Source organism: Squalius cephalus, assembly GCF_949319135.1.
Source record: "Squalius cephalus genome assembly, chromosome: 10".
Lineage (NCBI taxonomy): Eukaryota > Metazoa > Chordata > Actinopteri > Cypriniformes > Leuciscidae > Squalius > Squalius cephalus.
The window spans coordinates 9154222-9298400 of record NC_137131.1 but is presented as its reverse complement, the minus strand read 5'-3'; the positions used below and the strand labels follow the sequence as shown (position 1 = coordinate 9298400).

Here is a 144179-nt window from a genome sequence, read left to right as displayed (position 1 = left end):
TATATTATAAAATTAGTGTTTATTTCATTTAGGCAATTTTGTTCGCATGTCATTAATGGAAATAATGCACATGCTTAGATAATAATTTCACTCTGCTCTAGTAGGTATTCTCCTCAGGTGGGCTTCTCTGTTAAAAGCAACCCAGCATTCAGACTGTCTCAAAGAAGCTTTCACAGTATTTTATTGGCTCTGAAAGAGTGGTTTGTCTGACTGAATCAAAAGTGCTGCTGACCACACCTGGACCTGTGCGAATAATGCACAAGACAATAAATCATATGATGTCAAATGCTCTCCGTTCACGTGTGTGTGTGTGTGTGTTCTGGACTGTGGGAATGGGAGTGTGTGTGTCATGAGCGTGATGGATCAGGGAAGGGAGGTGTCATTAGGGTCAAAAGAGGGTAATGACCCCACTTTTCCTGCTCGGGCTCTGACCTCCCAGCTAGTGCTGGAAACCTGAACTGGGCATTGTCGTCAAACAGTGAGAGTAAGTGGCCTCTGGAGGCCACCCTGACTGACTGCCACACGTTTGACTTTCACACTGGAGATCTGTTCTCAGTGTCAAGTATGGTGCCTCTGGTCCAACATGTAATTGATGCTGTGGTGTTAAACGTGGCTTAAGGGTTAAACCTCACACCATATTGCATGTCAGCTTCACAAACTGCTTGCATTGACCTTTTGATCAAGCCAATCACATGCACTGTCCTGAACTATGTCAGTTTCTGACTACAGGAGATCATTGGATCCAAATGTCAAATTTATCACACCTGTATTTTTAATGTCAGTATGCCACATATCAAAGGTTTGTAAAAGGCCTATAGAGCTGGTAAGTCCCGCCCCTTCCGCTAACCCCACTGGACCTCTAGGTTGAAAAATCGTCAATGCAAGTGAATGGGAGAAAATAATTATTTTCAGGTCCCGTTTGAATTTTGCCATGAATGTGAACATATGTTGTCTGTGAATTTTTAATATAATTTTCGTGTAAAGAATGCTGCAATTTAGCTGGTAGAAGTTTGATACGGTTAGACTTTGTGTGAGAGCACTTTGTGGACTACAACTCTTCGCTGCTTTCGACGGGAATCTGAAGAAAGAACAGCCGATTTGGTTTGAATGGTGACATTTGGGTACAAAACACACAGGCATCTCGATCTCTCTCCATATATTATCGCAGCATTAGCACCGTGATTTGACAAGTGGAGGGAAATGTGTTATGGAGTGACGTCACATAGGCGACGTAGTCTTTCTCGTTATGTCTTTTCCACAACTGCTAGCCAAAGAATCATACAATATACTGTCAAACTCGTAACATGAAAAATTATATAAGAAATTTACAGACAACATATGTTCAGATTCATGGCACAATTCAAACGGGATCAGAAAATAATTATTTTCTCCCATTCACTTGCATTGACGATTTTTCAACCGAATTATACATCGAATTACACATCACACATCATGACGAATTATACATCAGTTAGTTCTGCACTTTACATCTGTACACCAGTAGGTGGCAACAATTGACTTGAGCCAGTCATTAAATCATTCAAGTCAAGTCAAGTCAAGTCAAGTATATTTGTATAGCGCTTTTCACAATACAGATTGTATCAAAGCAGCTTCACAGTATTAAATTAAAATAATACAACAAGGTTTGTTTCTAGTGGAATTTATTGATTGATAAAATAAAATTAAATATCCCCAAAATATCCCCAACTGAGCAAGCCAAAGGCAACAGTGGCAAGGAACCGAAAAACTCCATCAAGTGACCTAATGGTGTCCTAAAACTCCATCAGGTGACCTAATGGAGAAAAAAAAAACCTTGGGAGAACCCAGGCTCAATCGGGGGCCAGTTCTCCTCTGGCATTTATGAACTAGAGGCCGGGTTGTAGTTTGAACTGTAAGATTAAAAATATTATATGAATGCCTGGCCGAAAAGATGCGTCTTTAATCTAGTTTTAAACTGGGAGAGCGAGTCTGAGCAACGAACAGTATCAGGAAGGCTATTCCAGAGTTTTGGAGCTAAATGTGAAAATGATCTCTCTCCTTTGGTGGATCTGGATATCCTAGGTATGACCAAAAGCCTTGAATTTATTGATCTTAAAGAGCGCAATGGATTATAGGGCGATAGAAGGTCCGTTAAATAGACTGGAGCTAAGCCGTTTAGGGCTTTATAAGTCAGTAGCAATACCTTGTAAATAATACGGAACTTTATAGGTAACCAATGTAGTGATGATAAAATCGGTGTTATATGATCATATTTTCTTGATCTAGTAAGAACTCTAGCGGCTGCATTTTGGACTAACTGTAGCTTGTTTATTGAGGATGCAGGACAACCAGCTAATAAAGCATTACAGTAATCTAGTCTCGAGGTCATAAATGCATGAACTAACTTTTCTGCATCAGAAACTGATAGGATATTACGTAGCTTAGCAATGTTTCTAAGGTGGAAAAAGGCTGTTTTTGTAACATAAATTACTATTCAGTAAGCTGATTTGTTCTGCTGATTTGTCTGTAAGCTGATGTCATTCGGCATGTGACCTACCAGTGTCAGTTGTGTCGCTTCACTGCCAGTAACAAATCCTTTCCTGTGGTCTCATGGGATAGTAAAGTGTACATTGTATGCACACTTCAGAATCTCGTCGGAAGTACTTTCGACTACTCTTTTATGAGAACTGTGAATTTGGACATACTTCTTTTGTCACATTATTTCTCACCTACTATAAAGTAGGGAAGTATGCGATTTTTGACGAAGCCAGATTCATTTAAGAACAAAACAAGTGACTGAACAAGTCATCGAAACAAGTCACTATAAACGATTAATTTAGGAACGACACACCACTATTGTGAGTTGCCCGGAGATGCGACTTTTTTGGAGCTGTTTTAATTGGCGGAACAAAAATAGACAAAGATATTGGTAATGCTTTATCCAAAATGTAAGTTGTTCAATATTAACTTCTTGTTTATTGAACTGTTCTATACAAATAATATGCGGCAGTGGAGCTAAACTGAACAAAAATAGCTAGCCAAATTGTGTCTGAATATCAGTTACTATAACGTGTTGTTTATGGAATTGTCTTATGGACTTCTTAATTATAGGATAAAGAAGTAATTGCTCGCCTTGTATGCCATAAATCTACATGCTATATATTGAATTTGTTTGGCATTTGGGAACTAGCTGCTAGTGCTATGACAACGAAAACCAAATAAACTGTTATCGATTTGCTGAAAACAGTAGCTCAGCTCATGTTGATGGAGATTGAACTATTAGCATACAGTATCGGGTTTGCTGTGGATTGTTAGCGGGTCGGATAAACCTTCCCTAATGTCGACCCTCTTGTGTTCATGGATAATTATCTGCAGTTCTCTGAGCTTGATGGATTGATTTGGTTGTTCGGATTTTGTTACACAACCGTTTCTCACCTACTGATTTTCTGAGCACAGGTTGCGAGACTGCCCAGCTGCCCCAGTATAAATCTCCCACAGAAATCTGATCTGGCATTAGCAGGGGTAGCACAAAGCTGTGGGCCTGTGCATTCAGGCATCTTCATAGTTTCTAAACATCATAGACATCTTCATCATGTAATCAATGCTTTCAGCAGGTACTATTTTCTAATATCAAATTTTACATTATAAGACTTATTGTTTAATATAATAGTATAATGTATAGATGTCTTTGCATATTCAAGTGAGTTTGAGGTGATACTAATAATAAACATTAAAGATATTAAAACATATACATATATATTTATATTACAGGGCAGAGGTCATTTCACTAAACATAGCACAGTTTGAAGCATAACAAATGTGCTGTTCAGTTAAATGTCATGATCTTTTTCATGACTTTCTATTTTTCACACATCCCAATTAATTTTTTTATTAATGCCTCCACTTTTGAATATGAATCTCATCAGCGGTAATCTGCATGAATAAGTGTGTTCTGACAAATTGCTCTGCACTTCACAGCAATTTTTGTGTCAACTGTCATTGTTTCACATGAACGCCGTTGAGGGTACCAATTACCATTATCACCCTTCACGATGTCGGAATTCGCTTGAATTCCATTCCTTTTGTTTCTGAAAAAAGTGATGTATGGTTACAGGCAGGGTCAGTACTGTCATCAGGATACTTGCTTGATAGCCAACTCGAGTATGTAAATATTATAATGTATAGAAGTCCTTGACACGGTTCAGAATAGTGTCCTTTTGCTAAGTGGGGCTCTAAAAGTACCTGCCTTCAGTTACTATAGCAAACACATTTCTGTTTTTGTTGAAGATATCTTGAATGGAACAATTCTTTCAAGCTTATATGCAGAAATTTGACAGTAGAGGAGAATGTACACAGTATAAGGTTTCTAAGTATGTGAAATCTGGCCAAGCACAACATTAAAGCAGACCATCACGAGGTGAGACGTTAAATATACATGCACTCATGCACCTTTGTTTTTGTTCTTTCAGTATGTGCATGAGTGTGACAGGTACTTCAAAGGGTAATTATAAATTTACTGCTTCATTTCTTCCAACAAATTTAGTTAACATTTATTGGCAGTTTTATTTGTGTAGTGCTTTTCACAATCCACATTGTTCCAAAGCAACTTTAAAGTTTGAGGTTACCAGTGTCTATGGCAAGAGAAAAACTCTTTAGATATTAGAGGAGGTGGCACATATAAAAAAATGTCATTTAGGCAAATATTAGATACAGTACATAATATTTAAGGGGCCAAGCGCTGTCAAACGCTGACTGGACCATCAAATGGTTTGGCAGCAGACATTTAATATATGTTTATTTTTATTCCTAATGCATTTATTATTTATTTGTATATTATCTTTATTTCATTGATTTCTTTTCTTTAAAATAAAAAAATACATGGAATACATATTTGTATTAAAAATCCTCAATATAAGTTTCAGCATCCTGCTAAAACATTCTTTCCAAGAAATGTTTGACATAAAACCCCAAAACTAGATTGATGTTTGACGATATGGTTGAATTGTTCCGCCAAACTTTGTTGGTTTAGGCAATTTTTTTTTCTTCAGTCTGGAGAAAGAATATAAACGTCTCTGAAGTGCAAGTGCAGTCAGTGGATGGTCGCGGTGCTAGGTGAAAGTATTTAACATGGCATACAAAGAAAGCAGAAGCACAATTTAGATTTATAATGCCATCTAACTAAAACAATAGGAGCAAAACCACAATAAAACATTAATGCAGTAGGCTATAACTTAATTGCAAATTATTGAATAGATACAGGCAGTGATCAGTGATGTGTCTAGTCATGTGTATCTGGCATGTATTTATGTCCAAGGCTGATAATATTCAAAATGTACATAATGGTCAGATTCTGCTCAGACAATCCAAGGCAGATAGACACTGCAGCTCAATAAATATCCGCAGCCTCCTCTTGTGTAAGAACAGTAGAGCCTGCTGTCATTTCATGCCAGACAGTTTCTTCTTCTTTTTTTTCCTGACAGACAGTTGGAAGTGATTGCATTTTGCATTAATGGCTCATTACTCACAGGTGTGTGTGTGTGTGTGTGTGTGTGTGTGTGTGTGTGTGTGTGTGTGTGTTTGTGTGTGTGTGTGTGTGTGTGTGTGTGTGTGTGTGTGTGTGTGTGTGTGTGTGTGTGTGTGTGTGTGTGTGTGTGTGTGTGTGTGTGTGTGTGTGTGTGTGTGCACGCTCTGTCTGTCTGTCCGTCTGTTGGCAGCTCATTAGTGTTCTCGTTGACAGATGCGATAGGGCTTTTAATGTATTCCACCCACTCTGTCACCACCCAAGGTCAACTACTGGGCAGTATAAGACGCTGAGACTTGACAGAAGGCTGTAACAGACATACATAGACAAACACACACAAAACCTGCTCTCAGTGTCTGTGTGTGGAGCCCCGGCAGCTTAGTTTCCTTTGAAAAACATCTAAATGACTAGGAATGTTAATAGGGTTTTGTAATGTAATTGTGCTAAATTGATTTGAATGAATTTAAAATATCTGTTTTTCCAATAAAATGAATGTTGATACTGATGATCTGCTTAGTTCTATGGCTTCTTGAACTGCTGATTCTTGTTAGGTCCAGGAGAGCACACAATAAGAAATTGTTTTTTTTTTCTTTAAAAAGAATTGTTTTAAAGGCATTGTAGGAGGTGGCAAAGGGCATAATAGTAAGCATAATTGGTCCAAGGAGGTTTACTGACTGTAAGAACTGCAGTGCAGCATTATTAGAAAATTAAGAACGTCCAGGCATGTTTTTAATGATAATATTATATGTACAGTACAGGAATAACCGATGATAATTATGGCTAAATAAACCCCTTAAGTTTATTTTCAGATAAAACTGTCTGGCTGAACATTATCCTTGCAATTACACAGCTTTATAAGTAAGGAATAATTGACAACGGGCCGTTGAATTATTAGAAAAATAATGCACACCCGAGGTGGTAATGCGGCCGCGAAGGGAGCATTATTTGCGTTATTTTTCTAATAATTCAACGGCCTGGACTTGTGTGGGACTAATTTCTTACGTATCTCATCCCAAGCCTCTTTTGGCGATTTAATGTTAATAAACTTCTCAGTTATTCATTTCATTTCATTTCTCAGGATGTGTATTTCTTGTTTGTAACAACCACTGTAACTACTTTAGCCGTGCGTTTCCCTGAAATTAATTGCACTCCTTATTCGTCAACCAATCAAAATCAAGCATTCAACAGCCCTGTAGTATAAAATGACATAAATGGACATTAAATATTATTTGTTTGTGTATTATATTCTATTATATTATTGCTAAGAATCTCTTCTTTTAGTGTTTATTTTACTTAGAAGCTGATACCTCCAGTTTCAGAGACGAGGCTTAAGCCTAGTCCCAGACAAAAAGCATGTCTTCAAATATCTTAAAATATGTCAGTACCATTGTTTTATCTCAAGATGCACACCAGGAATGTTTTTTTTCTAAGGAATGTGTATAAAAGCTACTTAAATGTCCTAATTGAACTAAGGCCTAATCCTGGCTTAATCTAAGCCATCTCTGTAAAACCATGCCAATGTATTCCATGCATTATCTACCAAACATTAATCACAAGAATTACAGGGTTGTTTGTGGATACAGTGTGAACTAATATTCTATTGTGATACCAAAACAGCTATTGATTCCTTGATACAGCCTGTCAAGGCATGGGATGACTACTCATGACAGCTTTCCTTTAGCTATATAAGCAGGTTTGTCTTGGTCATTATTACCTCCCAAAAAAGAAAGGGAAAAAAGACATGTTCAAAGTGCATGTGGAATACAGATGTCTTTGTGTGAAACGCTGTCACGATGGGACCCTTGTTATGCCTGTGCAATTTGTAGCCTGAGGCAGAATACGCCACAAAGTCATTGCTGGTTTTCCTGCTGTGTGAAGACACACGGTCTGTGAGGAATGTTGGCTGAAATTAGGTCTGATGCTGAGGGACCTGTCTGAGTGAGATGTTCATTATATTGTTTGTCTTTAGATATTATCTTTTGTGTTGCAGACAAAGCCATTAAAATATGCTCTATAATATCATCACCGATAAAGAGGCTGAGCTAAAGATGCCTATTTCAGTTGGGTACCATCATTAGACTGAACTCCTGCCTCAGTTTCAGGCATTGTGATGTAATTGCATTCTTCCATTTATAGAGGTCTTCATTTGGAGACAAACAGTGTGTACAGTTACTGAACATGCTGAGCATCTCTCTCATAAAATTCTCAGTAATCTCAATAATACACTAAGCAGCTCAAGCCATTGTTGCTAGTTCTAAAGCTACATTTTAGAATTAATAATGGAGGCTTGTGCACATCTGTTTAACTTTCAACAGCAGCTTTGAATCCATGGAGGAAGAAAGTAGTTCTGCACACAAGAGTGTATTTTTAAGTCTCTGTGGTTATTTCTTATTTATTTACATACTTGTGCTGTTGATATCAAACTTGCAGTCATGGCTCTATATCTATCTTTCTCCTGCTTGTATCCATCCATCCATTGTTCTTTCAATTTCAGATTCAGAATTTCCATCCATCCATCCATCCATCCATCCATCCATCCATCCATCCATCCATCCATCATTCTTTCAATTTCAAATTCAGAATTTCCATCCGTCCATCCATCCGTCCATCCATCCATCCATCCATCCATCATTCCTTCAATTTCAGAATTTCCATCCATCCATCCATCCATCCATCCATCCATCCATCCATCATTCTTTCAATTTCAAATTCATAATTTCCATCCATCCATCCATCCATCCATCCATCATTCTTTTAGTTTCAAATTCAGAATTTCCATCCATCCATCCATCCATCCATCCATCCATCCATCCATCATTCTTTCAATTTCAGAATTTCCATCCATCCATCCATCCATCCATCCATCCATCCATCCATCCATCCATCCATCCATCCATCTTTCAATTTCAGAATTTCCATCCATCCATCCATCCATCCATCCATCCATCCATCCAGTGTTCTTTTAGTTTCATTTTCAGAATTTCCATCCATCCATCCATCCATCCATCCATCCATCCATCATTCTTTCAATTTCAAATTCAGAATTTCCATCCATCCATCCATCCATCCATCCATCATTCTTTTAGTTTCAAATTCAGAATTTCCATCCATCCATCCATCCATCCATCCATCCATCCATCCATCCATCCATCCATCCATCCATCCATCCATCCATCCATCCATCCATCCATCCATCCATCCATCCATCCATCCATCCATCCATCCATCCATCCATCCATCCATCCATCCATCCATCCATCCATCCATCCATCCATCCATCCATACATACATACATAAATGAGATGTTGATACCTCTTTTGATTGTACACTTTAGAATCTTGAAAAATATGTTTATTGTGAGTCATTGTTGAATTCTCTTATGAGAAAAATCCTAATCTTGTAAACAATTTGAGATACACATTTGTTATTTAATTTTGTACATTTTTGTCACACTTTTTTTGACATTTTAATTTTTTTCCAAGTTTCCAATTCTGAACAGTGCATGCAAAAGCAGAGGATAATTGTTTTCCATTTGATGCTTAAAGAGGCTGAATGATTGGTGGTACCTTTCTCATTTATATCCACCCTTAAATACACTCACTTTTACTGGCTGAATTGCTTTCCTATTAAAGAGTCAATTATCTGCTGTGGTGAGTCTGGTAGAGGGAGAGATATCAGAATGTAATGGAGCTGAATCTTAATCAAACTGTTCAAATATTAGCCATGTCTCCATCACCCCAACACAGTCTACCCAGCTGACAGTCTTTCTGTCACTCTCACTACACACCTGACCTTACACCCCCCTACAGCATATTGTGTGTTCCTATGCAACTCATTTATGGTGGATTGTTATAGCTTCATTCTAATTGAAAATATGATAGTATTAGAAACATTCAAAAACAGTAATGCAGAATACATTTTGTAATAGAGCTAAATTACACTGACAGACATTTATGTTATGTTATGTCTTAAAACAGGGCTGAATGGTTTCCCATAACGGAATGAAGTTTAGTCCAGAATTAAAATAGAATTTTTTCGACAAGTTTATACTTAGGAGAAATTGAAAAGTGTATTGCTCCAAAGGTAACAATGAGCAATGCACAAATAAATGTCTACGTCCAAGGCTGATAATATTAAAAATGTACATTATGGTCAGATTCTGCTCAGACAATCCAAGCCAGATAGAGCTCAGTGTTTACAGAGAAGAGAGGGGATACTATTGCTTGTCTTCAAGATTCAATGTCAGTGGTGCTTCTCTCTTTAAACCTTTTTTGGTGAAATATTATGTGGAACCATTTCAGAGAAACCGTTTTATTTAGCTCTGTCTCTAGGTTTAAAGTCATGTTAGAATTTTCAGTGAATAATGACTTTGTTTTGGACTGTTCATCACACACAACTAGTATGTTTTCAGAAGATAAATATAGGTTGGTATAGTTTACTTTTATTATGCTTTTATGGTGCTTTGAATTCAGCCTCATACCAGATAGCCTTTAAAAATGAGGATTTGGGACATGTGGACAAGCCTAGAGGCCAAATATGAAGGACATGAAAGTAGTAAAAGTCTGACCTTGACTCTAGCTCTACCTTTCTCCACATCTTATGTTTTTATAGGAGAATTCAGATGGTTCTGTGGGCAGGGACTTCTCTGAAGGCCATGCCAGAGTAATGTGTGTTGCTGTGTGAGGTGGATGCTGGCTAGCACAGACAAATATTCACAGTGGGGGTTCGCAAAGTCAGTCGTAACAGCTTGCAGACATTGCGAGGTGCACAATGGCCATTGTATTGAAAAAAGTTGTCTGTTGTCTGTCAAACGCTGTGATTCGGTCCAGATCATGTTCCTTTGGCTTGTGGCTACCAATGTGTTCACAGATTCCACAGCTTCTTTAGATTTAGTAAGTCACGAACATGAAAACATCTCAAATTACAGTCTGGTTCAAGACTTTTAGGAGCATAAACTCAATCTTGGACCATTTAAGATATCTAAGACAAGGATGTAAGGATCCAAATGTGGTAGTTTTGTTTGATTAAATTGATCAAAAAGACATTTATGGAGTTACAAAAGATTTTTTTAATTAAAAAAAAGCTTTTCTTGAAACTTACTGTTAAAGAAAATCTCTTTCCACACTTTAAGCAGCACAAACATAATAAGAAGAGATGTTTCTTGAGCACCAAATCAGCATATTAGAATGATATCTTTAAGATCATGTGACACTGAAGACTGAGTGGCTGTTGAAACAATTTAACTATATTAAAATAGAAAACAATTATTTTAAATTGTAATAATAATGCACAATACTAAAATATTCTTCATATTGTTTTTACTGTATTTTTGGTGAAATAAATGCAATCTGAACAGAAGACCTTTCTTTCAAAAATCATAAAAAACATTAAAAAGAAATCTTAATGACCCCAATCTTTTGAATGGTAGAGTATTCATATTTTTTTCATTTGCTGATACAGATTCTCCTTTACAGCTTATAAACATTTGCTTTAAATTTACTATTCATATTCATGTTTTTATTATTCTGTAAATATGTTGCAGTTCTGTAATTTTGTTTCTAGTTGTTGTATATCCGTGAGTACTGAAAGCTTTGTTAGTAAGCCAAATTTCAGTCAGCCAATCTGGATATTGGGGGGTGACATGTCAAAAAAAATTCTATCCATATTTTCCGAATACAATCAGAAGATTTGGCCTAAGAAAATGATGATCATGCATTTGCAAATTATTTACAACACATCTGCACAAAACACAAGCTAAGCCAATTCAAAACAAGACTGGGATTGATTCTCTTAGTTTTAAGGAGGAATGGTAAAGTAAACGTGACAGAGAAAACATCTGGCTTCTCTTTTCGTTCTCTTCCCAGTCCCTTGTGAATTTGTCTATCAGTGTTGCAAAATATTACGACCTTCCAAAAGTATCCACTATCACCTCTGCCCTGTCATATTAAAGAAAATTGTGAGGTAAAATTTAAGAATACGTTCCCCATGGAGTGTCATTCAAGCACTTGGCCTTCCTTCCTCCCTGATGTGCTCTCTGGCTCTCCAGCTGTGGTGGCTCTTTACAGTTCGGCTACTTTGTTCTGCTGTAAAAAATAAAAAACCCTGGAGCTTAAGGAAGTCACATGTTTGTGCATTGTTTGCACAGTATGCTAGAGGGCAGCTGTGAGGCTGTTATCAGCCTATTGTTGTTGGCCTGCAGGGTACAAAGGTTTTCATTTTTGCATATACACCAGTGGTATCAGGGAGTACTTTAGCAGGTCTTTGTTACTTAGTTAACTTTTATTAAATGTCCCATTTAAATTTTATTTATAAAATTATTTGTTATTAATTCCTTACTCTTTTTATTGATGCACAATATATCGGTACTATATCGGTTTTCAGACTATATTATTATTACTATTATTAAAATATTTAAAATATTATTTAAATTATTTAAATATTTGTTTATTATATTATACATTTTCAGATGATACTATATATTTATTTTTGCTTTCCTCTCTGTGTTTACATTTATAATTATCTTTGCTTGGAAGTTCCAGCAAATCCCTAATATGGGCTGCATCTGAAAACGTAAAAATGCTGTCTTCGGAGGCTGCATTCCAAGGTAGGAAGGAATCAAGGCACGTCCGAATCCAATGTTAGCTTCACTTCCTGTCTCCTGAGATACCTTCATCTGATCGATTTTTGAAGGCAGCATAGAGGTATCCTTCGCTGCCTTGAGATAGGTCTCTGCAGAACCGCAGAACCATACGTCATAGCAGTGTGAGGACGATAGCGCCAGCCTAACAGTCTGATGCCGGAACCGCATACCATACATATCCACCTTACATATACCATACCTAAACCTACCCATCTCCACCCCCTGACCCCTAAACCCACCCCTAAACCTACCGATCTCCACCCCCTGATCCCTAAACCCACCCCTAATCCTACCCATTTCCACCCCTTAGATGCTTTTACCCCGCCCACTTCCGGCATCAGACTGTTAGGCTGGCGCTGTCATCCTCACACTGCTATGACGTATGGTTCTGCGGTTCTGCAGTTGGTTAATATTGGCTGCCTTTGATATCCCACAATCCTGTGCTTTCCATTCTGTGACAGTTGAACTAGAAAAAGAAAGATGGCGTCTGAAAGTCGTGGTTGGTGGTCAGTTTGTGTGTAAATGTACATTTTGATCAATGTTTTCCACTTCTGCTGTCATTCTGTGGTAGGTGAATAAAACGGATGGACATTTTGACTGATTAAACATGAAGAGAATTAACACACCATTGCGAGAGTATTATGGTTTATCTGTGTTCTTTAAGCTTGGACATCTTGGATATTTTCATTAGGAAAATCTATATTTATAATGCAATCGACATATAGCTTTTATCACTGTATATAATACTATAAAATTATATAATTTCTATTTTACTTTTTTTCAAGATTTCTATAGATATCACAATACATTGTTGTGATATCAAAGCTTTTGTGAATTATTTTGGCCACGATAACCGTGTAGTGAAAAATCTGATATTGTGACAGTATACTGTATAATATACCATTTAAAATTATTGATTTTATTTTTTATTGTACTGTTTTTTTGTTTTATTTTTTTTAGAATAGTATAGAATATCAGTATCGGCTATATTGGGGGCAGTCGTTGTGGTTAATGGTCAGAGAGTAACCTGAAAGTTGTGGGTTCGATTCTCAATACTGGCAGGAAATGACTGAAGTGTCCTTATGCAAAGCACCTAACCCCCAATCACTCCCCGGGCACCACAGCAAAAATGGCTTCCCACTGCTCCGGGTGTGTGTGTCCACGGTTTGCAGTGTGTGTTCACTACTCACTACTCCTAATGTGTGTGCACTAACTTGGATGGGTTAAATGCAGAGGACTGAATACTGAAGAATAGTTAGGAACTTAAAATTAGTCCAAATGAGGTGCGTAGACAAATTCCAAGTATAGAAAATTCCTTTCTATAGTAAAGCATTGATTTTATCTCGCTTCTTTGATTACTTTAGTGAACTGTTCCTTTAAGTGTGGCATAGTATGTATTCTCAAGGCTCTCGTTTTCTTTATCCACTAATGACAGAACAGTGGGTTATTGTCTGTTTTTCCCTCCCTTAGCCATGAAGTGTCAACAAACTACTTCCAAGCAGCCATTAAAAGGCATTGGTGCCTTTATAAATAATTCAACCACTTGACTGGATGCTAAATGAATGGAGATGATACGGACAGAAGGTTTTGGTTTCCAGGGAGTCCTTGAGGAGGAGGGAGTGTTTGGAGGGTTAAAATCACCTCCTCAAAACAACACCCAACCCAACACAGACAAAGCGAGAGGTTTAACTCCAGCCGAGCTGATCTTCCCTCCTCTTTCTCTTCCTCTTCCTCATACTTGGTGAGAAATTGCAGAGGTTTTCCTGCTCTTTTCTCTTCTGAAACAAAAAGTGGCATTTTTGTGAATCAAAGCCACCCCTCAGGAGTCTGTCTTAGGTCCACCCCGGAATGCCACCATGGAGTTTGAGGGCTTGCCGGGGCCCAGAGTGGACAGTTGGTGGAACAGTTCCAGGTTTTGTTCTCATTTGTCAATAGCCTTGGACTGAAGTTCTGTTCAGTTGGGAAATGAAGAGAAATGACTTGTTGCCAACCGGAAAAGGTATTGTCAACAAGACAGAGAATAGATGGATGAATTAAGGGACAAGGGAGGCTTGTAGCATCTACTGAAAGAATCCATCATGATATTTTAGACATGGATGGATTTTAGTGAATAAATGAAGCAGATACAGAACAATCATTTCAGTTCATTGGTTGCTAATCAAGAGAAGATGACTCCTTTCAAGTGTGTGAGAATGTTACCCCCATGGTTTTGATCAATGTGATGGGAAAATGGCCAAGTGTTAAGAGAGAATGTGTTTTTTGTTATAAGTTGCCCTAAAAAATCAGTTTAAAGACTATACATTTGAGATGCCTGCATAAATGCTATAGTATCCACTAAACATCTGCTGTATACTCCTGGGTCAGAATTATCTGAGGAATTTAGATGATAGTAAATAACATCATTAACCTTTTTTATTTTGGGAATGTTTTCCCTTGTTTAGCAACCACTGAATAAGGTTGTTGTTGCAGTGTTGCCGTAGAGTGATAAATGGATGTGAACATCCTCTTGAGGAACTTGTCCTATTGTGATGTTAAACTAGTGGAGAGTGATGTTTCATACATCCAAGTAACTTTTAGACCATAAAAGCAGGGGGGAAAAATCTGACTCGGATATTCATTATTTTATTTTGTTTATGCTGATTTAATCTGGTTTTTGTGTTTAGACTAGGGTTGAATAGAAATAGAGAATGCATTTTAAATTCCAAATCAATTCTTGAATGTGAATTGAAGTAACCAACAGGATGCAGAATTGCAGTTTGAATCGAAATATAAGGAAGTACAATTAAAATAAATTGAAATTACTGAATGTAATAGATGTTGTTTTTGATTATTATAAAAAAAAAATTTTTCATCTTTAGACAAAACAATGAGACTGACATATTATAAGAGTTATAAGACATACTGTATTATAAGAGTATAAGAGACAATATATTTTAAGAGTTGCTTTCAGTTAAAACAGCTCAAACATGCATTGTCTGGGACTAGGCTTAAAGCCTTGTCTGTGAAACCGGGGGTTAATTTCCCACAATTTCTTTGAATTGCAACTTGACATGGGGATAGGAATGATCTGACAACCTTATCAGTCTGGCAAACTCTGACTCTTGAATATTAATTAGGTGACATAGCACCAGAAGTCTGATTAGCTGAAAAGTAGGTAAATAGGTACGACCCATATTATGATTACTTACTGGTTGTGCGTTCATTCGTTTGATTGGCTGCTGATGCAGTCGATTGGCAAAGGCTTCTGCTTGGTGAAAAAGCTGCCATTTTACGTCACCAACAAACATGTTTTCTTAGCTTTGCAGCTAAGCAAAATTAAGCCTTTAAAATATAGTTGTAAATATTTATATGGTTGCTACTCCCTTAGACTTTGAGTACTTTGGAACTGGCACAAAAAAGAAAGAAAAAATCATGCTGTCTGAGAAGTTCCACCAACAGTAAAATATGTCTTCCAACCCTGTTTACAAGCAACAGAAAAACAGCTTGGAAACTAAGAAGTGAATTTGTCTGCCCTCTCTTGTCAGTAAACCTGGTAAACCGAGAGCTTTTACATAAATATTGCCCCTCCTGGACTAATGAAAGCCTGAAGCAAATGGATACATGGCTGAATGGGCCATAGTGAGGTTGTCTCAAGAGTGTGTGTGCAACACCCAGCTGTTGTTATTTCTGTATCATTTCAATTGCAGCAGCTGTCATGGGAACTTATGGCTGTTAAAATCTAAATGAGCACAGGAGCCAAGAGCTCTCCTCCTGACTGACGGGTCACATACCTGGGAGAGGAAGAGAAAGAAGAGTGCGCTGGGGGGGAACACTTTGTAGGGATGGAAAGAATAGAGAAAAGGGATGTGTATGCATGGTGATGACTTAGGTCAAATTAACTGCGTGTCTACAAATAATTTCAGCTAAAATTTCCTCTAGTATGATAACAATGGTTTTACCCTTGGTAAGTGCTTTTGAAAAAAAGAGGGGAAATAATTTATTTTTTAGAAATCAATCTTTACTTCCTTTTTATTATCTCTAAAAAAATCTATTAGCTGACAATATATCTTCATTTTGTTCTGTTGCTAAACTGTCTGAAGGGTTTTTGGCACATTGGTGTTCTGGATCGTTTCTAGGTGGTTGCTATTCAAAAGAGACCATTGTATGTGTTATGTTTATAATATTCTGGACCCTTGCACTTCATTTTCTTTATAACTTTCGGGCACTAATGCTGCGTAAAGCCAAAACACCTTCATTAACACACCTTTATTATTTAATTAATCAAAATAGCAACCGGCTAAAAAGGTTCATCGCCTTTATGATGCTCTACTGGAGCAACACCTCGTTTATCTGTTTGCTTGGTCTTTTCATCATGGGGAAAGTTGGTCACCTGGGTGAGTGCCAGGTGGGGGCCATCGATTTTTCCATCATTTTCTCCACTCCTTCTGCCTCAGTTGGCAGGCTTCAATCTGAACCCTGCATTAGTTTCATCTTCTCCATTCTATGTGCAATCGATTGCTCCACAGCTTTGTGATGATAAATTCATGGCATGCTGCAGGACTTACTTTGTCTAACTCACTACTCGACAGTGGAGGTTGCTGCTGTTACAAAGAAGAAAAAATTGATTCTTGTGGGTCTCCTTGGATTCTATAAACTTTAAATAATTGATGTGGGTTTTCATGTTTGAATGAACATATCGCTGATGAAAGTGAGGAAGGATATTGTACAGCACTTGATGTGTTCATAAAAACCCAACCTTATGCAAGCATCATATGTAGTGTACATTCTTTCCACTCTGTATACCCAAATAGTACTTTATTTTTTGCACATATTGTATTTTAATAAATAAAAATTTAGATATATTTAATTGTAGTTAAAATGTCTGAGTATCCGACTCAAAATAACTTTTAGGTAGGTTGTCACACCACCTTTTTTTCTGAAATTGCACCCTCTTTTGTCTGAGCCTCTGAGGTCATCATCACAGTGTTATTTTAGTAGTATTTATATACTATTATAGTATTTATTAATATTTTGTATCGGCTTTTAATTATATTCTTTATTGTAAATTTTAATGTTAGTTTAAGTTTTAGTAATTGTATGTGCTTTTGTAGTTTAGGCTATTAGTTTTATTGTTCATATCTATAAAAAATTATTTCAGTTTTAGCCATTTTAGCACTTCAATTTAAGCTTATTTTATTTCTGCTAGTTGCCAAGGCACCATTTCTAGTTTTCATTGAAGTTTCATTTTATTTCAGCTTTTATTTATCAATTAACAAAGACATTTTTAGTTTTAAAAATGCATCATCGACAGTCAACAGACAAAATAACGGTCTTTCACTTTTCTCTTCGATTCCTTGTCACATGTTGCATTGCTTCCTTTTCACAGCAAATTAATATGAAAGAACGTAATCTGTGAATGTGCGTGATTGTGTAGGCTAATTGTCCCATTGGTGCTTGTTTTTGAATCAACAGACTATTTTACCTTTTTTTTCCAATTATTAGTCATTAAGGTATAGAAGAATGCCAAAAAATCACTTTGCTAGAGTCCACGTGGATAACATAAGCATTAGCTAATGGGCTTTGTGTAAGCAAAAAGATTGGATCAGATCTAAGAAGGACAGTGAGTATCTTCACAAGTTCAGCTTTACTGTAGCTCAATTTTAACTGTACACAAACATGCTCAATGGCTTCAAACATGTGGTCAGGGAGTTGGCAGGACTAATAACTCACTCACTGGTTGTCAATCCATCTGAACCTCCCTCTTTCTGTCTGTCCAGGAAAATGGGCAGCAGGTTCGTCTGGTTGTCTCATTATCACTGCAATGTCAGGTTGTCGGTTAGAGTAGTGATTTTTGTTTGCATAATGGTAGGTGGAGGCCACCTTCAAGGGGGAAGAAAGCGGTGAATATGTTCCTATTAGGTCCATGGATAGGAGGGGCCCTGGGTGTTAAGATCCTCACCGGGGTCAGCGGTCCTTTGGACATGGATAGAGTGTCCACACAGCATGCCAGAGTTTATTTAGTACCAGGCAACAAGTTGTGATGAAACCTGATCCTCTTGCAGATGGTGAGCCGACTTCCCTATCCCTTTTCAAAGCTGATCTGTCAGATAAGGACTGACTCTAGCATCCTAATACAGTTACAGGATGTGTTCCACAATACCTAAATGAACTTCCTCAATGGAAGCTGAGCCCTTAGCTGCTAAATGAGGACTGCACGCCATTTCTGCCTAAAATCAATAGCTTCAGATTGATGGAGAACACTGGCTATAGTGTCTTTTTATTGACCATCATTTAGGTTTAGAGACCCACACTTTTAACAAACCCAGCTTTTTAAAGGTGCTTTCCACTTCCACTTCCATTTCCCACAGTATTCGGTTCCTTTTCTTTTCCTACAGTTTTAAACAGGGACACTTCTCTTTTCTCCTCCACTCTTGTACCCCTCGACCCAGCCTTTATGCTGAAGATCAAGTTTCTCCGGCCTTGGAGCTAAGTCCAACTGACGACAGACCCGTTGGCAATCTTGTTTGATGCTGAAAGCGGATCCCAGTGCCGCTCCATGAGCTCTGCATAGCAGGAATGTGCAGGAGAAAGGGATGAGCATGTTGTGGTGTCTCTCTGATGCCCTTCATGAGTAACTTGAGAAGGCGTGTGTGTTCGAAATGTCTAGAGGGCTGCCATCTCTTTCTATTATGCTCCTTTTTTCTATCTATCTCAAAGAGGTCTCCAATACCTGAAATAAGCTATCCATTAGCATTCCCATTCATCTCAATGGCAGTTTCTTGGATGTACTTGGATGAAATCTGTAGTCTTTGCTTAAGGGACCACATAACTTTTTGAACCAATCACCTGAGCTGTATAAATTATGTGACAAATCATTCTGGAACCATATGAAAATTACGTCATGACATTGCTCATTGGCTGATGGTGACTATTTTAAGCTGTTGTAATACATAGCCTATAAATTTAAGTGATGTTACTTGCAATCAATTTTATTCTATCAGAATGTACAGCTTAATGGCTGCAACGGAGAAAGATGCTTTTAAAACTATATGGTGTAGTTTTGGTATCTACTGGCAGGGGCTAACAGATCTGTGCTAAGCTAACCTGCTGACAAACTTTTGAACCCCCCCCCCCCCCCCCCCCCTCATCAGTATACTAAGTTTTGATTTGTGCTGCTAATTTAGATGACTGTCTGAGATTATAATTTGTCTGGTCTCATTAGTTATCATAGCTCTTGATGAGAGCAAGAGAGATCCACTTGACTTTTAATCTTTTGTTGCGATAGCATCTCAGTACTGGTTCTTCTTGTTATATGTGCAGCCCGCATTTAAGTGGAGAAATCTTTCCTCATTTGGATGATGAAGAGGAAACTTGCTCTCCGATGGTTTGCAGACTGTGTTTACGAAGCATTTCAAAGAGACAGTTGAGAGCTAGCGCACTTAAGGGAAAATCACAAAACCCAGAGCATATCAATCTCCGTTCATTTTTAGACTTATCCTTGGCACTAAATTCACTAGCCGAGAGAAAAAAATAGTTTATTTTCCTAGCAGTATAACTAACTAGAGCTTGCAGTCAGCATTGGTATAATGTGACATTTCTTTATTCCACAACATTTTGAGTGTTTATGCAAATAACATCACATCTTTGAATGGTCCACTGTACAGAACTTTATTGTAAAGTAATACCAACTTTCTTTTTTATTTGCAGGTTTAAATTCTATTATGAATTACAAACTTTGGACCCCACAGTTAATAAAATTAGTGAAAAGCACAGAAAAGTAAATTGTATAAAACAGTTGTCACGTTAAACCATTTGGCCAGATTTTCCACAGTCAAAAATCTCCCAGAGTACAACTATAGAACTCCATGAGCACAGATTGCATGATGTTATCGAATCTGTGATAGTGAGCCAATCACGCTTGGGCGAGATGGGAGGATAACCTACTGTATAGCGTGCCTCTTTTCCAACTTCTCTCTTCGCAGCAATATCTGCCTGATGTAATCAAAACATAGTTATCCTCTGCTGCCTGTTGACTGCTTTGAAAAAGCAACAATAACAGACATCTACTCACGCAATGCAGGACAGCACACACAAACCGGGAAAGATATCGATCCCTTCTGGTAATTCCACCGTCTTGTTTTCATTTTAGGGTAAATCATGTGTTCTGCACACTTGTGTGGGTGTAATAAATAGAGCAAATATATCCTCTATAATTTAATGTGCTGTAGACTTAAGTGATTTAAGTTTTGAATTTTGACTTATTCAAGTTTGATTGAATCACCCTGAATGATCACCCAGTGGGTTATTTATGTTTTTGGCAGTGTTAGCATGAGCACAAGTCAGGCAAACATGGCTACTGCAGATGTTATTTTATGCTATACATACTGTACATGGCATTGCTATGCGTGCCATCAAAAAATGCAAAGTCAAATACCCCCATCACTCTTGAGGAACAAAGGCGTTCCTGGCCGATTATCTCTATGGCATGCAGCAGAATTGAGAGTGGCTCTTAGACATTGAGACCATCCCTTCGCTTTGTTTTAGACAAAGTGTCTGCATTTGTTTGAGTCTGAAAGATTAGGAAGATGGCTGAAGATGATGCAGGGGAAAGTATGTGTTAACACACCGATAAAATATACCGCAAATGCAAGCCATGTTTAACAGAGAGCTCTTTAGCATTTCACTTGTTCAGGGTAATAATTGTAATAAACTTTTTTTTCTTAAAATTCTTTGATTATTAATTCAGCAAATAATCGTGTAGGATGCTTTCGTATCGAGACAAGAGTGTCTCCAAAGATAAAATCTTATTATTTGTGATAATTACCACAATTTCGTTTTTTGTTCAGGTGTCCTTAATTTCCAAAACATTAACATGTGATTCTGTGTTTGTTTTCAAGCAGCATTTTTATGAAATATTACCTGAGTTGTCATTGTTTCACCATTTACATTGTGTCCTGCCAAATTCAATTCATTGTTCATGTGGCACACAGTGGCGGCCGGTGGGGTTTAAAATAGAGGAGGCACACTTAATTGTAGCAGTCTCCTCTTCCGAGGATTTTTGGGCTTAACTGCTTTAAAGTGTATTTTTGGGTCACTATAAGACAGAACATTTAAAGAATTTAAATGTACAAGAAAACAATACAAATATAATTTCACTCACCTAGCCTATCACTATTCTGTCCTTTTAAATGTCCATGTTAAAATAGTATGTTCGGCTGTTTAATGAAGCTGATTTCTGTAGACTACATCCAATTTAGGTGTGTGGTCTTCCTTCATTCTTAATTTGTAGCTGCTGTTCGAATAGTAGCTTGGTAAATCTGTTTACAATCAAATATACAATATCTCTACTCTCCATAATAAAGGCAGTTAGTACAATATCAGTTTACCTCCCCCTCCCCTTCTCTATCCCTTCAGACTCGCCTTAGCAAGGTTTTCCGAACGATTGTAATTACATAGGCAGATTCGGCACGTTCAGGGAAGAGCAGTGGTGATTCCTACTTCAGTAATATGTTATGGTGTTACATTGGTGAAATTACAAACAAGAAATACACATTCTGAGACATAAAATGAAATTAATAGCTGGGAATTGTATTAACATTAAATCATCATTTTTAAAATTTGGGGTAGGTTGTGCTTCCCTTGCCTGATGAGTTGCCACTGATGGCACAGTAGATTAAAGATGGCGTATACTGGAAAAAAATGGAAATTATTACAGAATGCATCTGAAAATATATTCTAAAGAACTTTGAGAAATATCTGACCAATTCATATATTTAGTGCTCTTTTTCTGTTCTTTTTTTTAATCTAATTACTAAGGAGCAACAATGGCATAGCTCAGAGGGCATTTCACAACACATTTACGCTATATGGACATGACAACCATTTTGATAATAACTTCCACACTACTTGAATGTTTTTCCAATAGATGTTTGAACATAACTGTAGTGATTTGCTCCCATTCAGACAAAAAAGCAGTGAGGTCAGGCAGTGATGTTGGATGTTGTGGCCTGCCACTGAGTTTGTTTCAGTTCATAATCTGTTTTCACTGGGGTTCAGTTCTGGACTTTGAGTTAGCCAATCCACACCAGAGTTGGTAAACCACTTGTTATGGACCTTGCTTTGTGCACAAGGACATTGTTATGCTGGAACAAAACTGTTGCCACAAAGTTGGAAGCACACAATTGTCTAGAATAGTATTGTATGAGGGTGCATTAAGATTTGTCTTCTCTGGAATTAAAGGGCCGAGCCAAACCTATTTGAGGTGGATGTCTATACTTTTGTCATGTTGGTATGGTTTTATTATTTTGGAGTTAATCTTCATAAAAAACTTTAATCTGGAGATTGTAGATTTTACATAGAGGGCGATCAGGTTTTACTGGTGTTTAAGGAATCAAATGTGTTCTTGGGGTCTTGTCTACATATAAAAATACATATTTCCTGAATTTAGCTCCTACTCTAAACAAACACACCTGAACAAGCTAATCGGAGCCTTCATCCAAAATCGCATACTCTTGAGTAGGTAGCCTACTTATTTTAAATAAGTAATTGCTTAACGACCGCAAAAAAGTATGTTCTATATACTATGAATGTGTGTAGTATGAATATAATCCAGACGCAGTATACATTCGCCATGCTGTCATTATCATGTGACCTACCAGCGTCAGTTGTGTCACTTCTTCATTGCCATTCATAAATCCTCTTCCGTGGCCTCATATGGGATAGTAAAGTGTCCATCATATGCACACATCAGAATCTTGCCAAAAGTAGTAGGTCATCCAGGTACTTTTTGCCTACTCTTTTATGAGTACTGTGAATTCAAACATACTTCATTCACATACTGTTTTTTGTCCATACAGGAGGGAAGTATGCAATTTTGGATGCAGCCACAGTCTTCAGGATTACAAGAAAAAGCTGCAGGCAGGTGAGTTTGTTCAGGGTTTGAGCTAAACTCTGCAAAATTGTGGACCAGAGTTGAGAACCCCTGCCCTATATTTTCACAATGATGATAATAGACACAAAAATATTGTCTTATTTCATATGTAAAATATAACAATGGACAAATTAGATTGTATAATTTATGAAGAAATTGTTTGTGGTTCCTGCTTGCCCATGCAAAACTCTATGCTAGGGCAGTGTTTCCCAACCCTGTTCCTGGAGGCACACCAACAGTACACATTTCGGTGGTTTCCCTTACCCATTCATTTCAGGTCTTGTAATCTCTACTAATTAGCTGATAAGTTGAATCAGGTGCGTTTGATTAGGAAGAGTACACAAACGTGTAGTGTTGGTGTGCTTCCAGGAACAGGGTTGGGAAACACTGTGCTAGGGTGTTCTGGGTAGTTGCTAGGTGTTTGCTAACTGGCCCAAGTCAAAAGAGCCCACCCTAAAATCTCTGTAACATCCGGTTCTCTAGATTAATCTCGGGTCCCTCCATCGTCTTTAAAAATTTTTGTCAAAAAATGTAAAGCAGAATGTGAAAAAAAAAAGTACAACCACCCATTTCATCAACAAAATAGACTAATAGGTATCATTTATGTCCGTAGCACAAATAATAAAGGTATAGGATGAGCGACACACCAAAATGTAATAATAAGTGTTAGGACCTCATTCCTGAGAAGTAGTTAAATCTGCAGGAATGGAAAAAGGTGATGGACAGACAGACAGAGAGAGCAACTGACAGACTGAGATGGATAAAGGACCTGATGAGCTGCTGATTGGTTTCTACTCTCAGTGATACCCAATCAGACCCCTCTAATCACACCGCACACGTCCTTCCTTAGCAGGGGACCTCGGGGAGACCTTCACCGCGGCAAACACGCTGTCTACTCCCATCCACCACCTACGCTTCACTTGCTTGTTATTTGATGTGAAATGGAATTAAAGCTGGGCCGTATTACCCCCAAACAGTAATTATCACTGAATTTCCCCTGTGACATCCCTCAGTTCGTACACTTTTATTCCCTTATCAACACAAGGTGAGAGACATTCTGACAGCCAAGGTCAATACAGACATGCCTTCAGTGACCCGGAGAAGACACTGCATACACTAACGCTGTTTAAACAAAAGAGAGTGAGATACTGGGGTGATGTATGTATTTATTTTTCTATGTAGGTATTTGGAACATGTCAAAACATTTTGGGCTGGTCTGTCAGATTTTTTTTGGAAACTGACATGTTGACAGTTTAAGCAAACATTCCACAATCAAATTGAGACGGCGTGACTACGTTTTGTGCGGAGAAATACATAGTAGTGCAACATTCTGTTTTTCTGGGGTACAGCCCAAATGCTCGTTTTCTGCTTGTCATGTTTTTGGATAATTAGCCGGCAATCATCCATTATAGCATAATATCATATAATATACTGTATGTTTTTAGGTTATTAACCTATAATTCACCATTTTTTTTTCATTTATGTGCTTAATGCATTGCAAAACAAACCGACTGTGCACACAGTCGAATATACTTTGGGGAAATTGGAGGAGGTTTGGTTGGTGGACAGCAGCCAGTGTGTATTTCTTCCTTGAAAACTTCATTCACATACACAATTTGGGCATTTGTAGTGCAGCAAGAAACATACAGATGATTTTCAATACTTCTTTCCTGAAACTGGATGTTATTGTTGAAGTCAGATTTACCGCCTGTCGTGTATAAGGCCGTGATTTGATTAAAAAGTAATATCTGAATCTTCACTCATGGGGCTGAAAGCAAGAGTATTATCTTGTCATTGACAGGATTAGTCTTGATGGAGAATGGCTGTACATGCAATAACGGGCAGATCTATCATCTACAGTATCCCTCTGCTTGTGTTTCTCTGTGTGGGGGAAGATGATGGGGGTTACAAATAACTTGTGTAAATGTTATAGTAACATTTGTCTTTCACTTGCTCTGTCATTGGCTGTTCCCATTTCTTTCTTTTTTTATAAACTGAGCATTACGTTCTTAACATATTACAGTTCTTTTTAGCATGCACCATCCTGTAAAAATAAAAAATGAGTAATATTTTGTCTCAAAAGAAAGTAATAAGAAATTATTGTCAGTACTTTAATGCATCCAGTCATTTTACATTCTTAAATTGTAGTAGTGTTTTTTTTAAACTGTATTTCTGGAAATAAATACTGTAATGTTTTATTTAAATCAGAATAAATTCAAGTCAGTACAACAAATAACAAAATTACGGATAAATAATTGAATTTACCTTAATAGTTTTTCTTGTGTTACAGAAATGCGAAAGGTCTTTTTTTCACATTCGTTTTTTGAATTGGGGGTGGGATGAGCTTGATGAAAAATGTCACAATTCAAACAATATTAATCGCAACCCTATTTAATTTTATTCAATTTAATTTTATAATGTGGTATGACCAAGGCATAATCATGTCCACAGGTTTTGTGAGATTCAACCGTCTGCTGCATACTTGAAAGCAAAAATTTGAAACTGATGTGGTCAAAAACATCTTGTGATTTACATTATCTTTTATTTAGAAGGAAAAGCTTTTTAAACTTTTAAACATAGGTCATTAGATGCAGGCGAGATTCCTGTAGTGATTTAATGGTGTGCTGCTTACCTCTCAGGAGTGACGGAGCCTCTCGAAGGATGTCAGCTCAGCAGGACGTGCTGTGGAAGAGACTCTCGCGATTAATCACTTCCCTTTGGATGTGCTGTCTTGCTGAAAACCCATTTCCTCTGCCCCTAAAAATCAGTGTGAGGAGCCAGTTTAAAGCCCACTGGGGAGGAAGGACAAACTTTGAGATGTTGCTTTTGGCCCCTCAGGTTTATGTGGCTAGTAAAAATGTACTAAGAAAGTGGCACCAGAGGGCGGTTTTGGTATTTAGATGAACAAAAAGCTAAGTCTAAATGTAGAATGTGCCATTATAGCTCTTCAGCTTTTATGAAAGTGGTGTCAGTCCATTTTAGAAAATCTGGATATGGAAACCGGCACTGCATTTTGCACTACAACTAAAGCTCATCAAATTCAGTCGACTTATATCTAGTTTGTTTACATGATCCATCAGTACTGTGAATGTGTCTAAGGGGTCTAACTCATGACCCTCACATTGCCCTCTGGGGTTTCAGATTGGTCTGGACGTTTGTTTAAGAATTCCATTTAACCCTGCAGCAAACAATCTTGTTCGTCTGTGAAAGGTGATGTCAGTTGTGATCAGTGGATGTCTACCTTGTCCTCCCCAGAGAGCAACAAATCCATTCTATCTGCAAACTTCTCTCATTGTTTCTCTCTCCCTTCCTGGTAGGTACAGCAAGAATCCAAACTTGAGACCTTACACAAACAAGCGTCAGAGGCCAATGCAATCACAACCGAAGGCAGTGCAGAGTCAAAGATCAGCAGAAACATGTGAGACCCATTTGGTGGAAAATAAGATTTTAGATGGGAAGGCGTGAAGATTGTACTGATTATCAGCACAAAGGGACTGAGCTGACTTTAAGGTTTGTGTGAGGTATGTGGTGGAGTAAATGCTTAAATGTACATCTTACGTATCACAGTCTGCATTTTAAGAACATACAACATTTTTAGACAAATGCATGCAAGAACATATTTGGGTCAAATTTCACCACAAAATCGAAAGAAAAAACTTGTAAATAAATAAATACTTATAATAATATAATTATGAATGCTATTTTTATGTAAAGAAAATTTAAGCCTAATTTTAGAAATATTATAATTTAGTTTTTGCATTGCCCCCATTCTTAAAACAGTAATGTGAAAAATCCCATTCTCATTTCTGTAATACAGAAACAAACTAATTAATTAAGTAATGCAAATGTAGATAATAGATAATCAAAATGTTAAAAAAATTTATGATTAGGGGTGTAACGATACGCTCATGTCACGATTCGATAGATATCACAATACTGAACTCACAATACAATATCATTGCGATACTGATAAAAACGATTGATTAAATTGCTGAATTTGGTATTACATTGGGGGTGGAAATGAATAGTTTTGGACTTGGTGCTGGTAACCCAATACACAGGACAATGGTGACACCAGAATAAAAATATTCATGATTCTGAAGCTGAAAATACAGAATTATTTTGACGAATATGTTTGCACTGTCACTGACTAGATATATTTACAATAATGTTGGCCACTTTTTACTGGTAACATAAGACATTTAGCATTATCGGGACCCAAAAATCTTCTCCCATTACATTATTATACATTATATTCAACATTATATGTAGTAGTTTAATGTAGTATTGACTCTAAACTCTGTAAACTTGAACTTTTTCTCACTATACACAATACATATTGTCACTATCCATGATACATATTGTTGCATTTTTGTATTGCGATATATTGTTACACCCCTAGTTATGATGCAACATTTTTTTTGAGATATATATAATATAATAATATTTTATATATATTTATTTTTATTTTTTTTCTAACAATGTCAAATACATGAGGTAGTAAAGCCATTTGCTAGCAATGAAAAACACCATTCAGTGTTACCACATCTACTGCCTTCCTTTATAAAGTTGTACTGTGTTATGTCGTTAGCTCATAGGAATTTCAAAGAGTTTAGCTATGGGCATAAACATTGAGCACATCTTTGAGATTCCCATAAACAGATTATTTTTGGCTGTACTTGACTTTTGACTCCTCTGCTCTGGATGTGCCTCAAACAGCATAACAAGATAGAGGTTGCGGTCAAGTGCTGTGAAGTTGACGCTCTTTTGAAGACTGGTGGACATGAACTGTAAGACTGCAGAGGTCAATGAAATCAAATCTTCAAGAGTGAGAGTCACTAAAGGGACATCAAAGAGAATCGAAACAGCATGTCTAGCTGTCTAGCATGAAAGATGTGACCGCTTTTTCCGCCATGGAAGTGTACGGTTTCCATGTGTTAACATGCAAATAAAGAAAACAAATAAATAACTCTTGATTATGTATCGTTGATCATCTTGAATTAAGTTACAGGGCCTATCTTATGACGAGATGGCATAACTAAAGTCAAGACGAGATTCTTTGGGAATCATAGATATATGATCTATGTCTCTGGGTGTGTGTGCATGTCATGAGAAAAGTCAGTGAAGTTGATTGATTCTGACCGAGGTCCCGTTGTGACATGATGTCTTCTACCACACATGTGCTTGGGATTTAAAAGCACTTAAACCCATGTTTCCCTCCAAGTGTAAGGCAATGATCATATTTCTGTCTCATCTCTCCCGTCTCATCTAATCAGTCTCACTTTGTAATCTTCAACCTTACTTTGCCAATGGGGAACAAACTCCACCAACAAAAGATGCACTTTTCAGAAGAAACCGATTCCCTTAAGGTTGAAACCAAACCCTGTTTTCTCATTAATCCTTCCGGGGTCACGCATCAACTTGAGCAACCATGGAAACACAAACCAGACACTATGATTGACAGTGCAGGGGCAAAGATCAGGGGTCACATCCTTTGTGGTCAGTGGAAGCCATTGACAGACCTTCGCTCCACTAATATTTGCTAGCCGATGTAGTTTGGTGAAAGGAAGTTCTCCATATGGTGGAGGAAATGAGTGGACAACCAAGTAACTATGAAAAGGAAGCTCGTTTGCTGCTCGCTTTCAAATCATATGGTGTGTTTAGTCTGTATAGAATAACATCCAGCATTTAGAAGAATGAGCATGAGCCTCAAACATTTTGGCAGATGTGGTCTAATGCTATATTTAAAAAAAAAAAAAACTATTATAGAAATGCTATAAAACTGAGATGTACTGTAGTGGTCTAGGGCTGTCAAAAGACTTGGAATGTGTGTATGTATATATGTATATATATATATATATATATATATATATATATATATATATATATATATATATATATATATATATATATATATATATATATATATATATATATATATATATTAAGAGTTCAGATGCAAAAGCCTCTAAATGCCATCTGAAATTTTCTTATAGAATGATCATTTTTATCAAGCTCGTATATTTAAATTCAATAATTTCACTTAAATGGCAATGAAGATTACCTATTAATTCTCATTTAAGTGAAATTACTGAACTTAAATATACAAGCTTGATAAAAATGATCATTATATAAGAAAATTTCAGATGGCATTTAGAGGCTTTTGCATTGAACTCTCTCTCTCTCTCTCTCTCTCTCTCTCTCTCTCTCTCTCTCTCTCTCTCTCTCTCTCTCTCTCTCTCTCTCTCTCTCTCTCTCTCTCTATATATATATATATATATATATATATATATATATATATATATAGGGTCTAGGGCTGTCAAAAAACTTGGAATATATATATATATATATATATATATATATATATATTCCAAGTCTTTTGACAACCCTAGACCACTACAGTACATCTTTGTGGTCAATAACTTTGTAAATTTGATGTGACCAATTGTGTATTATGTGACTGATTGTGATATGAAAACAGCTGAGTTTTCATTAGGAGTCTGTTCATCACACAAAGCTATGACTTGAAATATTCTTACATGTATTTTATGAAACCTTCTAAGGTTATTATTATGGAGCTTGACAGCCTGGATCCCCATTCACATTCATCATGGAAAAGAGTGGCCTGTTCAGTCTTTATAATTTCCCTTTTTGTGTTTAACAGAAAAAACAAAGTCATACAGGTTTTAAACAACATGAGGGTGAGTATTTAAGAATTTGTATTTTTAGGTGAACAATATTCTTTAAACTGCAGTTAGAATTAGCATTCCTTTTTCACCTCTCATAATCTGTTTTTCTAGATATGGACATCGAGGCAGGGGTCTCTGTGGCTCGTAGAGGCAAATATCCAAAGGAAATCGAGCCCAGTGAGAAAGAGAAGGTGATAAAGGGTTTGAGTGCAATAGGAAACCCATCAAAATAACAATACTATGAGGATGGCAGGTGAGAATTTTGTGATGACACAGTCCTGTTGCTCTCAAATTCTCAAATTTCAGTATTATTTTAGACTGACTGTCATTCCCGTTGTTTCCCAGGCGGTAAATACCTTCACCTTCAACAAGAATGTACTCTGGAGTATTGATGAATCCAGGAACTTAGATGACTGAGGGTTGGAATATCTTGACAGTTTGCCAACAACATTCAAAGTTTACATGAACTCTCTGCCTGCACAAAATCAGGTACATCTTGTTAAAAACACTTTTTTTACTTGCAGAATTCTAAACCACCTTGTCACTTGAAGCTTCAAGTTAATTCAGTGAAGCTGCGTAGAACTCTGTGTGTGCGTGTATGTGTTAGAAGAAAAACATGTGGCCTATTGAGCACACATGATCCTTGGAGGAAGGTGAGGAGACGTTTTGAATAGTTTCTGACCAGATGGATGTTCTTAGGGTCATCTGGACATGTGAGAGTTGATGGACCATGAATCCTCTTGTGCCAAACATTCGGAAGTTTATTCAGCGAGATTGAGCCCATTATGCAAGCTCACTTTTTTTTTTTTTTTGTCCAGATCGAGCTCAAAATAATGTTATAGAGATGTACTGTGTAAATTGGCCTCAGAGGACATTATTGCAAACATTGTTATTCATGTTATTTCAGAGGTGGTGTGAAATGGATATAAATATAGCAGACAGATTGCTATGTTCTGACTGTCAAGCATTTTGCTTTAGTTCTATTCCAATCATTAATTTCTCCCTTGCTATCCTGTGATTTTAATGGATAGTCGAGACAGGAGACATTTCTGTCTAATAAGTTGGTCGTAGCAGCAAATTTTTGCCCACGTGAGACTTTAAAAAAGAAATTACTTATAGTTGCAGATACAGAACAATCATCAACTGTCCAAGCAATTTTTGCAATATGATCCGCAAGCCCACTGCTAGGTGACAGTGATTGGACCACGGCCTGTGTGTGAAAGTTTTCTGCGAGTCAGGACTGTGATTATCTTTATTTTTAGGGGTGTTCTGGCATCATAACTGGCCAAGGCTGCTGTACTTATGGTTGGAGACATTTCATGGCTACACAGATCCTAATTTAGAGGACATTCAATACCTGACTGTCTTTCCAATGACTTCTGGAAAAGACTCTTTGAATTTATAGCGATTTTCAGCTTCTTATTTAAAACAGGCCAAACTCTGATGCAATTTCTTGCAGAAATTTTAATAAATTAAAAAAAAAAAAAACTCTTAAAGGGACAGTTCACCCCCAAAATATAAGCTCTGTCATTATTTACTCACCCTTTCTTCTGTCTGTGGAACAAAAAAGGAGGAAAAATGTTTGTTTTTTTGTTGTTGTTTTTTAAAAAAAAATGTCACAGTGCTGTTTTCTATGTACTAAAACATAAATGGTAACCAGGGACAAAAAAGTAATAATTATATATTACTTATAGCCTATATTTTTAGGTCTTTTGAAGCCACATGATGATTGTGTGAGGAATAGATTAAATTGACTGTTCGCAAAGACCCGCCCCCTTTAGTTACTGTTGCTATGTCCGACAAGCCACGCCGCTCTCACGCCACACCATGTTCTCACGCAGTGAAAAATACATTGCGGAGCAAAAAGGGCAGTGACAACGCGTTGACAGACAGAACACACCAGGTTACTTTTGATATGAATCAAAGTCTCAACTTTCAAATTTGGTAATTTTTTTAAAAAGAAATTTAAACAATAAATACCGTTTTGTGGCTCTTTAATGTGTCTAACAGATCGCTGTAGAGCCTCAGTTAAAGCTGCTCGTGAACCAATTATCTCTTCCTTTTAGTTAATTTATAGCATCAAATAAACATGAATAAACATAAGAAGGAATGTTGTTTTAACCGCGGTAAGACGTCAGTACACACCGTTTTGCAAGTTCAAATCCTCCAACGTTAATCTACTAACTCTCCTGACTGCTTTGTCAGACAAAAATGGCAGATGGCGGATTATGATTGGTCAGATCGCCTGTCAATCAAACTCCCTGCGAAGGGTCAATTGAAGATGTTATTCACAAAAATTTCCTTTTTAATGTATAGAAAACAGCAGCTTGGACATACAAGTCATACAGGTTTTGAATGACATGACGGTGAGTAAATTATGACAAAATGTTGGGTACGTTATTAATAATTTGCAAATGGATTTTAAATTATGTTAGCTATTAAAAAATTAATAGTTGGATCCTTAAAGTTTCTATATTGCTATTTGCGCTCATTACTACAAAGTGTGCTGAAACTATGTTAATAATAATTCTGAGACATTAAATGTTGGGTAGGCAAGTTTCGAAGAGGCTAGCTATAGCGAGCTAGCTTTAAAAGCATAAGATCCCTTCAGAGCGTCTCCAAAGCCACACCTCCTTCAAAACACATGAATGTTTATAGCTGGGGGCAAACAAAAGAGTCACGAGAGACGGCGTTAAATTACCTCAAACCTCAAAGCATATAACATAAACAACAAAGAGCACTGACTGCTGCAGATTCATTTTGGCGTTGAAAGTGTTGCCATTGAAATGCATAAATTTGAGTCACGGGTTTGCATCTCTTCCAAATTGCGGTAGTTATGGCGTGAACACAGCATAAGCTCATTGTTTTGGATCAGGAGGAATTGTAAAAGGTGGTTGCGGTGCTCGGTGACTGGCGTCTGTCTAACTCTGCACAGCATGAAACACACTGATGACGTGTGATGTCTGTGTAAGCAGGTGTGCGGATGTATATACATACGTTGACAGGCAGGTAGTAGGACATCGTATCATTACATTCAGACCGAATTCAATTATTTGACGAACATTTTATGGTCCTACGCCTTCCACAGACGATATATATGTATACATATAAATACATTTAGACCACTTAACTTAGTGATTGCTATCAGGATGTAAAGAGACTTTAAACAAGCATAACAAAAAAAAATTCTGGAACAAATCACCAACCCTGCTTTTAATAATGCAAAGCAGGAGACTTTTGGTCTTGAATTGAGGTCTTGAATGGGTCCCGTTAACCAGTATTTACTCTTCACCCATCATGCACTATTCATTAAAATACTCATCCCTCTGTCTCTATGGTAACACAATTCTCTGAGATGCTGCTTAGAGAGTGTGAGATGGAGTGTGTTTGTATATGTGTATTTCTTTGTGTGTGTGTGTGTTAATTGTACTTGTGCTCATTTTCTGAATGTCTGTGACAGATTATCACAGATGGAACATGTTGGACGTCACCTTAAGCAAGCCTGAAGCATTTCCTTTACATAACAGTCACTCTTGGCTGTTTCACTGAATAATTCATCACAGACAGGTGAGACTCGCCCTTCTCTTCATCTCTTCAGTCCTTCTTCTTTTCTTCTCATTGGGGTTTCATCTATTCAGGGAAACCTCAGGTGCTTACATTTAGTGATGATACCCTCTATGAGGCAGTTATATATGAACAAATGATTGATGGTGTCTCTACAAGGTAAAGTGAAAGGTACTTTGCCAGAAATCATGCCCACATTTAAAAATTAAGCTATGAATAAACTAGTGTGTATCCTTAAAGTGCATTGGTCATATCAGTGGGTAGTCAGCACATTAAAGCCATAACTTGGTAATGGGAATAATTGAAAGTCTGCAAACTGTGCTAAGCAATAACAGCTTTTGTGTGTGTGTGTGTGTGTGGTCTGTAGTGTGACAAAGCTCGTTTTGTTCAGCGTGACCAGTCTTAACAAGCATGGCAGGCCTGATGGACACTACAATCTCATAAACGTGGTCTAGAGGTCAGCATTCACATTTGAAAGGATCAGGAACAGCTGTTGAAAACAAACAAACAAGAATAGGCATATTTCTGAAATAATCTTTCTTCATATTGTTTATCAGGAGTTATTTGGTCTGTTATATGGTTTTTATGTGCACATAAAAAGTTTTTATGCAAACTTTATGGGGAATTCACAACAGGTGTGTATGCGTATAAAATTGTTCTATGATTTGTCCAGATTATTCTAAACAAGGGAGCATAGTAATTAACATAATGCACACCCAAACCATCTACATATGGGGGCTTTCCGCACAACCTCTCCTGCCATTCATCGCTGCAAACATATTCTTACACTATAAGATGTGCTCTTTAGCAGCTATTCCACCGTTGGGCCAAACCGTACTTGTTGCTTAACAGTTCCAAGAGCTCTTTGGAATGTAAAACCAATGCATCAATCATTGCCTTTACAGACATATAAGATGTAAATAGCAACCGTGTAATGGAGAATGATGAGATATTTATTTTAATTAATTGTATTATTAACTTGGTTTACATCACTCAAATAGACAGCTACAGAGAAATTGATAGCCAGGAAACAGACAAATGACCAACGAAGTAGCAATGTCACTTAACAATCCTCAACTGGGCAATCCTCAACTGAAACACAATAAACACCTTTTAATATAGGGCTAGAATGTATGGGATTGTGTTTCAGTCATTAGTCAGCTTTTTTTATGCAGATCCTGTCCCAGATAGAGTTACTGAATAACACACATCATGTTTGCTACTCTAAAATAAGTACAAGATTTTAGGCTCACTTAATTGTTTCATTTATACTGTGTATGATAGATAATTTTATACATTTATACTAACAAAATATATATAATTAGATTATTATATTATATTTTTAAATAAAAAAAAATATATATTTATAGTTAAAATATAATGTATACTGATCATTACAGTGTTAGTGTAATAATGATCATATACATTATTACTATTATTATTATTATCAATAAATTTTATTCAACATTTAGGCTGCTGATCATATTCCATACTAGATATATATGGTTTCATCCCCATGGATGAAAGATTTCGAATTTTTCCCATTTTACATTGTCAAACTATCCAAAGTAACTTTCCACATGCTGTTGTAATGCTACTTTATGTTCAGAATGTGCTTTGCCGCTGTGGATAAAGTCGTGTTAAATGGTCCCAGTTGGGTCACGGGCATTAACACATGCAGGTGCACATATGTTCAATACCAGCCATCGGCACAGACCTGTCAACTCTCTCTCAGGCTGAGGTTTAAACCTCCTGGTGCTGCATTAATATTGAAAGGACCCCCCTCTGCAGTTGGTCACATGCTAAACTCCTCAGATATAAAGCCAAAGGGTGACATGCCCCACTCCCCAACCAATCCCCTCGCACTATCCCGTATACTGCAGATTAGGGCGCCAAGGCTGATGAGGTTCCCGTGGCTCCATCACGACAGCTGGGGTTTTAGGAGCAATCAGTTGTCTTCCTCTAGTCACCTGGGCTCAAAATTTCAAGTTTGAAAGTCTCAATTAAATAATCTGAACTAAAATAAAAACAAATAAATTATAATTGTCCATTACAATCACAAAAAAATTTCAATATGATAGGTTAATTTGCATGATTAACTGTACTAAAGCATAACCTGCGTATAACATTTATTATCAAAGTATCCAAACTGATAACAACCTGAATGCCACAGTGGGAAATGCACACTATTAATTCACATTTGAATTGAACTTGATTAGATTTTAGGTTCATTGCAATTAGCTGTTTTCGAGGTCAGTGAGCTAGTGATTGATAATTTATCATTTATTTTCCCTATACTTAAATTGTAGGTAACGCTAGAAAACTTCTAGAAAGTTTTTTTTTTGCAGAATTTGAACAACCATTTTTTTTTTTTTCACACACTCTGTCACTTCTGTTTTTATTAAGTTTCTTTGCTAAACTGGCTGATCTATAATATTGGATTTGTCTCAGCTCCATTTAACATTTGATCCACACATTTTTTTATATCCAACTGTTTCCAGATTTGTTTAAGGCAACAGAGAAAATCTGGGGGGAAAAATCTGCCTATTCCCTGTAAACAATGTATGAAATGAAGTCTTTAATTATAACATTGATTGTGTTTACATGTATCAAGAATCAGCTCAGTATAAAAACCTGTCAACTTAAGTCAAAATTAATTTTGAAATTGACATGTTTTTCTCTGGTTTTGACATAAAACCAAGCACATATGCACATAAGACGTGCATATTCTGAAAAAGAAAAAAGAAAAAAAAAACACCGGAATGCCTGGAAAGGAGAGTGATATTTGGGGTAGTGGACAACAGTCTTTATCCGGAAATGGATTTAAAATATTTATGGCTTTTACTTGAGAAAAGTACACAGTTTAAGGTGTTTACATGATCTTACATGTTGGGTTATTAACCATAATCGGTATAAGATCGTGCATGCAAACATGCTCATTGAAATGTTGGGAGGATGTTCTTGCTTTTAAGATCCCACATCTGTGCTTTGTTTCTCAAACATCCATGCCGCAGATGGTCAGATGGCTGTATTTCAGGCTAGACAAATGTTTCATAACACCTTTTTTAGGCTGTGGTATGTATAATGTATATTGCCATGCTGCTAATGGGGCAGAAGTCTGCTATGACGCTAGTGAGGGCTAATGGGAGTTGACAGCAGAGAGCTGCCTGATGTCCTCAGTGGCCAAGAGCAGTCGGCTCACATTTACACTGATGACAGCTGATTAGAGGAGCACCAACCTCTGACTGACAGAGAAACACAGAGAAAGAGGGAGAGAGACATCGATAGTTCTTTGATTTCTTCATGAGTGATTCATTTTCATGTTGGAGCATCAGTTTTAATCAACACCGCGGCGCTGCATGTTCCTCTCTGCAGTTTGAAGCCGGTGAAAAATAACCGCAAGCTACATAGTGCATGTGGAATGAGCACAAATATTTTTATTCATCTCTCTTTTTTTTTATCATGGTCTTTAAGCTCAAACTCAGTATTTGCATGTAATTACTTAAGGCTGTGAATGAATTAATCCTAATCATTGCAGTTATTGCACTGAATTGTAATTACGGTGTCTTTTACAGATAAAAGCTGGTATGATGTGTATAAAACACACCTTAATTTACCTGCAATTCATTAAAATCTCTCTCTCTCTCTCTCTCTCTCTCTCTCTCTCTCACTCACACACACACACACACACACACACACACACATTCTTCTAAACGTCTGTTATCAGCTTCAGTTCATAGGCAGGTCCTATCAGTGTTTCATATTTCCCATAGTGCTGTTTGAGACCTGACAGAATAAAATCCCCCAGGCCCATGAGCAGAGGTATCAGACATGCACACACAAATATACACACACACACAATAGTTAAAGAGGTATGTGAAGGCTTGGCAGTGCACAGACTAGCAATTTATCTCAGCGCCACGATCAAACAGAATGACTATAAAGAAAGATAATTAAGTATTAAGACGAATGTGGTAGAGAATACTTAAGATAGTCTTGTGTTTTTTGTTTCAGTTCATGTTCATCTTAGCTCTCGAGAGAGTCTGAACTAAGGCTAAAAAAACGTATTCAGGATTGGGGGGAACAAATGCAATAATTTTTCATATAATTTGTGCAAAATTCTTATACATCACCCTTAATGTCTGTGGTGTTTACAGTTTTGGTTTAGGCTATAGCCCATTTTCATGGGTGATACAGCCACTGTGAAACCTGTGTCAGGCACTATGAGAAGGCGGCGCCACTCAAAGTATGTAATTTTGGCATTTATGATCATGTGATCATAGGTGGCGCCTCCTCAAGATTCATTTTGAAACTTAACACTAATATTTCTTAAATATTTTTAACAAATGACACTTGACAACAATGACACAACAAGGAGATATGTGATCCTAGGTGGCACATCCTCAAGATTTCATTTTGAAACCTGACGTAATTATTTTTTTAATATAGTTTTTAAAAACTCCAATTGCATCCATCTCATGCACTCAAGGACTATTAGTAGTATTATAATTTTAGATATTTTAATGTTGTTTGTTTGTTTATTTTTACCAAACACAAAAGACTAAACGTTAAAATTAGAATAAATTTGGCAGTTTTAGAACTTTAGCTGATGCGTGAGGTGCATTTCTCGCTTCAGACGTTCTCAATGTTCGTGCTTGTCTTACCTTCCTATTCACCTCCACACACTTACCTCTCTCTCTCTCTCTCTCTCTCTCTCTCTCTCTCTCTCTCTCTCTCTCTCTCTCTCTGAATTGGAATTTTACCAAAAATGGATTGTTTAGCCAAAAATGAAAATTCTGCCATCGTTTAAACCTGTATGACTTTATTTCTTCTGCAGAACACAAAACAGTTATTTTGAAGAATGTTGGGTATATGCCAAACAACATTTGTAGCCCATTGACTTCCATTATATGGGGAAAAATTATGTTCTCAAAATATTATTTCATGTTCCACAGAAGAAGGAAGGACATATCCTGCTTTGGAATCTCGTGAGGGTGAATAAATGATGACAGAAGTTTCATTTTTGTCTGAATTATCCCATTAAATTTGAGTTTTGTTGCTGCAGTATCAAGCTAACATTCCAATTCAGAGAGAGAGAAGTGAGTGTTTGAAGGTGAATAGGAAGGTAAGACAAGCATGAACATTGAGAACGTGTGAAGCGAGAAATGCACCTCACGCATCAGCTAATGCCAAATTAAAGGTGTAAATTAAAGTTCTAGCTGTAAAATACTAAAGAGCACTTGCTGCTTTGAGAGAACTTTGTCAGTGTAACAGCACAGGGCTTGAACAGAACTCTTGGTTGAGGTTTTGGTGTTATAAGAAAACCATTTTTGATCAAAGAAAAACAAATTCCTGTTAATTACTCACTGTTAATCACAATTATGGTTTGACCTGTGGGAGGTGGATGGTTTACCCAGTTTCTCAAGATTTTAATTTGTGATTGACATCTTGCTGTCTATCAAAGCCTGACCTGCACACCTATTTTAATGAGCTCCATACCATGATGGTTATCACAAATAAAGACCATATGCATGTATTCAGTCATACACAGTCGTCTTTAAAGAGATTTTTCACCCATGTCACTTTAAACCTGTTTGACTGATTTTTTTTCCATTGAGCACAAAAGGATATTCTGTATATATATTTATTATAAAACATAAAAAAAAAATTTGACCAATCCGGAACTTTTGAATGGTATGTGTATAATACACACTACCATTCAAAAGTTCCGGATTGGTCAATTTGTTTTTGCATCTCTTACGTAAACCAAGGCAGCATTTATTTGATCAAAAATGCAATAAAAACAGTAACATTATGAAATATTATTACAGATTAATTTATGTTTCTATTTTAATATATTTTAATTCATTCCTGTGATGCAAGGCTGAATTTTCAGCGTCCTTACTCCAGTCTCAGTGTCACATGATCCTTCAGAAATCATTCTAATAAGCAGATTGGTGCTCAATATTGATATCAATATTGAAAATGGTTGCTTAATATTTTTTGTGAAAACCATTATACTTTTTTCAGCATTCTCTGATGTAAAAAAAAAAAAACCCAGCTTTTATTTGAAATAGAATTTTTTAGCAACGGCATAACTGTCACATTTGAAAAATATTTCTGACCCCAAACTTTTGAATGGTATGTTTGTACTGTATGTTTTAAACATTGACTATGAATTGTTATATTAGTGGGCAGGATTTATGAACAATGATTAGTTGTGTGTGTGTTTATAATGTCACCTCATCAGTCAAATGCTCATCAGTGTAAAATGCCGTGTCTCATTAGTACCTCATTTGTCTGATTGAAAATTAGCATGTCAAGTTGAGAGTGCTTTCTCACCCCCCAGTAGCGTCTTACCTGTGCTTTATGCACACACTGTCTTATGACTCTGTGCTAGTGGATGGATTTAATTTAAGATGCAAACTCAGTTTAAAAGAGAACTGATCATTATAACTAAATATTTATGATGCAGAGTGGCATTGCTACCAAGCTTCCCCCTGCATATACCGGTGAGAGTAATGAGCAAGAGGTCACATGAGGTTACAGTTCTTGAACTTTTCAGCTCATGCAGCAGAAATGTTGCTCAGGTATGGAGGTTTTAATTGACTCATTTTGGAAAAAGGTCTCCAGGTTAACCATTCGAATAATTTTGTTCCCGCTGAATTAGCTTTTTTGAAGATCATATTATAATATGCTTTGTGAAAAGGATACACATACAATATGCATGTTAGTGCAGAGGTTACACATTTAATTGGAGGGTACATTCTCTATATGTCTGGGGAAAGATAAACATGTTTCATATTTTCTTAAATTGTTTTAGTATCATATTATGTTTTGATAATTTGATCATTTTGTTACAGGCATTTAGTAAAAGAAAAGCGTTCTGATGGCTTCCATTGTTTTTGTTTTCTCAAAAAAGTGCGTTTGATTGTTTAAATTGTTGTAAACCTGCAAACTTATACTTTTCAGTACTTTTTAAATGAATTCAAGAATACTTTTACAATACACTCTTAAAAATAAAGTTTTTATTTGCATTGATTGTTCCATGAAGGACCTTTAACATTAATGCGACCTTTCCATTGCACAAAAGGTTCTTATAGTAAGAAAAGTTTCTTTACATTAAGAAAAAAAAAATGGCTCTTTTAAGAACTGCTCACCGAAAGGTTCTTTGGGGAACCAAAAAATTGTTCTTCAATGGAATTGCTGCGAAAAACCTCTTTGGAACCATTTTTAAGAGCGTACATACAGTTTCTAATTATGTCAATTCTACTATAATTTGTTTCAGAGGCAATAAATTATGGTAACATTTGGTAACTTTTGAATCAATGGTGAATTGAATATTTGTAAGTGGTGCTTAAAAATTGAGCACTCACTCAAAGGACTAATAATACTAAAAAATGGAAATGGTAAAGCAGCTTCTTATTCAAAGTAAGCCGGATCAAGGCAGTTCACCAGATTTAATCTTTAAAGGAAACAACCAAGTGTTATTTGGCTTTTAAACAAGAATAATGGCTGCTATCATATGTTTCTTTGACAGGCCCTGCAGTGAGGTTTATATAGATCCATAGCTGTGGAAATCCAGGCTTGGGTTTTGTTACTTAAGGAGGGTAATGATGTAGAGCACACTGCAACCAATCACAAACATTCCTCAAGGATTAATAAAAGGGCAGCTGTGACATCACTGTAAGATCAGAGCCACATGTTGTGTTTTTTGGCGTTTAATCCGAACCACAGTGAGCTTGCACATGCACCAGATACCCCATACAGGGCACTGACATCTGGGTAAGATATAGCATGTCTCTTGAAAACATACATCCTATTGGAAATTCCTGGAGCAGATGTGTGAAGGTAGTTGTGCTGGTTATCACATTAAACGACACTGCCATATAAAACTACTTCTATTCTTATCAACTCACATTTGTTGTGTTATACATCATCTTATATCATGGAGTTATGTAATCTTTCAGGGATTCAGATGCTTCTTAAGTCACTTTAAAAGCTGTGACGTATGAATGTTACCCTTGTACTGAATGACATGCTGTTGAACAACTTCATGCTTTTTTGATTCTTTGACTCAAACATGCAATGAAGAACCAAGAGGGGCATGAGAACATATTTTGTGCTTTTTGTCTTTAAATATTGTGTATTTGTTTTTCATGTGACCCTGAAAACATTTATTCATTTAGCATATGCTTTTATCCAAAGCGAGGTGCAAATGGGAAAAGCACAAAAAAAATCAGATGAGCAACAGTATTAGTTATACCACAGTACCAGAATAGTACACAGATAGAGGTAAGAAGTAAAATTGCTGAAGAAAAGAAAAGAGAAAAATGCCCCCCCCCCCCCCCCCCCCCAAAAAAAATCTTTAAACGCACAAATTGGATCAATTAGTCAAAAGAATGCAAAGAAAATTGCATGAAAACCTATGTTATTCTGAGCTTTTATGGCATTTATGACATGCTTATCCTCATGTCCACAACATGAAGGATTAACTGTTATTAATTCAGGGGGATTTAAACATGTTCAGATGTAGCTCAGTGATTCAGGGCTTTAGTCGCTCTCGCTGCCCTAAATCAGGGCAACTCTGCAAATGTCAGCGTCTCTGACCATAGACTACTGCACTGATGAGTCATTAAACAGCCTATTCATGAATTAATTTAGAAAAATTAGGAAATGTATCATGATTGCCACAAAAATATTATGTTCTCATCATTGATAATAATCAGAAATATTTCTTGAAATTTCAAGAAACAATGTCATAGGTTTGGAATGACATGAGAGCAAATAAAAAGATGACGGAATTATAATTTCTGTGGGATCCATTCCTTTAAATGGGAAGGTTGTAGCTTACATAGACAGTTCATACGAAGACAAGATTGTACTCTTTTGTATCCAGCAGACTTCAATAATGGATCTCAAGTCTGCGGTGACCCACATCAGTAGTTCCTGCTTTTTCCTCCTGCATTTCTCATCGTTTTCATCTAATCCCAAGTGAATTAGATCTTGTAAGTCCAGTTCTTGGATCATTCTTTTCCATCCCCTAAAAAGACTCACACAACCATGTTTTTCTTGTTCTGAAACCATCACCTCCACTTCAGTAGAATCCTTCATGTCTTCAGCCCATTTCCTTGGTCACTAGAGCATTGGATTTTGTATATTCAGTACATAGTTCAGATTTGGAGCATGTCTCCGCAGCGTTCACCGGGCTAGTCGTCCAAATAGGGGCCGTCTGTGGTTTTCTGGGGCGGCAAGTAGGAGTTTGAGGTGGGTTTTATTCAGCCAACTCTGACAGGATGATGATTACACAACCCTGCTGGCCAAGGGTTGTGAGGAAAGAGGCTCTTTCAGACGGGGGGCCATTTGAAAATGAAACCATTGTTGTTATTCGTGGGACACCTCAGTTTGTAACAGCCATAATTAGATCCATATGTGACCAGTGAAGCTTAGTTTCAGCCCTGGGAACAAGGAAAATCCAGTGACACTCAGTCTGTTGTTACTGTATTTACTGTAAAAGAGATAGTTGGTCACTTTAAAAAAAAAAAAATCAAAAGCCAGCATGAAAACCACAGACAAAACATTATTAAAATATGACTGCTTTTCTGAGGTGACAAATCGGAAACATGCGTAAGCCTTCAGTTCAACTTTCTCTCTCTTTCAAACCATATTATGTTGGTTGCATCAGTTCAGGATCTGGAAAAGATCAAGCACAAGCAGGCTATCATCTTTTAAGCTACTTGTTCCAAAGATTGACAGATTGATCTTTCAGGCAAAGCAGCCTGTCTTTCCATAACTCACAGCAGATTCGATAATGCTAGCCTGCTAAAAAGACCAGATTTATGATGGTTGATGCTGGTTTGGTGCTGCTAACCAACAAAAATGCCGGTCAACAAGCATGGTCTTTTTTTTGGTTAGAACAAAATTTTTCGGTGGTAATGTTTTTAATATAATTTTGAGTCATTTTTGACAATTTGTAAATACAACAAAACATGTTTGTGTTCATTAAATAAAATCAGTTTACAATTGCATGAACAATTGAACAAGCATTCAAAACTAACTGGTTAAAATGCTAATTTCTAGTACAAACACTGCGAAGGTAACAACCCATATATGTTCTCATGAATATGCAAATGTAAATTAAATAGCCAGCATTGATGTTAAGTGAACTTCTTTGGAAACCATGTTGCTGAACTATACCGGTAATCTAAATTGTCCTCAAAACACAACAGCTAATTTGTTTAGAATCAAGCAGTCTTTTGTCAGCATGGGGATAAAAGCAGCAGTTTCTATAGTTGTTTGGAGGGATAGATTCAGTCTACTGACGTCTCTCCGCTCTTTGCTGTAGGTATATGACTTGCAGGCAAACACGACTATCTCTTTCTCATTTAAATGCTAATGAACAGTAGGCTGGACTCCTGAGAGTGGTGGTGGAGGCTGTGCATTTTTAATGTCTTATCTCAAAGGTAAAAGGTAGCAGCTCCTGTGCCGTGACTGAGGGGTGAGTACATGATCAGTCATTACATGCACCAGAGCTGATCTGACCTGTGTGTGTGTGTGTGTGTGTGTGTGTGTGTGTGAGCAAACATGCTTATTCCTGCAGGCATGTCTTGAAAGAAATTAGGCAAAACAAAGCACAGGTATTTATGAACATGATTAAGTGTACGTGCTTGTGTGTGTGTGTGTGTGTGTGTGTGCGTGTGTGTCTTTTTGTGAACATGCATGAATCAACTCTGTTAGCTTTAAAAAGGTATGTATGTGTGTGTGTGTATTTTTGTTTTTTAATAAAATATTTTAATTTAAAGATTTTTTTTATTTTTAAAGCACAAAGTCCGCTCTAAAGGGAGTTATTCTCTATATCGGTAAGCACTGTTTCTGAACACCCTGAAACGGCTCAATGGTAGTCTTGTAGACTTTTTCCAGGGAACGTACATGTCACAGTATTCCTCATTTAAATAAGTCCTGCCCAATATGCAAACAAAGGGGTTATTATGGTAAGGGGGGTGACATGTCTGAAACACGCTTGAAACGGTTGACCAATCACAACACACTGGTGCAGTAGACCAATCAGCGCACATTTGATTTTTCGGAAGGAGGGGCTTCAAAGACACCGAAACTAAGCATTGTTAGCCACCTATGGTCGCAAGTTCCATAGAATTGTGTTGGTAACAACGGAATTTGCGACCATAGTTGGCTTTGGGAAACGCACCCCAGGTCGTTACAGACAGATTGGGTAGAGAAGTGCTGCAACAATGTAAAATGTGTGGAAAATAATGTATTTTTTTTCTCGAAATGGCATACTGGCGCAATGGATGTGGGGGGGTGTGGCGCAATGGATAAGACACTTGCCTTTGGTGTGAGAGACCCGGGTTCGAATCCACTGTGAGACACCAATGTGTCCCTGAGCAAGACACTTAACCCCTAGTTGCTCCAGAGGCGTGCGACCTCTGACATATATATAGCAATTGTAAGTCGCTTTGGATAAAAGCGTCAGCTAAATGAATAAATGTAAATGTAATGTAAATGTACTGTATAGTAGGTACTACATTTGGTTTTAAACTTCAGGATTGTTAAAAAATATGTTCTATATACTATGAATGTGTGTAGTATGAATGAAGTTGGCACCGCCATGTGATCTAAACAGTCAGTTTTGCCGCTTCATTTCTATTCACAAATCCTCTCCCTTAGCCTCATGGGAAAGTAAGGTGTGGATGCGCACTTCAGAATCTCTCCGTAAATAGTAGCTCACATACTATTTTTCACCTACTATAGGCCTTATGTAGCCCCACCCCTTTTCAGCGCTGTGCTCGTTGTGTTGTGTCTTCCGGATTGAATTTCCACAGCATGAAAGTAAGATCTTACGGATTTATGAATGAGCCGCTCATTTTAATATCTTCACGGTCTACTGATACTTTGTTATGAGTAGTACTTTGCTATTTGCAAACATTACAATGCTCATGATAACTTTCGTTAACTCTACAATAAGTAAATCCACTTCAGCTAATTACTCTTCGACAGTGAAAACGGAAGTTCAAACACAGTATCCTAAAGATGGCTGCGCGCTTGTTTCTCTGGCGCATAAGGTCTACATAGTATGGAAGTAGGTATATTTGGATCCAGGGATTATCTTTGTCATAGGGGAAATACATCCCCAACTCGGTAGACTACTTTCCCTTGACCTCCATCTTTGAAGTCACTACAAAGGAATTATGCCATTTCCTCCATTTCCTCTTCTCCTTGATTTTAAGTGATAAGTGTTTTTCCATTCTACTATAATGCACTTCACATGATCCATCCATTTCCAGAAGTTTTTAACTATTATCAAAGATAAATTTGGAGGAGGCCATGTCTCCCACTAATAATATTCCATACGGTCAATTCTGGATACTCCATACAAATCCCAAGACATCTGCCTCGTTTTGAATGTCATTTTGATTTGATCTAAATTACCCAGCATCTGGTTGTACAATCATGTTAGTTGACGATAATCATAAATGAGATTATGAGGCGTAAAAAGAACTGCAAAAATCATTCAGATAATTAAAAGGTAGGGATAACCATACAGTATGTTAAGGTTACAGGCCTGCAGCTATAAATTACATGGAAATATTTGCATATAGATAATGGAAAATGATATGAACTTGAGTGGCCAGTTTTGAATACTGAGCAAATAATTTGGGTTTGAGTTGATCGCACTAAATTAAAACTTTACAGAACAGACCACACATAAATCACACTTAATCCAGTCATCCAGTGTGTATCGCCATGTCCTTTCTAACTTATGAAATTGATTGGAATATACCCGCACACATGAGCCTGTGCTTTGAATGACTGCTGATGCAGAGATAATGAGATGCTTTACTGAGCTACGAGTGGTAATTGCCTTGGCTTGGTGTGTGAAAATCAAGGCCATTCCGTGTCTCTGTGTCATTGTCGTCCTGGATCACACCTGTTATCTGTCTGCTTGAGCCAACTGCAACCAGACACTTATAGTTCACACACTCTCACTTACAGTACTCTGCTTAATCATTTCTGTTTAATTGTGTCATATTCAATGATATTGTTGTGTGCTACATTTGGTCGTCATTGCTGAGGCTTTTAAAATCCAGTCATTTTGGCTATCGAGACTTCAGACTTTCTGTCTGTTTCCTTTAGTGCACAAACACACGCTTCGCTAGAAGACAGTCAGGTGTTGAAAGGATGAAATATCTCAATATCTGTCTATCTTGATCTGTGCTTCTTCACTGGCCTCATCAGACAGACAGAAAGAGAGCTTGCACACACATTCCAGTTTCAAAGAGAAATATTGCAGAGATTCATCAGTTATCACAAAAAGAAAACTATGTGACTGATCTGAAATCCAGCCCATATATTTCATTGTTTTAAAGAGCAGTTTCTTTTTAATATCATATCACTCAAAACACCAATAAAGACAGACTGCATATAAATTGCTATATTGGGTCAGATCATTGCAACACTGACTGCCCTTCCACTATAAATTGCTCTCATTCTCACTTTCTGACACACACACACACACACACACACACACACACACACACACACACACACACACACACACACACACACACACACACACACACACACACAGGCTTTCCACTTAATGATTTTCACATTTCGCAAGTCATTTTCCCTGCTCTTAAACACAACCCTCAAGAAAGAAACTTTCTGCATTTTTAAATTTACAAAAAAACATCATTTAGTATGATTTATAAGCTGTTTTCCTCATGGGGACAAAAAAAGGTCCCCACAAAAATGCATGGCATTTCTATGCTACGTCTTTACTATCCTAACGTAGGGAATACCTGAACCACACACACACACACACAAAAGCACTAAAACCATAAAAGAAAATAAGTAAATGTAATTCACAAATCCGTCATTGAGCATTCTTAATTAAAGGTTTGTGTATTGTGGTTTGGATGTTTATTTTGCAATTCAGCCATTTATTTGATGAATAACCCTAACTGGCATTTCTGTGGTCAGGCAATGGCTGCTTTGCGCAAACTTGGTGCAACATCAGGTTGCGCTTTTCTTTTTTTGCACGAATACTGAGACACAAGCATGCAAGTCCACATTGCACTATGACCCCATGGTTATACTGTGCCTGTGTGAAACTGCACAGATGAACAAATTTACAACAATCATCCTTCTGCACTGCCATTTTTACATAAAAGTCTCAACAAATCTAATAATCCTTATGTGTTCTGCACTAACATGTCATTCTCACTCTACTTCTGTCTCCTTAGGGCAGATTTCATACTTTGTGTAATTTATTCTATGAAATCAAATTGTGAAAAATTGCATTTACTGATTCTCTGCAAAACAAAGAAGGCTATCGTGGATTGAGCCCTCGACTCTTTCACAGCACTGAATAGCAACAAACATCTGTTTGTTGTCATGCACTGTAAAATCAAAGCACTGTAAAATCAACTTAAAATGTTGCAGATTTATGTTGCTAATGAGAATCTCTGAACCTATATATATATATGCAACAGAAGACTTATGACTTATATTTTTGTAAAAGGTATTAACATCAATGTTTCTTTCAAATAACGTTTAAAGGAAACGTATAACGTACATTAACATGGCAGCATACTGCATCCACCAATTGACATTGCTCTTTGACCTGAATGTTTTTTGACGTACCAACAACCGCGAAAATCATTTAACTGAACAACTTTCTCTGTAGCACTTAACATTTTAAAATACTTATCTGGCTCAGAGTTTCCTTGGCTCCTCAGCTTGTGTGGCCTGATGGGATAGCAACGTATCCACTGGTTGCACACTTCAGGATCAGGTAGGCTACTGTTTCATGAATACTCATTTGACTTAGGCCTATTGCTTTTTGCATGCTATATAGTACAGGCGCATATAGGGCCCATATGCTCAATGCTGGAGGTGAAACAATCTTCTTTTGTAATTTAGTTTTTCTCCATCAGGATTCACTAAAAATATTTTTTTTGATCACCATACACTTTTGCAGAAAATGCGTTCTCCATAAGAGGTGCGTTGTATCATAAGTTTTTAATAAATATAGATATTTATTAGCCTAATTATACACATTGCTTCCTTTCTTTTCAGAACAATGCAATGAAATTGTTGTCTTTTATCTCCAAATAACAGCTACTGTTTTGAACGCGTGTAGCGCGTGGGCGTCGCCCAGGGTGATAGAGAGAGCGCGAGGCGAGCGCACGCGAGAGTCGTTCGCATGTTTACGTGTGATTTAGTGGAGATAAGCGTAGCACCCCCATTACTAACATGTCTCATGATTTTGTTTTGGTTTCGCCACATGTATTTGCATTGCCTAATTGCGTTCAAAACATAAATGGGTGTTACTTTTAAGGTAAGTCTCCGCCCAGGGGGAGTAGCAGCGCTCCATCCACCTGCCAGACTACTTCAGCAGCAGACAGTCAGTGGACCTGAAGCGCGCGTTGCTGCTGCTGCTGGTGCTGCTGCGTGGGCAAAAATACACGAGACGGGTTTAAAAACTCCGGTCGAGAGGGGATACTTGCACTTCATTTGAACTGACACGGAATCAGTATAATGAATTAGTTTAAAGGAGCAACTACTTTGTGGACACGTGTATGCATTTACTTTTGACTGGACGCATTGCTTTTTGTTTCTGTACGTTTTCTTTGCGCTGGATTGTAAATGGTTTGTACGGTTGGACACACAGGGTCGTTTTTGACGGACGTTTTGTAGGTGAGTTCTGCGTTAATTTCAGTTTATTTTAAGATAAACATGTATTTTATGCTTCACGTCACATACATCATAAGTACTTGTTTGTACAGAAGATCAGCAGCACAGTTGTTATCCAAATGTTTTTGTTTTTTTTATATATAGGCTACATTATTTTTAAGAGGATCAGTCCATTACACGCTACTGAAATCTGATGGAAACTATCTATTTTGAAAGGTTTATTGAGACATGTTTTTCTGAAAATGGAAATGACAATGCTATTGATCGTTGAAGTTCATTTGCAAGTCATATTATTAGCTCCATAATGGATCTATTTGATTTGTTTGGAAGGAATGAAAAAAGCTTTAGTTGTGACAGAGATCAGCCGCTGTAAAACCGATATTTCACTGATTAGGCTATTTATTTAAAGTAATTAAAAATATATATTAATTATTATTATTATTATTAATATTTTACTGCTTTTTGGCACAGTTTACTAAATGGTCATTGTACCGTTACTACAACAAAAACCATAACGTGCATTATGAATATTTTAATAAGTCAATTATTACAAAGTGAAAGGTTTCCACAAAGAATTTGAAATAATATCTTACCAATTATCAGTAGACTCAATGTTAAGGAACCGATAACCAATCGAGTAGAAATGTGTAAATATCTGGGAATAAAAATCACTCAAACTTATCTCTATTAAGAATTTTCATTTGCTACCATTGAACTAGAAGAAATGTAAAATTGAAATCATGAATATATGAGGAACTCTTTCAGCTCATTTATATCTGTCTAATGTTGATCCTCACCCCCTTCCTCCCTCCCCTCTCATGCAGGACCGAATAAATCTCTTGTGGGTCTTTGGATAAAGTGATCATGCAGGGAGTCGGGACTTTGGTGCTGGGGACCCTTCTGGTCTCTGCGTTCTCAGCTGTCTCGGTCCACAGCAGCCCTTTGTCTTCCCTGCCACCCGCCTCTGTTCCACGAGTCTTCCTGTCCTTCAAAGGTAAGATGCATTTCTGTTGTCTTTGCTCTGACTGTCTCACACTGTTGCTCTGTGGATGCTTACAGCCCCTGCTGGAGATGGCATCCACTGCTTTCCTGTTCAAATGAATATAGAAATAAATAAATAAACAAACAACTGCAATTGATATGATATAGATTGCATGGGAAATATGCGTTATTATTTTTGTCCTCAGTGTTTCCAGGAAACCCGAGTCTCATAATGTTAACTTTCAGTGCATTTTTAATGCGCTTCTATTCTATTGTCGTATTAGGCAATATGTTTTTTTTATTTGTGCTTTGTGGGAATCTCTTCAGTTTTGTGCTGAGCAAGCTACTTCCCTTCTTATGTTACATGTCTATTTCACCTTTCTAATTCAAGGAGTTTTCACAGTCTGCTGCCTGAACTAATTTTACTTTCTGTTGCCCGTTATTGTGTTTCTTTAATTGGTTTTTCGAACACTCTTTGGGATTGAGCATGTCTACCAGAAAGGACCTAAATTCAGAATTTGCACAACTGTGAGGTTAACCCTTGCTGGGGGAATTGGATTTCATGTTGGGTTTGTGCACAGCTCTTGGTTGGCTAAGCAATGCAATTAGTTTTTAGTTCTGAAACAGTATTTCCCATGGGATTTTCTGGACTGTTTTTTCCCCCTGAATATCCATGTTCTTGGTAGCAGCCCATTTTCCAGGACTACGCATCAATGATTTCTTATAATAGTTCAGTTTTATTGTTATTTTATGCTCAGGAATCGCAATTGAAAGGTAATATTTGCTTGTAAGCTTAAACTATATGTTTACAGTCTTTCCTCCAAAATGGAATACTGATACTGTATATGATATTGGTATGGTTGGTTTCCCAGGACCTTTTGCCTAATCTTAGTGTACTTCTGTCAGTCAACATTGACACTGGCCACTCTTGACTGCCAAAATATACACTGGAGACATACTACATGCATGCACAGGATAGGATATTCCAACTTACAATATGAAAAAAAAAAAAGAAAGATCTATGAGTGTTCTGGAGATTATCAAAACACAGTGCAACTAAAGATGAAATTAAAGATCTAGTCTGCTTTATGTAAGACGTAGTGGAGGACCTTTGGATGGATTATAGTTTTTAGTTTTGGCTACTTCTGCTCCCCTGTCCAAAAGCTTTGACCAAACACTTGGATCATGTTCCTCCCCTGAACGTCTTGTGAAGACGGCTACATTTGTTTAGGACTTATACTCACTAAACATTCTGTTCTCTCCCACAAACAGCTTCAAGCTTAGTGGGATCTTGTTTTGGTTTCGTACTTGGGATGTGTCATTAGAAAATCATTAATGATGGCTAACCAAAATCCAGGCTTTCTTTGTAATTGCCTGCCTCTGTGCCTGCACTCTTTGAGACACACAAAACATTCTGTTTTATATCCCTCTCAGTTGCTTAAATGTGACTATTTGAGCAATGAGGTCATCATCTGTTCGCTGTTGTAACAGGGTTCTGCGCCATTCATGATTGCATTGAAAATGGCTTAAATTCCGTTTCATTCTTGAAACAAACTAAACAGGGTGCAACTGCAGTTTGAATTAAGGAAGTAGAAATAAAATGGATTAAAATTCAAGGAAATTAATAGAACTAATTTGATCAAAGTTTTCATAGACAAATTTGAATGTTGGCTTCGAAAATGGTTGGTTTGAATGTTAAGAAAAAGCCTTGAAGTTTGAAGGGTTGTAGGTCTTAAGGTGAGATGGATGGATGGAAAGATAGATAGATTCTACTGTATACAATGGTTAGATTGAAATATTGATTGAATGGTTGATTTTTCTGTCTTTCTAATTCAGATTCCAATTCTTCTACTTGTGGGTTGTTTACAATTGAGTTTAAATGTGAACTCATGAATTAAAAGAATACATTTTTCAGTTCTGAATTTTGCACAACACTAAAGTGTTTGATATACAGTAGTATTGGTTTAGAGAATATTTAATTTCATGCATGGAGCATGATGGTTCAATTTAGCTAGAAGTCCGGTTTAAGGAATTAGTAAAGAAAGAAATGAATACCTTTTATGCAATCCTCCCTTGGGGGATTCAGGTAATTCACAAGTCCGTCCCTCATACATAAGCGCAAGCTTGAGCACACACATGAATGCACCCATGCACACACATTTACTGCGGTTCACCGAGATCCCCTTCTTTCTTATTCTTATTCTCCAGTATGAGCATGTAGGGAGGGAGGGCAGGGAACTCTGCCAGACAGAGTCAGTTTTCGGCTCTGAGGGAGGACTTGGCTGCTGTTAGCAATGTCGGTGAGTTCAGAGAGCAGATACTGGTGTCTTCTTGTGCCCTTACGCATTACAGACAGTCCGGACCACAGAAACGTCCCTGGAAGCCCAATCATCTGTGAAGTTCGAGGTCTCGGGCTCTGCAGACATGACTTATTACAAGTTCAGACTCTTTTCTATGGCTCTTCTCATCTTTTCCCTGTTTTATGGGAGTAACTATGATATATTACGTTTGCCCTTCTCTTTCACATGCACACACTTCTTTTTAAATTCCCTCTTTCCCATATATCTCTGCAAGCTTGGGATTTACATGCTAAAAGGTATCCCAGAGGACTTACGAAGAGTCACATGACAACCTAAGCTAATTTCTTTGCATATGCGCCCTCACATAACTCCTAGTTTTTGGACATGACAGTGGATTTATGGCCATGTTTATGCATCTTATATCACTTTACAGTGGTTATGAGAGCCCAGGGAGGATTCAAGAAGGAATGCTGTGTGTGAATTGCTATATTGTGAGTGTGTATGTGTGTTTGAAAATGGTGCCACGGGTGTTGTTTGTGCACATTGTTTTAATTTAAATTCCATTAGTAGATTCTCTGAGGGGCAGAGTGCTTATTGCTCAATTTAGACAAATGCTCTCAGACAGAAAACATTTTAAAGTAAGTATCTCAAGGTGCATCAACTACAATGTGGGGCTGATGGCAGTGCATAAATTATCACAATTATTCAAGGCATTTAAAGTAGTGTGCTTCATTTTCCTTTGCTGTTCAAGTTAACACCTGGGTAGCGTTCTTTAAAAACACTAAAACAGTCCATCTGCTGTAGATGATAGTCTGTGTGGTTTTCTAATGGGAGACTGGAAAAGCTCTTTGTTTGAGAGCTTTAGGAGTTATCATTTAATGCAAAGTGCTTATAACCCATGACCCAGAAATGTGCTTTTTTATGATGTGGAAATGATGTCACACTCCAGGGCTTCTGGTCTAGTAAGAAAGCAGTAATATTAAAAAATAAGAATTTTTTTTTTTTTAAAGTTAAAATATATAGCGGTATCAGCGCAAACTGTGAGTTTCGTCCATGTTAGAGTCTCATCAGAGAGGTCAATCTGTGTTGTTTACATCTATATAAATGACTGGATTGCTCATGACGGCATCAAAAGTGAAGCCACCGTGCTGCCATATTGGTATTCCCTAGTATTCCCTTCTATTGAATTAATAGGAAATCATCTGATTTTAATGATAAAACATTACCTAATGAGTTCGCGTTTTTATATCTGAGGTCTCCCTGTACATTCTTACAATGCAAACATTTGAATGGTTATTATGTGTATAAAGTCGGGAATTTCCCCTGCTTATTAAGTTACTTTCATCTTCATTACAGTAGCGAATATTATCAGCTGACAGAGAAGGCCTCTCAGCATTTTTATATTTCAAAAATGTCACAATGTTTCTTCTGAAATCTAAACACAGATTTATGCTTTGTAAGGCTTGCTTACATGTGTGGCTGTCCTTTTAATAAAGAAATTAACATTTTTTATATAATAATTTCTTCTTTTTTTTTATTAAATGACAAATTACTGTTTTATTTGTATTTATAGGTAAATATTAAAGCCATGCATGTTTGGAGGATGTGTGTACTGTATATGTGTGTGTGAGTTTCAGCTATGTCACTGAATGTACTGGCAGAATGACATCAAAGATATATTTATCTCTGACGTACCTTCCTGTAAGCTCGCTTAGTTGCTTTATGTTTTGAAGTGTCATAAAATATCATGGTTCTGTCATGCAGTTGGCAATGAACTGTAGTAAATCAAACATGGCCAATCTGCATTTCTTCATATACTATATTTGCTGATAGACTTACCAGTTCCTGCAAATACCCAAAAAGTTATATGCTCAAGCTCCTGCACCTGCTTCCAGCAGCTTGTTGAGCATGTTGAAAATTATCTAGAGGTTTAAATATATACTTTGACCTGGGCACAATATATGTGTGTGTGCGTTTGTCTGTTCTGGAGGCTTTTTTTATCTTCAAACAAGCCCTAATAACAGCCTATTTGAGGGTGCCAGAGGCTGAGGTTGTGACCCCAAAAAAACAGAAGCAGGTCATTGTCAGGGTGATCCGTCCTCGCTGTGTGGGAAAAGTGAACAAATTCTTACCATAAATGCTTGTAATGCTAATCTGCAGCTCTATTTAAAAGCATTTAACTCTGTTCTTGCTGTTCATTTCATTATATCTGAGAAACACCTGGATGCATAATTGGCCGTGCCTGAAAAAACTGAAAAAAAAATGCTATACAAACACCCAATTAGACCATTACAATAATGCAGTGAGAACATTATCTCAAAAACGGCTACTGGAACAATTGTCCGTTACAGCTTCCAAGATTATTTTGCTTTTTTGGAACGTGTTTCAATTAACATCTCATCACATTTTGAATTTGCTGGCTTTCTCTTCTCTAGTTCAGAACAAATTGTATTGTGCGGCTGATGGTGATGTTTAGTGGCTTATCTTTAAATGTTGTAGAACGTTCTCAATTCCCTTTTAACAATTCTCATTTAGTATTTTTTTATGTAAATGAGTATGGCCTTAATTGTTACCAAATTATATTCAAGAAAAAAAGGGCAATGAAGACAATCAGAGAAAAGGACAAAGAATGATCTGTCTTCAATTGCAGCATAGGGAACAAGAAAGAAAAGTAAAAATTGGGGTGCACAGATTTTTTTCATGTTATGGCTGATTCGATAATTATGAAAGCTTGTTTCCGCCATGGAATAAAGGAATAAATAAGATAATTGCGATTCTGACTTTTTTTCTTTATATGCAATTTTTTTCTCAGAATTGTGACATATTAATATCTTTCGAGTTTATAATCTCACAATTCAAGTCAGAATTGTGAGATAAAAAGTCGCAATCATTTTTTTATTCTTTGGCGGAAACAAGCTTCCAAATATATTGGATAAACCTAGTAAAATCTACTTAATTCTGACTAAATAAAAAAAAAAACACTAAACATTAAAATCAGTCTTTTTAAATGCAGGATTTTGAATGCAGAAACTCAAAAAGTGAATTTGGGCATCACAACATTTATAATTTACAATATGAAAACTGAATATTAATTTTCGGATTTATTTAAAGGGGTGGTATAATGCCCTTTTCATAAGATGTAAAATAAGTCTTTGATGTCCCCATAGTGTGTATGTGAAGTTTTAGCTCAAAATACCCCACATATATTTTTATATAGCATGTTAAAGTTGTCCCTTTTTGAGGATGAGCAAAAACACACCTTTTTTGTGTCTGTCTCTTTAAATGCAAATGAGCGGCTACTCCCAGCACAGGGGGCGGAGCTACAACATTTTCATGTGTCATTTTACCTCACACAGACATGCGCTGAAAATTTCAAAAACTTTAAGCCTTTTATGTTCAAACCGAAGTCAGAAAGATGGAGAGACTCAAGAAGAATGTAGATAACATTTCTGAATGGTTAGGCTAGTTGGTGAATTTATGTAGCTTATGTGTAGTTATCTTCTAGTCATTGATTAGCATATTCTGTCTTGATAATCTATAAATCGCGTTTCCGGTGGCGGGCTTATGTAATGTCACTAACCCGGGAGGAATGTCATTTAGTCCTTACCAGCCATAAAAATAAATAAAAAAAATCCTTACCAGCCGTTTGTTGTAGTCCTAAAAAAGCAATTTCTTTAAAAGAAAATATCTCCCTTTGCTTTGAACTTTGAGCGTTGTAACTTTGCAGATGTTGTTTATGCTCAAAAAGCAACATCACACACTAACTAGAGTTAGAAAAGTGAAATCATATTCAACCACCCCTTTAATATTACATTTAAAAGATTGTTTTTCAAGATGAACTTTGACTGAGCATTAGTAAGAAAGGCCCTGTTTGCACCTGGTATTAAGATGTGTTTTGGTCGATCGGATCCCAAGTGGACAATGCTTAATACAGTTGTTAACTGGGTCCAAAGCTTTCTGAGCTTGTCCACTTTTGACCACTTCTAGAGGTAGTCAAAAACGTGTTTGACCGGATTGCTTTCGTTGTGTAAATGCTCATGTTGTCATGTGAACTCTCGGCCTATACTGACCTAATGCGTTAACATTATGAAGCACGGTAGCCAGACGGGATTTAAACTTCGTTGGCTGGAGACCCAAGTTTGGTTTGAAGACGAAAAACATACTAAGCACAATGTTCTCTCACCATTCCTGATTTCTAACACACACTCACTGCATTCGGCTTGGTCTTAAGGCTATCAGAGCAGAAACGAAAGCTGATGTATGTTTTTCCATCATCTCCGATCGTGTTACTAAATTGCGTGAGCCTATTTTGTCCATTAGATCTAAAGATCTGAAAAAAAAACATACATTTATCTGCCCATAGACCCTCTCCTCTAAGAAATCAGGACAGAAGTGTTTGAAAGTGGACAAAAGAAAGAAAGAACGAAAGAAAGAAAAAAGATCTTTCTAATAAATATAACCTTAATACTATAACATTTATTCTACATTCAGTACTTTCCTCTCATGACATGATTAGGTTTATCCATCATGTTGTCTTTACCTGGGTTCTAACTAGGTCAATTGCGACACTAGAGACTTCAGCAAGTGCTTCCCTCTGACAATGCACACAGATACAGAGAGAATGAGAAAGCATATATATATGTGTGCGTGCGTGTGAGAGAGAGAGAGCCCTGGAGCAATCACTGTCTCTCTGAAAGATGAACCTCCTTCAACCTGCCAAGATATGCCTAGGAGAACTGCTCAGACAGAAGGTGAGACACTGTCTCTCTCAAACCCGCACTAGAGAGACACTAACTAACAGCTGCATTGAGACTGAAGTGCCATTCAGTTACTCTCATTACTTCTGCATCCAGCTCACCTGTGGCGTTGATGGGAAAGTATTTGGAAAGGATTGTGTGAGCTGTGTTCATCCATCTTTACTTTTGGCGCGACCCTCAGTCTTTCTCATCTGTGTTTTGTATCAGTTTTCTCCCGATCAACCTAAAAAATGTGTTTGTCTTCAGGTAACACTGAGGTTTTCCATTTTTAGCTGAAATGTGCAGGCTCAGTCAAGCTCTCACTTTATAAGCGAAACCCAAGCGATGCATCAGAACGGTATTAAAAACCGAAAGCGATGAGATTCATCAAAAATGCATTATTCTGAGCTGTTCCCATGAGGCTTTCTCTAATGGAGCTCTTGGCAGAGTAATAAACTTAACCTCTTGACCCTACATTGAGTTTCAGTTTCATAAGAATCACTTAGAAAAGGGTGCATGGGACTCAGACAGGCATGGGCTCAGAAGGGGAGGCCTGTTCTTTGTTCTCTGTTCTTTGTTGTTTTTGTTATTGCCGGGGGTGTGCTGTATTAACTGAATTATGGTGTCTAAGTCTTGCGGATAATTTTTTTTCTTCTGAATATCCTGATTATGCTACATTTTGTTGTCTTATTTTAGACCAAACACATTTGTTTGTGATGCCAGGGTGCAGCAGACGCTGTCTCAGTGTGGTTTTTGTCAAGGTGGCGGTGCATCCCAGCATCTTGTGCTGCGGCGCTGGATCTAAACTGTCACAGTGAGAGAAGAGTGGAGGTGACAGCAGCAGGGCTAAATATAGAGACCCTGCACTCCTACACCCCCTCTCCTCTCTTACTTTCTCTTCACTGTCTTCCTCTTTTTGTCACTAACAAAAATACTACAAAGTACCTTGTTACTATCATGGATTTTTTAGACATGTTGGTATTATTTGAAGTACCATGGTAATCATTCAGAACCATGTTATGTATCAAAGTACCACTTATGTATCTGTCACATTAACTTTATGTCTTTTGGACATGCACTAAACCAATTCTGTGGATTTTTGGACATGGTCTCATGTATCATTCTTTGAAGTACCCATACAATAGTACATGAACAGTGTTAATTTAACATTATGCTGTTAAATAATGTTAAAATTGTTAAAATTTTAATTAGCTTTTATTTTTAGTAATTGTCATTTTATTAATATTTGTTTTTTTAAAACACTTCTATTCAGTTAGTTGGCAAGGCCATGTAAGTTTTTCATCTTAAAGTACATATATACATATATAATTCTTTTGAGCCTAATTCCTAGTCAAATTAAAATGATATTGGCCTAGTTGTATATATCACTTGTGATGGTATTTTGTATAGATATGGCCAGACGTGCAGTCTACCAATAACATTAGAGCGACAGCATTACGAACGCCCACAAGCGACTCGCAATATAGAGACTAGCGACAAAGTGTCGCTGGTGGTGTGAACGGGGCTTAACATGGAAAATATACCTTTTATTGTGTGTCGTTGCGTTGCATGTAGTTAGGACACGGTGTAAATCTCTCTGCTTGTCTATCTGTCCGTCCTTTTAGTTATTTATTTTTAGTTATACTGTTTGCATTTTGTGCTGTTCTCCATCAATTCCCATTTCTCTATTTCATCATCTCTTGGTTCTCTTCCTTTAGCTTCTTTTTTCTGTGCTGTATTTTCATTCTCTTCAATCCCAGGGGAGGTGTCTAACATGTCACCCCCTGAAGGAGTGTGGAAACGCTCCCATGAGACGAGAAAGAGTGCAGACATTCATTTTGAGTGAGGTCTGGGTCACGGCTCCTCAGATGAGTCACTCATTGGGTTAGTTGTGGGTGTGTATGTGGCATAAAGAATTTCTCATTTTGAGAAAACCATCATCTATGCAAGGAGACACTGGGTCATACTTCTCATTTTTAAAATATCACGTGTTGGATGTCAGGACCAATCGTGAGAGAAAGATGGCTGCTACGTATGCAATGTTTGGCCTTTTTGTGGTTTAATGACAAATCAGTTGTATGGCTTAATTACCAAATGATCTTGAGTATTTCAATGATCATCTTAATCTGCTTGTTAAGGCCTATCAGAGCGCTTCTCGTATGTGTTTGTGCTTTACAAGTGATTAATTTTGTGATGCACTTTAGAACCAGCTGTGGGTTGCTTTCCTAAAAAAAAAAACACAAAAAAGAATTCTTGTTGACAGTAATGAGATTAAATGAAAGTGACTTTTACTTGGATGTTTCTAGAAACAGACGTTATCTCACGTCGTGTAGGGTTTCAGAAGATGTCTTAAAATGTTTCAAACTGCTCAGATTTGCTATGATATCAAAGTCTGCACTCTCAGTTATCAAATGTCTTGACTAAGTTATCTGAATTATGCTTTTCCACATATTTTAGAGCTCTACTGTTACTGCATTTCAATAATTCTTTAATTTGCGTCTATTTTAATTTCTCCTATGAAATGGAAGTTGTGATTTAAAAAAAAAAAATTTTTTATATATTGTGACATATATCCAATGACTTCTCGATCAAGAAAAATGTAGACTTGATATATATTATTTCCATGAGAAATTGATTGGATTGTTGTGGTTTGCTATTGCTGTGATCTAGCACCAGTAAACTCAATATTCCTTTAAAAAAATAAGAATTGTCAGTTTGATTTCAAGGATGACTTTTAGGAATTTTGGGAAAAACATATGAGATGTAGTTGATTATGTAATGGGAACATCAACAACAATACATTTTTTATCTCAGTTTTCTTTCCATGTGGCTACAAAATACATAGTGTTTTCTGTTTTTGTCCTTTTGTCCTTGTAAAAGACCTTCTTTCTCTGGAGGCACAGAGATTTTTGTCTGTCATCATTTTTTTTCTTATCTCTTCTTGTAAAACAGCCATATTCACAGCACTCAAACACTCATGCTTGTCTTGTAACACTCATCTTCAGCCTGTGTTTTATCATAACCTTTCTCATGGCTAATCGGCTTTCGCATTCACTCGTTTCTGACACTATCACTCCCCTCATGTTCTATTTTCTATCTGTCTGCAGCTCCTCATCGCTAATACACTGTGTCTTTTCAAAGGCATTTAAAAGCGTCAGGAGTGTAGATGGCTGCCTTGTTATAAAACCACCTCAAAACCAAAGGTTATTCGGTCTGGATAAATGGTTGCACTGTCAGCCAGTTTGATGTGTTTCTTTCTGGAGTGTAACACAGGGGTTTCTGTAACCTAATGCAAAAACTCATGCAGAGTATCAAAACATTTTTCTATTGCTGTTGGAGAGCAGCTTTGGGGAAAAAGAGGCAAATCTTCTCACTTGTCACTTTGAGAAACAGGCAGGGTTGGTGTTCTGCACTGATGCAAGACAAAGATGCTCTGTTTCTAAGTTTCTATGTGTGTGATAGTGTCTCTTATAGCCCTCCCATGCTGATTGTGTTTTGTGAGGACAGATGGAAATGTGTCAGATAGAATGAAAATAACCTGATAGATGTTTCCTGACTTCGCTCCTTTAAAATGTCCCATCACTCTTTAGACTGAAAATAGGAAAGATCAACAGTTTAAATAAGTTTACATTTACATTGTTTGGTTGTAAGATTTTTTTTTAATGCTTTGAAAGAAGTCTCACCAAGGCTGCATTTATTTAGTCAAAGATGAAGGAAAAACAGTAATATTGATGTGAAATGATGCATAACTGGTGCCCGCTACGTTGCCAAATGCTAAACTCTGTGACACTGTGAACTGAGACGCGGAGCTGATCGCGTGAGTGAAGCACACACTTATCTTTACGCAGCGCAAACAGGCAGTCTTTCGCGATTTGATAAAGACACAAAGCCTTATCAAACTTTTCAGCAATGGTGCAAAACACGACATTAAAGACATTAATTTTATGTTATTATGAGAAGTTTAAATATATTTTCAGGCCACCACAGTCTAGTTAATAAATGGGAAACACTGAAATGTATTTGTGGCGGTCAGTGTTGATATTGTGGCGGGCCGCCACAAATAAATTAATGTATGGGAAACACTGAACAGAAAGTTTAAAAGATAAGTATAAATTTGAAATAGAGGCTTTTTGTAACATTTTAAATGTCTTTATTGTCATTTCTGAATGCTGAATAAAAGTGTTAATTCCTTTAAAAAAATCGTACTGACCCAGACATTTGGACATTAGTGCAAGTAGCAATATGTCTGTGTTTTTTTATTTTATAGAAATGCATCTTGCATTATTTCCTAGAGGACACACAAACAGGCATTCTCTGTGCACAATGCAAATAAATACCCAAATAATTTTTAACATTTATTTCTTATTTTGAGTGGATTTTACTGAATATAATATTGAGTAGCTGTTGCAGCCCTAAACTAAACTTTAGTTACAGTAAAATGTAGTGACAACTGTTCTGGTGAGAGCGGGTCTCTGTCTTCTCCCAGACCTTAATTGCTCAGAGAGTATCCATGTTGTCTCGTCCTATTGTGGTCTTTCGCCGAAAATGAAGAAAGAGAAAGACTGTGTGGTCCACTGTGAGTTGATTCAGTAAGACAGACCATCATTCAGGTCTGTTTATAATGAGAGGTTACAATAGGTTTTGTCAGCAGGCAGCTTTGCTGAACCCCAGACCTGGACCCCCATGACATCTTCTGTGCAGTTAGGGCAGCTGTTTAACAATGTGAGAAATGTAGACATTGGAGACACATGCAAAGACAAGTGTGGTCAACAGCAACAGATAATGTAATGAAATATTATAGTTTATAGTTTTCAGCAGTCATCATTACTCTAGTCTTCAGTGTCACATGATCCTTCAGAAAGCATTCTAATATACTGATTTGCTGCTCAAAAAACATTTCTTGTTAAAGGGGAACTTGGCAACTATTTCAACTTAATAAATCAGTTTAGAAATCATTTGGATGGTTAAATAACCTGTTCTGGTGAGAATGGTGACTTTCCCCGCACCCTCCAGCGTTCCCCGGCGGAAAACCAACCTTGCAACATGGAGACTAACGTCCCGGTAAATTGGAAATAGGAAGTCTCGTGAGAAGCGAGAACGAGCGAGAAACACAAACTGCTTTACGGCAATTCAACATAAACACACACGCCATATGATACTGTGTATGATGTATTACCCACCTCGGTGTACATAGCTCCACACGATAAAGTTGGCTGGCTCCCATAATAACAAATGCACATGAGCAGTGGTAGAAAGCGGGAGGAGGGTGCCGCAAGTGAGATTTTTTTACTACAGTGTTGTGAAATATATACGGCCCACAGCTGTAGGGGGAGCTCGTTGAGAAAACACGCAACAACAAAAGGGAAAATCAGCAAAGAAATGGCTAGAGTTGCCATGTTCCCCTTTAATATCAATGTTGAAAACAAGTTGTGCTGCCTAATTTCAATGGTAACATTATACATGTCTTTAATTTAATGGATCCTTGGTGAATATGAAAAAAAAAAAAAAAACTTACTGACCCCAAACATTAGTGTATACGATAAAATGATAAAAACATTAATTATCATTTACTCACTGTTTTGTGGTTGCAAACCTGTATATTTGTATTTTTTCAGTGGAGCATGAAATGAAAAATTTTGAAGAATTTAGTCTTTGTGACATTTAAGCTCTAAAATGGACAAAAAAAACAGTCATAAGGACGACTTTTATGATGATTTTTTGTGTGTGTGTTGCATGGAAAAAATATGAACATACAGGCTACATTCACATTGTCAGTTTTTGGGACTGACAACTGCATTTACTTAGAGGTGTGGGTCTTGAAATGTCCCGTTCACACAGCAACTTACGAACAGCGTCTCAAACTGTCTTTATGAACGTGTGCAACAGGAGTGTAAGCCTGTATTCTCTTACACTTAACCAGTGACATTGACCAAAGTGATATCAAAGATTGCGAAGGTACATAAAACTGAAAAGTCGTATCACTTTTGACAAGACAAGAGTCCAATAGAGGCATTAGTTAATCCTTCAAATCTTCATTAACTGACTGCAGCTTTTATATCTGCGCGGAGCATTTGAGTCGTGCGTTGAACAAAAAACTGATGGAAGCAGCTTTGGTGGAGAACAGTGACCTGATCTAAAACCTTTAGATGACACACAGCTCATGTCTCTGTAAGTTACCGAAAACACACATGAAAACCCGCAACACACATGGTAGATAAGTGTTTGTGCAGGGCAGAGCGGCTCTTTCACACTGCATGACGTTACAGACAACTAGTTGTCCAGTCCGGTTGCGTTCACACAGCAACCAGAATGCGGCTGTCCTGAAAATTTCTGGGTGTGAGTTCGGTTATAGAATGCGGTTGTCACCGAAAATAACTGAACTGTGTGTGAATGTAACTGTATTAATGACTCAAATACAGGACTGACAACCATATTTCGCTGCAGTGTGAACATGGCCACAGATTCATAATGACATGAGGGTGAATAAATGATTTTTTCTCATTTTTGGTCAATTATCCATTTAAGGACAGATTGTTCCCCTTAACAGCCAGAGAGAGCAGAAAGGTGGGTTTTACTAATAATTTCCCCCCACAAAAAAAGTGTGTGTGCTTATTACGATGAATGCGTGTGTGTCTGTGTGCATTGCATACACCCTTTCCATCAGCAAAGACAATGCCTTTCCCTTGTGTGTCTACTGGTTTGGTTGCCATGGCAGCATTTATTCTGTTACCTGTCACTGCGTTACGGCACATTTCACCTGTTATTTGATAGCTATGTTTTTGTACAACAAGTTCTTGGAAATTGCAAAATACACCCTTTGATCTCACCAAATAGGGGAGGTCTTATTTTTAAGTATTGCCATGGGAGTGACAACAGATATAAACGTTAATCCTTGGTAGACAACAGTGATAAGATGAGTTGTTACATTCCCCGACACACACACAAACCAACAGAGAAAGAGATTCTCCCTCCAGATGTGGTCCGGGTGTGGGAGTTACATCTATGAGGTTACCAGACATGCTCGACCTTAGAGGGGTGTGAGGTCAAGGGCGCCTCTCCCTTCATGTTGTTTTAGACTGCCATCATTTATTACCATCTGTCAGTCAGGCACAGACTTTAATACCATGGTAGTACTTAGACTCAGACAATGACCTGTGCTGACACACCAAAGCATCATGACAGAGGGAAAGTTAGCCAATCACAGAGCAGGGACGCCACTGGATGGAGGGAACATAATGTGAATTCACAACAGGGGTTATGGGGTGCTAAAAGGAAAAATGTGTCAATCATTGACTGGCTGGCATTTCTCCATCATGTTAGAGGACAGAGAAGGACAGAAAAGAGAATGAGACAAAAAAAAAAACAGCATTTGTTTTTCCTTAACCTGTAAACAGAAATGTATTAATAAAATGTATTTTTATTTTTTTATATAATATGCATACATATATAAACACAGACCAAGTATATAAAGATTTTAAATAGTTTTTGAAAAAAGTTTATGGTCACCAAGGCTACATTTATTTGATTAAAAACAAGTCAAACAGTAATATTGTGAAATTGTATTACAATTTAAATTATCATTGTTATTTTCAATGTTGAAAAAGGTTTTTGCTGCTTAATATGTGGACACCGTAATACACTACCATTTAAAAATTTAGGGTAAGAAAAAAAGAAGTTAAGAAGCATTAAATTTATCAAAAGTGACAGTAAAGACATATGCAGTGTTTCAGAAGATTTCTACTTCAAATAAATGCTGTGTTTTTGAATTTTTTTATTCAATAAATGCTGTGTTTTTTAATTTTTTATTCATCAAAGAATCCTGAAAATGGCTTCACAGTTTCCACATACTACAGGTTGCACAGACTAGTGGACTATAATGATCTGCCATGGTGATTGACGTCGACTAGTTGCTGATCATGCCCTATAGAGGGCGCAACAGGTTGAAATCTTTGAAGTCCACTTTTACGCTCCGTTTCCAACCATTAAAATGACAAGTAAATGCATATTCTGAGAGCTCTCCACAATATATGTTTGATTATTCCATCCGGATGCTCAAAACATAACGGGTGAATGCACTTTTTAAACAGCTTATTGTGCACATAAGTTAATCACTGTTCTAAACGAATGTACTGCTAACTGCTTCATTGTACACGCATAGCTCGCACACCACACACAGATTGCTACACACAGAATCATTCAGTAGCGCAGAAATGTATTGTCAACACTGTTCTGTGATTTATCAATGAAATAGCTTAGAAACTGAGAAGTTCTAGCATATATTTCTTAGTAAATAAAACCCACAGCTTCACTATTAATAGAGAGACGCTGCTTATTGAATTTGAATGCAATATCACAAGTAGAAACGCTGTTCTGAACAGTTTGAGATACAAGAAGTTAATATTGAGTAACTTAACATTGCTGTTATCACAAAAAGCTTTAAACAAAAAACAACTGCTCTGTGTCTCCAAGCAACACACAGTGGTGGTGTTTGAATCAATGTTTTTGAAAGAATTGGTTGAATAAATGATTCAATGACTCACTCATAAAAGTGATATGTATGATTTCCCCATCAGATTCTCTCAAGAGCAAATAATCTATGCAAATTAATTGACTAGTACTCTGTCACCAGTTGTCTCATTTGCTTTTAATTTTTATTTCAGTGGAAGGGATTTTAGAAGAAACATCAGTACCATGAAATGCCTTGGAAATTCTTTGATATACCTTGAAGTACCATGGAAATATCAATGTGTCAGATGAATATGTTAATCAGTATATCAAAGTACCATGGTATTGTCATCTGATACCAGCACTGTTAACCTCCACGATACTTGTTTTGTACGGGATATTTGGGGTGAAAAGGCTGCTGGAACCATATTGCTGTTTACTGGCCTTTTGACCGTTTACATAATGAGAGCGAATAGGAAACCTGATTTCACTGTGCTTGCTAAATGTTGATGTAGTGCTTTCTAAAGCATTTACAAGTTAGAATGAATTACATACCTGACAATTTAATGATAGTGTGGATAAGAGGTAACAATCATAATCAGTGGAAGCACACTGGCAATCTACTCTTATGTTTAATTCAGTGAGAGTATGCATCTGTGCGTGTCTCGGCATCTCTCAGGTAAGTTTTTCCTCCAGATGTTCCTCGTCACTTCAGAGGAATGGCACATGTGGGCTGGAGAGTTAGATGGGTGGGAAAGATGTGCTTGTGGTTCTGAGCCAAATTCAGCTGGAGTCTCAAATGCCTTTACATGGTGAGTAGATTGTGGATGTGTGTTTGTGAGTGTCTGAGATGAGACTGGAATTGTTGGTGTCGTCTGTGGTGGCTGCGAGCTGTCTGCTCATGTTGTTGTGTGATGAACTGATCTCATGCTCATTAAAGGCAAAGTTTGTTTAGGAGGTAAAAGAGATGATGCCGTTTTCCATTCTTCCTCTATTTTTGTACTTTAAAGTAAAGGGCTATGAATGTAGACGGCCCTAAGGCTGCGCTGGTTCTTCTAGACTTGGCCGCTGTCTCTGTCTGTTTTTTGGTCTCTTCTCTCTTCTTCTTGTCCCGGCTGTCTCTCTCATTCCTCTCTTTTTTCTGTTGCCCATATGGAAATCAATTAATTGTAATTTATTTATTTACATATTATATATTTCTTTATGTAACTTTATAAATCTAACTGATATATTTTTTAGAATGCTTCATAATTTGATACAATTATGTATTCCATCCAATTAATTAATAGTGAGGTCTAGGTCAGTTCCTGTTCATGGACAGGTGCACGTTTTCAAAAAAAAAAAAAAGAAATGCAGATGAAACTTTGCCTGACATGCTGATATTGCTATAGTGAAATATTGCTGGCTACAATTACTCTGGGAATTCATTTTTAATAAAAAAAAAAGATCGTCCCTTTTCTTCTTACACAAGAAGGGAATACTCTTCAGTCCCAGACATGAGTTCTTATCTTATGTGGATATAAATTGATGTTGATAAGTGGGGCTTGTATTTGTTAAAAAGAGATGAATAGATTGATAAGGAGCTATTAGGATTTAAAACAACACAATGTGTGAGAACAATCAAATAATTCTATTCTGATACTTGTCATTTAACTATTTAAAGCAAGTGTCTCAAACTCAGCAAATAAAAATGTTTTATGATCATTAATTTTATCTGTATAGTTATTTGGTAGACATATACAATGTACAACTTGACGGACGTGTAAATTCAACTTTATGTGTGTGAAAAAATATATATTATGCTACTGTTTAACAGTCCTTTTAAGAAAATTTTGAAATAATATTAAAGGCCAACGCAGACATTGATAATTGGTTTTGAATTATAAGCTATTAACACTTGAGGGGTTGTGCTGTACAAACCTGGCTCACAGTTTGAGACCCCTGATTTAAAATGCTCTTCTCAGATTAGTTTAACATTGCCATATACATATTAGGCATCAAATGAAAGTATTTTCTCAGAAGCATGTCAAATATGTCTGCAAGAGGAAGTCTTTTGGGATGGAGCCTGACATGAGATTTCATTAATTGCGCTCTGATTCAGTTCAGTACTTGGACAGGATATTGGATCATATTTTCACCTCTGAAGACTTTTAGAGCCTCACATCATAGAAACGGTAAAGCTATAAAGTCAAAATCATCACTCTTACAGACACATTTAGGTTAAAACCACAAGCTAAAAAATAGCACAGGGTCCAGATGATTCTTTTTCTTTTCTTTTTATAGCGGTGATTTACAGCTTGAATCTTGAGTCTATCAAACTGGTCCCATTGGAGACTTTGCAAAATAGATACACTAAATTATACCTTTTGCTGGAAAAAAAGATACAAACAGATGTGATATAGGAAAGCAAGATAGATTTTTGTGTGTATGTCCAGATGTTCAAACCGTCCCACAATTCATAGTCTTTTTGTGAGTCTCCTGTAAGTTGAGAACGCATTGACTCGATAACAAGATGGAAATGTAGATGGGATGTATTGGGAAAAAGAGCGTAATAGGATAAGAGAGGTGCATGCTGGAGAGACGCCAGGAGGAATGTGTTAGGTGTCTGTCTAGAGTCGGCTAACATCTGTTTCTGCGATTTTTGAACGTGATGTCTGCTCTGCCTGGTGATTTTGTTACAGAGAGAATCAAGTGAAAACATATTTACTGCTCTCAAAGCTGCTTCTCTGACGTGTGCGTGTGTGTGTTGGGAGGTTGCCTTGTGTAGTCATTTATAAATAAACTTAAAGTAACTTAATGGTTGACAACAAATGCCGTTGTTGTCCAAGGCACTTAAAGGGATAATTCACCCGTAAATGACCAGTCATCATTTACTCACCCTTATGTTATTCCAAACCAGTGTGACTTTCTTTCTTCTACAGAACATGCAAAAAAAGAAAAATACATGCAAATCCATACAATGAAAGTCAATGGGGTCCAAAGTAACATTCCACTTTCATTGTACATTATTTATCATGTGGAACACAAGAGAAAGTTAAGTCATAAAAGTGTAGAGAATGATTAAATAACAATTTTTCATATTCTGCACTCAGTGCATGGTGTGTATTTACATTTTTTGTTGTTTGTTAGCATTTAATCTGCACATTGTTTGAAGAGTGTTGGACAAACTCAAGCCCACACAGAATCTGCACAGACACAGAAAACTCTGCAGATTGCTTCAGATTTGGAACATCCGTTGTTAGTTATACACATTCCCTACCAATAGCGTGTTTGTTTATTAAAATTCTTTGGATAAATTTGTGTATTGTAGTACTCTTAGCTCGGTTTAACACATTTGACTGCACATTTAAACCCATTTCTACAGATTTCCTATCCAAAATAGCTGAGAAAATGTGAAAAAGTCAGCATGCTGTACAAGATTTATTTTCCATCTTTATCTGTTTAGTCAATTGATTAAACCAGTGATCGACAGTTTAAAGGGGGGGTACCATGGTGTTTCATGTATTCAGAGTTGTTTACAGTGTTAAAGAGATGGATTCTCATGTTAAACATGGGCAAAGTTTTAAAAAAATATTTTGGACGAATAACGGAGAATTTCTGTGCTGAAAATCTTACTTCCGGGTTGGTACAAGTTTCAGCTGGGTTTTTTTTTATCGTGGATCTAATGACGTAGATAAGAGTGGAACTCCTTATATGAGCATTTCTCTCTGAAAAGCGCGCCCGCGCGCACGTCGACCAGAGGAGAACGAGACCGCGCACATCAACAGGAAATCATCGGCAGCCAGCGCTGCATAGGATTTGTTCAAGAATGTCTCCAAAAAAGTGTGTATTTGGATGTGAGGGAAAGCTTACCGTGTCCAGCTTTCCAAAGAACCCAGTGTTACAGGAACAGTGGATGCCGTTTGTTTTTCCGGGGCAGCAACGGAGTGTAGGAAGTGCGGTTGTGTGTTCTGGCCATTTCAGTGACGAATGTTTTATTAACAAGGCTCAGGTCGACGCTGGATTTGCAAATCGTTTGCTATTAAAACGTGGAGTGGTCCCAGTGATAAAAGACCCCATTCATGTAAGTACAACTGAATCAGATTTCTGTCTTTTGCTGGAAATCAAGCACTACCGCTTGACTCTATAGCTCCGCCTCCAGGACCTCGGCTTTTTCCGGAGAGAATCGGAAAGCTGTATTTTTCTTTTATAAATTTAATAAAACTAAACACTTTTTTGAGATATTAAGGATGCACTACTACTTTATAGGTACTCAAGATTAACATGAGATTAGGTGAAACTGTGCATGTTATGTACCCTTTAACACAATAGCCTATAGTTAAATGATTATCAGAATAGCTGTTAGCTGCAGCAGTTAACGCATACTGACAATACTCAAAAGAAGCATTTTGACTAAGATAACATTCCTTTTTTCAACAGTCCTGAGAAACCAAACGCAGGAAGAAAGACCTGTGTATTTGAACTTCCTTATCAAAATGTCCCAATTAAGTCCTCATGTTGAGACTTTGCCTTACGATTTCCCACGTCATAACGTCTGAAGACTGATCATGTTGACTTTGCCAACGAAAGCATACCTTATTTATCCCTATCATTTCATTTTTTTTTCTTGTTTTCCTTCACAGGTCATTTATCACTAGCTTGTTTCATTTGGCTTGTGATTTCAATTAGTTATCCGAACAAGAGACAATCGCATTAGATAATTTCATGGCTGGTTTGGAGTTAATTGCCTGTAACATGGATTAAATGATTGGTCTTATTAAAACATGTAAGGTGATCCATTTTTATGGGGGCACATCTAACCTCTGGGACTATCTGTTGCAGATGTCAAACCAGCAAATGAAAGATAAATAGGATGTTTTTTCTCCTGCACTGAAGCTTGTTAACTTTTTCTATTCACTGGCTGTGATTTTAAATGCACTTTATTCTCTCCCTTTTCATGTTAATCTCCATCATGCTAATAATAGGAATTTAGCCACTTTGAGACACTCGCTATTCTGTTTCTTTCATCTGCTCCTTCTGTTTCTGCTGGATATTGTCAGCTAAAGTGCCTCTAGAAGAGCTGGTGTTGGACGGGGGCGCTTAATGCAACAAAAGAAGAGCAGAACTAAAGAGAAGTTCAATGCCACCTCTCTGTGCAAATCACATGATCTTTGTTGTCAGGGCTCAGAGATCATAGGGTCACTGGAAAGAGCTGCCCACTTGTCTGTCAAATGAAAAAGAGGGCTTTAGCCCTAAAGCTCATGGTTGCCTTTAGTGGGCGGGGTTAGCTTGTCTGTCACCATGAACTGCATAGAGGCAGTAATCCATTGGCTTGTCAAGCTGTCAATCAGCTTAGCATAGCATGGGGTATTATGTATTTATGCAGAAGATAAAAGCGAAATAGAGACTGCTCTCTTAATCAGGGAATGTTTTTCAATATGCAATGACCTTTTTATTGAAATTCTTTTTTTATTGAAATTGAGTTGTTGTGGGTTAGTTTTCTCCATATACTTCTTGTCAGTGTCTAGAGGTGATGGCCATTTGCATTGCAATTAAGTTTACCATGTTCAACCTGCCAAAGACCACTTTCATTGCTTATCACAAATTCAACTGGATTTGTGTCATTCAGAGGAGTGAAAATATAGCTGTCTGTTGACTGATAGTTTCTCTATGGAAAATGTAGACAAATGGGATTTGAACTACTTTGATTTTAAAATCCACTTTAAGATGTGTTTAAATTATATTTCTGCTGAAAGCACAATTTAACTATTTTTGTTTAAAAAACTGGTAATTGACTGGTATTGCAGCTTTGCTAATATTACTTTGTTTTTCCACATTTGTTAGTCGTTTTGGTTAAAAAGCTAAATTAATCATTTAAATGCAATACAGTTCATTATAGGAACTATGAAGTTGGCGTCAACATGTTTGACTTATATATGTCATTTACCAAGTCAAGGAAATAGGAGATAAATATGATGTTTAGATACAGTAGAATTTAACAGATGCACAGACATGCACATCTATAAAACACAAAAACACAATAACATTTTCAGTATGTGTCTAAACCTTTATATATTCTTCATTTCCACTTGTGAATTTATTCTAATTCATTGTCTTTAAGATGGCTTGCTGCCGCCGGCATTAGGCCTTATTAAATAGAGTCATTCCTCACAGGTTTTTTTCTCACAGGCATTTGAGTGCCTTAAGTGGTTAATATGCATTTTGACTGACAACTCTTATATGGGGGGTGGGGCTACGCTTTCCAATTCTTATGGTCTCTCTCCCATGAGACTGAGCTACATATGTTAATGTGTTTCAATTTGCACACGTGTGTGTGTGTGTGTGTGTGTGTGTGTGTGTGTGTGTGTGTGTGTGTGTGTGTGTGTGTGTGTGTGTGTGTGTTTGTGTTTGTGCATGCGAGAGGCATGAAAAACGGTTAAACGATGAGAGACATTGATGCATATTGGTTGTTTTATTACACTGTATGGTGGCACTGTGATGCATCTCATGTTGTGTCTTTGAAAGCCTCTGCTTTTGAAAACGCATGGCAGGGTGCACCGGAGAATCAGTGCCTTTATACTAAATTAGTTTTGAGAATGTTGTTCTTTAAATTATACTGCACTGACAATTAATAAGGGTGTAAATTTACTCAACCCACATCTTAACACCCACCTACACTGCTGTTCAAAGTTTGGGTTCAGAAAAGTTTTTTGTTTGTTTGTTTGTTTTGTTTTTTTCTTGAAAGAATTTAATAACCTATTCTATTCGGCAAGGGTGCAGTAAATTGATCAAAAGTGACAGTAAAGACATTTATAATGTTATAAATGATTCCTTACTTAATTATCAAAATAATTGTTAACTTTCTGTTCATCCTGAAAGAATGTATATTTCCACAAAAATATTAAGCAGCACAACTGTTCCTAACATTTGATAATAATAATTTAAAAAAATTCTTGAGCATTAAGTCAGCATATTACAATGATTTCTGAAGGATCATATAACACAGAATGCTGAAAATTCAGCTTTGCCATAACAGGAATAAATTGCATTAAAGGGGGGGTGAAATGCTCATTTTCACTCAATCACCTGTTAATCTTGAGTACCTATAGAGTAGTATTGCATCCTTCATATCTCCAAAAAGTCTTTAGTTTTATTAGTTTCTTTAGTTTAAAGATAGGCTGTACCGAGTCTTTCCGAAAAAACCCGAGCGTCTGGAGGCGGGCCGTGTGGGCGAAGCCAGAGCCATAGAGAGAATCCTATCTGGGCTTTGTTTATAAAACATTCATCGTCGAAATGCAGGGAACAAACAGTCTACACAACTACACAACAATCTGCATCCACTGTTCCTAACGCTGGGTTCTTTGGTAAGCTTTCCCTCACATCCAAAAACACACTAGACACTATGCAGCGCTGCCGATGATTTCCTGTTGAAGCGCGTTGATGTGCGCGGTCTCGCTCTCCTCTGGTCGACGTGTGCGGCCGCGCTTTTCCGGGAGAAATGCTCATATAAGGAGTTCCACTTTGGTCTACGTCATTAGATCCACGGTCGAAAAAAACTCAGCCGAAACTTGTACCAACCCGGAAGTAAGATTTTCGGCACAGAAATTCTCCGTTATTCGTCCAAAATATTTTTTAAAAACTTTGGCCATGTTATGCATGAGAATCCATCTCTTTAACACTGTAAACAACTCTGAATACATGAAACACCATTGTACCCCCCCTTTAACAAATATTAAAATAGAAAACAGTTATTTTAAATTGTAATAATATTTCACAATATTACTGTTTTACTGTATTTTTGATCAGATAAATTTAGCCATGGTGAGCATAAGAGACTTTTTTCAAAAACGTTAAAAAATCTTACCAACCTCAAACTTTTGAACGGTATTGCATTAAGAGTTCTTAAAATGCATATTCTGAAACTTATAAGCTAAAGATAATACTTCATTACACTAAAACTGTGCAAAAATGTAACCTTTCAAGCTTGTCAATGAGGCACCTTTGTAAAAGATTTTCTTATAAAACTAAGCTCTCTTTTTCACACTAAGCGAATAATGGACTTTTTTTTTTTAAGGAATAGTTTACACAAAAATGAAAATGAATAATCCACTTATACTCATTGATATTCCAAACCTGTTTGATTTTCTTCCATGGAACACAAAAGGAGATATTTAGCAGAATAGCCAGGCTTCTTTTATTCTATAGAATGAAAGTGATAGTTTTCTTTGTAAATTTTGCTAAAGATAGGAACAGGAAGCAAAGCACACTTGACACCATTTAAGGAGGACAAGAAATTTCTCTCCAACTTCTCATGAACTCATGCTTTGTTTGAGTATGCGAAAGGGTAAATGAGTTTAGAGCGACATTAAGATATGCAGACCAAGACTTTTTCGTTCGTGCATGAACTATCCCTTTAAGACTGTTGTCTGTCACATGTTTTTACAGCTTTCACAATCAAGGCAAAGACAGAAACGAAAGGCACTCAATGAATGAGTGGACCGCAACGGCCAAATCAAAGCTTACAGGCTCTCTCACACACTCTTAATCAGCAGGCGAGCTGCGGCTGCCGCTTTCAGATGCTTGTTTCTCGCCTGTCACATGCCGTTAAGGTCTTCTGCTTGGTTACGGGTCGCTGTGACTATTCACTCCTGTGATGACCTCTTCCTTGTTTCCAAGCAACAGAGGTCAAGTGGATGTGTGTTGAGTATCCAGTAGGCAACCCACTGACCCCACCTTTAATGACCCAGAGGCCTCTGGCTGGAGTGCCAGTGTGTATGATAACCTTTGTGACCCCTTGACCCTGATCTAACTAACCAGCGTAGTCATTGTGTGTTGAATGGTTTTGTGGTGTCAGAGAGATGGCCACCAAACTAAAGCACAATGGAGTTGTGAAAAGACTGATTTTCACACCCCAGCAGGTTAATTTAAAATGAGAGGATATTGAACAAACAGAAAAATGCTTTCTTTCTTCCAGTTTTATTGAACATGCTTCTCGAGATTCCTGAGATTAGGACTACACCCTGCTATAAGGAACAATGCTTCTGTGAATTTGTGATTTGGTAATCAGTATTTCACTTATCCAGATGACAATCTCTTCTTCAGTGAGGTCTCATGTCTTGTGACAGAAATATGCAACATTGCGTGAGCGTGTTGAAATCAGGATAGAAGATTGAATGTCACAGCCTTTTACATGTTACATAAACTCAAGTGTTGCTAATTCAAAAAACACGTCAAGAGAAGACCAAGACAAAAGTAAGGTCCTTCTGTGTACGGCTGTCTAAAAGATTATACTTTCTGAATGGGTCATTCTCTTCAGAGAGGGATGTTATTGCAGTAGATGTAGCAATGGGCATACAGTATGAGGCTCATTATAGTAACCCCCCCCCCCCCCCCCCCCCCCCACACACACACACACACATATTGTATAACAGTGAAAGCATAGATTGCCTGACAATTCCGTCAATGGCAGGGAAAGAGTTAAGCTAGGATTCATTAAATTGCTCAAAAGGGACAGTAATGATGTTTCCATTGTTACAAAGAAAAATCAGTTAATGCTGTTCTTTTGAACTTTCTATTAATCAGAGAATCCTGAAAAAAAGAGATAATATCATGGTTTTCACAAAAATGTCTTATTACAAGGTCTGTTCACAACAAAAGCAAATGTGCATTCCCTGGCTGAATAGGAATGCTGTATTTCTGTCATTGTTCTTTATTTAACACTCTCATCTGACCCAGGAAAAGCAAAAGATAGAAAAATGTAAGTGAGAGTGTGAAAAAAAGAGATTGAGTGAGAAGAATCAGAATTATCTGTCATCTCTTCCCTGGTATGTAGACAGACTCACTGGAGAAAGAGAAAGAAACTAAAGAGGCAAAAGGCAAGACCAAACTAATGAAATCTATTTAATGCACTATAATTTCTTTTCAATCAGGATGATTTTTTTTTTTTTGTTCCAGTAAAAATATCAAAACATCTTTGAAAAGTAAAATGTGCAAGATGTCAAGGTTAATTGAATTTGTCTTTAATTCAGTTTAATAATAAATTTAAATGTTTTTCACAGACCTCACTTAATTTCTGATTATGCAAAATTTTGTTAGTGATATAGCAAATAAAATTCAAACTCAAAGTTTTAATATTGTATATCTGTTTGTTTTTTCAAATAAATTATTCTTGTTTCAAAGATATTTTTGATATTTTTATGACTTTCGCATTGTCGCTCGCTACCATGATGGTGTGAAACATAGGAGGGAGGACCGATCTGGTGTTGAAACATGTTAAAAAGGAAAAAGATTAAAGGAGAGAAGGAAACAACAGATCTCTGATGGCATTTCTTGTTGGAATGCTTATTTGAAAAGATTTGCCGCAACCATCAGATTGACCAATATGATAACGTTAAACAGGAAGAGGAGCTGCGCTTATCAGTGTCTGTTTGTTGACAACCTCATTTAAGAAGAACCATCCCTGTGATATCAGAAGATGTTGAGATAAACACCTCAAGGTCTTCTGTAGAGTGAAAGCTAATCAGGTTCATCAGGCAGAGCAATGTTGGATGCATGCAGAAGGACTTTTTTATTTTGGTCACGAGAACTCAGAAAAGTTTGTTATGAATGGACTTGCCTCACATATATTTGACATGTCGTGTAGCATGTGAAATTAAATCGATCGCACACATCATGCTAGGATTGTTTTTTACTCACCGTTTCCCACATTTCTTTGGGTTTAACACCTAAGAAGGATTGCTAAAGTTTGTTTAACTGTTCACCAAGGCTAAACCTGATTCTTCAAGCACATTAATCGATATGAATCAAGAATCTGAGGTGTTGTTTTTGGCTGTGTTCTATACACAAGGCGAAATGAGAAAGGTCAGGGCTTTTCCAGACATACCATACATAATAGGCTGTCACATCAAATTCTGATGTAAAATAAATAGGCCTAACTATAGTGTATTATGAGCTGTGATCTTGTGAAAACACATTCTGACATCTTTAATAAGCTCTTTAAACTAGAGCAAGGACTTTGGGTCATCGCACCAAATGGAGCCGTGGCCTGTTAATTATTACCATGTTTCTGCTGTTAGGCTGCTGTTTGTGAGAAGGGAGGAATTAAGTTTTTCATCCCATTTTCAGAAACAATTCACTGTAGGATCACATGGGTCAGGGTAACACGCGGTGCTCGATTTGTCGTTAAGTGTGTGCCTGTGTCTGTGAGCGTGATCTATGACCCTCACTCTCACTGAAACTGTGGGCCAAAGCAAACAGTGGCTCCCATCACTCCCTGAGGCGAGACTCCCGACCAAAGAGATTCACACCCCCCCCTCGCCTCTCTTTCTTCATCTGTGATATTTTGGTTCTCTTATTCCTATTGTGTTCTTTTAATTCATCACTGTTCTCCCCAATTCACTCTTTCTTTTTCTTATTTTTCATATGCTTTATACGTTCTCCTCAGATGAGGATTTTTTTCCCCATTGGTCCATGGTACTCTACTCAACAGACTGCATGGTTATGAGTGCAGTGGCTCCAAAAATAATTTGGACACTTAAGCCACAATTAAACTTGTGGCTTAAGTGTACAATTAAAAGTGGCTCAGGTAAGTGAAGTTGCTTCCAATAAAAACTTATTTCTTAGCAGATGCCACTTGGTTTGATATGCGCCTTACTCCATACGCAACTGCTGCTGACAGGTCACCGGCGTTTTTTGTGCTTTTGTCTGACCCAACCAGACATTTGTACCAACAAGGCAGGCTATTTGCACTTAATGTAAATAGACACTCCGATATATTTATTAAAATTATCCTCCAATAATCCTCCAGTCTTGTGGAAATTAGGCAATGCATTTTTAGTTTTGTGTGCAAAACATTCAATAAAACTAGTGAAAATATTTACAATGAGAGCTCATCAGTAAAAGTATTATAATACTTTTATATTTTGATTAATGGTAGCAAGAAAGAAAGGGAAAATGGGTTTGGAGGTTCAGTCTTTATTTAACTTTTTTTTTACAGGCCCACTTAAAAGATGAAAAGTTAAGTTAGTTGCCACTTGGTTTGATATTTTGTTATTTAATGTAATGAAATACATTTATTTGAAGTGTGGATTAAGTGTCGAGATACTAAGACCACTGTGTATATGTACAGTATATATTGTGGCCCTCTCATCTAAATAGTTTGAATGTGTCCCTCATGACTTCTGAGCTGGGAACTTCTACCACAGGTGGGCACTCAGCAAGTTGTAAGTTTGTCTGTTTATTTTGCCCTTATTTGTCATAAGATTTTGATGGACAGATGAGAGAGAAGAAAAAAGACATTTTATCTGTGTGGTTTGATTAAATCCTTTACTTTAATCACCCTGCCCTGTCTTCCCAGAAGATAAGGGTAATGCAGTAATCCTCTGTCAGGGATGAGGGCTGTTAAAATCAATCCCTCATACTCATGCCGAACGTGACAGGAAAGTTTTCATTCGATTAGATTGAATCACACACAACTCAATGATAGCAGGCAGTGCAGGTAAGGTCTCTCTCCATTACATTTGGTCCACCGTCCTTCAACTGGTCACTCAAATCCATGCGAGCTGTCAAGTGACAGCCCTTTGAAGCCAAGAGATAAGACCTAATCTTCTAGTGATCATTTAGGCTGGATAGCTGAAGGTAAAGAATAAAGATCCAAAGACTCCAAAGATAAAGTTCTCTGTGTGTGTGTGTGTGTGTGTGTGTGTGTGTGTGTGTGTGTGTGTGTGTGTGTGTGTGTGTGTGTGTGTGTGTGTGTGTGTGTGTGTGTGTGTGTGTGTGTGTGTGTGTGTTAAATTTAGATCTCACTGAGTCCTCATAGTACTAAAAACTAGTTGCCTCAGTGTCCAGATGTCTTTGCTGCTCTTATACACTCTTTTAAAGTCACCATGAAATCAAACAATTCTTTTTTTTTTTTTATGGAAAAATTGATAATAAATGATTTATACATTCACATCATTATAATTTAATTCATGTACTCTCAAAATCTTTAATAATAACTTCCCTTCCCTCTTGTAGCGGCATCTCTTTTTTTCAGTGATGATGTGTTTAGTGGCGCAAGGGCGGGACAACCTGTCACTCACATGAGATCGACCAATAGCAAACCACAATAATCCAATCAATTCCTGATGAACAAACTCAAGTCCCGTCCTACATTTTTTCTTGTTTGAGAAGCCGTTTCACTCACAATAGGGAAGAAAAGGCTATTGCAACCTCTGTTTCATACCAACATTCAAATAATTAGTTATTAGTTATCTTACAATTAAAGCAGGTTATAAAACAGTTAAAAACTAAAACTTTAATTAAAAAAAATAGAGAAATAAAGTTTGAAGCCATGGCCTAGCAGTTCAAATCTGGCTTACAACACATTCCCCCCAGCTTCAGGTCTGAGATGTTAAAGATGTTGGGTTAAAGTGTGGCAGTACAAAACTCACTCTCATTAAAAATAATAACACTTATGTCATGGAAAAATGTTCACTTACCATTGCTATTCTCTTTATAGAGATTGTTACTTAACTGCATTATTAGTGCTGACAAAGACAGAGACATGGCTGAGAACTTGTTGGAACATGGTGGACCTGCCCTTGTGCTTAATTAGAACCCTGAAAAGAGAAAGAGATGAGGAATTCTTGCTATGTGCCAGGAATGCCCACACAGGTAAATGAGATTTTATGTTGTCTGCGGCCCCATGCTAAATCTCTTTGTATAAGAGGAGAGTAGATTGTATCTTCTGATAGAACGTCCATATACTGGTACTTTGCAGAGACGAGTACTTCTCTGTGGCTTGTACATTCTTCTAGATTCCCAAACTTTCCAGTGAAACATTTGTCGAGCTTGATTATTGAATCTTGTTGTATAATAACTTTTTGTTGTTGTTGTTGTTAAAATGTTAAAAAACCTAATTCCTGTGACGATTAAGTCTGATTCCTTTTTATAAGACAGTTGATCCAAAACATAATATGTTTTAGGAAAAGTAAATTCCGAGATATTTTATGTCATTTTGTCTTGTTTGACTTTGTGATTCTTTCTAAAGCAAAATTTCATGAATCATCATTGCTATACAAACCACAAACAATTACCAAGTCAAGAAAGTAAGCCGAGGCCGCATTTATACTATTTTAAAAGTGTTTTGTTACATCTATGTAGACATCATGTACTTGCGGTTATATTATAGACTATTTCGTACATTTTGAAAGACATTTTGAAGGCACTTTTCCATCCATTAGGCCTTGAGCAATCAGAAATGATGTCTTTTTAAACTCTGATGATGGTGTTACGTGGTCTGGTGTCTCTTTTTATTATGAAGTGGAAAATTTGACCTTTGGTTTTTTGGTCAAGACTTTCAGCCCAGATCTGTTTCACAACTGAATGGTTGGGGAACTGTTACAGTAAGATTTGAAATTGAAATTTTGCTTGGCCATTCTTTGTTTTGTATGCTTTGCCAACTATCTGCAATGCATTATTAAGCCATCCAACATTCTGCAGTTGATTCTCAGGTAGACCTTATCAGAGACAGAAGCCAATATGCTGTGTTAAGTCGTGGCATTCCATTCTCCAAAGGTTTCCTTCAATAGTGAAGGTTTGCAAAGGTTTCCTTCTACCTCTGCAATAGTGGAACTTACAACACAGTCCTCCATGGTCATCCAAAGAGAGTGCGCAGTGGACTCCATGAACCATAACATATACCGATATTGGTTCATGATAACTGGAGGGATGCATTGAGAATTGCATTATGAAAAATGGATATTCATTTAGATATTTGCTAAAGATTACATTATTAAATTATTTGTGTTTTTGAAGATTAACTTGTGAGTGTTAGATTACAGTAAAACTAATCTAAATACAAAAATGAGCATGCATAGTTAAAACAAAAATGAGCATGCATAGTTAAATATCCCATATCGCTGCAATGCATGGAGGTCTCAGACCACATACTGTACTCAATTTCCAACAAAAGGAACTAAGCTTGTTGGAGGAAGAGGAAAATAAAGCATGACACCCCAGTTTTAGTAGCAGTATTTAAATATAAGACTCAGGGAGGCCCCAAGAGAACTCTCTGAGAGACAAAAATTCATAAGAAATCCACCCTGTAAAAACAGGGCTGAAAAAATAATAATAACAAAAGACCTAGGAATGTATCCAGGGCACTGCACCTCAGGGAAACCCTCCAGCCAGCTCAGCAGAGACTGCAGCCTGGTCATATCCATACAGCTGTACAGATGTTTTATTGAGGAACTACTGTGACTTGGCAACACTTACTGTGTTTGGATTTATTGTATGTGAGCCCTTTTAGCGTTTGCGGATTTGGAGCATGGACATGCATCCGGTAGAAAGCCTATTATATTTAAAAAATCTTCTGAGGTGTTGATAAGTATTCAGGCTGTTTCTGTTTTTTTTGTTTCCCTTGTTATCTTCAATAATGTTAATAATCCAACAGAGTTGCATTTCATTTATTGTACTGACAAGTTCAACTGTTCCATAAGAATTCCAGAAACTACTGTAAATAAAACAAATAGGCAATAAAACACTGCGACCAACAGTCCCGGTGGGCTAATGAAAAGGTTCTGGCCTCCTAAGCTTAGAATTGTGGGTTTAAGTCTCATCTGGGATGCGTTTCTGCAGAGTTGTTCAGTTTAAGTGCCCAAAACCAAGAGTTTGCAACACAGCTACATTGGCTACTTTGGGTAGCCCCACCCCAAACCCATGCAGTCGGTTGAGCCGAATGCAGATGTGGAAACTTGTTTGAAACGATCATTATTTTTGCAGTTACATTTAGTGCTGCGAGAGGCATAAATGACATTTCAGCATTTCCATAACCATATAAAAGGTTTTTATAAAAAAATCTAAGTTGAAAAAGTTGTTTTTCCTAATTTGTGTGTCACTTTCAATGAAAGCCTCTGCTAAATATATCAATGAAATTAAATAAAAAAAAAATTACATTTTTTTTTTTTAATAGAGCTGAAGTCTACTGGAACCGCCCATCACTTTGCCTTCCTGCTCAACTCGACGGACTATAGAATCCTTCGTATGGACGAGGACCATGATCGCATGTACGTGGGCAGCAAGGACTACATCCTGTCTCTTGACCTGAATGACATCAACAAAGAGCCCCTCATTGTAAGATTTCTCAATTACACCAGACAAATTGCAACAAACAAAACTATAAGCAAGGCTTGGCAGTAGTAAATTTGAATCTGTTCCCTGGATTGATGACCTGGATTAGGATGACTGTTTATTTATCACTGTCTTTCTCCTCAGATTCACTGGCCTGTGGCTCCTCAGAGGAGGACTGAGTGTGTCCTCTCAGGGAAAGACATCAATGTAAGAAATGTACCACAGTATTTGTAAATCCTAAACTATTTATTCCAACATGAGCATGTAAGCATCTGGAAGTATTGTTTTACGATGACAGCATCACTGATATCATTATGTTCTGTGTCGTCAGGGCGAGTGTGGTAATTTCATCCGTCTAATCGAGTCATGGAACAGGACTCACCTGTATGTGTGTGGAACGGGTGCTTATAACCCCATCTGTACCTATGTGGACAGAGGTCAAAGGGCACAGGTAAACTATCATTCGCAGGTCACCTGCTACCATTTGCAGGTCAAGGGTTCAGACTGTTGGCTACCTTAGTCAAAAGGTATTATGTCATTAGAGAGGAATGTTTCCCCACCCTAGAACAAACAGGATAATCTTTACCACCTGCATGTCTTTTGACACTGTTACTTAAAAACTCTTCCTAGTGTTTAGGAGGGTAATAGCATTTAAACAGTCCTTATTCCACCTCCCTTCTTTCCCATGACCACAGACCATCATTAACCACTGACCACAGGAAAATTATTCAGAAAGTTGTTCATACATACTGTGGTGGAAAAAAGTCTGAAATCACAATGCAAATCTGGGATTTTTTTTCAAATTTAAACTGAATAATGAAAAATTATTCAAAATCATGTGCTCTTTCTAGGTTACTATTCAAATATTAGCAAATTTGGGACATTAATCATGTGAACCCCTTTTCAGTTTTTTCAGTTTTCCGTCACATATTGATTTGAAATGAACACATTTTTTAAAGAAATTAGAAAAATGAAAAATTAGCATTTTCACTTGTGGTTTCAGGTTTTCGGATGCTGCTGTATTTGTTCATGTTTAATGGGGTTCTGAAATTTGCATATCTGTTTCTTTCATATGCATGCAAAGGGTAGTTCATGTGCTCACAAGGTTTCCCAGCATGTGCATGTTTTAAACACAACTTAACATCTGCTCATCTTCTTTGTCCTCAATTGATACACCAAACTGCAGCCATCTTTTTTAGCATATCAGCATCTTCCTTGTTTGGACACAGTCTGGGATGTTCTCTTGGGTCCTGAATTCATAGAAACAGGACTTTATTGAGGCACACCCCTTGTTTTATAGGGCTTGCTCCAAGATCAGATGCCTCGCGCAGGAGGCCGAACCAGTCGAGCTGCAGACCCTAGTGCCTCACCAGAACCATACGCACCCAAGGTGGGAAATTAACTCTTCCCTTTGTTGTGAACAATGGGATTGAAGTCCTTTTTTGAACTTTATTTTAGACTTATTTTTTCTTAAGATGCATTTGGGTTTCTAGATGATTGGGTCCTCTTTTTTTTGTTTTTTTTTACTTAGGAGTTTAAGGAAAGGTTCTGTTCTCACAATATTTGGTTTTTCAACAGCTGGTTTTCTTAGGTGTTGAGAGAAACAGCAGAGGAAATATTGTCTTTAGAGCTTGTCTTTCTCAAGTTTGCCTACACTTGTCCAAAGCCTGCCTTTGGCGCAGATATCTAGCAGAACGTGCAGAGATTACTCCCACACCCACACTCCATCATGCTAAAAAGTGGTTAGTCAGCTCAGATTTGATCGGTGGCTTATATTACATTTGCGGTGTGCGTGTAAATCTTACAAAGGATCCAAAAAATATTTGTATATTATCCAAAACAAGTCTTTCGTTGAGACTTGAATCTGCTGAATTGCTGATATATTTTTAGCGGCATGTTGTAGACTCTTTAGATGTCCTTCTACACCTCTGCTTGGATTTTAATTAATGTGTTAATTCATGTTAGACATTTCCACTTGCTGTAGGCTACATATTTGGTGCAAACACAGCACTTTAAAAAAATGTTTGCATCTTTTTGACTGTAGCTAGCATGCAAACTGCATGGAGTAGAGTGAAGCTTTTAGCATGAAGCAAGATCTTGTTTTCCTAGATACCAGAATTGAATAATTGTCACTAACCCAAAGAAGCCATATAGACAGTTTTATATCCAAATGTTGAGAAGCTGATTGTAAGAAACTGTTCATTTTCTTTGGCAACTACCAAGAACCTTGGAAACTTTGGATTATGGCATTAATTTCTTTCTTCTGGGCAGTTTTTTTCACCAGCTCCCTTTTGTCAAATGGTAAGATATTGGTGTTGGCATTAGACAATATGTAACATTAAAAAAAAACACACACGCAATAGGTTACCTAAACATATTTCAGTTTTATTACAGCCCCAACTAGTTATTTTTCCATTTATCCCAGAGAACCTGTCCGCATTTCACTTCCTGGCTATACCTTCACACACTCTTAAACATTGGAAAGAGAATCAATACTGCTCATCTAATGTGATCAATTGTGCTCTCATTAATGAAACCTTCATGCTCTCCCCATTCCAGGAATACATTTTCCGACTGGAGCCTGGTAAAGTAGATTCTGGGAAAGGGAAATGCCCCTACGACCCCAAACTAAACAGCGTCTCAGCTTTGATAAGTACGTACCTCTCATTGTCATCATACTTATACAAAGCATCATTTCCTTTGTTTCAGACTTGGATGAGCTCATTTTTCTCAATTTATCTGTCTACATCTCTTTATCTCCCTTATGCTCACTCCATTTTGGCAGATGGCCAGCTGTATGCCGGCGTCTACATTGATTTTATGGGAACAGACTCGGCCATCTTTCGCACATTGGGCAAACACACAGCCATGAGGACCGACCAGTATAACTCCCGCTGGCTCCACGGTATGCACAAAATGTTTGAACCGTGGCGTACCACCAAGAAAAAGTTCTTTGTTTAGTGGAGAAAGTGCCAGATATGAATATTCAACACTGACCCTTCATCCTACCTCCTGCACACTAACCTCATATTTAATAAACTTGGGGGGGGGGGGGGGGGGGAAACAATTTCCCTCAAGCAATTACTGCTTAGTTAAGCTCAATCCTTGACCTTTATTAAAATGCCTGACTGGATCATTGCTGCGAGAATTTCACTATTTTTTTAAGAAAATTATTTATTTATTAATTTATGCTCTATATAGTTTATTTTTCATATGTATAACCACAGATTGTTCCATCTACTAGTGAGTAAACACACTATATGACAGCACCATACTCAAAACAATATAATTCATTCTGAGTTTTATTTACTAAATTCACAACAACAGCATGCTGCAGGACTTGCTGATAATGTTCTTTTTCAAATTCATGCTTTTATTTTTATTGTAGTTAACAAAAATGTGTTTTGTACAGCTACCTTTCATCTAATAGTTTTCATTAATGGTTCACAAATAGTACACTAATTCTTGAATGTTTTAGACTGGGTTTCTCTTGAATTACGTGTGTCTCTTTGGCCCAGATTTTTTACTTTAGTTTTGCCTTTTTGGTTACTAGTATTTACTGTAATAATCATCACAGGCTTCAAAGAGATTCTTTCAGACTGTTCAGTATAGTGAATGAGAGGGTAGACTAACAGTGAGAGAGGTCATCATGCACTTTGTATTAGTTGCACTTTTCTAGTGAATGTTATTTAATATCATCCCTTGGCTCTCCTTTTTTTCCCTCTTTGCTTTTTGCTCCATCTATGATTTATCTCTTTTGCTGGTTTTTCCCTTCCTATCCCTCTTTTTCTTTTTCCTTCAGATCCAACATTCGTCCATGCTCAGCTCATCCCTGATAGTGCAGAAAAGAATGACGACAAGCTGTATTTCTTCTTCCGTGAGAAGGCCTCTGAGATGGGTCAGACTCCCATGGCTCAGTCCAGGATTGGCAGAATTTGTTTGGTGTGACATTTTCTTAACCTTTGTCTTTTATTCCAGTACAACATATCTACATATCCTTAAAGGAATAGTTCACTTATTTGCCTTCAAGTTGCATGACTTTCTTTCTTCAATTATACACTGAGAAATTTTAAAGAATGTGCTTGCACTTTTCCATGCAGTTACGAAGAATGAGGACTGGAGCTTTTAAGTCTTCAAAAAGCATCACAAAAGTGTCCGGACAACATGTCACATTGCCACAATATGCAATAGCGTTGTATGCATAACAGACTAAAATTTAAGTCATTATTCTTTGATAATCATCCCCTCCAGTAAAAGCATCCAAATCAGTCAGTGAGCGAGTTGAGCTCAATAACAGGATTATACTCTTCTTCAAGAACAAAACAGTTAGATTGTTTTTTGTAAACTGATTCATTGTAAATAACTGACTCAAGTATGACTCATTCACATTGGAAATTGCTACATCTCTAACACGCCAAAGAGTTCTGGGGTGGTTGTCAATATAATACTTCTTTATTTATAAGTTTCGGTCCTCCTTGCACAAAGATTTCATGTGGCTTCAGAAGACTCCACATTTGTAACTGCACAGAAAAGCCTACACTTTTTTCAAATTTTTCAAAAGTAAGTCACATGAGTTTGGAACAACATGAGGGTGAATAAATGTTGACGTATTCCCATTCAGTTTTCTTATAATTTACTATACATTTTTCAATTATTGTGTGTTCCTATGCTGAACATGATGCTAAAGAAATCAGTCCTACAGGACAGAACTGTTGATTGGCAGATTCTCAGTGTCCTCAGATCCATCATTGTCCAATGCCTCCTACATGAGCAACCGCTTGTTTCTTGGTTATTTTTTGCTGTTTTAATGTGAATCAAAGAAGCATGTTTGTAATAAGTGGGTAGCTGCTGGCGGCTGGTCACCGGGCATCGCTGCGTCTCATTATTGAAGTTGGCTGCTGTCCATAGCAGATGGGGCTGCGCAGTGCTCAAAGCCAATGTTTACAACCCAGTCACAGCCAGTTAATGCAAACCCACAGAAATAGCCCTGAGAGAGGGACAGATACTGATGTTAAGAAATGTCTCTATTTCACAGATATGGGTGTCAAGGTGTCCATCATATCAAATTTTACTGCTAGAATCTGTGTGGTGTATAACAGTGATTCTTTATGGCTAACATGACCTCACTTCCTCTACAGAATGATGATGGAGGACACTGCTGTCTGGTGAATAAGTGGAGTACTTTCCTGAAGGCTCGGCTCATCTGCTCTGTGACCGGCTCTGATGGCATTGAGACGCATTTTGATGAGCTCCGTAAGTCTCTTTTTTTGTGAAGTTGTAGTTTATGGATCATTTCCTGAGAACTGGTGTTGAATATTTTACATAGTTAATCTTTATTACATGACTTCAGACCAGGATGCTGACAAAAGCAAATCTGTTTTAATGTTCTGACATCAGAAAAATATTTTTTTTCTTGGACTGTTTGCATTTGATTATTTCTAACAGGATATTTTAAATTAAATACAAGCAGTTCAAGTGGACAATTCAAAGTAGTTGAATTGTCTTTAAATTTCCTTTCCTAGTTTCCTAAAAAAAAAACACACACAATGGAAATCTATTGGTATGATCCGATTAAGCCATGGTACTTTAAAGTATTTTAAGTAAGTGTAATACCATGGTACCTTGATGTATTCCATGATACTGACCCTTATAAAACATTCTGACAATACATTTAAATTTATGCATGATTTTTAAAAGGTACCCCATGGTGCTTCCAAGAATACCATGGTACTAACATCTAACATCCAGTTTAACATATTGTCATGGTACGTCTAAAAAAATATGCTTTTTGTTAGTGCACTACTGATTATTTGATAAATCTTTCTGTCTAATTAATTTACCTTGAGGACATTTTATGCTGTTTTGTTTCTATGGACAAGTCTTGTATTACAAAATATAGAATAAAACAGCTTTAACATTTGATTGACTCCATATATACAGTGAGGTGTTCACCGAATGCACATTATAATCAGTTCTGTTCTGTTCATTTTCACGGTATACTTGCTGAAATAAGAGGCCTCTTATTTCAGGATAGGGCATGATATAGCTCATTTGTGGAAACCGTTCATGTCTGATGGTTCAATGGATATGTCTCTCCAGAGGGTATAACTTGGAAAAAGTAATTTCCTCTCTTTCCTGTATGTGCAGTGTCTAGCACTTGTGCTGTAGCGTGAGGTGCCACAAGGGCCTGTGAGAAATATAAAGTGGCAAGCAGTTCTGAGTAGTTTCTGTAGAGATTTTTTGTCCTAAAACTGTCTTAATATAAAAATGTCTTATATTTGTGGTTTGACATTATGCTACATACATGATTGTGCATTTCTGTGCACATGTGTGAAGTAGCGCATACATGTAAGCTGCATCTTAACAGGCTTACACAAAATGGAGTCTTTCCCGTTGTGGGAGAGTTTGATTGACAGGACTGAAGAGGATTGGCTGATAAACCAGCTGTAACAGCCTCAGCCACTCTTAAGAGGCAAATGAATGTAAGCGCATGAATGCTGGAATTTTATTGCTTTTGCAACGTGCATAAATTGAGTAAGCGACCGTTCTATGCGCTTCATTTCCCAGCTCCTGTAACAGCGCACAAGGTACCCTCAGGACTCCTTTCCCCGTCTCTGCCCTCTCTTTCTCACTGTGGCTGGGCATTCACCCTCCCTCTGTCACTGTGTTTGAGGAATGAACTTGTCAGTGGAGTTTTTGACTGCATGGATGTTTTCCCTTATCCTCAGAGGGGCAGTGAGGTTTTATGGGTTGTTTTTTGTGGCTTGGCTAGAGCGAGATCTGTTCGATGTAGTGTGGGATTTTCCCTCAGCGCTTTATTACTTAATAGTCCGTTTAGCCGTGACTATCCATCTGAGGTCATCTTCTTTCTGTTTTTGATGGGACATCTGTCTATTCTTTTACCACTCACCCTCCTTACATTTGAAACTATCTGGGTGTCCTTTTGTTTCCTTTTCTTCTGCCCTTTTTTCACCCTTCTTCTACGTACCTCTATCTCTCATCCCCCTTACAATGTCCCTCAAGAAACTGCTCTTACCTCCCCCCACTCTGCCCATTACACTCTGTTTCTCCCAATGGCCTTGTTCCATCTTTCTCATTTTGGCTAGCATACTATCACTGATCGTTTGTGGACCAGTTAATTTGTGTCGAAACAAGCAGGAGAATTTCAGAGACTGAGACAAAAGACAGAGGAGAACAGTAAGAGGGAAGGATTGTCTTCTCAATGCAAAGTATTTTGTGTGATGTAATTGAACTGAGATAGATTTGATTGTCTTCCCACATACACTCACAGACATCTGACTTTTTGTGCGCCTTGCTGACATTAAGCTACAGTAATTTCAGTGTCAATTTCAGTGTCACTGGCTGTGCTAAATTGAGCTACAAAAATAATGAATGTTTTCAATCAGGTTTCTCTGACAATTTGCCAATCTTCCATTGTTCAGGAAAAACAAGAAGTTCCGCCCCCAAACTTGTGACATTGGTTTAGCCATTGTTGCTATAACGGACCGTAAATAAAGCTCAAAATTGGAATTAGTGTGTCCTAAATCATAGTACATTGAAAACTACAGAACCCATAAGCGGACAAAAAAGAGATATGAGGAAAAAGAACAGTACATTTCAATACTTGTGTGTTCTCTAGCAAAAGTATTGCGTTTCCCCAAGAAACGTTTGCATTCTTTCAGAAATTAAATATAAGAAATATAGTTTTTTCTCTCACCTCATATTATTTCAATCACAAAAGTTTTGCAAGTAAGCGCAAAGTTTCTCAGGTTTGCATAAGAATGCCAAATGCAATAAAATATTTTTTTTTCTCACATCTAATGTTTTCTACCACCTTTTGAGGCTCCATAGAGAACAGCATGCCAGAGGTGCCTAAACAAGCATTCAATTTCCAGTGAATTTCCAGTGCGCTAATATTTCCCACAATGCCTTGTGCAAACAGAGATGAGTTTGTGACTGTTTTTTGTTTTACTTTTTCTGTACAAAAGGCAATAACGAAGCTGCCATAGCAGATTTTAAATTTAAAATCTCAAAGGGGCTGATAGCAATTTTAGCTGTTTTGCTAATTTCTGCTATCAGTTAGCCACTACACTAGACCTCAGCTACTGCATCCCCCATCCCTGTACCACACACCAAAACTCTGCCCTTCAAATACTTGTCAGCTAACCAAATATCAGCAATATCAAAACATTCTATATTTCATGAGTGACTGAAAAAGGGCGAGCCACTTCACTATCTCTTTTTTGATGTGAAGCTATAGCTGTCACAGAGACTAATGCAATTTTCTAAGGAAACCTATTTCAGTGATATCAGTCAGGTAGTAAGGACGTTTTATGTTATATTCCAAAAACAATGCTGACAACACTTAAGTAATAATGAATTAGGCTAGATGCTAAATGTTTCAAGGTGCTGTGCAACAAAGGAATCTGTGGTATCTAGATGCAGTCATATGTCCCATTACCTGCTCACTGTCTCACCACATACTCAAAAGAATTTACTTTTTTAATGTCACCACCACTGAAGTACACACTTCAGAAGTAGGTGAAATAGCTCATTTGTTTTTTAAATCTAGGAACTAAAGTAATTCAATCTTCTTTTCAGGGGACGTGTACATCCAGAAAACCCAAGACATCAAGAATCCTGTCATTTACGGCGTCTTCTCCGTATCTGGGTGCGTAAGTTCACGACGGTCTCTCCCAAAATATGAGACCCAATCCTCACTTCTCCTCGATGCCTCTTACTAATCAGGCCACTTATCAGATTGGCAAGGGAGCTTGAATAGATTTGCTTTCATATTCACACTCCAGTTGCCCGCGGGGCAACACCCCCATTTCTCCACTGCTGAGGACTGTCTCTAACATACTGAATAACAAGTGTTTGGCAGGCTTCACAGACGGTAGTACAAGTCCTCTAACAGCACAAAGGAAGAAGCTTTTCTGTGAATCTGAGATGTGATATTCTCATAAGGACTTATCTACATAATACCACCACTATCAGATGCAGTTATGAGAGGATATTCATACACGCTAAAATATTATACAATGGCCTCAGAGGAAGCAACATTTTAGATGAGGTTCACATGCTAATCATCCACTGTAAATACACAAGACTGTGTGTGTTATGACAATTCACAGTCTAGCTGTAGATTAAATCAGCGAAACCCTCAGGCTCTGTCTGAGCTCTCTAAACCCAAAAGTACCATTCTTGGTGATAATAGTGAAGACTCTCTCCATCAACTGCTAGTGATTTCACAGCTCTATCTGTCCCTCTGTCTCAAAATCTGTATCTGTATTTGTGCTAATTTGTTTAAAGGCATTCCCAACTCATTTTACATCTGTACTATGACATACAGGACTGTCAAAAGTGAAAATACTAGTGAAAATGCTGCTAATTTTGCATTTTCAAGGCCTGTGTGATTTGGTCTAATACTGTGTCTAGATCTTCTCAACACATTAATCTTTCTCTTTCTACATCTCTAGGTCTGTATTCAAAGGTTCAGCAGTATGTGTGTATTCAATGGCTGATGTCCGCATGGTCTTTAATGGCCCTTTCGCTCATAAGGAAGGGCCAAACTACCAGTGGGTTGCCTACCAGGGTAAAATCCCTTACCCCCGACCAGGAACAGTAAGTGTCACAAGTAACATTTAGAATAATAATCATTCATGTTTGAAATTCTTAGAAGCTGATATACATTTGATGTTATCTTTCTATTCATAGTGTCCAGGAGGGACGTTCACCCCCAACATGAAGTCTACTAAAGATTACCCAGATGAGGTTATCAACTTCATGCGCAACCATCCCACCATGTTCAATTCTGTTTATCCAGTCCACAAGCGCCCCCTAGTGGTCCGTACCAATGTGGATTATGAGTTCACCACCATCACAGTGGACCAAGTGGCTGCTGCTGATGGCAACTATGAAGTTCTTTTCTTAGGAACAGGTGAACTTACTACCCATCTACACATACAGATGGCTTGTTAAGTTATATAGTTATATTTATTTTATACATAAACAGTATACGTACTGTGGAGCCAAAAAGTCTGAGACTACAATGAAAATGTTTCTAATTCTAAATCATTGTTTATTTCCAAACAACCAAATGTGTGACAGTTAATATTAACACTTTTGTACACAATAAAGCTGCTCTAGATCTAGAAATGCAGTAGTGAACTACAGTCATTGACACCTTCTGTTTTCTAAATATTTCTGACTCCTCTCTTTTGGTCATTTACAGATAGAGGAACCATTCAGAAAGTTATTGTCCTGCCCAGAGATGATTTGCAGACTGAAGAGCTGGTTCTGGAGGAGGTGGAGGTCTTTAGAGTAAGATCATCTTTCCATTACACTTCCATTTTTGTCACTTTGTGTTTTATATTTATATTTGTTTTTGTTATTATATTTTATACAATTAAAAATATATAAAATTGTGTTATACAGTGAATTCAGGATGATTGGGAGACTTTTTGCCAATGAGATGATGAAAGTGTCCCAATCAACCCGAATTCACCCATATATCTTATACTATTGTATTTGATAAAAATATAATTATTTTCATATTACAGGTTCCAACTCCAATCATTACTATGAAGATTTCCCCAAAACGGGTAAGCTGCACAACAAATTCATTTAGAATTCAAAACTTAAAGAAAACTAATTCTAGTAAATTTGTTAATAATATTAAATAGAGTTTAAAACGGAATGTTTACATTGCATTGTCATTTAGCAGATGCTTTATTTAAAGTTAGTTACAAATGAGGAACATTCGTCATCCTGGGATTCTTGGAATCACTAGATGTGTTTTGAATGAAAGTAACGTTTATTTTCCTGTCTTTGTGTGTGTGTAGCAACAGCTGTATGTAAGTTCAGCGGCGGGTGTCACTCATCTGGCTCTGCACAGGTGTGATGTGTACGGAGAGGCGTGCGCTGACTGCTGCTTGGCCAGAGACCCTTACTGTGCCTGGGATGGAAAGTCCTGCTCCCGCTACTCTGCAAACCAAAAAAGGTGAGAGCTGCATGTGTGTAAATGTCTTTATCATCACGTCATTGTATTTAAAATACAAGTCAATATAATGGTGCGTTCAAGTCAAGTCAGAAAGAACATATTTACGAGTTTAAAGCAGACGAACACCACCACAAAGTCGTAAATACGAGTGGGAAGCTCGGGATTTTCTTTAAGTTTACGAGTTGGGGGGGTCAGTGAGAAACATAGCGGAATACCACAATACTTATAGGTATTTAGCAGCACATTGTCAAGCTTTTTTATTTACGACAAAATAAGCAAATTGTATGCACAAAATATAATAGCATTGTAATATAACAATATTGTATGTAACAATAAAGTTTTTAGTGGCTTCATAAATGAATTAAAAACATAAAAAAGCAAAGCACACCTGATGCACATTCTTTGTTTTTTAGTAGTAGAGTTTAAAACCCTTAATTAAGAGAAGGTACAATCTTGCTGACGTCGTCGACTTACCAAATCGTAAATGCGAACTTCCCAGGAGGACTTGAACTCACCATGAGATTTGTTTGAATTCATTTCCTCATTTGCTATTGGTGGTTTAAATCTTGAAGGCGGAGTCGGAGGCAAGATGTGAAGTATGGCAACCCTATAAGACAATGCAGGGGCTACAATTCCAATGGTGAGGAATGATATTGATGAGTAAAACTTACTTTGGAAGAAGTAAAAGAAATCTTTGGATTTTGGTTATTGTTTTAGATATTTTGTTTTAATTCCTCCCAGCTAATAAGAACACGTTGGAGACAGTACAGTATGGAGTAGAGGGAAGCACAGCCTTCCTGGAGTGCCAGGCCAGATCTCCTCATGTGTCAATCAAGTGGCATTTCCAGAAAGAGAACAGTGATAGAAGGAGAGAGGTATGTGTGGCATAATATCTCTCGTTATACCATAATCGTTAGAATGAATTTTGTGTCATTTTAATCATGCATTTATTTATTGAGATGTTATTTACTGAAGTCAGTAGCGAACCGTGACTCTCCCCCCCTTCCCTCGTCAGGAAAAAAGTCAACTCAGCCTAAAATCAGCCTAGCTTACTGTGTCCTCTTCTATAATACTGCATGCTACCTTTGACAGGAAATGCCACAAGCAAACACCAGAGAGAGCGTGAGTTATCACCAAAATTGAACAAAAAATAATCAAATGCAAATCATCATTACACATAATTGCATCATCACACAATCGGTGTGTGCATTTCAGTGGAATATGGTGACAACCGGCCACAAAACCTACATCATTTAATGTAAGCCGACGGATCATGACAGCGCTCAGACCAAAGCACATTAGCGACAGACACTTCCTCCTCATAGTGAACAGCGATCGTGGCATTTTGGAATCCATCTCCCCAATCAAGCAATGTTGATCAAATATAATTTCATTAGACTGGCACAGCAGCCGATTAAATGTATGTAACAGACCCTATTAATCTTATGATTTGAAAAATGCAACTATTATGCAGAATTTCTGCAAATGTGCACAATGGTCGCTGAGTTAAATATTATTTTTACAATAGTTTAGGCCCTGACGGTTCCCCTCTGACTAAAGTAAAATAATCAATTTATATTATTTTGCCAATTATCATTTAGTTTCTGTGTATATATATGCAGTTACAGCCATGTGGTGATGTGCAGTGTTACTCTCTATAAAACAAATATTAAAAACAACATTTAAACAAAATGATTTTATTTATGGAATTTTTATGACCTCATACTAATTGATGCAGTTACAGCAATATTGTGATGTACAGTGTTATGCTCCCTATAAAATACATATATATAAAAATGTAAACAAAAGTAATTCTAATTGACAATTTTTTTAATAAATATATATATACACTCACCTAAAGGATTATTAGGAACACCTGTTCAATTTCTCATTAATGCAATTATCTAATCAACCAATCACATGGCAGTTGCTTCAATGCATTTAGGGGTGTGGTCCTGGTCAAGACAATCTCCTGAACTCCAAACTGAATGTCAGAATGGGAAAGAAAGGTGATTTTAAGCAATTTTGAGCGTGGCATGGTTGTTGGTGCCAGATGGGCCGGTCTGAGTATTTCACAATCTGCTCAGTTACTGGGATTTTCACGCACAACCATTTCTAGGGTTTACAAAGAATGGTGTGAAAAGAGAAAAACATCCAGTATGCGGCAGTCCTGTGGGCGAAAATGCCTTGTTGATGCTAGAGGTCAGAGGAGAATGGGCCGACTGATTCAAGCTGATAGAAGAGCAACTTTGACTGAAATAACCACTCGTTACAACCGAGGTATGCAGCAAAGCATTTGTGAAGCCACAACACGCACAACCTTGAGGCGGATGGGCTACAACAGCAGAAGACCCCACCGGGTACCGCTCATCTCCACTACAAATAGGAAAAAGAGGCTACAATTTGCACAAGCTCACCAAAATTGGACAGTTGAAGACTGGAAAAATGTTGCCTGGTCTGATGAGTCTCGATTTCTGTTGAGACATTCAGATGGTAGAGTCAGAATTTGGCGTAAACAGAATGAGAACATGGATCCATCATGCCTTGTTACCACTGTGCAGGCTGGTGGTGGTGGTGTAATGGTGTGGGGGATGTTTTCTTGGCACACTTTAGGCCCCTTAGTGCCAATTGGGCATCGTTTAAATGCCACGGCCTACCTGAGCATTGTTTCTGACCATGTCCATCCCTTTATGACCACCATGTACCCATCCTCTGATGGCTACTTCCAGCAGGATAATGCACCATGTCACAAAGCTCGAATCATTTCAAATTGGTTTCTTGAACATGACAATGAGTTCACTGTACTAAAATGGCCCCCAGATCTCAACCCAATAGAGCATCTTTGGGATGTGGTGGAACAGGAGCTTCATGCCCTGGATGTGCATCCCACAAATCTCCATCAACTGCAAGATGCTATCCTATCAATATGGGCCAACATTTCTAAAGAATGCTTTCAGCACCTTGTTGAATCAATGCCACGTAGAATTAAGGCAGTTCTGAAGGCGAAAGGGGGTCAAACACAGTATTAGTATGGTGTTCCTAATAATCCTTTAGGTGAGTGTATATATATATGTATGTATATATACGTATATGTATATATTTAAATATGCATTGTATTATTGAATATTTATGGCCTCATACTAATTGATAGAATTTTACCAGTTACATTAAAAATAATTTTCACATTTTGTCCAAGCAAGCAATTTAATAGGTGATTATTATTGCATGAACTGTATTTGTCAAATTCTGGATATGTTGCTGAATTGTCTTTGACAATGAATCTAGAGAATTCACTTTAATATAGATTTTAACCTAAAGTTCATATTTATCACCAACCCATGTATTTCAGATCCGCTCTGACGGGCGCGTCGTTCGCACGGAGCAGGGTCTCCTCCTGCGCTCTCTCCAGCTGTCTGACGGAGGGGTGTACCAGTGCACCTCCACCGAGAAGAACTTCAAACACACGCTGGTCAAGCTTCAACTAGTGGTTCTTTCCGCCCGCACCATCAACAGCATCCAGACGGAATCCAGCCCTCCCGTCACACCGCCTCTCCAGTCCAGCGCCTGGACGCCCAGCGCAGAGCAGTACAAAGACCTGCTGACCATCCTCAGCCAACCAGAGATGGGCCTCATCAACCAGTACTGCCAAGACTACTGGCAGATGGGGGACGACCAACACAAGAAGAAGGACCTCAAGGAAGTACAGAAGGACCTACGGAAGCCGAGGAACAGGAGACACCACCAGGAGCAGAGCAGCATGGCTGAGACATGAGAGGGAAAAACATCCCGCTCCATCCAAACAGAGATTTCCCTGCTAGACTTGAGGTTGACCTCAAAGTCTCCGACCGCCATTACACACAAAATATTCAGCGTAGACCCACAACCATTATGGCCGAGGAGAAAATAAACAGTACGTTTTTTTGAAAATGCATAGTATTTATTGTAGGTTGTACATAGTTAGATTCTGTGGATATCTTTGTATGGAAATAGAGCAAAAAAAAAAAAAGTTTTGTGTATAGATCTGTGCAAATATTTTGTTATCATTGTACTTCCCTTCCAATATATTTATTACAACGGTATTCACGTCATAAAACACCGTGCGACTGTTATAAAACGTTGTGTACATACCACTAACCGGATAGTTGGACATTTGAAACTCCCGATGGACAGTTTGACTGCGCTTGATGTTTCGATACCAGAGCTACGATGGGACTGCGTCAGAAGCCGTTGACTCTTTTAGCTGAGCACGTGTTCTCATTCTGCAGATGTACGGATAAAGGCATTTCCACGTCTATTTGAGTGTTCTGTGACCTCCCAAAAGACTTTGAGAAACACTTTATCACTCATCTTTTAATCTTCTTGATCTTCCATATTTTGCTATGCTAATGTGTGTTAAATATAAAGTCGTTTCTGTGTGTTATATATTTGGTTTATTATTAATTACAGCCTCCTGTACAGTATGTACATCACTTTTTGTTTTGTTCTTTTCATTTATAGAAATATGTACTATTGCACGCAAAGAATCTCAAAAAGTTGGGGGTTCAAAACCCGTCCATCTCTTTGCAGAGCAGAGTTGTTTAAAGCATTGTTTAAAAAAAATTTTTTTTAAAGCGAATCTTAAATATGTAACTCTCCAGACATTTTATGTAAAAACAAAAACAAAAAAAACTTTAATAGGTGATCATTTGGAAGCGTTAAATCATTTGGAACTAAACTTGTTTGAGTTTGCATGAACTGTATTTGTACTGTACAGATATGTAGTCGATTTCTGGATGTGTTGCTGTATGGTCTTTGACAATGAATCGAGAGAGAGAGAGATGAAGAGAGAGACTGTTTTCTGAAGACAGAGGACTTTGCCGAACTAGTGATGGAATCAAGCACAATTACCTGATGTGTGTGTTTCGCCTCTGTTGTGTTTTCTCAAAACACACAGCAAACAGGCTGTGTGAAATGGTTGTTGTAAATGTATTTTTTTTTTTTTTCATTTGTAAGACATTATTCATCACTGTGGTTTGTCCTATTGTTTTGTCTTTTTTAGAATATTCTAATGTGAAAAAGATCCAGAATTAGATGTTATGAACAGTTAATGTTATCGTAATGTATTTTTTATTTGTTTTATTTTACATCTTTGTCGTTGACTAATTAAAGTTATATATTTTATAACAAATTTAGGTTGGCCATTCTTCAGAAATGTTGCTGGGTATACCTATATGAACCTTTCATTTTCCCTGAAGAGTTTACGGTTGATAAAAAAGCAATAGCTTCTTCACTTTACACCAAAAGTGGATTAAGGAAGCTGTTGATTTGCATATTTTATGAACCGAACTTCACATTAGGGTCATTCACAATAACATTTATGATTTGTGCCTGAAAATTGTATTTTCTTTATTATTAATACTAAAAAACTGTCTTAATTAGCAAATGTCATCACACCATACCATATAATTTTATCAATATTTGTAAACATTGTGCCAAGTAAAAAAAAAAAAAAGGTAACGTGTCCTTGTTACATATGTACTTACTATTGTAACAGCAGTAAATTATGCATAATTAAGCAACTAAACCTAAACCAAACTTACTAAACCCTAACCCTAATTATATAGCAAGTACATGCTGTTAATTAATATTACTCAGAACTTAAATGTATAATTGCACTGTAACAAGGACACCTTAAAATAAAGTATTAAAATAATAACTATTCTGATCACTGAGTTGAAATCATTTTTTTACTGTAACTTTATGAAGCATAATGTAATTGTGACATGCAAATTCTCAAATTCCCAATTATTTCTGCATTACAAACTTAACCCAGATAAATCTATCAAATAATGTGACAGTTCTGTAAAAATGTTGCACAAATTGCTCATAAGAATGTCCAATTAATACTCAGATTTATGCGAACACATTTTTAACCCAGTATAGCCAATGAAAAGCTTTCTTGGTAGTCGTTTTTTTAGATTGATCTTTAAGCTAAATGTTTACTATGATAAATGTGACCATATAATTAAATGTTATGTGCATAAATGGTTCTTTCAGGCATGCTCTCAGAACATTGAGACATCAAATGAATTGCTAATAATGAAGTCCCTAAAAAAAAGTGTTCCTGTTTCTTTGTCTCTGTTACCTGTGATGCCTGAGGATTAAAACGTATCAATCTTCAGATTGGGGTCAATGAGCTGTCAGGTAAAAGACTAAAGCTCTTTAAACGCTGCGCTGCACACACTGTACACTATGTGGAAACTGATTCTGATGACTACAGTGGGAAGGTGAGATTAGAATTACTCATGGAGATTTCAGAACACCTTCACATTCAGTCGTTTTATTAAAAAAATAAAACAAATTCTGGCTATTTTGAAAAAGCCAAACAGACGCAATTTGCTTTCATGATGTCGAGCATATTTTCAACAGAAAATAAAGATGGCAGACAACATATCCAATCATTTATGAGACCCATTAACTTTTCAGTCTTCTTCTGCCTTTTCTTGAATAGCATAACAATTGTAACATTCGTAGCGTCACATTTTACCACTCACACAGTCCTTTTTAATGTGCTCGTGAAGACACCGACAGCTTATCACCTTTTGCTGAGCACAGCACCTTGTCCTTAAATCTGAGGTTGGATGACCTCTCCACGCTTTGAACGCCTTCTGTCCTTGTTCTTCATTGGCCCCACCGACCCAGGTGGTCAGAGACATCCCCAAAATCCCTCTAAGACTCAAAACAATTCATCAGATCACCAAGATCCAGTTGAGGTGTGAGCTGTATCGTCGACAGCACCTGGAGGCCTCTGGGCAAGCGAGTGGTCATCCAGAAAGGACTTCTTTTCCCTGATCAAGAGTCAGTATGGGGGCCGGGGCGAGCGCCGAGGAGAAGCACTCCAGGGAGCTAGAGAGGAAGCTGAAAGATGATGCCGACAAAGATGCCAGGACCGTCAAACTTCTGCTGCTAGGTAACACATTTTTCAAGTCAAAACATGAAGAACAGCTAACTTGCTAGATTTGGAAAATGGTATATTGCAGATTTGTTGTGTAGCCTTCCCATTTAAAACCTCATAATAAACAGGCAATGACTTCATGTTGTGAGCATAAAGATTCTGAATGACATTTAATGTTTTATTTTTTATATATATTTTTGCAATATGAAAGGAGTATTAGATATCTTAAGCTTAAATACAAGAAAAAAGCTAATCAAAATGGACGTCTTACTGAAATTCAAACCAAAGGGGAGCTAAATAAACTGAAGACACAAAATTGACCGCACAATATCTAAATGTACATTCATAACTGCCTGTGTCTTTGTCCGTGAAGTGATGTGGGTCAGGGTTATGGGACATCAAGCTTGAAGGGGCTTAAGACAATAATAATAAGCCTCAAGCCTCTTAATGTAATCCACCAAAAGATAAACAAAGACAGAGGAGAGAAGGAGGATTAATTCTCTTATTCATGCCAAAATAAATCAAATATTACTGTGCGACTGTTCTAAAAAAACATCTACAGTTTGACAAATCTCAGTAGTTCACTGAGGGTTTTACCCCTCAAAACACTGGCTCAATGTAGATCTGTGGTTTTTAACCGGGTGTCCCCAGACCTGGAGGTCAGATGTATACTGTACAACATACTGTAAATTGTTTTATATATTTGTTAAAATTTGTATATGTATATATATATATACACACACAAGTTATTTTACATTTTGTTTAAATTGTGAATATTTAACAATATAACCGTTTTTACTGTGATTTTTGATCAAATAAATGCGGTTTTAAAAACATTTTAAAATCTAACCAACTCCAAACGTTTAAACAGTATATAAGTGTACGAATGAAATAACCTTGATAATCCTTAATCCGTGATGATTTTCCGTTCAGGTGCCGGCGAGTCGGGTAAAAGCACAATTGTCAAACAGATGAAGTAAGTGCTGAGAAAACAAAAAGTATTACATGAGACTATCCTCATTAATGATTCATGTTCAGTGCTCTTTTATATCACAACCAACAAATAACTTCAATTAAATGTCCATTATTTTCCATCACAGAATTATTCACCAAGATGGTTACTCCCTTGAAGAGTCTATGGAGTTCATTGTCATCATCTACAGCAACACCCTGCAGTCTATGCTGGCCGTTGTGAAGGCCATGACCACACTCAACATTTCCTATGGAGACGCTGCTGCACAGGTGCTCTACAGAATTCATTAGTCATTTATATATAAAAAAAATAAGTTAAAGTATGGAATATACCATTGGTAATACCATGGCACAATTATGATATCAGATGGTAATACCAAAGTACTGAATGATGGTACACCTATGTTATTTCAGGTATTGTATTACCAATGTACAGTACATGTCCAAAACACCATGGTATTGTTCATCCTCCTTGCGCAAAAATATATCAGTTGTGTTTAACTACTGTATACTTTACATCAAAACAAATACATTGTTTGTAACAATGTACTGTACTTTTTGGACTTTTTGCGTTTTGCATGTTATTTTACAGTACGTGCACTTTCAATGTACTCACAGTGTACTTACCCACGAGAGTACTGTGTAATGTAAGATAACTCCATGGGTTAAGGTCAGGTTTAAGGCCCTTACACACTGAGTCCGAAATTATCGCACACTCTTAACCCGAATTAGTTGACTTTACTCGCAAATCGCGAGGAAACCCGTTGCCTTATACCACTTTAGTTTTTACACAAGCAGAAACTAAACATGTTGAGTTGTATTAACATGGAACCCTAACCTTTTACACAAGCTGAAACTAAACATGTTATGTTGAATTAACATATAACCCTAACCTTTTACACAAGCTGAAACTAAACATGTTATGTTGTATTTACATGGTTTAGGATAATAGGTTTACTATTGGGTACCCAGCATGCATTACAAGTGTCACCATTGATGAGATTCATACACAATTCTGTTGGATTTTCTGTTGTAAAATCACAGGAAAAGTCAAGTGCTACTGACTTTAGAGACTTACAATTTCTATTGAGACCAAAATCAATAGGCAGTTATAGGCAATTGATCAATCCACTCTTGGCTTCTTGCTATAACTATCAAAGGCAAGAGCCCAACTAAAGCCAACACCTTTCACCATCATGGTGACTACAAATGAAACAATAAATAATCACCATCTAAACCTCTGTTGATTCTCAACAAGATCTTTTGTAGACGTCTGACAGAAATAAAGTCAGTCTGTTTAGTAATAAGTTAAGCTGGTAATGTTCGACTCTTCGGTTCAAACTTTAAATGGGGCACTCTGCGCACTGTCACCTGTTTAAATAGGCCACGCCCCTCCCTTACAGAAGCTTAACATAGCGAGTTATCTCAGCTTAACATGATTAGTGCAATGAATCTTTCAGCTAAATAGTGCAAACAACTAATGTTGTTTAGTAATGATAGCAGGTTTTTACTAAACATAATATAATAAGTAATGATTACTCGTAAGTTTAATTAGAAACAAAATCTGGGTTTACGTGCATGCGTTGTTTCGCGTTCGTGATTCAGTGGCTCTGAATTGTCAAAACACCATTCAAAATGCTTACTACGGATGCGAAAAACGCAGGAAATCGAACCTGATTCGATTTTTTTTTTTTGACGGACGAACGTTTCGGAGGCAGTGTACAAGCATGATTGCCATAACGTGAGGTCGTATTTATTTTTTAACGTGCGAAAATTTCGGACGCGAATTTCGGACTCAGTGTGCAAGAGTCTTTAGGTGTAGCTTCAGCGTTAGAACCTAGTTATTACCCAGTTAGTGTCATTACTTCAATAAGTACATAGAATGTGCATGCAAAAGAGGACTGTAAAATAAAGAGTAGCACCTATGTAAAAATGTGTAGGTGTCCTCAGATTAACCAAATTCACTATAGTACTATAACTCTAAGGAGTTTTGTTTTAATCTCCTGCCAATTGTTCTTTTATCAAAACCATAATGAAAGTAAATTTGATAGCCCACTAGTCAGATTATACAACAAAAGATAATTGTACATAATAACTGGAGGATTTATCAAATTAGATTATTAGGAGAGGTCATGAATGATAGACATCTGAAAAAGACTATTAAAAGAAAGAGACAATGAAATCATGAAGGATTATACAGATTTTTAGATCCAACTGTTTTTATCTGTTTGTTGCAGGATGATGGAAGGAAGCTGATGCACTTAGCGGACACCATCGAGGAAGGCACCATGCCCAAGGAGCTGTCAGACATCATCCTGAGGTTGTGGAAGGACTCGGGCATCAAGGCGTGCTTTGAAAGAGCCTCCGAATACCAGCTCAACGACTCTGCCGGATAGTATGGACCTCGAATTAGTCTTTTAAAGCATTAAATACCAGTCAGCAAGGCTAACTTTTTAATGAATAAGTATAGGGAAATATTGTATTGATTCTCTTACTCTATCTCCAAGCTATCTGAGTGACCTGGAGAGGTTGATCCAGCCTGGCTATGTCCCTACTGAACAGGACGTCCTGCGATCAAGAGTTAAAACCACCGGTATCATCGAGACCATGTTCGGCTTAAAGGATCTCAACTTCAGGTACTCTAAAACAAAGTCATCTAAAATACAAAGAGCCGTCATAATGATAACAATGGCATGTTCAACTGCCCAATGACCATCATCATCTAGACTCTAGAGAATCTTCATTCTAGAGAATTTAACAATGTTAAAGTTTCAAGACCAATGGAATAAGACAAGCTTAAAAGGACACCAATGCCATGTTAACTGATGTTGGTCTGCAGGATGTTTGATGTGGGCGGTCAGCGCTCAGAGAGGAAGAAGTGGATCCATTGCTTTGAGGGTGTGACCTGTATCATCTTCATCGCTGCACTGAGCGCATACGACATGGTGCTGGTGGAGGATGATGAAGTGGTAGGTTGTCATTTGTGGTCCAAGAATGAAACCCCAACTACATTACATACAGTATTACTTTTGTGCATTTTAGCAACCTGTTTATCTTGTCCTTTCAACCAAAGAACCGAATGCATGAGAGTCTCCACCTGTTCAACAGCATCTGTAACCACCGTTACTTTGCCACCACATCCATTGTACTCTTCCTCAACAAAAAGGATGTCTTCCTGGAGAAGATCAAGAAAGCTCATCTGAGCATGTGCTTCCCTGATTATGATGGTGAGACCTCAAAATCAGAAGCTTGATTCTTTAACATAAATGTTCTTAAAATAGGCATTAAACCAGACAATTTAACTCGGAATATCAATACATTTTCAGTGAGGATCTATCACGGAACATAACCAAATGTCAAAATTAGGCTTCTATTTGTGTCATATGATATGCAAAACTACGCTAAAAATATAATGCATGCCTCTGTCAGGTCCCAACACCTTTGAGGATGCGGGTAACTACATCAAGCTGCAGTTCTTGGATCTGAACTTGCGACGAGATATCAAAGAAATCTACTCCCACATGACCTGTGCCACAGACACAGAGAACGTCAAGTTTGTGTTCGATGCCGTAACAGACATTATCATCAAAGAAAATCTCAAAGACTGCGGTCTCTTCTAAACAAGCCATTTGTGAGAAGAGGTGAATATAATACAATATAATATATTAAGTAAATAATTCATGTATTATTGTTTTAAAGCATATCAAATATCAGTACAGTTTCTATATGTGTATAATTAAAATGTCTCTTCTTTTACAGAGTGTCTAAATCAACAAAACCCAATACTGACCCATTGTTTTCCTCCCTGGGTAATGTGGGATTATCCAATGCATACACACATAACCAAACACAAAAACACACACACAAGGGAATTGAATTGATTGCATCTGGAAGAAGAAAATTATATTGTTATACATTTGATTAAACACTGCATTTAATTAAATATCAGAGCTTAATACATATTCATTGCAGCAAGTCATATATAACAACACATGCAGCATCACCCTGCTTGAAGAACCGGCCCTTATGAGGGTGTTTGGTGTTTGGCCCTATTAGTTTTTCGCAGTGATTTATCCTGTAGATTTGCAACTACATGCAGCTGCAAACCAAACAACTAAACTTCTGAAACACCTGCATATGCACTTCAGCATAATGTTTTGCAAGAGCACACATTATGAAGTTCAGAGAGTATTTCAGTTATGCGTTATAGCAGTTACTAACTGTGTAAAGTTCATACTTTTAAAGGGTAACTAAACCCTTAAACAACTTTTTTTTTAGTTAATGATCTGAAAAACTGGGGCTTTATTAATGCTGTTCATTGATTCAAGTAATTTTTCTGACATTTGGGTTTAAAGTCTTTTAATTCTACAATATGGTGTAAAAAAACGCATGAGTGCTGCCCTCTTCAGGTTGAACAGTGGCTACTGCAGTTGAATTTTCCTATTGAAAATTGTGGTGCCCTGTGACGTCAGAGGGAACCAGCTAACCACGCCCTTGCCTACAGAGAGATGTGTCTCAGATGCACGCCCCCTCTCCACTGGGCTCTGCCCACTTTTCCAGCATTTTTCAAATATTGCCAGTGGGTGGAGTCAGGCTCTGACCAGGGGTTTAGTTACCCTTTTAAGCTGATTGAGAAAACTTTACTGGGATGCAATGTTCTGTGTTATTTACAGAGGAGTTATATCATGTTATGTCCCATGATCCGAATCTTTATGTAAGATGGATAACTTTGATGAAAAGATAGCTTGTGATAATATTTCAATAAGATGCTTAGCTCAGGAGCACAGTTAGTTAGCTGTGAGACAACGAACGGTTTTTGAGTGCATTGATTAAATTACAACAGCGAATATTGATTAAAATGGCACAGTTGACTGCAAAACCAGAACCAACCATGTAAATTGAATGAATAAAGCTTCTGTAGAAAAGACTGAACCTGATGTATTTTTGTCTTTCAAGTGTCTGGCAGAATGCAAACCCATGAACAGCTTAAATCCAGGGGAAAACAGGCTACACATTATTTACTAGCTTATATAGCCTACACTTCCCTAACTTTTTTTTTTTTTTTTTTTTTTTTAAGAATTATTTGATTTATTAATGTGTGTGTGTGTGTGTGTGTGTGTGTGTGTGTGTGTGTGTGTGTGTGTGTGTGTGTGTGTGTGTGTGTGTGTGTGTGTGTGTGTGTGTGTGTGTGTCTTTATAGATATAAAAATAATTAATATAAATGAAATAAAAAATTATTATTCATAAAAATTAAGTGTTAAAAGGCACCTATTATGTCCCTTTTTACAAGATGTAAAATAAGTCTCTGATGTCCCCAGAGTGTGTATGTCAAGTTTTAACTGAAAATACCCCACAGATCATTTGCGAGCGCAACCTGCAAAAGTAAAGCGCATTAACACCACTTTATCTGAGTTTATTAATGGATCTGTTCCAATGGCTTTGCATTACAGTGTTATAAATATTCAAAGCATTTTTGCAGTTTCAATGATGTTTAATAGAATGATTGTACAGTACCAAACACACTGATTCTATTTTGTGCCTTTTGCAGTTTCAACTCAATCAAGTTAGACTATCAAACAGTTTTGCCAAGTCATGGTTTTAATTTCGATTTGATAAAATGCACAGTGTAGACATCCACCTTTGTCTCTTTAATCACAAATAAAATCAACAAGCAGAACAACATTAACCTAATAAACTTTAATTAGAATACTTGTTTTTGATAAAAACAAATTTGGAATAAATATCAACCCCTAATTACTGAGAGTATCCTCCATACGAGCCCCAAAGAAATAATCTGCAATACCAAAGAAATTAATTCTTCTCTCATCAGCACAATGATCATTCTCAGAATCCCTTATTTTCGACTTTTGTTCAGAAAACATATGCGACGACATCTAAGCATTAAAAGAGAAAAAGTTAACAATGTTACTGACACATTACATGCATATCACCTCGAGTGACTGCATCATGGCAAACTACTGATCCTGAGGACTGAAGAAAAATGAAAAAGAAATTTGTTAAAGGCACATGTCTTTGTTAAATGTTGTCATATTTGGTCCAAGAACATTTTTACATTTTTAATGCATGTAATCGTTTTCTTGTTTGTTTAAACACAAAATAGAAGAGTGGAGACAAATTACTAGACCTAATTGAGAGAGAATCTACGGCACTTCCTCGACCCGCTGTGCAAAACGTACCAAATTATATGAGGTTTGCTCAGTTAAAATACACGAATGAGTGGAGATTTCAAACTTACCAAACATGTATGCTACATAACAAAACCGTTCCAATTTTATCACAATACACTGACAGCAACATTAGAATGGGTACAGTTGGAAATATGGAATCATGCAAATAAACTAAAAATAGGCCACAGTGTTCTACACCTAGCAAACCAAGGCACAAAATTACCAATGAAGAACGTGTCAAATTGCAAAGTGAACAAGTCATCAGAATGCAGTTTGATTTGTAATAAATGAAGCCCATCTGTTGTGTGTGTTCCTGAAAGACATATACTGGATAAACAACTGTTTTTCTAGTATAAAGCTTATTTGAATGCTTGTTCCTTGAGAAGAAAACTGAAACATGCATACCATCTGTCAACCCATTAGAGCCCTTAATAATACTAGGTCAAGTTTCATTATACATGGCACTGAAGAAAACATGTAACACACTCATTGCACAATGCAGAAGGCGATCAGCCTTAGGAATCAAAAACAGTTTTGTGATTGATTTTTACGATTCTGGAGAGCCAAACTTCCCTGAATGTGCTTTTTTTTTTTTAATGCTGTGGACTTTGCTGGCTGGATCTGAATATGTAACCAAACCCAAACACCTGGTCCAGCTTAAGAATGACACTTTCATGTCAAAAAAAACAATAAAAAAAATACAACGCCACAACAAAACGTACTGGTTGATTTGTTGACCAAATACCTTGCCACTCCATGTGCAAAAAGAGACTGCAAAGTTATCTGATGGGAGAGTTATTGAACCCCTCCAGGGGGTTTGTAGGTGCTGAGACCTCCAGGGAGCAGGACTGATGTCAGGACAGCCCCACCATGTGGTCGATTTGCCTCATGTACATGCTCTTTAGAGGAAGGCCATAACGTCTCTCTTCGGAAATCCTTTCACACTATTGGACAAATGAAAATATGTCATTCTTATTTCTATGACCACTTTTTAGATTTCATACTGTCACTAACAAAATACTCGATTAGACACTTTAATATTGAAATTATATTTTAATGTAATGGGATAATGTATCCCAAGAAGCCTAAAAAAAAAAAAAATGCTGGTAGTGGCTAATTGTAATTTGTTAATTAAAAAGAAATATAAATGAAAGGGGTCATGACATTATCAAATTTGCCTTGATCTTTTGACATATAAGAGGTATTCGTACCATTAAAACATTCTGCCATTTTCAGAGCTTAAAACGTCCTCAGTACAAACAAGGCATTTATCAAGCTCCAAAAACAGCTTGTTTTGATATTGCAAGATCTGTGACATCACACATATATTTGCATATGACTGCCTCCAGAGCAGGACCTCAACAAATAGATATACAACATTGCATGATAGGCCCCGCCCACTGACATTCAGAGTCTTAACGGCTGACATGTGCATTGACGCGTCTAGTTTAAACAGCTCGTTTGCATCTCTCTACAGTCTTCAGAAGGATCACAGCATCGGAAACAAGTGGATGATTTTTAATGGCGTCCCGGATAGCGTCTGAGGAATATATATATTAGTTCAGAACATTTTGTTTTGTAAACGAGGCACAGTGTAATGGAGATTTTAAAAATATATTTTTGTTGAAAGATGAAGCACCCAACTGTATTGGATCTGACAACAGCTGCATCACAAACCTGAAGTAAATGATTTCAGAATGCTTTGTCTTAGTGGATAATGTTTTCAAAACACTTACTCATGTGCAATAGCAAGTGGGCGTTGATATTGTTTTCTATGCAGTGATATTAGCCAATCATAACAGTTGCCCTTAACTGGCAAGCCTTAAAGGAGCAGCCCCTTAAAAACGGTCAGAATGAGGGTGAAAATATTCATTTTTCTGCTTATACAAATATATTTTTGATTGTACTGTTTTGTGTGCGTGTAAAAAAAACTTTCATTAACATAAGTAAACCTCAAGAAACATTAAAATAATAAAAAATATCATGACCCCTTTAATTCACATAATTTCACTATTATTGCAGTAGCTTCACTTCAAAGCACTGAATCCCTCCTTTTATAAATAAGGTGACTGCTTTGTTGTTTTTGGTGTTTTTTGCCTGTAGCAAGAGAAAATCAGCAGGTTGTGAAGGAGCATATCATTGACTGGACAAGCTGACTGAATTAACTTGCACCTAAACAAGTTTAATAAAAGAAAACTTTTCTGATTAAAGGCGTTGCATTCATGAATGACTCAAAAGATTCATTGAGATCGCCACTATAATTCATATTCATAAGTGGGATGACTGCTAGTGTCTATTAAACCAATTTCTTACGTTGCTTATGTTGGCTGGGGGCTCTTTGTTGGGCTCTTCACATGGGAATTGCTCTTCCCAACTTTTCTCCCTGAAGCGTTGATCTATCGGCACTATATGGCCTTCTGTAGTGAAGATGTACTTATTCTCAGACTTGTGCAGCGGGTTGTCTTCATCAAAGAGCTGTAAAGGAGTGTAAAATATAATTTAGTGATTGACATGGCAGCAGCATAAAACTTGACTGACCATGTTTATAGTTTATAAATTTAAACTATAAGATTTGAGTGAGAATAGAACATTTTTAAAAGGGAGAGCATATAGAAACAGAAAACTAACCAAAAAAAGGTATTTGCAGGTTTCACTGAGGAAGAAACTCTCCATGCGATCTTCTTTGGACTTATCCACCACATGATGGAGAGTGGCATAACCACACCTGAGAAGCAGTCAAACAAAACATCTGTCTTGAGAACATACCAGCAACCCGATCAAATCACTTCCTGACATTTTAATCCACATACCTGACTTTGGTATTTTTTTCGAGGCTTTCAAGGATGTCCATCCCAACGTGAAGATAAAAAGGATTCTTGGTTGCCTGTAGAAAGTCAAGTTCATCGTCGGTAATTATACTGTAATGCTGCAGTCTAAAAATCTGGTCATAATCGAAAAAGAGCAGTTAGAAAAGGTTTGTACCTGATAGAGCAGGTATGTGGATTCCACTAGTTCAGGTCTTAAAGGGTAGAAGAGGACATCTGGGGCCTGAAGCTGCCAGTTGTATCTCTCAGGAAGAGCCCCGAAACGCTTCCAGATTGCATAGTAGAAGGCATGAAGGCAAATGGCGTTTTCAACATCTCCATTCAAAACCTGAGCAACAGAAATGTGTGCACCTGGTTAGAAACCCTGGTTAATGAACAATGGAAAAAGGCTATCAGCAGGTCTAGTTTAGTCCATTTTTGTATGCACTTGAGTCAAGTAGATTCCACAGATATAACTGAAACACTGTTCAATTAGTTGAACAACTGGATTTTCATATTAGATCAGAAAGTTTATGTTTATCACCAAGACTCTCTTATTCATAGGCAGCTACTTCAGATGAAATAGAAACAAAACCTCACATGGAGCCTCTTTAAAGCACTCTAAATAGGGAGCAAATGGTTGCTAAGCTAACGACAAAATATTTTAATAAACATAAATTATATATACTACTACCACCTGTCAAAAGTTTGATGTCAGTAAGATTTTGTTGATGTTTATCAAAGAAGTCTCACCAAGGCTGCATGTATTTGATCAAAATACAGTGAAAACAATAATATTGTGAATGAAATATTATTAGGATTTAAAAGAACTGTCTTTCTATTTATATATTTTATTATCAATGTTAAAAACATATGTGCTGCTTAATAGTTTTTATTGAAACTGATAAAAAAAATAAAAAATAAGGATACTTTAATAAATACAAAGTTCAAAAGAACAGTATTTATTTGCATCTTTTGTGATAAAAAATATAAATAAATAAAAAAACATATTGACCCCAAACTTTTGAACGGTAATGTAAGTTATTGCTTATAATAATGACATAATACTAGATTTTAGAACATTTTTGGTAACACTTTACAGTAAGGTTTCATTAGTTAACTGAACAGAATTAACAATACTTCTAAAGCATTTATTAATCTTATTTAATGTTAATTTCAACATTTACTAATACATTATTAAAATCAAATGTTGTATTTGTTAACATTAGTTAATGCACTGTGAACTAACATGAACAAATAATGAACAGCTAGATTTTTATTATTTTAGTCTAGACGGATTTTTGAAAAATGGCCTTCTATAAGAAGTGAGGAGCATTTATGGGTACAAGTCGGGAACCGGCCTACCTTACATATTTCAAGGGTGCTGAGTCCAAAAAAACTGGTTCCCAAGCGAAATTTTGAGTTTTTTACCTTCTAATTTGCATAACAAAATGGCCGCTAAATTGCCTATCTTGCTCAGTCTTTGGGCCATTTTCCCCTAGTTTTTTTGTAAGTAGGCAATCAGGATGAGGAAATTAAGTTTCTAGATCGATAGTCAAGGGTCAGAGCAAAGATATAATGGAGGCTCACTGCCTTTTTTATGTATATATTTATGCAAAATACCAACTTTTAAGGTGAAATTAAGCATTATTTGTGTCATTTTTTTAAGGCCGACATACATATTCAATCAATATTACTCTTAAATGTTCCCAGTGTATATATGATATGTGATGTATTCCATATTACATAATAACTAATAAAAACACCATTGCAAGTTTTTTTATGCAAATTAAGGCGAGACACTACAGGTGAATAGGGTAACATTTTTAACTAGCAGATATCACCATGAAACTTTCACAGTTGAATACCTACATTAAGATGAGAAACAAAATGTATTACAAGTTTTCTGTAATTTAATGTTTAAATATGCAAATTAGGCCATATCTAATCAAATATGCACTAATTTGCATAGATTTAAAACAACGAAATCTGAGTATTGGATAAAGCCAGGTTAAAAAAAATGTTTCATTGTGTTCACATGTTAGATGGGAAAAAAAAATACAGAGGGATTTATGGATATCTACTTTTGTTATCCTGTAAATCAGAAAATACTGTCAATAGCAATATTTTCGCCATGTTTTTTGGAAAAAAAAGGTTATATAAATCAGGCTAGGAATAATATATTTACAAATCCCTCTGTAAATGTCTTCATAATATAACATAATATAACTATAACTAGGTACAAGTACAAAAGTTTGGTATATAGGTGCTACTGAAGTGGAGCGTCATCCATGTGGTTTCCTTAGTCTGCTTCCGAAGCCTTCACCAGCCCCAAGCAAAACACAAACAAGACGGAAAACAAAAACACCAAAGAATCGACGACGAAAGTTAGGCTTTAATGCTCCAACAGAGTACTCCAAAGAGGTACATCCAAACACAACTACACATAGACGAGACTCAACACGAAACACAAACTGATCTGAACTTAAGTAGTTAGAGGATAATGAGACATGAACACCTGAACACAACACACACCTGAACTGAGTAATGAATCAAATTAACAACCATGAAGATAAGCTAACCAAGGTGAAAACACAAACAGAGTCCATGTGGAGAAAACTAAAAATAAACAAAACCAGATAACCCTGAAAGGAATACAGCTTTCATGTATTATGTGCTCTATTTATTGCTTTTTATGACAAATTTATAAGTAAAAATAATAAAATTATATCATTGTGTTAATTCTTTTTTGTAGTTTTTGTATTATTATTCTATTAAAATGAATGAACTATCTATTAAATATGACATGAATATGAGAACAAGTGAACAAGTTATTTATTTTCATTATACCATATAAAGTTATTATCGTCATTATTTTTTAAGGTGTAAAATAGTTATTTCTGGCACACACAAATTCCGTCATCTTAAGCTGCTCACTCAATTTCATTTCTCTTTTCTCCATAAAGTACATGTGCCATTCACTATAATGAACAAGTGAACTTGTGACCGATTTCAGATGCATCTCAGACGAAACTGCAAAGAAAATGACAAATTATGACCCACAGACAAAACTTCATAATATAAGTCAGACAAAAACAATAGCTGAAAACCAAAAAGAGCAGAATTAGACTGTGGACCGACTAGACGTTAAAATTTAAGATATTTTTATGGGCTGGCCCCACTCTCATGGAACCAATGAAAACTACTATTTGATAGAAGACTATAGTGGGCCACACATGGTTGCTGCTACTACATACAATATGGGAGAAAGGGTTTGAGGTTAGAGAAAATATTTTTTGAAACATTGTCCCAAATGTCCAAGGCTTCTGAGAGGGGGGTGTAAAACGTCTCGGTTACATATGTAACCCTCGTTCCCTGAGTAGGGAACGGAGACGTTACATCATGACGACGAATGGGGTTTCGCTTAGAAAGCCTCTCATCTTCGAGAAATAAAACGAGCCATTGGCAAAGAAATGCCATGGGTCTGCGGAATTTGCATTGCGTAACTCCGCCTTACCTCATATAAGGAAGTATGCTGGCACCATGCAGATATGTTTCTTCGCCGAGGAGCGGCAACGTACACTTTCAGGGTGGAGGGAGACTGCCTTCGGTCCAACCCTTCTTGCAGGAAGGAAAGCACGACACTGATCGGGCATTTTCTGGGGTCTTCTCTGCGAGAAGAGCACCAGGTGACGAAGAGGTTCCACTTCAACACGTAGGCATGTCTCGTGGACGATGCTCTAGCGGAAGTGATGGTAGCCACTACCGCTGGTGGTTGGGTACTCAAACCTGCCTCGTCCCATCCAGGAGCCACACGTGAAGGTTCCAAAGATCGGGATGAGGGTACCATAGGGTGCACCGTCCCTGATAAAGCAGGTCGTTCCTCAGAGGGATTGGCCAAGGAGGTGCTGTCGCGAGGAGGACTAGTTTGGAGAACCAGGTCCGGTTGTGTCAATGAGGGGCAACCAAAATTACCTTCTTCCTGTCCTCCCTGAGCTTGCACAGGGTCTGTGCAAGAAGGCTCACTGGGGAAAATGCATACTTGCAAAGGCCCCGCGGCCAGCTGTGCACCAGTGTGTCCGTGCCGCAATGGGACGAGTCGTGGGAGGCAAACAGGTCTACCTGTGCGTCCCCGAACTGATCCCAAATCAGCTGAACTGTCTTTGGATGGAGTCTCCATTCTCCAGGGAGAGGCTGAAGCCACGAAAGCACGTGAGCATCTTGAACGGAAGCCTGTGAAGGGATCGGTTGAAGACGTGCAGGTCCAGGATTGGCCGTAACCCACCGGTTTTCTTTGGTACAATGAAGTAAGGGCTGTAGAACCCGGACTTCATTTCGGCTGGAGGGACAATCTCGACTGCACCTTTCGCCAGTAACAGGGGCATTGCCACCCACCATAGTGTAACGGACTCCCCGGAGGCGGGGAGGAGATTGTGCGAACTGAATCGCATAGCCGAGCCTGGTGGTTCTCTCAACCCAGCGGGACAGGTTGGGAAACTCTAGCCAGGCTCCCAAGAACTGAACCAGCGGGGTCATGGGAACCACAGACGTACCCTCGGTAGGGCAGCGAAGTGGAGTGAACGGTCCGGACGTGGGCGGCGTAGCGACCCGGTGTGGGGGCACGGTCATTGCCGCATCCTGACAGAGGAGGCCAGGGAAGGACCAGTGTTCCATGGGGGGCCTGCTCTGACAGAGGTCTGGCGACAGAGGGGGACAAGAGTGGCGAGGCAGAGCGTCGCACACTGCCATCCATGGCCTCTTGGGGCTCGGAGGAAGGGGCATCAGTTCTTAGAAAAAAGATTCTCCCCCGGCCCTCCACCGGGGGAAGGAGTGGTCCTGCTACCAGCTCCTGAGAAGAACTGAGCCCTAACTCCAAGCTGCCCATCTCAGGAGTGCTGCTTAGCCTGGCGTTTTGGCCGGCTAAGGGGCGGAGACGGGTGGTGCCGTCCTCCTGCTTGGGGCCGGTGAAGGCTTCGGAAGCAGACTAAGGAAACCACATGGATGACGCTCCACTTCAGTAGCACCTATACACCAAACTTTCCAGTCTTGTACCTAGTTATATTATGAAGACATTTACAGAGGGATTTGTAAATATATTATTCCTAGCCTGATTTATATAACATTTTATTCCAAAAAACATGGCGAAAATATTGCTATTGACAGTATTTTCTGATTTACAGGATAACAAAAGTAGATATCCATAAATCCCTCTGTATTTTTTTTCCCATCTAATATGTGAACACAATGAAAAAATCATTTTTAACCTGGCTTTATCCAATACTCAGATTTCGTTGTTTTAAATATATGCAAATTAGTGCACATTTGATTAGATATAGCCTAATTTGCATATTTAAACATTAAATTACAGAAAACTTGTAATACATTTTTTTCTCATCTTAATGTAGGTAATCAACTGTGAAAGTTTCATGGTGATATCTGCTAGTTAAAAATGTTACCCTATTCACCTGTAGTGTCTCGCCTTAATTTGCATAAAAAATGAAATCTCAGACAACTTGCAATGGTGTTTTTCTTAGTTATTATGTAATATGGAATACATCACATATCATATATACACTGGGAACATTTAAGAGTGATATTGATTGAATATGTATGTCGGCCTTAAAAAATGACACAAATAATGCTTAATTTCACCTTAAAAGTTGGTATTTTGCATAAATATATACATAAAAAAGGCAATGAGCCTCCATTATATCTTTGCTCTGACCCTTGACTATCGATCTAGAAACTTAATTTCCTCATCCTGATTGCCTACTTACAAAAAAAATAGGGGAAAATGGTCCAACGACTGAGCAAGATAGGCAATTTGGCGGCCATTTTGATATGCAAATTAGAAGGTCAAAAACTCAAAATGTTGCTTGGGAACCAGTTTTTTTGGACTCAGCACCCTTGAAATATGTAAGGTAGGCCGGTTCCCGACTTGTACCCATAAATGCTCCTCACTTTCACTTTTTGGGCACTTCCCATCTAGACTATTTAAGATTAATAAATATTGGAACAAATGTATTCCTAATTGTTAGTTGATGTTAGTTAATACATTCACTAATGCTAACAAATGAGTCCTTATTGTAAAGTGTTACCACATTTTTTTTATGTGGTAAAAAAATTGAGTACTTAAGAACTAAGGCTAGGCTGTATTCAGAATGTACTGTACTTAGATTAAATAAAGACAATAGAGAGATTGAACGAGAAGCAGGAGACAATTAAGACACGTTTTAGACCTGTAGTCCAGGGAAGAATGCCTGCAGAGAGTCAATCCATGTGTTCATGATCTGCCCATTAAACATGTTCACATTCACATACAGTGGTGGGTCACCCTCTCCTTCATTACACGCCTCTCTTCTGTAAAAGTAAAGAAAAAAAAGTGCACAATTAGAACCAGGATGTGTCAACAAAAGCATTACAATAGTTTAATAAGGAATCATTAATGCACACCCTGAGGTAAAACTTCTGCATATCTGTGTAGTTATAGAAAATGAATAAAAACCTTTAAATGTCAGTCTAGACCTAAACCAATCTGAATGACATATTCACATCCAAGAATGGTTATAATAAATTAACTTGCAAGCAATAGACTCATTGGCTGCAAACCATGCCAAACTACCAAAAATTCCAAGTGACACACTTTATCTGCAGGTGGTTAGACACCCACATGCAAACTTCCTTTGGTCTTTGTAAGCTCAAACTGCTGCCACAAACAGCTGTGGTCACATGCACATGTTTATAATCACCCTCTTCTCAGGTGGCTCTGAATGCTCTCGTAAGCTGCAGAGAACATCATGTAATCTTCCTTCTTTCCAAATAAGATGTAAGACTTGAGGAGGTACTCGTAGAACGAGTCCATGCCAGCACCAAGACCGCTCTGCTTCCCCACCCACTGACCAGTCTGAATGTTCACCACATTCCCTGGAAAAGGGACAAAAGGATCATCACTGGTCAGACAAAGACATGTGATCACAAATTAAAGATACTGGATCCAAAACAAAAGAAAAAGAAAAGGTCTGTAGTTATTGTTTAAGGAAGGACTTCACACTGCAAGCCTTAGTGTTCAATTCAGATTTTTTTGTTTGGCTGTTCACATTATTTTTAAAATGTGGCCAATATCAGATTTGACTGTTGACAGGTCACGATCCTGAACTGACCCGCACGCGCAAAAGAACAATAACAAAGATGGCACACAGCACGCTGTCATACAGATGTAAACAGAGGTTACTAAAGTCAGGATTTACACAAGCCATTTTGTGCTAAGGAAGCCAGTGAATTTGTGCACAGGTGAAAAGGAGGACACAGACGAGGAAGAGAGCAAAGTTTTTCTCATATAGTTATAGACTTCGCTGCAGTCTTCCATATTCACCGAGTGACCAAACAAATACCGGTATGTAGAATCATATAAATCATAGTGTTGATCTAGAGTGACATAAATGTTGCATGACAATTCAGACTGAGGTCGCATTGCAAAACATCAGACCCTTATCTGATTTAGGACCCCATATGGAAGTGACCCAAATCAGAATCAAAAAGGTTAGATTCCATGTGGTTTGTGCTGTTCACACTGTTGTGACAAAAAAAAAAAAGATCTGCCTCACATATAAGTATAAATCGAATTTGGGCCACTTTTACCTGCAGTCTGAATGTACCCTAAAACAGACCAAAAATGCAACCACTTACCCAACAGCCCAGTTTCATTGCTTCTCAAGTTCCACAGAGCTTTAACAGCCCGCCGGGCGACCCATTCAAATGTGGAGTCGCCAATCAGACGGCTAAGAATGCCAAACTCCACGAGCAGAGAACCCGCCCCTGCCGTACACGTCTCATTAATGCTGTCAGGAGGAACACCTTTCTTTAAATTCACCTGCACAAAACCATGGTAAGATACAAATGTCAAATGCAGCAAAAACTAGGCCATGTCTATGTACGTGGGCCTGACCCTGGGATAGGGGATGCCTGTGCTAGTGTTCTCAAAGGCAGGTAGGAGTCGAACAGCAAGGTCATGTGCCAGGTGCAGTAGCTCATTGTCATAGTCCTTTAGCCCTATGTCCCCAAAAGGATGCAGTGGGTCAGTCAGCAGAATATGGGATGAGATCAAACTGCCAAGAATTCTGAAAAGGGAACATTTATTTCAGTTACTTCCTGGTTAACAACAAAGATGCTGTTTTGAACACACTTCTCACTTTATTTAAAAGTGTGAATAGAACCGTAGCAGATTAATTATTCTATTTAAAAAATGGTTTGTTTTGTCAAATGACAAAGCTCTATAAAAAAAAAAAAATCATTCATAGAACACAAAAGGAGAACACTTCTTATTTCCATACAATGATTGAATGGGAATGGATAGGATTCCTTTATCAACTAATCGACGAGGGTGTTGACGGACTGAATAAAAGAGTGAAATACTGCACCTAATGTTGGCCTCAAAGACTTGAACAGTGGAGTCCTTGTCAAAAGACACCGTCTCAATCACCAGCTTAACAGCTCGATGGAACTCTGTCACATTTCCAAGCACCTGCAGAAATGGAAACCAAACATGGGAGTACATTATGCATCCATGTACATACTTATGATGACTACTGAATTAAGCTGAGGTGACACGGAAGTGAGGAATTCCTGAGATTTTCTGTAAGTAATAGCCAATTTTTGTTTTTGTTCACTAGATAACTGAAAGTTAATCATAAGTGCAGATAAATTCAAGGTTGTTTACAGGGACACACATAAAACAGCTACTCCCTCTTTCTCTTCTCATGTAGTAAAGGATAAATAATGGGCCTTTTCATGAAACATGAGCAGAACAAATTTTAGCAACAGTAAAAAAAAAAAACGACTGTAACTTATGTTGTAGAATAAAATGTGAAAGTCTCTTTAAGTAATACAAAACGCAGACCTTATTTTACTTATAAATCATAAACCAGCATCTATGGGAGGGAACCCATAGCTCAAAAATGCTAAATCTGTTCTGGATTTTAGGACTATAAACAGAATGGCTCAAATTATTTTATTTTTAGAAGATTATACTATTAGGCAGTTCAGCTGATTTTTGTAGCAAAATTTGTCAAAAATCACAAAACATAATTTACTAATAGTAAGAAAGACAAAAAAATACTTAAACTAGAAGGCTTGTACAATTATCAGTGTCAACTAATTATTTCTAACTCTTGAGAATTAAATAGAACTGATTTAACCTTAAAGGTAGGGTAGCAATTTCAGAGAGGCTAGCAATAGCAAGCTAGCTTTTAAAGCATGAGATCCCACTCTCCCTTCAGAGCGTCTCCAAAGCCACGCCTCCTTCAAAACACATGAAAGCACAGAGCAGAGTGCAGATTCATTTCGGCATTGATAGTGTTGACAAAGAAAAGCGAAAAATCTGAGTCTGAGATCAGCTCTGGATAGAAAGTCTCAGATTGCCATCTCGTAATTACAGATATGACATGGCGTGAATGCAGCATGATTCATCCTAAGTCACATACTTCCCTACTCTACACTAGGCGAAAAACAGTAAGTGACAAAAGTAGTGTGTCTAGATTCACAGTACTCATACCAAGAGGAGGCAAAAAGTACCCGGATGACCTACTTCTTCCAGCGAGATTCTGAAGTGTGCATATGATGGATAGTTTACTATCCCATGAGGCAACGGGAGAGGATTTATAAATGGCAGTGAAGCTACATAACTGATGCTGGTAGGTATATCATAAAACTTCTATTTAGGGGTGGGTCACGATTTTTTTTTCGGGAAAATCACAAGTCACAATTTTATCACGATTCTTTTTCATGTTGGTTTTACTATTTTGCAAGTGACTGAGCATTACAGCCAAACTAATGTCCTCATTTTAAAAACAAACCCTTAAAAGGAAACAAAATTTTAAAAAAGGAAACAAAAATTAAAAGGATAGTTTCGCCAAAAAAGAAAATTGTCATCATTTACTCTCTCAAGTTGTTTTAAACCTGAATAAGCTTTTCTTCTGTTGAAAATAAAAGTTATTTTGAAGAATAAGTAACCAAGTAACCAAACAGTTGCTGGTCCAGCGTTTAGTTGATCCTGGTAAGCGCTCACTGTCACAGATGTAAACACAACGGCTTTCTTCTTTCACGAGGGGTTTTGGCGTCATGGCATTTGTTTCCAGGCGGACCGATAAAGAACGTGATACACACATCCTGTAGAATTTAACAAATCAGATCGCAACTTCGAAACTCCTGAAGTGTTTCCAGAAAAGTGTGCCATATGCATCAGACGTTCAGCCAACGGTCCGTGGGCGTCACGTCTGAGGCTGAGACTAATGGGGACCAGCAACTGTTTGGAGAGCCACTTTCTTTAAAATATCTTCTTTTGTGTTCAGCACAAGAGAGAAATTAATACAGGTTTGGAACAACATTAGAGTGGGTAAATAATGACAGACTTTTCTTTTTTGGGTGAACTATCCCTTTAAGGACAAGCGGTAGCATGTTTACTATTAGGCTACTGTCACTTTAGGACCGGCACACATCTAATAAACATGCATATGACATGCACCCGATTCTCTCTCGAATGTTTGCTTTCACTTTAGACATAATCAACTGTGCTTATGTAAACCTTGTGTGTATTTGACAGTATTAGCGCAATAAGACTCGAAAGATAACTTAGTCCAGTATCCAGGCACTGTTTGACAGGCTTTTAGTGCCCGTGAGCTTCGTGTATGCGCTCAGAATGTGCATGTTAGAACAGAGGAACAGCACACGAATTCAATTTTTAACTGGCAAGGCTTTAAAGCACATGCAAATAATGAACTTTTGTGAATTGCAGTATCCCATGAGTGTAAGTCTACCTCTGCATTAATATGTGATGTGAATGTACGTACATGTGTGTTGCGTGTACAGTATGTTGAGACAGAGGCACCAGAACTGCAACTGATAGAATACACTGTAGCACGATACTATGATATTTCTTCAAAAGCAGATCGTGGAGACATTTTAAACATCCACGATCAAAAATCGTAATATCGCACACCCCTACTTATATTATTGATTGCTATCAGGATGTGAAGAGTTTCAACCAGTATAACAAAAAGATTTTATAAAAAAAATTGCCTACCCTACCTTTAAGTTAACCTTAAGTCATCTGTCTGTTTAAGAGGCTGACTTACCAACAGCGTATCAAGAGCATCAATGAGGGTCAAGGAGTAGTTTCCAAGGACATCGTTGATGTTGATATTTGACCTAGTAGAAATACACAAGCAAATGTATCCTTAGGTCTATTCGGTTTTGATATGCTGCCATTATTCAAATACATTGGGATAAATTAAAGCCAAAAAAATCTGTGGTGCTGGATATAAAAGAGATATTTCTCCTTTTCCATGTCTCCTATGCACAGACTTTGGGTCTGACTTGAAAAGTTTCTACTTGTTACTCACCTGTTATCTAAACAGGAACTAAAGGAAAAAGCTTGATTAGCAACATTTTGTTACACAGGTATTTGATTCACAGGACACTTCTTTTCCGGAACAATGAATGGAAGAAAAGGGAATAAAGAAAGACTGTAAAGTGTAGACGAATATAAATTCATATACACGGGTCATGCCAAGATCTTCTCAGTCAGTTCCTCTTGAGAATTCAATAAAGCATATAGTTAGCATGAAATGAAACATTACAGATGGTCGTTTTGAAGGTTGATATGGATTAGTCAGTAGCCTAACTTACGGGTTGAGCACGTCAGGCCCTCGACCTTCACAAGCTATAGGGTTAAGTTCATCCTTTGGAAAGGCAAACTTCATGTAGTTATCATATCCGAAATAAAACATGTCTCGCGCCATTCCCCTCATTTTCACTTTCAGCTCGTCAGGGAAGGAGCTGTACTTTCTGTCATATTCATCTCTGCCCTCCTGAAAGAAGCTGAGGTAGGATTTCTTTGGTGAATTCCCATTAATCTTGGAGCAGGTCTTTGCTTGAAGGTTTCTGTGGTCGTACACGTGCTGTGGCCAATCGTTAGTTTTGACGGTGGCTCTCTCGCCATCATTGAGAAGTTCAATTTTATGCAAGTTGAACGAGAATTTAATGGGGAAGTCAAAGCCCCAGCTGGGTCCCAGTCCAAACACTAGCCACACCGCGCAATTTAGCACCACTCTCAAAACAAGAAGACCCACGACTATTGACCTCCATTGCATCTTTGCCTGTTGTTGTCCTTAAAAGTCATAATTTACTTCGACGTTGCGACTTACCGAAGCGCAAAAGTCAACAGTTTTCATCCCGCTTTCAGTTCTCACACACTTCCTGTCAACAAACCAGCCCCTCCCTGGTCCTCAACGCTGATTGGTCAGCCACCGGCAACGTCATGACGGAGAGGGCGAATAGTTAATGTAGGCGTGACTCATACACGCAGTGAGCAGCGGAGATGTCGTGGCAGCTAAACTAACTAAACTGCATTTCTAAGCCAATGAGAAAATCACATGTGTGAAGTGACGGAGTACATAAAGTCTTATCTGTATGTTTAGTTGTAACTACAGCTACAGCTAACCATTACCCCCTCCACTACTACTATAACCTAATAATACTACTAAATGTTACAAGTAAAAAAAGATATATTAAATTAAAGTTTTATAAAATTAGTATTACAATAAATAGTTAAATACTTTGTACTAAATACATTACAGACTAAAAAAAATCACTTAAGATACTAAATTTATAAATTTACTAATATATATATATATATAGTAGCAGTATTAGAACGTTGGTTGTCAACAAATGTTGATATGCATAAACTAGAAACAATGCAAACCCCTCAGTAACGAATATAACTATAATTATATAATTATAACTATTAAATATAATTATTCAATATTATTGAAATATAATTATAATGAATATAATTTATAATATATATAATTATAATATAATGAATATATTAATTTATAACATTATGAATATAACTATAATCAAATTGATATTATGAATATAATTATAACTGAAATAAATTTTAAATCAAAATCTTGAGAACAGGTTGTATGTTGATTTTATATGGAAATAGCTATAGCAAGAAAAATTGCTGCACCTTTATAACTTGAAATTTGAAAACTTGAGATCACATATTTAGGATTTATAACATTAATGCTCAACTTTAGATATGACTACTTGACTGACCACAACATAAAAAAAAAAAAAGAAATCAACCACAACAATGCAAGATTCCTCCTACATGTTGACAATCTATTTATTGGTTCATCGTATTTACAAAAGTGCATTTATAATAGTGGGGTTTCCAACATTTGCCTCTTTTCACAAATATTTGTTGATAATGACAACAGTACAACAATCTACCTTAAAAAGCATGCCTTCTTCGGTTCTTGCAGTTCAAAGTAAGCTGTCTTGATCCAATCTAGTTCCAGGCAGGCACACCTGGTATACTGTTTAGCTTGAGGGACAGAGACACTGCACAAGGCACTTTAACTTCACCTACTCTTTCTCTCAGCTCATGAACAGGATTCAAGACATCACTGAGCTAAATGAAAACCTTTACCAGCAAAACATTCATCCTCTCTAATATACGTACACTCACTTTTGTAAAAATCTTTCTGGATCATCATTTGTACATTTCTGTTGAGCTGTTTATTTACTAGATTGCTCCCCATTTAGATTTGACAGATTTCTCAAGAGACGAAGGGGTGGGGTGTGGGGTGTGTGTGTGTGTGGGGGGGGGGGGGGGGGGGTGTCAAGAAATAAAAGCAACAGTCCAAATGATATTACACTCTCTCATGAGCATAACCTGACAGACTGAAGAGAACAATAGGCTTAACACTATATTAAAGTTTAGATTCTTCTCAGTTTTTCAATAGATTTGTCCAGGAAACCCCAAGTGGAGATCACTGGAGCTGCGGGGATTTGCAAAACCATGAATCCATAATGTTCATCCGACAGCAGGCTGTAAGAGGTGGAGGAACTCATTCTGCAGGCTAGCGTCTTTTAGCGACTGATGTATCATTGACATAACTGATGCAGTTGGGAAGAGGAGCTGGTGAAGAATTATGGGATCAGACGAACAGGGTAGTGTAAGGGGAGCGGTACGGAGAACTGTACAGTTTCACAAAGCGAGCAGGATGTGGTGTGAGAGGAACATGGCAGCGGATAGACAGCGGGCCCTCAGAAGACACTTTCAGCTTCTTCTTGACTTTGAGTGCTGGATTAGCCATTGAAGAGTAATGTCTGTGAGAATCAGGGGACATAACAGTGCCATGTAAGTATAGCAGACTAGAAACACCATACAGCAATCTCAACTCATGGAACATTACTTACCAATGTTATCTTTCTCTTTGCAGGAAATCGAATAGCAGCAGATCTCCCGGTCTTGAATAGCAGCCAAGTTCCTAAAGAAATAGAACATGGGAAAGGATCAATAAAACAATTTATATGGTATGGTATTTCATTTCAGGCCTACTAGTTATTTCAGGAAAAGCTGTAAACAGAGTGTAGTCCAGCAACAGAAAAATATAGAAGCAGATACAACTCTTAGCCAATAGATGGCAGTAATTCTTACAACAACACAAGACCCCAAAACCCCATGACCTTTCCATTTCATGCAGACAGATGGTTAAACTGGTCATTGTGACTCATCTCGTTCTCACACAATTCTTAGAAAACACAAAAATTCTCAATCTGATCTAATGTTTTTTTATTTTTTTTATTAAATGCATAAGGTGATTTTAGAGAGAGGATTTAAATTGTGTGTTGTTGTCTTTTAAATAGAGCATTCCTTTATAATGAAGATAAAATAAAAAAATAAACGGGGATGAGCAGAGCCAGTAATGCAATTTCCTAATTATTATAATGATATTAAAGTGTTCTGTTAAATCAAGGCAATCTTATTAGCATCATATGATTTGGCAGAATATAATCAGAGGCTGTATGAGGCCGAGATAGTCCACTCGTACATGAATGGGAGAAATCATAACGTTCAATATGGCAGCTTTAGGAATGTATGTCCCACCAAGAACGTTCATACGAATAAGCTGGATCAGTTATTGAAACAATTTTCACAAACATTTATGTATCAGTATTTCTCAACTGGTGGGTCACAACCCAAAAGTGGGTCACACAAGAAAAAGTAGGTTGTTTTAGTGGGTTTCGGAGAGTGTGGTCAAAGAAACAACAACTAAAACTGAATTGCAAATGTTTTTCTGATGCAAGACTTTTATTTTGAAAGACGTGTGTTAATACCGATGACACTTCTGTCAGACATAGTTTAAGTAAAGCGTGGCAAAGAAAAATGCATTGTCCTGATTTAGTATCTGCTGTCAGATGAGATGTTGTCAGGCTATATGTCAGTGTGATTATTCTAACATTTTAGTAAAATGTTATGAAAAAGTCTCTCACCTCAGAAAAACGAACTTTCCTGCCCTGTCGGACAGTATCCTGTGCTCACACTGTGCGAGTGCAAATGCAGAGGCGCATGCTGTATATTACTTCACTATATATAATGAAATTACGAGCATACAACGTTGTATTTACACTGTCAATTAGGTCATGAAATTACCAAAAACTACCAATAAATTGTGTTAGCTAAAAACGATTTTCACACAGGTATGATGTTCATTCTATTCATCAGGATCAGTGTCTGTATGTTTTATTAACAGTTCATTTTAGTATTGTGTATTTACCACGGTAACTATTATCGTAACCCCAAAATACCACTTAATTTTCTCACTGTATTTTATTCTGTATTTTTGATGACTGTGGTGGCTCATACCAATTTACTAACTTTAGGGTATTATGAAAAACTAGGACTTCTATTTAACAGCCTTACCTTGTTTATTCATCAGTGTTAGTGATATTCTAACAATATACTTTAAGTAAAATGGAACGGTACTTCGGTGTGTGTCAACCATTTCTGAGAAATAAATTTGCTTGGTTCAAATTCCTAAAAATTTAGGTCGAATGGGAGAATGTGGGACCCATGGCCAAACCAGTTGAGAAATACTAGCCTAGAGAGGCAGTAATATAAAAAGCTATACTGGTTAACAATTCTACTTTCCCCAGGAATCTGACCAGGGTGACATCAGGCGAAAATAAAATTAATTTGAGGTGGAGTATGTAAATTACAATTTTTTCAATCAACATTTGTTTTGTTTTTTTAATTTGCACTGATAAATCAATTTAGGTATTGTCCATTTTGATTTCATGTAGACTTTACTTAAAAAAGCAGCGGGGAAACATCTGCATGTGTGGTGTACAGCTCCTTACATTTTTTCAATTAGCTGTTTCTCATCCAGCGCATTGGGTAGATCTCTCTTATTGCCGAGCACCAACACCTAAAAGACAAAGACATCCATAGGAACTTATGCAGTGAAGATGAAGATATGTTTGAGCAATGATGTGGGGAATAAACAAGGAAATGTCTTACAGGGATTCCTTGTAACTGTGGCTTGTCTAAAAGATTGTGCAGCTCATTTCTGGAAGCTTCCACCTTCTCCCGGTCCGCTGCATCCACCATGTACCTTTGAGAGAAAATGGAGAAAGGATGCACATTTTTTATTATTTTGGTAGTGTGAATACTTTCCTCTTTCCCTTATAGAATATGGATGTAGAGATACTTACACTATTGCATTCACCCCACGACAGTATCGCTCCCACATGCTCCTGAACCTCGGCTGACCTCCTATATCCCAGATCTGCACAGTAATCAGACCCACGTTAGTTTCAGTGTTTATTATTTACAATTAAACTTGCACCTTATTTTTCTCCTGAATCCAAAGAAACCAAGAATATGCATTAAAAAGGACCAAACCTTGATGGTGACGTTGCCTTTTGTGACCTTCCTCATGTTGAACCCAACGGTTGGAATCATGTCTTCGCTGAACTGGCCTGACTGGGGGGGATAATATAGCACATATTAACAACTCATGGACTTAGACTTGTTTGTGATGAAATGTTTCCATTATTCTACCTAAAAACATCTTTACTTTGTTTTGGATTTTTTGACGCCCAGTTTCTTTTCCTATTGCTGTAAGCGTAGGCCTGCAGTGATTGGTAGTTAAGGGCTTCCCATCAGAAACATTTATTTGATCTATGATTCATAATGAAAGTTCACAAACAAAAAACCTCAAGATCGCTCTGGGAAATTTTCATGGTATATTACCATCTACTGTACTAATCTACAGAGATTCTCAAATTCAGGCCATTGCCACAGTCAACTCTAAAAGTTCTGTGCCAATATGGTGATTATTATACAATTACAATATTTTGCGATTCTAATAAAACTTCTTGCATTCCTAATGTTCATTCAAACAATACACTCAATCTCAATAAGAAATTTGACAACCATTTAGGAATTCATCTTTAGTAGTCCGCAATCACAGTATTTTAGTCACATCATTAATAAAAACGTATATTACTGACCTGGTTTAGACCTGCCTGATTTATGAGGCAGGTCTAAACCACAAGACCACCTCTCCATTTATGATTCAGTTTTGATGTGGTTTGCCTTAATAAGGGAAAATTCCCTCCCTATAAACACTTTCCCTTATTTGTCACATTGTTGCCAGTAAAACTTTCTTTTTAAACATTAGGACCACCACAAAGTATTCGAACACACTCATTCAGTTCTTGACTGCATAGTCAAATCTGTAGATGTAATTTCGTCCATTGGCTAATATTAGCAATTATATACGTCAACCTGACAATGAAAATTAGTCCAATATTGAATATTTAGCAAAGATAATGTCACAATGCTTACTGATACCGTGCTATAAAATTACTCGTATTGAGATAGGATTTTGTTAACTCCCACAACCTAACAAACAGTATACTCATTTTCTAGGGCAGGTACACAAAACTAGCCTGACTACGTCAGACTTCGTACTTCCACTCAATTTCATTTCGCTTCTGTACTCAGTCTGAGACAGCTTCAGAGCTTTCTGTTTGCCACCGGTCTGGAAACAGCCGGGCCAATCAACGAACAGAGGGCGGGCTGAGAGCCGTGACGTACACGCTGATTGTACAGTGGATGCGTAGATTTACTTAACTTAACCTGCAAAAGTCGTTCACAGCCATGTTCACTCCGGTATTTCGCTCGATGGTTTTGTTTTCGCATCATACATGTGTTTACAGTGAAAGTTAAATGCGGCCGAGCATGCGCATAACACACGCCATAACCAAACGTTATGTGATTGGCTTACGGGTAACCAATGATTTTAAACTTCAGACAAGCGCCCCCTAGCAAGAGAGAAAACACTTCTCTGTTATGCCATTCCAGACTCTGTCTACGAAGCAAAGTGAAGTAGCAGAGTCTGGTATTACCAGGCTAACACAAAACAGCCTATTGGATTTGTTTTTGTTGTTGTTTTTGTCCTTCACGTGACGAAGCAAATGATGCTCAACTTGTGCTGAGGCAAAGTGACAACCATGATAAAAGCAAGATTTATGCCTCAATGCCTTAAGGCAGTAATGGCAAAAAAGGAAAGGAAGTCTGCCAATTTAAAAAGAGTCGTTCGAAGTTGCAGCATCCCAAAGTGTACAGTAAGTATCATACCAAAGCAATCACATGCAATGGAACTAACTGCCCTTGACAAATGTTCTGTAAAACCCAATCAAGAAAACTAAAAAACTAAATTAAGTATTTGACAGCATGTTTGCAAAGTAGGCTAACTAAGGAAAATAACTGAAGAGAATATACATGTAGTGCTGCTCAAGATTGCGGTGTCAACAGCTCTGGCTGCATGGCTCTTGCAGCTAATAGTGAACAAAGGGTTACTGAGTCAGCACACTATCTCAGACTGTGTGGCAACAGAGAGAAAGATAACCAGCCCCTTCACACTATCAGCCACCATTACTCAGAGAGATCCCACGGCACACTAATGCACAAACATGCATTGCTTTGAATGGCATATTAATCTGGATATTGTATTTAAAGTAGCACTCACATTTAATGTTAAACTTAAGTCAGGTAGGAGAACACAATACAGTCATGCAAGAAGTTATATGATGTTGTTTGTGATGATAAAACAACAAATTTACATATCGTCGTTATTTTTTCAATAATTAAATACTGCGTCATCAAAGTTGGTATCGTGGCTTTATGGTCCGACACGTGCACGAGTCATTATAATATTAGCCTAACATTTTATGAAGATCAAGCTCAGATGGAGTTGCGAAGTTTTTAACCAGTGAATGACAGAGATTTGTCTGAGGCAGTATCTCTGTTTAAAACAAAACAAGAATACCCAGAATCGTGCAGCTCTAGTGGGCGCTTAGATTTTCGTGTTGTTCATTACATATGCAAAGGCTATTTAAAACAGAACTAGACGGCAAATACAAGACTCTTCTCTGCTCTTCGAATATATAAAACATTAGCCTTTATAGACATAGTGTTTCTTGAGTAAATAAAATGCTGTAGTTAAATCAAACATCAGTTCTGTATTTACCCTTGCACTGCAAACAAGCAGAGACTCTCCAAACCGTGTGGCACTACATTCACAATAGAGGCGGGTGGAGTTATAAAGTTTGACCCAATGGGTTTGACCGACAGTTTGAGGATTCAATGGAGTTACGAGTAGGGCTGCACGATTAATTGGAATTAACACTAAATCGCGCTTAAACCGATCAGTCTTAGTGCAATTATTTTATTATGCGTAGCTTGTCAGTGAAGCAAGGCTCTGTGATGAGTAGTAATGCTCCATCTAAAAGCACTGCGTGTTTGAGTCGCTTATAACGTGCCTTTGAAAAAGAAACAAGCGTCAAACATCTTTCCAAAAATGAGAAGCATTTAAAAACCTGTTGTCCAACAAAAGGGAACATTTAATAACATGTTTTACTCCAAACTCAAATCGCAGCCTTTGCCAAATCACATTCGATTTAATATTGATTAATCGTGTAGAACTACTTACGAGGTTTAGTCACAAGCTCTTTTTAGGCCTAATGCTTTCATTGGTTAAATATTTGTAAAACCAAAATATTTGACCAATAGCATTGATTTTTTTAAATAAAATAAAACTAAAATTATGAAATATAGATACAAGGTGACAGCGACGATATTTTCTTATATCGTAGCATTTATTTATTTGGCATTTGATACTTTTCCACGGCGTACCTGACAACCTGTCACACTAGTGTGCACAGTGGTTGGGAAACAAGCAGGCAGGGGCAAATGGGACATTGAGTGCACAATCTCTCGCATCTCTGTGCCTTGATGAAAACTTAATTGCACTTGTTACTCCATTTAAACAATTAATGAGATACACACATGGTCACCTCAGAAGATGTGATTCCCACCTGAAGCGCTGAAATGATTAGCCTACACAGCAAGAGTTTTTATAGAGACGATGGGGCGAAGACAGCAAAAACTATTCTCCTGAACGCTGTGAGCCAGCAATTCACTAAATGATGCATAATACAAATTTAGCTCCAGTATGTCTGCTCAGAAAACACTAAATAAATAAATAATCGATGTGTGTGCAGAAGTTTTTCTGTACCATACTGGTTTAACTATATAATTAATTACACGAATAAATAGCATCATGATGATCATTATGTATCTTTATCTTGAGGAATTCCTAGTATTTACCACTATAGAAAAAAAAACCGAAAGCAAGATGCTTGTTTAAACCACATGACCACCTCCTGCAATGACTCAGAGTTAAGGTGGTCTGCCTTGATGAGGGAAAGTCCTATATGTCTGCTTTTCCATGTCTAGTAGTAACAACATTTCTAGCAGTTCTTATCAGAAAACACAGCTTGTTTTTATTCCATCCTATATTCCGAAAGGAACTCCTTGAACTCTATTATGCTGCATTGACCCAACTCACACCTAATGTCAAATCTATAAATGGTATCTATCTCTCCATATCAAAGTCCTCTTCAGTTGAAATGAATGAAAACAAATACACAACAGAAATATTTACAACCTATGAATATTCATATTACATGATGCAAAACACAAAAATGGGCTAACGTGACCAATTCATGTGAAGTTTAGGTGACGAATCCGACTTATGTAGTCACAGGATTTGTATTACGCCACAGCTTATGAGGGACTCCAAGTTTTACGAATTCCCTTCCTTCAGCATACTCTGAAGCTCAAGATCTTCTGCAAGCCTGACATGCTTGTTATTCATGAGAACTCTCCCTCAAAAGGTCAATTAGACTTTTTCAAAAGAAGATCATTCTGATTTTTCAATTTCAAAAAATCTTTGTTTTGACAATTTGAGGGAAGTGGTTACAGAAGAGAGAACTACAAATATAGGCAACACTTGAGGCCAATGCTTACACTGAACACTTCAGCCAACAACTAATGCGCCATAAGCATTTTGAGCAACACAAATACAATTTGAAAGTTGGTAATACCACATTACATTAATAGTGTCTAGTCTTCTACCATGGTAAATAAAAAAAACAATGAACTACTGTGACCAGCACATTTTGCTTACTCGTGCACCAAATCACATGATGGAGGACGTCACTTGACCAGGAAGAACCGCATTAAATGTTTGTGAGTCTTGTGACTAATGCCAGAAACTAGAAACATACGTACAGTGTTTGCAAGAACAGAGAGTGGAACTACTTGTTAGATTAGGATTAGGAATGATCTTGCTGAACAAGTACTACAGTACATGTAGTCTTGATTCAGAGTATGAGGTTATATTTTATTATTTTTGCCTCAAGACAGAGGAGGTCCAGTTAGACACAGGGTATGTGTCTAATCAACAACATAACACAATGCTATGCAGATAAAACAGTATTATTAGGAATTATTAGTCACATATAGGCAAGGGATAGTTCACCCAAAAAAAAAAGTTTTGTCATCATTTAATCACCCCCAGATTGTTCCAAACCTGTATGAGTTTCTTTGTTCTGTTGAACACAAAAGAAGACATTTTGAAGAATGTTGGGAACCAGACAGTTGACAGTAGCCATTGACTTCCATAGTAGGAAAAAATTCTATGGATGTCAACGGCTACTGTCAACTGTCTGGTTACCAACATTTTTCAAAATATCTTCTTTTCTGTTCAACAGAACAAAGAAACTCATACAGGTTTGGAACAACATGAGTGAGTAAATGATGACAGAATTTTCATTTTTGGGTGAACTATCCCTTTAATACTACAAGTATCGAGTTACACTATGGAGTTTGAAAGAGTAGGGGCGTAACCCCGGCATCCTGGCCAAATTTGCCCAATGGCCTCTGTCCATCATGGCCTACTAATCATCCCCATATATATATATATATATATATATATATATATGTATTTGGCTTCATCACTCTGTCTCCTCTCCACCAATAAGCTGGTGTATGGTGGGCGTTCTGGTGTACTATGGCTGCTGTGCATCATCAAGGTGGATGCTGCACATTGGTGGTGGTTGAGCAGATTCCCCCTTCTATGTAAAGCGCTTTGAGTGCTGAGAAAAGCGCTATATAAATGTAATGAATTATTATTACACTGCCTTGCCTGTATATGAGCAAAGATTTTAATAAGTGACTCACTTTTGATTGATTGATTGATTGATACCTGGATTGATGAAAACTGATGTTATGGAGAAAATAAACAAGTGTGATTACTCGTGTGCTTCCTAAACCAAACATCCAGTTTCCCATCAGCAAAAACAAGCTCATCAAGGGAACAACACAATATTTGAGCATGAAATCCTGCAGTGGTTTTAGACTTTATACTGACGTCTTTCCGTGTTGATGCATAAAGTTTGTTTACTAATTATGGCTATGATCATTTCACGTCAACATGGCGGCGCCCATGATGGGGTGACCCCCTCCCCATGTAAAATTAAATATTTTTCTAGAAGACTGATACATTCTAGAGTCTTCACGCCATCATATTTCTAACAAATGTTGTTGATTTCTTTATGTATAACATATTTTTTATTATAAAAACGACTGAGTGCACCCTTAAAGCTGAGAATAACACATTGGGTTGTAGGCCTACATTCAGATGCTTGGGATAGGAATACGTAACAACTAATTCAACCAGTTAGTTTTACAGAAAGCTGCCTGCCACCAATAGTTGGATTTTGATTTCTCTCTAGAACTCCGATCAAGAAAACAAAAATGTTCCAGGGTTAAATTGAGCTGACATTATAACAAGTTTATAGGGTCGAAAATATGTGGACGTGAAGCACATTTCACAGGATGTATACGGCAAACTGTCAACTGTTGCCAACACAAACCATCGCCTACCTACGCAATCAAATTATTGATGGTCATATGGGAGCTAACGTTAGCCAGTTAGCTTTCCGAAAAACGTTGATTTGCAGTCCCTAAGTAGGTCTTTTCCAGACGCCTACTGCGAATTTAAGTAAAATTAGCTTCCTTATCTGTTAGTAAAGCAATTCTGTTAATTGTCTGGTGTACTAGAATGACATTCAGTCCCTTAGATTTGTTAAACTAGCTCATGCTAACCGCAAATACTCACCGCGATTACGTTAACAAACGTTGTTTTGCCCGAATACTGCAGCCCGACGAGGGTTAATTCCATTTCTTCCTTCCAAAAGAGAGCCTTAAACCAGTCCAAGAGGCGGTTAATGAGTGCCAACATTTTGATGTAAGATTTTACAGGTCTGTGTTGGTTTGTGTTGTTTGCAATGTTTTTCACCACTAGAAACGTAATGTAGTGTTTGGGAGGAACTGACCGCTGTCATATGACTGACTGTGATACGTTTGCGAACTGAATGTGTGTTCATTCGCGTTGAAGCTGCGCCCCTTATGCGCAGGCCTGCAGTCCGACTCGTTTCAGGGAATCGGTTCCTTCGAAAAGTCCGTTACAAAAAAAGCCAATCCAGTGATTCGTTTGTGTCAGGAAGCACAGTGTGGCATTTTACAAGCTCAACAACTTTAAAACAAAACCATATGTATAGGCACATACTGCAGTCTTTTATTGGTTTTATTAAGTTTTATGATAACAGTTTACGGTATAAGTTGCCCATTAGTTAACGTTAATGAAACTAAGAATGATATTTGTTGATGAAAAAACAACTAGGCCTATTGTTTGTTAGTTCAGGACAGGTCCATTAAATAATCTTAACTTTTAATTTTAAAAATGTTAACATTAACTAAGATTAATAAATTAGAAGCATTTTTAATTGTTAGTTAATTTAACATAATTAATTAATGTTAGCAAATGGAAACTTATTATCAAGTGTAACCACTTCATTTTAATTTCACATGTCAGATCAATGTTCCCATTATACAGCTCATAAAACGTATGCAGAACATAACATTTAATTCACAATAAAAAATACTAAAATACAGTTACATTTCCTTTCTAAAAAAAAAAAAAAGTCTTTGCACATTGTAACTCTAATGGATAATGACCATAAAACTTAATAACTGCAAATAAAACTACTCAAAATTGCGATGAAATTATTTCACAAAAATACATAATGTCTGCAACAAGATGACTCAAGTGTTGTTTAGCAAAAATATCAAAGTGTTGGATTTTATATATACAGTATATATATTTGTAGAACATGGTGCATATTGATACAATAAATATAATGAATAACAGTTGACAGTCAAATCAAAACAGATGTGAAAGTGAAACAACTGTCCTTAAAGCAGAAATAGCTGTACAAGCAGACAGAGAGCAAACTATACGTCATATTCACACATGTGATCAGAAGAACATCAATACAATAAGACAAACATGAGCATTAGATGCTGGTATAGTTGTGCCTTTTAATCTTTGGTGCTACTGTAATTAAGACATATTTCTCTGTTCATTACCACATCCCAAAGGTTTTATCTGTTGTGAAAATACATTTGTAATGTTTGACTACTTTACTAGCTTAAATATATAATTCACTAACTGTCCTCTGCTCTTTCCGGAAATCTGAAAGGCTGTCCTTTAATGGTTTAACACTTACAAGTTAACAGTAAATATCCTCTTGCATGACTCAGCTTCAGAGAGCAAAAGTTCCATCAAGACAAAAACAAACATGTGGTATTTTCCTGTTATCTCAGCTCATGTGAATCTGTTTGGAAACTGAAGTGATAAGACCTTTGTCTGATCAATACAGATCCAATTCATTCAAGCAACCAATTCATTGGGTGTTCTTCACATCACAAAGAACATTCAAGGAAAGCTGTTGACATCACACTTTTGCTATATTCTTCTGATACCTCTGACTTGGAGTCAGATCCATCACCCATTTCCTCCTTGGACAGTTTGCAACTGCATGTATCTGAGGGCAATACGCGTGTGCATGGTTTTCTTACTGTGGAAAGGTGCGATTATATCAGACATAGGAATTTCATTTACAAAAATGTGGATATGGTAACGGTTTAGCTTAGGGTGCAATTCTCATTAGTTGCTTATTAACATGCATATCACTAGGATATTGGCTGTTTATTACTTATAAAGTCAATATTAATGCCTTATTCTGCATGACCATATTCTACATCCATTAGACAACTAGAAATTTGACAAACATGAAAATGTTACTTACATTTTAGGAGCATCTTGTATTTGAAAATTTGGAAAGCAGTATACATGATAAAAATGAAGCAGGTCAACACGGTGACTATTAAACAGGTCACAATGAGCGGATGAGACTGGATCCCATTTTCTTGTTTTTTTGTTGAGGGGTCTGGATCTGTATCATTTTTTACACCTATGAGAAATTTAGAAGAAGTACCAGGGTTGTGTTAGAAATGTCTTGTAAGATAACTATTTCGGATAGAGCATAATTTAAGATTCCTCCGCAAAATCCTCAACGACTCATCAATAAATGCAATGGTAATATATTGAAATATATAGTATATATACATATAAACTTTCAGATTTCAATATATGCTACATTTCAAAAGTTTGGGTTAAAAAGCTTTTTAACACTTTTATTTGGCAAGAATGCATCAAATTGATCAAAAGTGACAGTACTGTTAAAAGATTTGAATTTCAAATAAATGCTGTTAATTAACTTCCATCAAAGGATCCTGATATTTTCAACACAACTGTTTTCAACATTGATAATAAAGAATATTTCTTGAGTGCATATCAGCATTTTAGAATGATTTCAGAAGGATCATGTGACACTGAAGACTGGAGCAATGCTGATGCTGAAAATTACCTTTGCCATCACATTCATAAATTACATTTTAAACTATATTAAAATAGAAAACAATTATTTGAAAATGTAAAATTTCACAATATTCCTGTCTTTACAGTATTTTTGATCAAATAAATAAGCCTTGATGAGGATGAGAGATTTCTTTCAAAAAACATTACAAATCCTACTGACCCCAAACTTTTAAACAGTAGTTTATCATACATTTTTAATTACAAATTTGCTATATGAATGGAAATGGAACCCCATAATGACAGTATGTGTTTCAGTAGTAAAATGTACAAACCAGAAGAGGCACATCTTGCATTGTGGGTCTTGTTTCCAGGGAAGATCACATCACCACCGCACCTGATTGTGAAACTCAGTTATCACCTGATAAACAATCTCAAGGCATTACTATTCATTTAAGAACTCCAATGAAATGTAGCAATTACAAAGATTTACTTTGTAATGGATTTACACCTGCCGCCCTCAGCATCATTGTAAGTGTTTTTTGGACATTCCTCACAAAAGTAAGTGTAATCAAAGGCACCTGTCAAAACACCAGAAAAAAAGGCAATTGAAGGGTTTAAAATAGTATCATGAATCACTTTAATGTCTCTCTGTCCTCATGCCCTTTACACACCATGACCATTAGACAAAAAGCCCCCAGGAAAGACACATAAAGAGGAGGAGCTCTAAATATTAATCATTGTGGAGTCATTTTGTTTGATTAAATAAAAACAAATGCCTTACCACTTCTATTCAGTTGCTGTCCAGGTTTACAGCTTTTTCTTTTCTCACAACTGCTGCAGTCTTCATTTAAGCATAACTGATTATTACAGAAACATTTGACCTTTTCCGAAGCACTAGCAGGGTTTTGTGGACATTTCTCACATTTCTCTTGACATGAGCCTTTGGGATACTCACCTGTCAAAACAAAGTTTAAAGTAAGTTTGAGCATTTCACATCTTACTTTAATATTATGATTGAATTATGATGTATTATGATGAATATTATGATGATATTATGAGTTTCTCCATAAGGTTCTACCAGGGAACTCCATATAATGTCTCAGGTATCAATTATCTAATAGTGTTTAAATAATAATAATGCTATTAAATATAATGCTAATTAGCTGTAAATCAAATTATAGACACATAAGTTCAGCTCAAAACATCACCAACTTTAACACTCTGAATGCAAAAATCATGAACAGAGAATAAATTACAGTGTTTATCATAGTCTTGAGAATATCATGGTAATCTTACCCGAAGGGCAGGCTTTACAACATTTCTGTTCAAGTTCATACTCAGTGGTCCAGTCACAGTTTATAGCCAAACTTGAAATCCAGCTGCCACAAACACAGAGCAGTGTAAACCAGAGCTTAGCAGTGTCCATTGTATCACAGCGGTAGATTGAGGTTTGCTCTCTGTTTTCATTTCTCACACTTTATAGTCTGACGTTACACCCACAAACGCAGAGGCGTGAGCATGATGAGGAAGACAGAGGTCAAAACCAAAGAGCCAATAGAACTGAGAGTGACACGCAAAGACGTGCAACAATATTGTATTCAACTCACTGAAAATCTTTCCAAGAATTTCTTTGGAAAATTGGGAAAAAAAATGAAATCATGCGGGTCTTATCACATGAGGCAGCCAATAGGGAAGAGTTACCTATCGTTCTGGTGAAAGGACAACTTCTCTTTTAATGTCAGCAAAAGTCACATGAGTAATGGATGTGTTTTGGGATTTAAACCAATCAGAGTCTCATCTCCCATTCCCTTTAAATGCCAGTTGCGCTCGCGCCATGGCAGATTCGCTATTTACGTGACGGAATTTGATAGTGGAAAGAACGAAGCCATCTGAGGTAAAAGTGCGCAAGCAGACCATCTACGGGACAAGCCAGATTCCACCATATCTTTATGTTCACAATAATAATCTTTTACATTGTAATCCTTTTATTTTAAATATTTGGCATGTTTGTGTGCTGCTGTGCGTCCCTGTGTGTTTAATAAGCAGAGTGTACGCGCGTTGTGGACCCGCCACATAAAAACATATTGCGCCATTGACTTTAGACCAGGTTTCAGTTGGTCAATGGCCCAGTTTATTTCTGTTGCCTCAAAATAGCAACGTGCCAACAATGCGCCAGAACACACCTCGTTTTCAGACCAGCATGCCCATGGGCGCACAAATGGGCGCAAATTCATTTGCTATTTAAACAACGTGGCGCAGGACGTGAAAATGATAACTGTGTCGGACTGAAACTAGCAAAAAACACTTGCTAGTTGCGCTGCGCTGGATTGACTTCGCTGCATTGCGCTGGGTGTAAGATAGGGCCCTATATGAGTAAGTGGCTGATGAAGTGACACTAGTGGCATCTCTATATTAAGATTCAGTTGGGTCAGGACCCAACAGATGGTTCTGTTGTGCAAACTGCACTTTAAAGCAAGTAGAGAATGCCATGATAAGGACATTTGTGTGCCTCTGTGATGGGTTTGGCAACTGATTAATTGCGCCCCACTAAAAATTCATAAGTATACAAAGAAATAAAAATTGTTGAGGACTTTGGCTCTTTTTAATTCAGAGACCTCAACAGAGATGACAATAAGTCATGGAGAAAGAGAAGAAGAGTGGGATCGATACAGCTGAGCATCACGTCCTTATTGCTGTTGAAGCAGTGGCCTTGTGGTTAGTCTCTATTGGTTGGTGTATATTTCTAGGAAACCTAAGCAAACCACTATCACCAGTTTTGATAGGCATGTCACAGAAACTATTTAATCACTGTCCGATCTACATTTCTCCACCACCTACTAAAAGCTCTGCTATGGGTAATAAAAACATCTCTGTCTCTGATCTCTGAAGTGTTATTGAGGTAATCTAGACTGCGTAGTATAACAGGAAGTACCACTTTGTCAAAGGATCTCTTAACCCTGTACCAGCCTGAGAGTCGTAAACAGTTTTTTTAGTGTCATTTGTAAAATTACTTGATGTGAAATACCATTCACAGCCCATTTTAATATGGTAATGTGATGTATTTCCATGTGAAAAAAAAGATGTTAATTGGGACACGCCCTTGCAGAACCTGGTGTCTGAGGCACGTGAACAAAAACGCCATTCAACGGCTGACGCAGTGCAATGATGTCGCAAGGTGCGCCCCAGCGTATAGGGTGCCTAAGAATACGTCATCAACGTTTTTGTCTTCAGGAAGCTGCTTATTTGTGTGCTGTGTGAAAAAATGAAGGTAAGCCGAATGTGGCAAGCAGACAATTCAAACACTGTGTTCCTCCATGATTTCCCTTTGAGGAAACTCCGCTCCCGGCCGCTGAACCCCGCAGCTCTGGCCTTACGTTTGCTGAGGCTGGGCGATCAGGGTTATGGGTGGATGCCTCAGGTGGAAAGGAATTTAGCGAGGACATCCTCATTGCTGATGGCTCCTATTTTACCCTCTAAACCATGTCAGATGCACATCGAAGTTGGTGGGCAGAGTGTATGCGGCGGCTGGGAAGACTGGTGGAGCTTTGCACACTATAATAATTCATTAAAAAAATAATTCATTACATTTATATAGTGCTTTTCTCAGCACTCAAAGCTCTTTACATAGAAGGGGGGGATCTCCTCAACCAATGACGATGATGCGACGGCAGCCATGTTGCGCCAGAACGCCCACCATACACCCGCTTATTGGTGGAGAGGAGACAGAGTTATGAAGCCAATGAGTATATAGGGATGATTAGGAGGCCATGATGGACAGGGGCCACTGGGCAAAGTTGGCCAGGATGCCGGGGTTACACCCCTACTCTTTCAAAAGACATCCTGGGATTTTTTGTGACCACTAAGAGTCAGGACCTCGGTTTAACGTCTCATCTGAAGGACGGTGCTCTTTGACAGTAGTGTCCCCGTCACTATACTGGGGCGTTAGGACACACACAGATCGCATGGCCTCTCTAACACCTCTTCCAGCAGCAACCTAGTTTTCCCAGGAGGTCTCCCATCCAGGTACTAACCAGGCTCAACCCTACTTAGCTTCAGTGGGCAACCAGTTTTGGGCTACAGGGTGATATGGCTGTACTACAAGTTTACCAGGCAGATCTGCTCAAAGACCTGGATCAAGGGGCGGGCTTATCCCTGAGGCAGTCTCTGAACTGTGTATAGCCACAGATCTAACTCCCTGTGCCACAGAGCAGACGGCCAGCTCTATAGGGCCGGTCCATGACTGCTATAGTAGCAACGGAGAAGTATCCGTGGCTTAATTTGACGCCCCTGTCTTGCCCTCTGGACTGTTTCTGGAGTTTCAACGAGTTCCTGGAGAGAAAAGCATGAGGCGAGTGTGACTGCTCGAATTCCCCCTTCGAGGAATGGAGGGAAAAGACGTTGTAATAGGAGAAAGCTGCACACAGATTGGGAAGCTGCGGGTGCCATGAAGAAAGAGGAAATTGATTGAGCAAGGCTGCGGCCCAAGCTCTCACCCCCTTTTTTCATTCCTTTTAGCTCCTCCTAAATCGTCTGTTCCCTTTCTGGGATCTAAGCGAAACTGTAATACAGAAGCCTGACACAGATCTGGTTGCAAAAATAAAAAGTGCGTACGCTGAGCCCTAGCCCCCTTTTTCTTCTTTTTCTTCTTCTTCCTTTCTTCCAGTCTCCCCCTCCATCCCTTCCCCTCTGAGGAAGGTGTTGGGGTACAAGAGGTTGTTTTTAGATGGGAATAAAAGTAGGAGATGATTGGCATCACGTAGAGACTGCCACTTGTGACTATTTTTTAGGACGTGGGCTATCTAAACTGAGGTTGGGCCCACTCCTTACCCTGAAAAGTGAGGTGAGCTTGCTTTACTACAGCCCAAGAAGCCTGCTGTTCGGCTCCCGGATACCCTGTAGTGCTTGCCAGCTGACACTTTAATGGTTCGGGGCTGAGCCCTCTGAGCATAGTGCTTAGGTTGTTAGTTTGAGGCATTGGTCAGCAAGGTATTAGTCAGCATGGCGTAGTTAGTATGGCATCCCCAAAGCGTTAGCAGTTGACGCAGCGTAGAAGTTTCTTTGAGAGGGAAGGTTTTGGGGTTACATATGTAATCCCGGTTCCCAGAGAAGCGTCAAGCTGCCATGCTTCGGGCATGCCGGCACATCTTCCTTCAGACAATACAAATCTGATGATGTGTTCTCAGACGGCACTGGGGCGCACCTTGCAACGTCATCGCACTGCGTCAACCATTGAATGGAGTGTTTGTGCACGTGCCTCAGACACCTGACTCCGCTAGGTTGTGTCCCCATAGTGGCAGCAACTGATGCATCATCTTGTACCCTTCTCAAGGAACAGATACGTAACCCCATGATGATTTCCATAACAGAATAACCAGACCAAATTTGCATTTGCTAAAATGTCCAAATAGCTATTTAGCTACTGGTTAACATTAGAATGAAAAATAAATATAATGTAAAAAAAGAAAGACATTTCAATTTATTAAATTTTGACTAAAGATTACTAAACATTTCCTTTCTTGCAGGTCCTGCTTTACACACACTATATTGACCTACGGACAATCATATTACATCTTTTCTATTTTTATGAAACCAAAATTCAACATGAAATTGGTCCTATTTACTTTTCTAATGCATGTAATAAAGAAAATGCATGTAAATAAGATTATTGTGACACTGATGCATTTTATTCAAAAGCAAACATTGTTTTGACATTTGTGTTGGACATTGTTTATCTTTCATAATCAAAATGACTTGTTTCCTCTGAAATAACTTTCCTTTTCCGCTGTCTTTTCCACTGTTCTTCCATTGTCATTATCTTTGTCACATCAGTGGAATGATATTATATTCTTTACTTTTTTACCTTTATATTCTTTGCTTGACCTGTAAATAAAAGTAAATTTATTTTTAACAAAGACTATTGGAACAAACATCTTTGCTAACTGAAAGCTAATGGATGCTTAAATATCACTTTGTGTATGTGTGTGTTTGAGAGAGAATAGGATGAATCGAGCAGATTTGCTTGTGAGCTATGACCTTTAATAAAAGACGCACATGAACCCGCACAAACATCAACTATTCACACCTCACACCCCATGTACTGATAGCGCTATATCCAACCATTTTAGCTAAGCTTTGTATCTGCATCTGAGCTTATGTGATTGTAATTGTTTTAATAAGATTTCAAGGGGAAAAGCCTGAGATTTGAAGACCGCACGCCCGTTTCACACATACTTGCAGTGCGTATGCGGTGGTGTTGCAGTGCGTATGCGGTGCAGGAGCAGCACGCGCTAGTGCTTTCACATGCTGCGTTTGCAGTGCGTAACAGATCCGCGGCTGTACCACAAACACATACTCACTATTTTTATTTCAAATGCAGAAGTTATCAGCAACTTTTATTAAAAAAAAAAAAGTTGTGTCAGCATTGTGATTCTCTTTGTACACATATACACTCTTTATTAGACGTATTCACGTTCATGAATAATACGTTGTTTAACACAATTTAAACAACATATTATTCAATGTATTATGCTACTTCTATATAGATTTATATATTAAGTTGCTCAAGCAAGTGGTAAAATATTTAATTTTAAAATTGCAAACATTTTAAATTAAAACTTAAAATTGACAAAAACAGCCGACTCTCATACCTTTTCTTTTGCATTTAAATTTTAATGCAATAAATCTTGCATGTCACAAATAACTTGTTTTTTCCACCTCCACGAATGAGACGAGTGCTGTTCATTATGTCGCCTTATTGAGGTAAATTATAGTTTTCCTTGCTTTATCCCAGTCTTAAAGTAAAAAAAAAAAAAAGTAAAAAAAATAGTAGTACATTTGATTTAATTAAATGCATTTATGGAGAGATTATTATATTTTAATTTCAATCTGTGTTCATTTTGTGAGCGACAAAAGAATTTGTATAACTGTTGTGTATAAGGGATGTAAAAAAAAAAAAAAAATTACACTTGTTTTATGCAGCAAGTTTTTTTAATTTAATCCAACCTATACAGGATTTCTTAAGGGAACCATCAAAATAAAGTGTTATCATTATTATCTGATAGAAAATGAGGCTGAGGATTGAAATGAAAATATAAAACTGATATTTAAGTGATATTTTCTTTTGTATTGAAGGTCAACTATCATAAAAGTTATTGCAAAAAAAAAAAAAAATTTAAATGATGATGTCATAAAGAAGAGGTGGTCTGCGTGTATTGCCGACGTCTTGCAGTGTCATATGCACATGTCTGGTGGTTTCATTTCGAGCTTCCCCCTGCGTCTTTCTCAAAGGGTAGCCTACACCAGGCAAAACTGCCGTTTCGGTGCAGCTGACTGTAGTGGTCTAAGTGAAATGTCACAGCATGAGGTTAATCTTACGAAAGCATACATCTAGCAATGACACGTTCACACTGTACTTTTTCATAGGGTTTTTTTTTTTTTTTTTCGGTTTAGTGATGCTAATAAAATTGATGAGCACATGTACGTCACAATAATTGTGACCACACTGTACATCACAGAGTTAATGTTGATGTTGCCATAAATTGCAATACGAATTATACAAGCTGCTCAACACACAAAAAAATAATGCAAAGCAGTTCATTAAAGCATGAAAAATGTACTGAATGTGTTTTTTGTTGTTTTTTAGCTGTTTGTTTAAAATATACAAAATTAGGCTACTAAACTAAAAATATTATTTATAAAAATGTATTTATAATACATATTGTATAGAAGTATATGCATATTAAAATGCAGATTTTCCAAAATGACAACGGCCATTTTATAGAATGAGTGTTAGTTCTTGTTTGCATCTTTAAGGTTTAGATTTAAAGGGACCGTGCAAATTCAAAATTACTCTCTAAACGCATCATTCAGCTCATTTTCGACGGCAGTCTCTGCAGTCAAACGATTAGTTGGTGTCATAAGTTTGCAAAGGCCTACTCTCTGTTACAAGAATTCAACTGAAGAATGTCAGGGAAACGCTGATCTCGTGACAATGAGGCTCTTTGACAAGAAGACAAGGGATGTGGTTCATTCTCTTGAACAACAGATGAAGTAAGGAAATGAACAAGTTCCAAGATTACCAAGCTCTCAGACCACTATGCTACAAGATTGCATCACAAATGTGCTACTCTTCACGAAAGCATGGCAGAGCAGTTATCTGGGCAGATTTGATCAAATAAAAATAAAAACAAATAGCTCATACCTATAGATCAGGAAGTGAGATTTTGGTCTGCAGAGCTTGTCCTTGACATCTGCATCCGTGCAGCCCTGCAGATGGTGCTGCTACTTCAAATAAAGAGGAAATTAATATCAGACTAATTTAGCTATGAATATTCTTCTATGAACAACATAAGACAAAATATTTTAATACTCGCAAAGTATTTCACATGCTTTCTACTCTCACAAAAGGGCTCCATTCTTTCTGAGATTCATCTTGGATTGAGCTGCACGGCCAGTCTGGAATTTTATGGTTGGTTAACAAATCTGACTTCTCGTTTCAGATCCCTTTACAAAACATTTTACAAACGTCACACTCTGATGCAAAAAGAGACATCACCACGTTTAACTAGTCTATAAGTGACACCAAGAAAAAATGGAAAACCCTTAGAAATGACCTCCGTGGCATATTACAGAAATATTACAGAAATAACATATTTATCATAAAATAACTGATTTTCAGTATACATCTCATCTGTATAGGTTACTGTATAAGGTTGCCAC

The 144179-nt window shown here is 37.4% G+C and overlaps 5 protein-coding genes across 9 annotated transcripts; 2 read left to right on the top strand and 3 right to left on the bottom strand.

The window, feature by feature from the left end:
* Nucleotides 1–33238: 33238 nt before the first annotated feature.
* sema3fa (sema domain, immunoglobulin domain (Ig), short basic domain, secreted, (semaphorin) 3Fa) lies at nucleotides 33239–97733 on the top strand. Of its 3 annotated transcripts, none has more exons than XM_079884520.1 (19): nucleotides 33239–33305; nucleotides 49844–50013; nucleotides 81413–81573; nucleotides 81715–81777; nucleotides 81902–82021; nucleotides 82871–82960; nucleotides 84130–84223; nucleotides 84356–84475; nucleotides 85373–85512; nucleotides 86709–86823; nucleotides 90172–90241; nucleotides 91050–91194; nucleotides 91288–91510; nucleotides 91805–91893; nucleotides 92133–92174; nucleotides 92415–92572; nucleotides 93145–93212; nucleotides 93314–93447; nucleotides 95922–97733. In XM_079884520.1, exons 2-19 carry the CDS (start codon nucleotides 49884–49886, stop codon nucleotides 96342–96344), a joined length of 2385 nt encoding a protein of 794 aa, XP_079740646.1. In that variant the 5' UTR covers nucleotides 33239–33305; nucleotides 49844–49883; the 3' UTR covers nucleotides 96345–97733. The 3 variants fall into 3 exon arrangements, with proteins under 3 accessions (XP_079740646.1, XP_079740645.1, XP_079740647.1); XM_079884519.1 differs by lacking the exon at nucleotides 33239–33305 and adding an exon at nucleotides 48490–49022; XM_079884521.1 differs by lacking the exons at nucleotides 33239–33305; nucleotides 82871–82960 and adding an exon at nucleotides 48493–49022.
* Nucleotides 97734–99246: 1513 nt separating this feature from the next.
* gnat1 (guanine nucleotide binding protein (G protein), alpha transducing activity polypeptide 1) lies at nucleotides 99247–105414 on the top strand. Of its 3 annotated transcripts, XR_013822616.1 has the most exons (10): nucleotides 99247–99521; nucleotides 100440–100482; nucleotides 100607–100748; nucleotides 102716–102873; nucleotides 102986–103114; nucleotides 103318–103447; nucleotides 103552–103705; nucleotides 103908–104119; nucleotides 104238–104690; nucleotides 105091–105408. XR_013822616.1 is itself a non-coding variant. In XM_079884533.1 (9 exons), exons 1-8 carry the CDS (start codon nucleotides 99416–99418, stop codon nucleotides 104096–104098), a joined length of 1053 nt encoding a protein of 350 aa, XP_079740659.1. In that variant the 5' UTR covers nucleotides 99247–99415; the 3' UTR covers nucleotides 104099–104119; nucleotides 104238–105414. The 3 variants fall into 3 exon arrangements, 2 of the variants coding, with proteins under 2 accessions (XP_079740659.1, XP_079740660.1); XM_079884533.1 differs by having other exon boundaries at nucleotides 104238–105414; XM_079884534.1 differs by lacking the exon at nucleotides 104238–104690 and having other exon boundaries at nucleotides 103908–104147.
* A 641-nt stretch (nucleotides 105415–106055) lies between these two features.
* edem1 (ER degradation enhancer, mannosidase alpha-like 1) lies at nucleotides 106056–121762 on the bottom strand. The gene is made up of 12 exons (XM_079884524.1): nucleotides 121153–121762; nucleotides 120600–120672; nucleotides 117888–117991; nucleotides 117416–117587; nucleotides 117157–117340; nucleotides 116220–116394; nucleotides 115710–115830; nucleotides 109649–109819; nucleotides 109477–109550; nucleotides 109295–109391; nucleotides 108980–109141; nucleotides 106056–107610 (listed from the first exon to the last, which is right to left on the bottom strand). Exons 1-12 carry the CDS (start codon nucleotides 121614–121616, stop codon nucleotides 107521–107523), a joined length of 1887 nt encoding a protein of 628 aa, XP_079740650.1. The 5' UTR covers nucleotides 121617–121762; the 3' UTR covers nucleotides 106056–107520.
* Nucleotides 121763–122629: 867 nt separating this feature from the next.
* On the bottom strand, nucleotides 122630–133230 carry arl8ba (ADP-ribosylation factor-like 8Ba). The gene is made up of 7 exons (XM_079884538.1): nucleotides 132858–133230; nucleotides 126227–126307; nucleotides 126037–126110; nucleotides 125843–125936; nucleotides 125683–125750; nucleotides 123739–123809; nucleotides 122630–123648 (listed from the first exon to the last, which is right to left on the bottom strand). The coding sequence occupies exons 1-7, from the start codon at nucleotides 132978–132980 to the stop codon at nucleotides 123599–123601; spliced, it is 561 nt and encodes a 186-aa protein (XP_079740664.1). The 5' UTR covers nucleotides 132981–133230; the 3' UTR covers nucleotides 122630–123598.
* Nucleotides 133231–133297: 67 nt separating this feature from the next.
* On the bottom strand, nucleotides 133298–137809 carry tnfrsf18 (tumor necrosis factor receptor superfamily, member 18). The gene is made up of 6 exons (XM_079884536.1): nucleotides 136758–137809; nucleotides 136243–136416; nucleotides 135952–136039; nucleotides 135794–135855; nucleotides 134890–135054; nucleotides 133298–134658 (listed from the first exon to the last, which is right to left on the bottom strand). The coding sequence occupies exons 1-6, from the start codon at nucleotides 136885–136887 to the stop codon at nucleotides 134504–134506; spliced, it is 774 nt and encodes a 257-aa protein (XP_079740662.1). The 5' UTR covers nucleotides 136888–137809; the 3' UTR covers nucleotides 133298–134503.
* Between the last annotated feature and the right edge of the window lie 6370 nt (nucleotides 137810–144179).

Bases quoted from the DNA above. Each gene is read 5' to 3' on its own strand.
- arl8ba (XM_079884538.1), bottom strand. From the start codon at position 132,980: ATGTTGGCACTCATTAACCGCCTCTTGGACTGGTTTAAGGCTCTCTTT. The intron at 126,111-126,226 runs GTTTGGTCCTTT...ATTACTGTGCAG, and splicing joins AAGGCAACGTCACCATCAAG to ATCTGGGATATAGGAGGTCA. The intron at 125,751-125,842 runs GTAAGACATTTC...TTTGTCTTTTAG, and splicing joins CACAGTTACAAGGAATCCCT to GTGTTGGTGCTCGGCAATAA.
- edem1 (XM_079884524.1), bottom strand. From the start codon at position 121,616: ATGCAATGGAGGTCAATAGTCGTGGGTCTTCTTGTTTTGAGAGTGGTG. The intron at 117,588-117,887 runs GTGCAGTATTTC...TTCCCTTTTCAG, and splicing joins GTCTTTGAGGCCAACATTAG to AATTCTTGGCAGTTTGATCT. The intron at 115,831-116,219 runs GTGATTATAAAC...TTACTTTTACAG, and splicing joins CAGAGCCACCTGAGAAGAGG to AAGAGAGGCGTGTAATGAAG.
- sema3fa (XM_079884520.1), top strand. From the start codon at position 49,884: ATGCAGGGAGTCGGGACTTTGGTGCTGGGGACCCTTCTGGTCTCTGCG. The intron at 50,014-81,412 runs GTAAGATGCATT...TTTTTTTAATAG, and splicing joins AGTCTTCCTGTCCTTCAAAG to AGCTGAAGTCTACTGGAACC. The intron at 84,224-84,355 runs GTACGTACCTCT...CCATTTTGGCAG, and splicing joins CAGCGTCTCAGCTTTGATAA to ATGGCCAGCTGTATGCCGGC.
- gnat1 (XM_079884533.1), top strand. From the start codon at position 99,416: ATGGGGGCCGGGGCGAGCGCCGAGGAGAAGCACTCCAGGGAGCTAGAG. The intron at 102,874-102,985 runs GTATGGACCTCG...TCTATCTCCAAG, and splicing joins CTCAACGACTCTGCCGGATA to CTATCTGAGTGACCTGGAGA. The intron at 103,115-103,317 runs GTACTCTAAAAC...GTTGGTCTGCAG, and splicing joins TTAAAGGATCTCAACTTCAG to GATGTTTGATGTGGGCGGTC.
- tnfrsf18 (XM_079884536.1), bottom strand. From the start codon at position 136,887: ATGGACACTGCTAAGCTCTGGTTTACACTGCTCTGTGTTTGTGGCAGC. The intron at 136,040-136,242 runs GTAAGGCATTTG...GTGTTTTGACAG, and splicing joins ACAGCAACTGAATAGAAGTG to GTGCCTTTGATTACACTTAC. The intron at 135,856-135,951 runs GTAAATCTTTGT...TTTCACAATCAG, and splicing joins AGGTGTAAATCCATTACAAA to GTGCGGTGGTGATGTGATCT.